Source organism: Microtus oregoni, unplaced genomic scaffold (assembly GCF_018167655.1).
Source record: "Microtus oregoni isolate MIOR12 unplaced genomic scaffold, Mior012 000020F_ref0000438, whole genome shotgun sequence".
NCBI classification, from domain to species: Eukaryota; Metazoa; Chordata; class Mammalia; order Rodentia; family Cricetidae; genus Microtus; species Microtus oregoni.
In genome coordinates, this window is record NW_024543079.1 from 16,530,994 (window position 1) to 16,672,296 (window position 141,303).

At 49.0% G+C, this 141,303-nt stretch overlaps 4 protein-coding genes across 12 annotated transcripts in view; 1 reads left to right on the plus strand and 3 right to left on the minus strand.

Moving 5' to 3' along the window:
• Positions 1-25,115: 25,115 nt before the first annotated feature.
• On the minus strand, positions 25,116-43,528 carry Ccm2l (CCM2 like scaffold protein). Of its 3 annotated transcripts, none has more exons than XM_041670774.1 (10): positions 43,481-43,528; positions 39,682-39,849; positions 36,459-36,542; positions 36,187-36,367; positions 34,935-35,389; positions 32,320-32,455; positions 30,296-30,359; positions 27,636-27,765; positions 26,859-26,997; positions 25,116-26,035 (listed from the first exon to the last, which is right to left on the minus strand). In XM_041670774.1, the coding sequence occupies exons 1-10, from the start codon at positions 43,508-43,510 to the stop codon at positions 25,731-25,733; spliced, it is 1,692 nt and encodes a 563-aa protein (XP_041526708.1). In that variant the 5' UTR covers positions 43,511-43,528; the 3' UTR covers positions 25,116-25,730. The 3 variants fall into 3 exon arrangements, with proteins under 3 accessions (XP_041526708.1, XP_041526705.1, XP_041526707.1); XM_041670771.1 differs by having other exon boundaries at positions 36,187-36,391; XM_041670773.1 differs by having other exon boundaries at positions 25,117-26,035; positions 36,187-36,370.
• Positions 43,529-50,252: 6,724 nt separating this feature from the next.
• Positions 50,253-78,671, minus strand: Xkr7 (XK related 7). Its single transcript, XM_041670770.1, has 3 exons — positions 77,757-78,671; positions 57,463-57,665; positions 50,253-56,480 (listed from the first exon to the last, which is right to left on the minus strand). Exons 1-3 carry the CDS (start codon positions 78,332-78,334, stop codon positions 55,525-55,527), a joined length of 1,737 nt encoding a protein of 578 aa, XP_041526704.1. The 5' UTR covers positions 78,335-78,671; the 3' UTR covers positions 50,253-55,524.
• A 13,810-nt stretch (positions 78,672-92,481) lies between these two features.
• Pdrg1 (p53 and DNA damage regulated 1) lies at positions 92,482-98,601 on the plus strand. The gene is made up of 5 exons (XM_041670572.1): positions 92,482-92,648; positions 93,978-94,053; positions 94,953-95,027; positions 97,147-97,227; positions 97,742-98,601. The coding sequence occupies exons 1-5, from the start codon at positions 92,562-92,564 to the stop codon at positions 97,822-97,824; spliced, it is 402 nt and encodes a 133-aa protein (XP_041526506.1). The 5' UTR covers positions 92,482-92,561; the 3' UTR covers positions 97,825-98,601.
• A 1,702-nt stretch (positions 98,602-100,303) lies between these two features.
• Positions 100,304-141,303, minus strand: part of Ttll9 (tubulin tyrosine ligase like 9) — a 42,854-nt gene continuing 1,854 nt past the window's right edge. Inside the window, exons 2-16 of one of the 7 annotated variants that reach the window (XM_041670623.1) lie at positions 133,170-133,213; positions 132,546-132,792; positions 128,571-128,663; positions 124,769-124,880; positions 123,590-123,775; positions 118,233-118,301; positions 117,813-117,887; positions 115,273-115,363; positions 113,381-113,421; positions 112,444-112,531; positions 107,864-107,922; positions 107,051-107,247; positions 105,257-105,370; positions 104,585-104,709; positions 100,304-100,651 (exon numbers count right to left, since the gene is read on the minus strand). In XM_041670623.1, coding sequence (XP_041526557.1) covers positions 100,575-100,651; positions 104,585-104,709; positions 105,257-105,370; positions 107,051-107,247; positions 107,864-107,922; positions 112,444-112,531; positions 113,381-113,421; positions 115,273-115,363; positions 117,813-117,887; positions 118,233-118,301; positions 123,590-123,775; positions 124,769-124,880; positions 128,571-128,626 — 1,290 coding nt within the window. In that variant the 5' untranslated portion in view covers positions 128,627-128,663; positions 132,546-132,792; positions 133,170-133,213 and the 3' untranslated portion in view covers positions 100,304-100,574. Of the gene's footprint in view, positions 100,652-104,584; positions 104,710-105,256; positions 105,371-107,050; positions 107,248-107,863; positions 107,947-112,443; positions 112,532-113,380; positions 113,422-115,272; positions 115,364-117,812; positions 117,888-118,232; positions 118,302-123,589; positions 123,876-124,768; positions 124,881-126,029; positions 126,152-128,570; positions 128,664-132,545; positions 132,793-133,169; positions 133,214-141,303 lie in introns of those variants that run through there. The other 6 variants (XM_041670622.1, XM_041670627.1, XM_041670628.1 and 3 more) reach the window with 6 other exon arrangements.

A 141,303-nucleotide genomic window follows, 5' to 3' on the forward strand; every position in this document is an offset into this window, starting at 1 on the left:
TATACTGGTGTTTCGGCATGATGTGGAGGTTAGGGGGACTCAGGTCTCTCCTCCCACCCTGTGAATTCCCCCGGGGTTGAGGTCAGGTCTTCAGGTTGGGCGCCAGACACCTTTACCAGCTGAACCTTCCGCCCCCTTGCCCGGCAAAGGAATTTTAATTTCACTTTCTACTCTGACTTCAAAGATTCTAATCCACCCAAGTGAAGGATCCTAATCCCTGTTCTCTAGATTTGTAGTCCAACCTTCTGAAAGGATTTTAATCTTGGGGGAGTGTGTGTATGTGTGTGTGTGTGTGCGTGCGTGCGTGCGTGTGTGAGTGTGTGTGTGTGTTGCAGAGGATGGAATCCGAGGCCTCGCTCCAGACAGTGTATTATACCATCAGCAGTCTCCAGGATTCTAATTCCATCGGTGCCAAATCTCGAATCCTGCATTGAGTTATCAAATGATCCTACCCTTCATTTCAAAGATTCCCAACCAGCTGGGGAAGGAATGGATCCTCCTTTAAGTCTAACCACGCCTCCAGGATTCTGGGGGTTCTCCACAGCCCCTTCAGTTCCTCCCAGCAAAGGGTTTTCCCTCTCTTTGCCAGCGCTTATTCAAACTCCATGCAAAGCTTGGCGCCCACACGCAGGAATTCTCTGCCTTGTTCTGGGCAGAATTTGAGATTGCTCAGAAGACCTCCCAAGTTGAAGAGGAAGAAAGTCTGACTGGCTGACCACGGAGGCCCTGTTTGCCTGGCATCCTGCCCAGCAAGAGACAGGGACAGAGAACATTCATTTAAAAAGACGGGACGGGCACTCTGAACTGCGGTGCTCCAGCCAGACCACCAATGCCTCTCAGTTTATGCATGCGTGCATCATGCCAGCAGCAGCAGCCCTGTGTATTGGGTATGATCTCTTCTGGGCATGACCCAGTGGTAGCGGCACCCCTGAGTTCCACTCACTAGGCCCATTAGTACCCTTCCCCCAGTTCTGACAACCAGAGCTGCCTCATAGCCTGGCCAACTGTCGTCTTCCCCTCCCCCCAAGACACAACCACTACTGAGAAAGACACCCTTTAATATATGCATGCCCTATTTATAGAAATAGACTGAGTTTTGAGCGTGTTTTATTGACTTCAACACAGAAGTGGAATTGGTCTGTGTAGGAGTAAACAATACTGGTTATGGACAGTGAAGGAGACAGAGATGGGAAGGGAGCCAATGAAGGGTTCTGTCTGCTGAGACTAGAGGCAGTGTATTGTGTACACACGCAGACACACAGACACCACACGTTACCCTCTTTGAGACAAGGGCTTGGGCATTTAAACATTCCTGTGGGGTGTTAGGGGAGGGATGCCTGGAGGGCATTAGGCATCCAGCACTCTGGCCTGCCCCAACCGTGCTCCCAGGGCCTCCAGGAAGAGAAAGGCAGGTCCTGGGGCAGGCCCAGGAGATATTAGATATGACCAGTCTTTGCTGCATCTTTGTTGACAAGGTATCATTTGATGACAGAACCACAGAGGAACCAACAAGTTCATTTTCAAACCATTTCCCAGAAGTTTTTGCTAAAGTAATATTGTCATAAAAATTGTCATTCATGTCCCTAAAGTTCCTATCATGTTTATTGTAGCATAATTAAAAATATTTTTATGAGGCTGGATACAGTGGTTCATAGCTTTAACCTTAGCACTTCGGAAGCAGAGGCTGGTGGATCTCTGTAAGTTCCAGGCCAGTCTGATCTACACAGCAAGTTCCAGGCCAGCCAGCGCTACACAGTGACACTCTGTTTCAAAAATATTTTTAAATTTTATTCTTATTGTGTGTATGATATGCATGTGAGTGTGGGTTCTTAAGAGCCATGGCATGTGTGGGGCAAATTTTGGGCATCGGTTCTCTCCTACTGTAGAACTGGGCTGTCAGTTTTGCATGGCAAGGGCTTTAACCTGCTGAGCCCAGATGATTTTTGGTGTGTGTGTGTCCACTGGTGTGTGCATACAAGACAGCTTGGTGGAGTCATTTCTCTCCCCCCCCCCACCTTGCCGTGGGTTCCACTTCACTGAGGTGTCCAGGCTTGCATTGTGAACACCTTTACCCATGGAGCAATCTCACCAACCCTGTTATGACATTATATAAACAAAAGGCATAATTAGGGCTGGTGAGATGGCTCAGTGGGCTAAGGCACTTACTACTAGGAGGGTAAGGGAGAGAGCAGACGCCCACAAGTTGTCTTCTCAGCACTGCATAAATGCCATGTCACGTGAACACCCACACACATACACACTCAATAAATAAGTATGATTTAAAAATTTGCTGGGTGGTAGTATTACACGCCTTTAATCCCAACACTTGGGAGGCAGAGGCAGGAGAATCTCTGAGTTTGAGACCAGCCTAGTTTACAGAATGAGTTCCAGGACAGCCAAGGCTACACAGAGAAACCCTGTCTTGAGAAACCAAAAAAGAATTCAAAGGTACAGTTATTAATATTAATAATTATTAAATTATTAGTAAATGTGGGCAAGTAATACTTGCCTGTGGAACCATTCCCTTAATCAGAATTCAGGATATTTGGGGCTAGGTTTACAGCTCAGTTGGTAGAGGGCTTGCCTAGCATCCGCAAGGCCCTTGGTTTGATCCCGGACACTAAATAAATGGAACACAGTTACATACATCTGCAATCCCCGCACTTGGGAAGGGGAACAGAAATTCAATGTTTTTTCAGCGACTTGGTGAGTCTGAATCCAGCCTGGGCTACATTTTGAGATCCTGTCTCAAAAGCAAACACATTTATTTCTATGTCCCCAAAGGTTTCCATAAAGAATTTAAAAAATTTCCTTGATTCCAGTTAATTCTTCCAGCTCTTACGTGACTTCAGGTAATTGGCAAAAGATTTTTTATTCTTTTTGAGACATGATTTCATGTAGCCTCAGTTAACCTTGAACTCACCATGTAGCTGAGAATGAGCTCCTGATTTTCCTGAACCCCTCCCCGCCAAGTGCTGGGCTTACAGGTGTGCACCAATATTTTTGGTTTGTTGGGTGCTAGAGATTGGAACCAGGGTTTTATCTGTAGTAGACCATAGCTCTACCAACTGGGTTATCTCCCCAGTCCCCACAAATTCATTGCTTGTATAGATTAGCTTCGGACTTTTTATAATTTCACATAAACATAACCACAAGGCATACTTCTTTTGTTTCTCTTCTCTCTGCTCACTTACTGATTTCTTGAGATTCTCCACATTGTTACACGATCCGCTAGTTTGTCCTTTTTCGTGGCAGAGTAGTGTTCTCCAGTATAGACTTGCCGCTTGTCTATCCATTTGCTCGCTGATAGGATTTGTGTTGTCTTTAGACTTTTTGCCGTATGAACAAAGCTGCTGTAGGTGCCAGGTAAAAGCCCTTGAGAGAGGCCCTGTTTCTGTTTCTCTTGAGGTCTGGAGTCAGGTGACCGTCTAGCTGTACCGTAAACTACTGAGCTGGTCAAGTGTCTCTGTGGCTCGTTCCACCAGAAGCTTGTGAATTTTAAGTCACTGCCTCACATTCTTGCCATTTGATATTCCCATTTTTAAATTTAATAAAGTCCTCAAGCTGGAGAGGTAAGTCAGAGACTAAGAGCAGCGGAATACTCCCTTTCTAGAGGACCAGAGTTCCATTCCCAGAATTCACAAGGTGGCTCACAGCTGTCTGTAACTCCAGTCCCAGAGAATCACATACCCTCTTCTGGCCTCCATGGACAGTAGGCATGCACACGGTGCACAGACATATGTGCAGTCAAAACATTAACAACAACAACAATTTCAGTACGATCTATTATTTTTTTAAAAATCCCATCTAGGGCTATTGAGATGCTTCAGGGGGGCTAAAAATGCTTGCTGTCAAGTCTGACAATCTGTTTGACCCCCACCAGGATCTGTGGTGGAAGGATAGAAATGATTCTTATAAGTTGTCTTCTCATCTCTCATGTTCTCTCTCTCTCTCTCTCTCCCTCCTTCCCTCCCTCTCTCTCTCTCTCTCTCTCTGTCTCTCTCTCTGTCTCTGTCTCTCTCTCTCTGTCTCTGTCTCTCTGTCTCTGTCTCTCTCTCACACACACACACAATGTAATAAAAAATCTCACCTAGCTTTGATATTTACACTAAAACATTTATATGACTACAGATTTGATGCTAAGTCAGTGTGTAACCAGGCTTTGAAGTGGCAAACTCCTGTCATCCATCCATCCCACCGTTATCATAGACAACCTGGCTGACTACTGGAAGACTCTGGGAAGCTCAGCCTTAGCATGGCTACTTGCCCGTTGGCTTCGGTAATAATCAACCTCTCTGAGCCTCAGTCTCCTCCTGTCAAGTGCGGATGAAAATGGTGCTGACCTAAGGAGGTCACCGAAAGAATCAAACATAGAAAGCTTGGGCCGATATCTACGGTTGTCTGTACTGTTGAGACTCGAAACTTCTGGCCAAGCTCGGGCTGGAGCAGTGCTCAGAAGCCAGTGCTGAACCACTTGCCTCATCCCAAAGACGAAAAGCAGCATGCAACTTAGAAAGACGCTGCCTCCAGGAGGAAGATGGGCCTGGAAAGAGTTTTTGCTGCCGTTGTACTCTAGTGACTGAAGCAGAACCTGGGCAGGAAGCCAACCTGGCGGGGAGTGTCTAAACCTAGATTCGCCTCTTCTGTCTCCAGACAGAGGTGGTGGGGCTGGAGTGGAAGCCAGGAATGGTATCAATAATAAATTTTCTTTTCTGGTTTTGTTTTTTCAACACAGGGTTTCTCTCTGTAGCCCTGGCTGTCCTGGAACTCGCTCTGTAGACCAGGCAGGCCTCGAACTCAGAGGTTCTCCTGCCTCTGCCTCTCCTGAGTGCTGGGATTAAACGTGTGCACCACCACTGCCCAGCTCAATGTTAACCTTTAACTGATTGAGAAGGGAGACTTGATAGGGTTTTGAGAGACAAGTGAGCAAACTAGACTAATTCTGAATAGGATCCATGTGGCTGCTATGTGAAGCATGGACTACAAGAGGGTGAACAGGCCCAGGAAGTCAGTCAAGGGCAAGGTGGTGTGGCTTGCACTAGAGTGCTTGTAACTTTGCAGTCATGACCGCCCAGAGAGACGATCAGGATGCGGAGGAGGCCTCATGGGCTGTACTGGGAGAATCATTGACGTCCGGAAATAACCTAAATATCTATAATTTAAGGCCTGGGAAAATAAAAGAATACTAAATAGTTGTCAAAAAGAAAAAGGATTTGTAAAAACGCAAGTATTTCTATACACTAACCTGAAGAATCTACAAGAGAAGAAACTCCATTTAGTCTTTCCCAGTCAGTGAGCGCGCTGGGATCACCGGGAGACTGTCTCAAAAAAATAAGGGGGAGAGTGACTGAGAAAGATACATCCCTCACCCCCCCTCCTCACACCGACTGTCATTGTGTGTGCAAAACACAACGACAACTTGATCTTAAAATTCATGTGGAAGTGAAAGCATCCAAAGCAGCCTAGACAGTCTTGAAAAAGAGCGAGGGTGGCGGACTCATGCTCCCACATTCCAAAGCCTACCGCAAAGCTATGGCGATCAAGATGTGGCGGAGCTGGCGCAGGACAGATACTATCATTCAGCGGAACAAAACTGAGAGTCGAAAAGTAAATACTTAATGCCCAGTTGATTTTCAACACAACTGCCGAGACCACTGAATCGCGGGGAAAGTGGAGCAGCGCAAGGGGCGCTGGGACAGCTAGAGAGTCGCTAGCACAGGAATGCGCCACGCGCCTCCCTCACATCTTACACCGGAAGTCTGGACAGGTCAAGAACTGACTGTGCAAGCTAAGGGTACGGTCGGAAGGACACAGGAGCAGATCTCTGACTTTGGCTTAGCTAAAATCTTAAGTGCGATAAGAAGACAAGAGAAAAATAGGCAACTTAGACTTGAACAAATTAGAAACGTTACCCAGCATTCAATAAACTGGGGCAGGGGGATCCTGAGGTCAAGGACAGTCTGAGGTACAGAGTGACAAACACAAAAATGCATTTAAAAAGTTTGTCTTTTTATTATTGATCCCAGCACCTTATCCAAAATGTCACTTCTCCCATTCTGTGAGTATTGATCCTTCCTTCCTTCCTTCCTTGCTCCCTCCCTCCTCCCCCCCTCTCTCATTTTTAGTTTTTATTTTTGAAAGAGGATTTTACTCTGTATCCCTGGCTGTCCTGGAACTCACTATACAGATCGAGCAGGCCTCGAACTCTGCCTCCCAGCACTGAGATTAGGGGTGTGTGCCCATGCTCGATCTTTGTTTTCTTGATCATGTCATTCAGAGCACAAAAGTTTTATTTATTTATTCATTTTGGAGGTGGTAGGGAATGGAGACAGTGTCTCATTATGCAGCCAGATGGGCCTAGAATTTTTAATCCGTCTGCATCTGCCTCCTGGGTGCTAGGATTACAGGCATGTGCTACCTTGCCCAGAGCCCAAAGATAACATAATTTTAAAATGGGCAGGAAATATAAATAGGCATTTCCCCAAAGATATTATACAAATGGTCAATAAGCTCATGAAAAGATACAGATCAAAAGACAACCAGGGGGGCCTGTGAGGGGGATCAGTGGGTAAAGAGGCTTTCTGCCAAGCTTAAAAACTTGAGTTCAATCCCCAGGACCCACAAGTAAGAGGAGAGAATTGACTCCTTCAAATTGTCCTCTGACCTCCACATATATGGCTTGGCATGCAGGCACACACATGAACACACACACACACACACACACACACTCAAAATGTAAAAAAAAAAACAGCCTCTTTGATAAAGGGTCTATCAGTTCCTCAGAAGGTTATAAATGGAAATACCTAAGACCCAGCAATCCTGCTCATGGGTATATAGCTAAAGGGACTGAAAATATATGTTTACATAAGGGTCTGAAGTCTTAGAGCAGCGTTATTCAAAACAGCCCCAAACCAGAGGCAACTCCAACGCCCATCGATGGCTAAACAAAATGTGGTCTATCTATACAGTGGACTATGATTAGACAGTAAAAGGGTGTGAATCAATGATACTGATTTCAGCATGGGTAAACTTTGCTAACATTATACTGAGTGAGAAAAGTCCCCAAAGTCCATACATGTGTGACACCATTTCCGTGAGGTGCGCAGACTGGCAAACATACAGGTACAGAAAGCAGACAGTGGTCGCACTGAGCTGGTGACTGCTAATGAATGAAGTGTCTTCTTCGGGGAGGGTAGTTTGGTGGCTCAGAAATGAACTGTGAAGGATGAATCTCTCTGTGAAGGATGAATATGTCAAAAACCACTGCGCTGTCAAAGCCAAAGGGTGAGGTCTACAGAGTGTAAATAATGCTTCAATGCAAACATTTTAAAAAAGATTGTATGTGTGTGTGTGTGCGCGCACATGCGTGCACATGCATGCGTGCCTAGGTGAGTTTATAAGTACCACATGTATACAGGAGTCTGTGGAGATGGAAAGAGGGTGTTGGATCTCCTGGAACCAGAGTTATGGGCTGTTGTGAGTGTTCAGGTAGATGCTGGGAACTGAACCCAGGTCCTTTGGAAGAGCAGTTAGTTCTCTTAACCACCAAGATGTCTCTCCAGTTCCACTAAAAACACTTTAGAAAAGAAAAAGAATGAGAAGCTCCTTATGTACTAGAGAGTCCGAATGTCAAGATACATGGGTAACTGGGAAGAAAGCAACATAGTGTCGGGTGGTTTTACTGTTCATTAGGTGCATAGAGCAAGAACCGAGGACCATACTGGGCGGAGTCAGGATGGGCAGTTGAGCAGCTGGGTGGTCTCCCCCTGGGAGGGGACTCGTAGAACGCCCTTTTCCCTTGTCACTTGTGAGCCATATTGTCACTATTCTCAGACAGCAAAAAGACCTTTAATTTCTTTAATGTTTCTAAAGGGTTTTGTTTGTTTGTTTTTCAAGACAAGGATTTTCTGTGTATTTACAGCTGTCCTGGAACTCACTCTGTAGACCAGGCTGGCCTCTAATGATCCTCCTGCCTCTGCCTCCCTTGGTGCTGGGATTAAAGGTGTGCACCACCGCTGCCCGGCTCTAAAGATTTATTTTTATGTGTGAATGGGTGCTTGAGGAGGCCAAAAGAGGGTCTTGGATCCCCTGGACCTGGAGTTACAGGCATTTGTGAGCTTCCTGGTGTAGGTGCTGGGAACCAAACTCAGATCCTTTGGAAGAGTAGGACGTGTTCTTCACTGCTGAGCCATCTCTCCAGTCCAAAGACTTTAAAGAAACAAAGTCAGAAACTTCTTGCTTAGTGTCTTGGTGCACATTTGTCACTCCAGCACTTGGGAGGTGGAGGCAGGAGGATGATGAGTCTAAGGTCATCCTCAGTTGCATGGGGAGTTCTAGACTAGCCTGGACTACAAGAGATCCTGTAACATGCCAACACCCCAGAGATTTTTGTGAACAAAATAGAATTGAGGTTGGGCAGAATTTTTAGAGGCTGAGGAATTAGGAGGGTTGTTCTGAAGGTGTCCTGTCGGTTGGGCCTGGGGCCGAGACAGCGAAGGGCAGATGCTGGGCTCACTATCGCTCACCAGCTGGGGTCTCTCTGTCTTCAGCTGCATGAGCTCGTTATTTTTTTTAAATGGTTTTTCGAGACAGGGTTTCTCTGTGGCTTTGGAGCCTATCCTGGAACTAGATCTTGTAGACCAGGCTGTCCTCGAACTCACAGAGATCCACCTGCCTCTGCCTCCCAAGTGCTGGGATTAAAGAGGTGCGATAGAATCAAACAATGGTAGAACAAGGACTCAAATTCTCATGGCCAGTGGGTGTACTTTAGTGTGGCCTGTAACAGTGATGTTTGTAGTGTGTACAATCAACACATCAGGGGTGGGAGAGGGGCACTGGTGAATGGAGGACTCAGACAGACCTCATCCCAGAAGGGCAGGACCCAGGCAACAACACAGGACCCACTTAGCAGTGAGCAAGACACTGGCTAGTTCCAGGATACTTTTCCTATGTCTATGGGCATTTGCATTCTGTATTTTGGGTTCCTTGGGACCATTGTTTGTTATCTCCTATTCAAAACCAGCTGGGTGCGGTGGAGGTGCCGCAATCATTACTTCAGGCCTCCAGTATTTCCCCTTTTGTTTGCAAAGCAGCCACAGTCATTTTGCACACATTCATACTGACAGAGGCCACTACTGTCCTCCTTTACAAGAGGGGCAAGCATTAGCCTCAGAAGACAGCCTTAAGATATCCCCAGCAGCCCCTACCAACTCCCTGACTCTGCTTCCCATTCTCCAACTGTCTCCAGCTTTCACCCTCAGCTCCTCTTCTCACCATAGAACTTGTCAACTGTCACCAGTGGGCATTGTGGTACAGTCATAAGCTTAATTTGTTGGTGGCCTGCCCCATCTCTTGCTTTTCAAAGTCAGTGCAGGGAGTAGTCTTGTTCCCGTTTCACAGGTGAAAAAACTGAGGCTCATTTAGGTAGGAGCCACCAGTGAATGTTAGGATGGAAACCCAACTCTTCACTCTCCAGTTCTGATAATATATGCATTAGAGGCTGTAGTATTCATTCCTTTTTTCAAGTTCCATCATCATCATCATCATCATCATCATCATCATCATCATCATCATCATCATCATCATTGTGTGTGCATGTACCCCAGTGTACAAATGGAGCTCAGAGGACGCCTTTCAGGCGTCAATTCTTTCCTTCCTCCACCTTCTTAGGCAGCTTCTGCTATGCTTCCTAACCCAGGCTAGCTGGGCCCGAACTTCCAGGAGATTCTGCTGGCTCAGACTCCCCTCTCACAGTAGGACTGTTGGGATTATGCACGTTTATCCCTGCACCCAACTCTTCTTTTGAAACATGGGTTCTGGGGCTACACCCAGCTCATCACATTGTGAGGTAAGGCACTTTCACCCACTGGCCCCGCAGGGTGTTGTTTCTGCTGGGCTAAGGGAGCACAAAGATGGACAAGATAGTCTTGGTGCCAGAGCAACTTCGCAACTTTCTATCCAATCGTTCAATTACAGAGGCACACACTGAAACCTGCCATTTAGAGCGAGGGGGAAAAATGCCGTATATATAGGGATCGGGGTGGGGGATGAACACTGTGAACTGTATTGGTGGAGGACACAGTCCAGCCTGGGTCGCACCACACAGGGGTTCCTGTGGTGCCTGTGGGATGAGCAAAGGCTCAAGGCCACCCGATGCGTGACAGGAGGGTTAATCTCGTCAACCTGACGAGATCCAGGGTCACCACGGAAACAAATGTCTGGGCACGCCTTTGAGGAACTGTCTGGATTGTGTTCACTGAAGACAAACCCTCAGTGTGGGCCATGCCGTTGTATGAGCTGAGGTCCCAAATGGACTAAAACAGAGAAGAGGAGCTGAGCGCCAGGGTTTCTCCCTCTCTTCCTGACTGCAGACACAGTGTGACCAGCTGCCTCCTGCTACCGAGCTCTCCCCCAAAACTTCCTTCCTGCAGTTGGGGTCTTTCGGTGTTTGGTCATAGTGATGGTAAAATAAGAAGACAGTAGGGGTCCAGGGTGTCACAGGCAGCCTGGAAAGCCCAGCAATGGTAGGGGCTTGGTCTGCTTGTGAACTCCCCACTTCTCATGGGGTACAGGGCTGCTGTGAGGAGGGACTCAGACACCGGCCTAGGAAATCTTCAAATCTTACCTTCCCAGGCATGGTCCTTGCTTCTGGGACAGTGGCCTGTTCAGGGCCAGATGTGATAGGAGGTGCATGGGAGGGGAGTGGGGGGCAGCGGCAGTGCTGGGGGAGCCCTTGAAACTGCTTTTTCTGCCCCCATCTGTGTAGCGACCTCCAGCTGATAGGTCCTCCCAGGAGGCTGGGGAAGGGTTGAGTTTCATAACACTCTCTCCCCTTCCCCCAGTGTCCCCAGAGGGCAAGAAAAGAGGAAGCACCCTGTGGACTTCCTCTTGGTCAGGGTATGCCAAGCCAGGCTCCTCCCTGAAGGGGCAGAACCAGACCAGCCTGCAGGTTCTACAAAGAGGGTCTTGGGCATGGCCATGTTCCTCACTCCCATTTGGCTAGAATCCCCCCTGGCAGGGCTGTCAGATCTGGGAATGGGAGAACAATCCCATCTCTGTTTTATTTCTGGTGGTGGTGAGGGTTGGACACTGGGGCTCAGTATTCCTGAGAAACTCAGGTCGGCCCATGATCTTCTGGCCCCTGTCTGCACATCTAGCATGCTGTGGGTGCCAGATGAAGCTCCTCCTCTGAGCCTGTGTCTTAGAAAAGTCAAGTCCTCCCCTGCTTGGCATCTTGGTGATGTGTGTGACTTAGTACCAAGGGAGTCCCATGGCACACGTGTACTGGAGTGTGGGAAAGGCTGGGCAGGATGGTTCATTCATACCCACAGCTCTGTGCGTGTTCCAGGCCAGGCTGGGCTGCAGGATGAGAAGAGCGTGGAGAAGGTTGGTACCCTCTGGATGCACGAGACTAGGGGAAGCCTGGAAGCCACTTACCTCGCCCACGTGACTAGGGAAAGGTCTGGAAGCTACCCACCCCGCCCACATTACTAGGGAAAAGTCTGGAAACTACCCACCCCGCCCATATGACTAGGGAAAAGTCTAGAAGCTACCCACCACGCCCACCGGAAACTGGGTGATACCAAAGAGGAAAAGATGTAGGATCAGAGAGGGGAGTGACTTTTTCTACATTTGGCTTTTCTTTTTCTTTTTAAACTAGAATGCTTCTGTGCCATCAAAATAATAAAAATAAAAGAAGGAATCGGTGCACGTTGGCACAAAATGTCCTGCTTCCCAAATGATTCACAGTGCAGTGTTTAAACACGTAACAGAATCGAAAGGATTTTGCAGTTCTACATCCACTGCCTCTCCTCTGTCTTTACCTATTACCTTCTTTAACACATGTGTGCACCAATTCATCGTGTGTGTTGTGTGCACACATCATTTGTGTGGTCATGTTCTGTGTACAAAACCACTGACTGCCCTCCGAGGCCATTCTCCAATTATTTTGTTTTGGCAGGATCTTTCACTGAGACTGAGGCCAGACTGTCAGTCAGCAAGGTCCCACCATGGTGCTTGGGGTCACAGGCCCATGCGTAGCTTTGCTCAGCTTTTTATGTGGGGGATTCAGACTCAGGTCTTCACGGTTGGGTATCGAGTACTCCCACCTGCTGAGTCGTCTCCCCAGACTCCAATTCAGCTCCTAAATGCTAGGCAAGGGCTCTACCACTGAGCCAAACATCCCTTCCAATTTATCATTTCTTCCTTTCTTTTTTGAGACAGGGTCTCACTGTATACCCCAGTTGGCTGGAACTTGCTACACGAACCAGTCTGGCTTCAAGCTCACAGAGGTCCACGTGCCTCTGCTCCCAAGGGCAGGGGTAAATGCATGTACCACTATACGTGACTTTATTTACTTGTCTTTATTTTGTGAGTCTGAGTCTTTTGGCTGTATTTTGTGCAAGTATACCACATGCATGGGTGAGGAAAAGGTGTTGGACCCCAATGAACTAGAGTTACAGGTAATTGTGAGTAGTCACACGGGTGCTGGGAACTGAGCCTAATTAAATGTTTTCCTTATAAGGGTTGCCCATGGCTTGCTTAAAGTTTCAGAGGTTCAGTCCGTGGCAGCCCATAGGCAGACGTGGTGCTGGCGGAGCTGTGAGTCCTATATCTTGCAGGCAACAGGAAGTCAACTGAGACACTGGGTGGTATCCTGAGCATAGGAAACCTCAAAGCCTGACCCCACTGTGACACACTTCCTCCAACAAGGCCATACTCACTCCAACTAAGTCACTTCCTAACAGTGCCACTTCCTGTGAGATTATGGGGGCCAATTCCATCCAAACTACCACAATCCAGGTCCTCTGGAAGACCAGCCAGGGCTTTACCTAGCCATCTCTCTAACTCCATAGTAATTATTATTATTATTTCAATATAATCAAGTACATAACAGTAAATGTTCATTTGCTGAGTTTTTAAAAAATCCATAGAGGGGGCTGGAGAGATGGCTCAGCGGTTAAGAGCATTGCCTGCTCTTCCAAAGGTCCTGAGTTCAATTCCCAGCAACCACATGGTGGTTTACAACCATCTGTAATGAGGTCTGGTGCCCTCTTCTGGCCTGTAGGCATACATTTAGAGAGAATATTGTATACATAATAAATAAATAAATATTTTTTAAAAATCCATAGAAACAGTGGTGGCACACGCCTTTAATCCCAGCACTTAGGTGGTAGAGGCAGGGGGATCTCAATGAGTTTGAGGCCAGCCTGGTCTACCAAGTGAGTTCCAGGACAGTCAGAAAGGACTATTGCACAGAGAAACCCTGTCTTGAAACCGCCCCCCCGCCAAAGCCATATACAGCTTTGTAAATTAAACCCATTAAGCTATATATTTTCACGACTCCAGAAAGTTCCGTATTGTCCTATAGTGTGTTCATGTTGCCCGTATCCTGAATCACCACCACTCTCCACAAGCCAGTGGTGCAGTGAGAAGAAAGGGTTTAAAAACATCTGTGCCAACACTGATGAGTCTGGGAACAGATGCACATGTGGTTTGCTCCCCCCAAGGCGCGGAGCATGTCTGTTCCCACGGTATCCCTCATGGAATCAGCCCTAAGTAAGCACTCCATCAGGACATCTTGACTGTGTTAGTTACACATCACTGGGTAACAAACTGCCCCAAATTTAGTGCCCTTAACATAGGCATGTTTACTGTTACCCAGGGTCTCTGGGTCACAAATCTGGGGGCTCTCTGTCTCTTGTCAAGCTGATCCGCCGTCATCTAAAGTTTTAACTGTTCTAAGATGCCTCAGTCACATGGCCGTTAGCAGCAGACCCCGTCCCTCACCAGGTAGACCTCTGCCCGTGTTCTTGGGTGGTGGCAGGCTTCTCTAGAGTGAGGGAGCCATGAGAGTCAAGAGGAATGTCTCAGTGACTGCACATGGCATCTCTGTTCAGCTGCAGGAGGGGTCTGCACGGAGTGTGACTACTAGGAGGTGAGATTAACTGGAGAACATGGTTGCTGTAAACACATTTTCAAATGCCCCAGATGTCTGCCGTGTGAAGGGTGATGCCGAGCTCCTGGCGGGGGGAGTGAGTCAGAAGGAACCCTTCTTTATAGGATGTGTGCATCCTGCATGCTGTAGGTGGGGGTTGCAGGTCAACATATGGAAACAGAAGGCATCTGTCGAGCTCAGTAAATAGTGCGACGGTAGAACGGAGGTTCTTTTCTCTTTCTTTTTCTTTGTGTCTTTTACATCATGTATCTCTATCCCATTCATTTCCCTGTCCCTTACATCCAACCTTGGTCCCTTCACCCCCTTCCAAAATAAAACAAAATTTAAGAGAAGAAAGGGAAAAGAAAAAAAAAGGAAAAAAAATTAAAATCTCATCATGGAAGCTGCAGTGCGACACAGTGAGTCACGCAGTAAACCCTTCTGTCCATGTATCTTCACTTGCAAGTCCTCATTGCAAAGAGCCATTGGTCTGGTTCGAGGCCTCTGGTTTCTGCTACACTATTGGTATTGGGCCCTCACTGGGACTCCTCTTGGATATCCTGCTGTTGCCCTGTATTAGGGAATCTTGCCTTTTTGGGTCTTTGGGTCAGGTCCCTTCATGTGCTCCAGCAATCCTAGATGGGTGGATGTTGGGGCGGGCCAAGCCACAACCCTGATCTAGGCAGTTGCAAGGTCCACCTGCCAGTTCTCCCCTGTCCTCACCACCAGGGTGCGCTCTCCAGCATTGCCCCATCTAATTCACCTCAAGGAGTGAGGGGTGGGGCCAGTTCTCCTGCTTTCACACCCTCAGGGTCTGCTCTCCCACACTCTCCTGAGGGCTGCAGCCGGTAAAGGACTGGGGCAGCTCTCCCATTCTTATGACCCCTTGGCCAGCTCCTCCACCTGTCTCAGGTGTTGAAGGATGGGGGCAGACAAGTAGTAGGGGCAGCAGAATAACGGTTCTTAAGGATAGCTTTGCTATGATGCGGATACATGACTCATAAAGAGAAAGTCTTCCCCCCACCTTCCCCATTCTAGAGCCGACACACTCCCCAGCTCAGAACTGACTCAGGAAGGGGGGAGTGTACCTGTATCTGTTCAGAACTATTTAACAACACATGAAGGCATTTCCTATGTTACTCTAAAGCACATAGGTCAGCACCTTGTCTGTTTTCCCCCACTTACATTATGGCGGAAATACTTCTGAATCAGCACAGAGAGCTACCAAATCCTTATTTACAGCTGCATGTTATTCTATTTTCTTCAGAACCTACAGCTTATCTAACCGGTCCTCTGTCACCCACTATTTGGCTTATTTTAACCTCCTGTCAGTCATGGTCACCCACGTCCACTTGTGTGGCTATGAGTAAGGGTGGGCTTCTACGCAGGTAGCTGCACTGAAATACTGGCATCAGTGCCTGGTCCTCCCAGTAGTAGCCTCAAAGTCTCACATGTTCTGAACGTTGCCAATCGCCCAGCTGACAAATAGCTTCCCAGTGTAGTATCAGTTTTGACCTCTTTCTTCATGAGTGAAGTTGTCTATTTCATCACAAGCTTCAGGGTCACTCGCATTTTGTTTCCTGCAAACTCTGTGGAAACTCACCCTGCTTTTCTACTAGGATATTTCATATTTGTCATTAAAGGCTCCATCCCTTTGTCTACGTGATGAACTTGAGAAATGGATTTTCTTTGGAAACAGGTGTCTTTTAGATAGAAATTTCTGCCGGTCACATCTGTGTCTACATATCGTTGCAGAGTCTACCAAGCACGCTAGAACCTGCAGTGACAGAAAGCGGCAGTGATGGGGCACTTGTCAGCTTTGCCCCTGGTGGCACGGGCTGCTGCTAAAGACTCTACACTCGCCATGGCAGGGATCAGGCAAGACAGGATGGCCTGGCTTTATGGCCTCAGTTTCTCTGCCTTGCATCTGAAACACCCCAGGGAGGACAGAAAGGTAAGAATGGGGCACCCAAACCTGCCCCTTTGGCCTGGGTAAGGGGTAGTTGGACCCAGAATTTTCAAGGAACATTATTTAAAAACAGAGTGAACCCGGATATGGTGGTTCACACCTGTAATCCCAGTACTTGAGAGGCAGAGGCAGGAGCATTGCTGAGGGTTTGCAGCATGGTTTGCAGAGTGAAATCTTGCCTTAAAAAAAAAAACAGAAACTGAAATGCCTTAATGTCAACTACTAGAACGTAAATTCCAAGCAGCCAGTGTCTAAGTTCTAAGTGATCTCCTTTCCTCTTCGAATTGACCCTCACCTCTTCCTCTGCCCTGTCTGAGATCTTCTTACCACCTGATCCTTGCTCCAGCCTCTGCCCCACCTCCACTCTCCTCTACTCTCTCATTCTTCCTCCTCTCCAGCAGCTCCTGGCCTGCCCCTGCAGGGCTTCTCATCTTCCCACTTCTCTGATTTCCTCCCCTATAAGCTCTGCCCACTCTGATCCCACATCACCCCCTTTGCTCCTCCAGCAATAATAATGTATGTATTTATGGAGTACCTGCTACATAACTGTCTGTCTGTCTGTCTGTCTGTCTGTCTGTCTCTGTCTATCATCTATCTGTCTGTCTGTCTATCTATCTGTCTATCTATCTATCTATCTATCTATCTATCTATCTATCTGTCTATCATCATCTATCTTATCTGTCTGTCTATCATCTGTCTGTCTATCATCTATCTTATCTGTCTATCTATATCTATCTATCTATTTATTTTTGAGCTAGCTCTCTCAGTATGTAGTTCTGGCTGGTCTTGAACTCGAGACCCAGAGAGCCCAGCTACATAGTGTGACCTAGCTTGTTCAAACTGCACAATGCTCCATTTATGATATGCTGCTATCTCCATTCTTACAGATAAGGAACTCAAGGAACAGAAATGTTCAAGAGGTTACCCAATTTTACCTGACTAGCAGATAACATTCGGTCTGATCCTCCACCATCTCATATTTATCTGCTTACCATGCTTGTTTGAGATTAGGATTCCCCTCTGTATGCTGTGAATACCATTGGTGAATAAAGAAACTGCCTTGGCCTGTTGGTAGGGTAGAACTTAGGTAGGTGGGGGAAACTAAACTGAATGCTGGGAGAAAGGAGGCAGAGTCAGAGGGAGAAGCCATGGAGACACTGCTGGAGACAGATGTGCTGAAACTTTTGGTAGTGGTAATGCACAGATTAATGGAGATGTGTTAAATTAATATGTAAGAGTTAGCAAATAAGAAGCGAGAGCTAATGGGCCAAACGTTGATTTTAATAATACAGTTTCTGTGTGATTATTTTGGGGCTGAGCAGCTGGGAACCAACAAGTGACCTCCTCACAACACATTTGAGTTTTCTGCCTCTGCCCATGCTGGGGGTCCTGCTTAGAAGATGCTCCCTCTCCATTGTCCACCTGCCTTGGCTGTCATAGAAAGTCTTGCTCATAAGTCATATCTGTTTCAAAGTCCTTTCCAGATTCTTCAGAAAATTCTCTTTGGTTTTATAACTGAGAAACTTTATAATGCCACTTAGTGTCATCATTATCATCACCATCATCATCACTACCATCATCATCATCACCAAATCATCACCACCACCACCATCACCATCATCATCACCATCATCATCATTATCACCATCATCACTATCATCATCAACATCACCATCATCATCGTCATCATCACTATTATCATCATCCGTGACAGGCCCATACCCAGGCTGGCTTCAAGTTCATAATCCTCCTACACTAACCTCTCAAATGCTGAAGTTACAATCGTGTGCCACCACACTCAGCTTGTGTTGAGATCTCCCTCCAGACCACATGTGCCACTCCACCCACCCACACACCCACACCCAGGAGCTGCATTGGCAGGAGACGTGCTCTGTCTCCCTCTACTGTCTAGCATAGAAGTGTTCTCTAAACACTTGAGGATCAAATGGCAGGGGCCTCGGCACTCATCCCTGTCACACATCCCAGAAGATGTGTCTCCAGCTGGAAAGAAACAGGGCAGGAGGAGGAAGCTGTAGTGCCCTCAGGTAGGAGAGATCTCCATGTAGGGGACACTTTCTGAGAGACAGTTTTACTAATCTTACCGTAACTTACCATTTGGATCAAACTCCCCAGAGGAGCCAACTGGTGATGAAGTTCCACACTTGAATGATCCCCAGAAGTCTTTGGGAGCCAGCTGCCCTACCCTTGGGGATTTCCCCCTCTTCTGATGCCAGGAACTGAACCATGGGCAGAAGTGACCCTGGCAGGATGCCTTTGCGTCATAGCAGGAAATGTGGCCACAGTTCCTAGGCTCATTGCTTAGGCTTAGGCTACCCCAGCCAGACCCATAGGACCTCTGACAGCAAGAGGTCACATGACTTTAATAATACAATAGTTCTGGGGCAAGCATGAACTTCTCTGCCTGTGAGGGAAATTGCCCCATCCTCAGGGATATGGGGTAAGAACCATTCTAGTATCTCTCACAGTGCTGCTGTGGTACCCTGGCTAGGACTATGGGCAAAATCTGAGTTCTTAAAAGCCCAAGGCCTTTAAGAGAAGCGGTTTCCCTCAGCAACTTCCTAAGACCCCTGGGGCCTCAGACCCAGTGTCACCAAGCATCGCCACATCCTTCAGGGTAGGAGGCAAGGCAGGAGTGAGGCTGAAAAGACGTACTCTGTTGTTCAGTCCAGATTGCAGTTCACTGTACAACATGGCTCCTTGATCTCCAGGCAACTCACTCATAAGGTAAGGAGAGACACCTGGCAACATCAGACTTAAAGAGCATATTCTTTGATGTTAAGAACACATTTGTTCATTAGCTGGCACCATAGGCTAACTGCTCTCCATGTGAGTTCTCCAGGTCACTAGCACCACTAGAATTCAGATTGGCAGCGTAAACTTCCTGTTCCACCTCTACCCTACCTAGTCAAGAATTCCAGGTATGTGGCTCAACAGTCTGTTCCAGCAAGCCCTCCAGGAGGTGCAGGGGCACACTGAAGTTGGTCAATCAATGCTATGGAGAAACTTAACCGATGGGCAACATATTGGGAGAAGATAGGTGGAACACCAATACCCAACACTGAAGTGACATCTAAAATTTGAATGCTAGTCTTGCAAATGAATGTAAAAAAAAAAAACCAACACAGGAAACCCAGTGGAAGTGGGCAAGCAGTAAAGGAGCAGTTCGGAGCAGGAAGCTCAATGTCCAGTATGTACAGAAGGAGGCCCCAAATCTCAGGGTCAGGATATAGCTTAGCTGGGAGAATGCTCACCTGGCATTCATGATGCTCAACATTGCACAAGCCAGGCATGGAGCTGTACACATCTTTAATCCTAGAATTTAGGAGGATCAGAAGTTTGAAGCCAGCCTGGGTTACATGAGGCACTATCTCAACAACAACAAGAACAACAACAACAAATCTCAGGATTGACACAAGAATAAAGAATGCATGGTAAATATATACTTGTCTGGTGTGTGTGTGTGTGTTATTGGGAATTAAATTTAGGATCATATACACATTAGGCAAACATTCTACTATTGAGTTATATCTCAGTATGAAGACGGACGCTAAAAAGAAATCCCACATTAGCTCAGAATTGAGTATAAAAAAGGGTTACTTAGGGCTGGAGAGATGGCTCAGAGGTTAAGAGCATTGCCTGCTCTTCCAAAGGTCCTGAGTTCAATTCCCAGCAACCACATGGTGGCTCACAACCATCTGTAATGGGGTCTGGTACCCTCTTCTGGCCTGCAGGCATACACACAGACAGAATATTGTATACATAATAAATAAATAATTAATAAATAAATATTTTAAAAAAATGGTTACTTATTTAGGGGTAGACTCACAGATCACAGTCTCTGCTTGAATGGGGAACAGCAAGCGAATCTCGCAGCCAGAAGAGAGAGCAACCATACTTTACATAGGCATTTATAGTATAAGAGCCTATGCCCAAGTGGGCAGGTAACTTAAAGACTGCTGGCTGTAGGAATTCCTACAGCACCTCCCCCTTTTGTTTAAATAAGAGGGTTCTAAGCCTAACACAAAATTATATACAAAAAACCCCAAATATTAGGTATAAAAATTAGAATTACAACCAGCATAAACAATATCAGCAAGAAACATGTGATAAATGTTTCAATAATCATTCTATCCTAAGGAGTTTAAGTCTTGTATTATAAATAACTTGGCCAAGTCATGAGAGGAAAGTTACTACAACTAGCTAGTCTTCAACCCCATTGAAGACCCGAGAAGGGAAATAATATTACTTGAGTAAGCAGGAAGTGCAATCAAGCAACTTTCAAAATGTGCAACAAATGACAGAGACAACTGGCTACCTGGGCAATCACCCATAGTCTCATTTGCAATGTTTGAGCAACCAACTTTGGCTAAGGCGTAGAGTAACTGACAGACCATTTTCAGAGGCAGGAAATTTTTCAAAGCCATCTTACCCTGTCTTGGCAAGGTTGGACAGTCTTTTTTCTTGTATCTTGTTTGTCCTGTCCAGACATTGTGCATTTTGTCAGTGGTTAGTGTATGGGCAGTTTGTTGCCCAAAGGCCAGTTTTGCCAAGGAGAAAACAAGTTCCAAGTGGAATGTCTTCGGTGCTCAACATTCTCTCAGGAATAGATGGGTACTGCCAGGAGCAATCATGTCTCACATCAACAGAACCCTGTTATTTAAATGCCATATTCTACAGCTCTTTGAAGCAGTTGAAGAGTACACTATCTATGCAGAATACAATGTCTATGTATCTAAAGAACCTGATTTCTAACTATAAGTGTGACAAACATGGATGACTATTGACCTATAATTCTTAATACCTATATAAGTTAAAGACTAAGACTTCATATTAGAATATTAAACAATCTTTACACAACTGTGCAACAAATGAGGACAATGACCTCAAAATGTAAACAATGTATAAGTATCTTGATCAGAGGTAGAAATGTATATTGCAATATGATAAATATATCCTAAAATTGTATCAATATACAAAATGTCTTAAGCAGAGGTAGAAACATGCATGCATACAATATGACAAAATAACTTTGCCTAGGTATACAAATATTGTAGATGAAAATAGGAACATATTCAATATAATTTAAGTTTGTATCAATATACAAGAATCTATGCCAATGTAAATTGCCCATAAATAATAGCTCACAAGTATTCACTCTATTACTCACTATTATTATTAGTGTGAGTAAGGTCACACTAATCTATTATCCCAAACATTTCCTTTTTTTTCAAAGAGATCCCTGAGCCTACATAATTTCCCCCCAATTCCCAACCTTATACCAATTATAATCAACCCCTAATTGATGTCCCTAACCCTGAAGACAAACTTTGTTGGGAGAGGGGGCACTGTCTTCTAGAATTACTTTCAGCTGTCATGGGGGCGATGTTCTTTCTATGCAATACTATGAAAGTAAAATGACGGTTAAGTTTCAAGATTATTGTCTGGTGTAAATGCAAATAGTCTCTGAGTATTCGGTAGGGTTTTTCTGAGGTTCCAATTTGGAGTTCTGGCCAGGCCGTTGTAAAAAAGTGGACCATATCAGCTAACCAAGTTGGAACCATCTTGAGCAGCTGGTATCTAAACAGGTCTTATAGTAGCGCCATCAGCATCATGATGTCATATCAACCAGGTGAAGTTGTTGTTGTGGGGCCCCATCTTCTTCCTGGAAACTTCAAAGATTTCTGCAGAAAAATTTATTGTTCATTGTGGAAAACTTAAACATTATTTATATAGACATATATTCAATGAAAGGTACAATAGAGACAAAAATAGGCATAAAGAAAAGTAAATTTTTTTTTCTAAATTCTTTCTTCTTTCTGTCCCATGACTCCTGACATGAGACAGAAACTCTGAATTTTTATTTTAACAATATGCTTGAGCTTAGAGAAGGACAGAACCATTGTCCAACTCCAAAGCTGGCTTTGATTTTTAAGTGAGTCATGACTATTATTCTAGTTTATGTTTAGAGCTTGAGGACATCAGATGACCTGTCCTCATAAGTCATAATTCTCTTTGCTTGGTGATCCTATCTGGATAACTATCTTTTCCTCTTTAGGCCTCTAGATGTCCAGGGTCTCTTGACTTTCTGAAGATGAGTATTTTCTTGCAAAGACAAGAACAGAACCTTGCTTAAACCCTTATGAGGTTTCCTTACCACCTGATTGGTTGTCACCATTGTGGATGAGCCATCATTTCTCTTTCTCAAGAGATTTTTCTTTTTCAAGCCAAATCTTTATTAATTTTGATGGTATCCAAACTTTTCTTCTCCTGTTGAAACAAGAGCAAAACCCCTTCCCCAATGTAGCACATCTCCTGGTTTTCATTGTGAGGTCAACACATCCTTGAAAAACACTAGCTGATTTAATTCAGAAGATTTTTCTATTATCCAATGTCTCTCTGCTTCTATTGTTCCTTTCTCATTAGCGTTAGGAAAATTCAAGGCTAGTAAAGCATTATGTAATCTATTTCTGGGGGTATTTTCCATCCCTTTATGTTTGTTTAACATATCCTTTATATTCCAGTTTAATCTTTCTATAACTGCTTGACCTGTAGGATTGTTTGGTATACCTGTAATATGCTTTATATTATAATAAACAAAAAACGGTTTCATTTTCTTAGAGACATATGCTGGACCATTATCTGTCTTTATTTGTGCAGGTATACCCATGATGGCCATAACTTCTAATAAATGTGTGGTTACTGAATCAGCCTTTTCTGAGCTCAAAGCAGTTGCCCATTGAAAACCTGAATGAGTGTCAATCGTGTGGTGTACACATTTTAATTTTCCAAATTCTGCAAAGTGGAACACACCCATCTGTCAGATTTCATTTCTTTGAGTACCCTTTGGGTTACTCCCTGCAGGTAGCAGTGTTTGGTTATAAAAAGAGCAAGTAGGACATCTCTTTATAATCTCCTTAGCTTGTTGCCATGTAATAGAAAGCACTTTCTTTAAAACTTGGCTATTTACATAATGTTTCTTGTGAATTCTGAGGCCTTCAACACACTACCAATCAGTAATTGATCAATTTCTGCATTACCTCGTGCTAGAGGACCTGGCAGATCCGTGTGGCAGGGAACATGGCAGTGGGGAGGGGGACATGTGCGTGAGCTTGGGAAATTTCCAAGTTGCAGTGTGCACTTAGCTCCGCTGTGGTGGGGGTTTTACAAAAAATCACTTAGTAGGTGAAAGCAAGCCAAGAAGGTGGGGGTAGGATACCTTCTGGGCTGTGGACTGTTTAGGCCTTTTAGACTGGTCCACCTGGTAGGTGTGAAGTTCAGATCCAAGTGGATGTCAGATGAAGATGGCCGCTAAAAAGAAATCCCACACTAGCTCAGAATTGAGTATAATAAAGGATTATTTATTTAGGGGTAGACTCACAGATCACAGTCCTCTGCTTGAACAGAGAACAACAACCAATCCCGCAGGTGGGAACAGCAACGCAATCCCACAGCTGGAAGAGAGAGGGAGCGAAGAGGCCACGCCCAAGTGGGCGTGTAACTTAAAGGCTACTGGCTGTAGGAATTCCTACAGCACCAGTATTCTTAGGCTTTTTTATTTTGAGGCTGAATCCTGTTTAGTTGCCACATCCAAATTGATAGAGAACAATTACAGTCAGGCATTATAAGGAAACAGATGATTGCACAAGGCAAAAGCATTGTTTGAAAGCTATGGCTAGGCTATTTTGGAAGGGTTTTGTGAAATTTAAACACATACGTCTGGGATCTACTAATTTCACTCCTGGCAGAGCTCAAAGGAATCATCACGTGAGTCCACAAGGGTCGACTACAGAGATGTTCATCATGGCAGTGTTTGTAGTATGAGAGGTTGAAAGGAAACTGGGGGCCATCGTCCGGGGAATGGAGAAATAGAGGGAGTGATTAACTTGGAATATCTAGCAGCTGTTGAATGCAATCAGCTAGATTTTCCCATAAGAATATGTTTGGGTCTTAAAATCACTACAGAGTGGGCTAGGCATGGCGCCGTACGCCTGTTATTCAGGCGCTCAAGTGACATAGGCAGGGGGATCTTGAGTTGGCTGCAGCCTTGGTGACACAATACGATCCCACCAAAAAAATACAAGAACAAAACAAAATACCACACACTGACCATCCAACCCAAATTACAAACTTTATGAATAGAAGCCGAGGAGTTAGAACCCATACCAATGTCACTTAGGCTGTGTTCATGTGCACACAGCATTGCACTGTGTCTGTGTGTGTGTGTGTGTGTGTGTGTATGTATATCCACTTGCATGCAGATGGAGATCAGAGGTCAGTGCTGAGTGTCTTCTTCAGTCTCTCTCTGCCTTACCCGGTAAGAAAGGGTCTTTTTTAACCAAAAATGATTATCATTAGTGTCTGTGCATGTGTCTGTGCAGGGCGGTGGTGAGGACGCCACCATGCGCATGTGTGGAGGTCGGAAGACAGCTCTGAGTGGGTGGTTTCCTTCTTCCACCTTTATATGGGTTCTGTGCCTGGAATTCAAGTAGCCATGTTTATGCAGAAAGTGCTCTTTATAAGTTGAGGGTCTCTCACCTATACGTACTGATTAGTGGCTACTCTCTGCACCAGCAACCCCAGCTAGAGTTAAAGACATAGGGGGCCACACTGGCTTTTTACATGGGTGCTAGAGATCTGAACTCAGGTCATCATACTTTCGAGGTAGGGGCTTTGCTCACGGTGCAATCTTCCTGGCACAGCATTGTGCATTTTATGGACAGGGATGAGTTTTGACTGTAGGGATGGGGCTTGTGGTGTGGAGAAGAATGTGGACGGGAAGGGATGGAGCAGAATATCAAGAGAGCCTTGCATGAACCGGCCACAAACCCAGAGGGAATCTGGAGCACAGTCCCAGGGAGCACATGATTTGAATTTGGCCATGGAAGGCTTTGCGAGGTTTTGCAGACACGTTTTCATCTCTTCTTGAAGTATCTGGCCCCCTCTCAAGGCTCCCTGTCCTCACTCAGAATGTGCCAAGGGCTGGCCTTGTCTTAATCTCCATAGCTCACAGCGGAGCCTGCTTGCACAGTTCTTTGTCTTGCCCAGCTCCAGGGCAAGCATCTGCAGAGTCCTGAGTGTGTGTTTGGGACTTGGGCACAGGGCCAGGCTATGAGACCACTGCGAAGGCCAGTCCTGTTTTGTCTTCAAGCTAGAAACTCCTTCAGTCTTTGTGATACCTCATTCCACCCACTGCTCCCAGGAAGGATAGAGAAACTGAGTCAGAAAACATTCCAAGTGGAAGGAAACAACATTTATTGGGCCTCTGCATGCTAGGCTAAGGTCTTGACCTAAACATTGAGGTCTTGACCTCCATTCATCCCCATGACCACCTGTGAGGAGAGTGAAATGGAAATTATTGTATAGATATGGAAATGGATAGCGATATCCGAGAACAGGGGCATTCCCTCATATCCATTCCTTAAAAAGAAAAGTTAAAAAAAAAAAACCCAGACTACAACAACAAAAAGCTTCTCAGTTTCTCGGTTTGTAAAATCGAAGAGATGTCTCTGGGCTCTGGAAATGGTCCTGGTTTGAGGTTGCAGAGAGCGGGGGCTTGAATTGGAAATCTTTTCTGTCGGCCAGTAGGAGGAGCGATTCTTCATCCTGCAGAGAACTCTAGGGGTCTGGCTCTCCCTAGAGCAAAGCCACCTGCAGGACTTTCTCAGTATTGCAGAAATTTAAGCCCTGGAAATCCATCTGCGGGAACAGTAGCCTAGAAGGCACAGATGGGAATCCAGGATATCTAGGCACTCGCAGGAGGGTGTCCCACAAGCAAGTGTGCAAGAGCTGAGGCGGGCAGCAGGGCTACAGGTAGTTGTCTTCACCCTGGTCGCCCCCACTTGGGGAGACATCCTCGTAGACATCATCGTCGTCGGGGGCCAGAGCCTCAATATCGTGTGTAATGTCCGCCAGCAGCTGGTGGAAGGTCTGTGCCTCGGGCCGCTGGGCTGCGCCGTCGTAGCTGCGCACCGCAGAGGCTGATGTGGAGCTCATGCTGCGCTTGATGCGGCCGAAGCTGTCGGTGAGGATGCCACCCTCGCGGATGCCCACACTCTCTAGGAAGCTCTCGAAGTAGCCAATGTCCTGGTCCGGAATAAAGGGCCGCATCCCTACAAGACACAAGGCAAGGTGATTCCCTCATTCAGCTAGCCTGTGGAGTGTCCCTCTCTGGAAGACTGAGTTCAAATCCTGTCTCTGCCAGTGTGGCTTTACCTAGGATTATTTTTTTAACCTCATGAAACAGTAAATGACCCAAGACTCCCCACATGTTGGCTAGTTTAGTATAATCCTAGAGTTACATTCCCACTTCGTCGCTACACAGCCTTTGTTAAATAACTAACTCAAGCCTCACTTTCCTCACCTGTAAAAACAGATATTTTTACCTGTTTTGGTGCAAATGTAACAACAGTTACTTCCCATGTTGAGGCCCATAGACATTGGTTTTGCTCCTGGCCCTTTCTAGCTCTTTGATTTTCTTCCTTTACTTTGCTACTCTAAGCCTCAGTTTCTTCTCATGAAAATGGGCACAAAGTAAGAAGTGGGGACAGTCTATGCTTGGCTCATGATAACTGCCAAACACATCTTGTCTGCTGCCAAAATTATTCCTGTGGTGCTTATGAACCCCCTCCACTAGCTGTGTGACTTTAGACAACTTCCTTTGCCTCTCTGAGGCTGAGCCCACACAGGCTGTCTGTGTGTGTTTGTGTGTACGCGCACGTGCACATGTGGTCACAACCTGACCCAGCTTTGCTACCCTAGGCTAGCCTTGTTCATGTCAGCTGTTTCTCCGAAATTCCTTTTCCTTGTCAATACTCTTGCTCTCCTTCTCTGTCCCAGGGTCTCAAGGTCTTGGCCTTAGGAGCTGGAAGAACAAAGCCCTCCCAGGTGGTGCTGGGCGAGGGATGCCTGGAGCCAAGGGGTGCTGGGACTTACCAATGAGAAGGAACTTCCGTCGGTCCCCGTAGAGTTTCTGCAGCCCTGCACAGAAGTCCTGGATAGGCAGCCCCAGGCGATAGTCTCGGAGCAGAATTGCAAACTGCTGGATCTCAGGGGGACCCAGCTTACTCCGCAGCTGTGGGAGTAAGGGGCACCCTTGGAGACCAGTCCCAGAGCACAACAATACTCAACTCCTGCTGAAAATGCTGGAGTTCTCTCTGACAGCCTGCCTGGTCTAGTCTGCCCCTACTGACAGAACATCTGGTCCTTTGCATCTAGAAATGGGATGTGTATCCAGCTTCCCGAGCCCCAATCCTTTAGTGACCATCTCTGTGGTCTGACTCTTGCTTTCTTCCTCTACACTTAGGGTAAGGAGGGAGTCCCCCACCCCCACCCGGCCACTTGGGGTTGTCAAAAAGATCAAAGACAGCCGGGCGATGGTGGCGCACGCCTTTAATCCCAGCACTCGGGAGGCAGAGGCAGGCGGATCTCTGTGAGTTCGAGGCCAGCCTGGTCTACAAGAGCTAGTTCCAGGACAGGAACCAAAAGCTACGGAGAAACCCTGTCTCGAAAAATCAAAAAAAAAAAAAAAAGATCAAAGACAAAAATGCACAAAAAAAAAAATGTGCTTGGAGCATTCTGTGCTGGCTAATGCCAGTCAAGGCTTTTCTAAGCCTGCCTCTCCTAACCACACCTCCCTCCCTGGCCTCTGCAAGCTCACAGACGATTCCTGCAACGCACCATGCATATGCAGAGCACTGCCGCCCCACTCACCGTGACCATGTAATCCTGCAGCTGCTCGAAGGCCCAGCTGCTGTGGTCGGTACTGCTGCAGTGGGAGCCGTGGAAAGACGGTGTGGATGCGCCGCTGTAACATGCTTCAAATGTGTCCTGGGAGCCATTGCTGCAGAGACAGGAGGAATAGACCCTCACCAACCTCTGTTCCTTTCCCTGGGGCAGGTTAAAGTTGGTTGGGCCTATATACCAGGGCTCAAGGCCCCTTCCTAGATCTCATCTTGCCCTCCAAGACCCTTCATGAGGCCCAGAATCGTTGAAGCTCTCCCCTGCTCTCAGAACTCTGGTCATACTGCCTTCCTTAACCCATCTGGGGCCTTTGCTCATGCTGTTCCCTGTGCCTAGAATCCTCTCTCCTCCCCACTTTCTCACAGCTCATGTTACAGTCACAGATCCCCTAAGAGTGTGTTCTGAATCCTTGCTGTTTCTGTGTGGCTAATTCTCTGTGTGAATGCCCTGTCCTTTTTGTTCCCAGCTCAACTATCACCAGTTCTGGGAAGCCCTCCTGGTTCCTCAGTAAGGCCCGGTTCTGACTCTCCCATAACCCAGGAAGCTGCTCTTGAATGCAGGTTGCCTCCTGTCCTAAATTGTATGGCCCTTGCTTTCTCCTCCTGGAGTCCTTTCTGTAAACCAGGCTGCTTGGATCATCGTGAAGGGTTTTGTTTTGTTTTTGACAGGGTCACACATGACCTCGACTGGCCGTAAACTCTCTGTGCAGCTGAGATTAGCCTTGGACCTTTGATCCTCCTGCTTCCACCTCCTAAGTACTGGGGTTGCAGGCATGAGCTACCAAGCCAGGTTTATGCTGTGATGGGGGTTGGAACCAGGGCTTCTGATGTGCTAGGCAAACAGTCTCTCAACTCAGGTGCACCTCCGACCCCTCGTGGGAAGTTCTCTTTATCAACTGCTTTTAAAATAGGATGTTCACGCTGGGCTCCTGCCTCGCTTTGTTTTTAACTTGTTTCAGAATCACTTTCTATTATTATCTACAGGACAATACAGCTTCCTGGCCAAGAGTGTGTACTCTTTTTGCTTTTTTTGTTGTTTTTTGTTTGTTTGTTTGTTTGTTTATGATCTCATGCTGCCCAGGTTAGCCTCAAATTCATTATGTAACTGAAGTGGGTTTCAAACTTCTCATCCTCTGGCTTCCACCTCCTAAATGCTGGAACTAGAGACCCTGCAAGGGTGTAGACTTCTGAGGTCACACCCCAGCCTACTTGTGCTCACAGCCCAGGTCTATGCAGTTTGTGGTCTGTTTGACCCTTGCAACGCTAAACTCTGTTTCCCTAAACCTCAGCTTTTCCATCTGTAAAATGGGATGATGAAAATTGGTGTCACTGTGAAAGTGGCAGGAACTAATATTTGCAAAGCACTTCAGGTCTTATGTCCTTTGTGATAGATAACCAGCCACATAGCTGCCAACAAAAGCCAATGACATGCTTTTCAGCATACAGCCAGCTCAGCAAGTATGTCATTGTGTGATTTTGCTCTCCTCGGCCAATTCATGTTTGTTATGGACTAGCCTATGCACACACAGGCATAGGAAGGCAAATGTAGTGCCAATAATAACAACAGTGGGGACAGGGCATATTACTTGCCAACACCAGAGTCCTTAATAACAGGACTTATTACTATAGGTCTGATCGGGACTTTATTAGATTTAAACTTAAAATCCCATATCTTGGGAAACTCCTTAATCCTGAGCAAACTGGGATGGGCAATATTCTTAACAGAATTCTTAAAAAAAATTTTTTTTTGAGTCAGGCTTCATGTATCCCAGGTTGGTCTGGAACTCACTTTGTAGCCAGGGTGACCTTGAACTTCTGGTTCTCTTGCTTCCACCTTCCCAGCGCAGAGGCTACAGGTGTGCATCATTTCGTATAGTGTTAGGGGTTGAACCAGGGCTTTGTGCATAGCTAGGGAAGGAGTACTCTACCAACCGAGCTACGAGCTACAACCTCGGTACCCAGAATGCTATTTTAGCCTCCATTTTCCACTCTTGCTTACAGCTAGTTCTGACCAAGCAGCCAAGTTCCAATTACTAAAGTGTAAGCTAGATGGGACGTGTGTGTGTGTGTGTGTGTGTGTGTGTGTGTGTGTGTGTGCGTGTGTTTGTGAGTTGCTAGGATGGAGCCCAGGATTTTTGCTATGCTAAGTATGCATGGTGACGCTGAAGTACTTCCTGGCCTCCATCCTCCCTATAGAGGCTCTTGGTGCGCTGTTGCATGGCTGCAGCTACAGTTTAGACCATGAGGTCACTCTGAGGATGGTGAAGAGGAAGCTGTAACCAGAAGACAGGCTGGGGCCCAGAGGACCAGGAAGCTCTGAACTCTTGTTACAGTTTATGTCATTGCAAGCCTACCCTCCTTAGGGTTTTCTATTATACAGAGCCAACACTAAAGTAAACCAATGTTGTTTCCAGCATTAGCTGTAACTTTGGACTCTGCAGGTCACTAAACCTGAAGACCTCTGTGGAACCCAGATCTGAGTTCCGGCATCTCTAGGTCTCTCAGGGTCTATCTGGAGCTCTGCTAACCTCCTACCCCTCACACAAATCAGGGTTCGGTCCCTTTCCCCCCTGCACACTAGAGGAGTGGCCCTGTTTGGGTAGGGGCATCCCCGACAAAGGCGATACCTACAAGGAGCTGCAGCAGCTCAAGTCGGCGTCGTAGGCAAACGTCCCATCTGTGCGACAGCTCTCACCTGGAACCACAGACAGAAGAAGTGTCAGAGTGATGTGCAGGGACCAATAGCTTAGGTTCTCCGAAGCCCCAACCTTAGTGGCACCCTGGGATCTAGCTCTGGTCCAGTCCCAACATAGAGTCAACCGTGGGCAACTGACCTCACTCATCCTCTTAGCATCTGCCTGTTTGCTGGGATACAGGGAGGCAGATGAGAGCCAATGGGGAAGTGTTGGCAAGTGTGTGTTTAGGTGAGTCCTGCAAGGGGGACAGGCTTGGGAGCCTGAAAGAAAAGGAGCATTATTTGTGGAGACTGCCTCCTCCTCAGTCTGCTCCTCATCTGCCCACGCATGGCTTTGCATCTCAGCTCACTCGGGGTCACTTGGTCACCCTGACTTCTCAGAGGCCAGTTCCTCATTACAGGTTCTCACAACACTGTCTGTGGTTAGACATTTATCTCTGTGACTATCCCATGCAAGGTACAGGAAGGCAGGGCCATGTCTCAGTTTGCCCACCATCACTACCTCTTGCAGATTACAACTGGGCCCGAGACAGTCGTGCTTGGTAAATGTCTGTTGAATGAAAGCACCCGTCGACTACCAGATACGCGCTCTCATTCCTCCACATGGGATCTGATGAGTTAGCCCAGTTTCCCAGCAGGCACAGCTGCAGGTAGGAGGGTCTTCAGAAGGCCAGCGCCCCAGCTGCTGGAGCTGTGCAAACAGAGACCACCCTAGATCAGGCTGCAGAGAGGAGAATTCACTCAGTGGCCTCAAGGATAGCCCACAGAGAGGCTGTTGCAGATAGAAGCTTTGGAGCTAGACAGATTGGGTTTAGATTCTGACTCTGACCAACTGTGTGACCTGTGAAAATCCATTGACTACTCTGACAGTCAATGTTTTTTTAATTGTAAAACTGGATCCACAGGGCCTCAGAAAGGCTCCTCGCCCCTTTTTCCTTTCGAGACAGGGTCTCACTATGTTGTCCTAGCTAGCCTGGAACTTGCTATGTAGACCAGGCTGGCCTTGAATGCATCGATGTCTGCCTGCCTCTGCCTCCCAAGTGCTGAGATTAGAGATGTGTACCACCACCATACCTAGATCCTTCTCTTTTTTGAGATAAGGTTTCTTCACTGTAGCTCAAGTTGACCTTAAACTCTGCTCCTTATTTTACCAAGAGCTGGGGACTATTGGCATATGCCATTATGTCTAGCTCTGAGAAGTTTTTATTTTTTAATTACACAAAATTATATATTTTTGTATATATATTATTGGACTTGAGTTTGTATATGCCATGGTGCCCATGTAGAGATCAGAGGACAACATTCGGGACTCAGTTTCTCCTTCCAGCCTGTAGTCCTGAGGATTGAACTCAGGTTGTCAAGCTTGGCAGCAGGCACCTTTCCCCACTGAGCCATCTCACCAGCCCAGGATCTGAGTAGTTTTCATTTATCCAAAGACTACCTGTCTATCTCTGTGGTGTGTTCAGTCCTGTGCTAGGTGAATGAGGCAAGTAGGTTGCTATGAAGATTCAAGAAGACTTGGCACCTTGCTCGTGTGCTTGGCACATCATTGGCACTCAATGAATGCCCCTGTTAGTCTCACTTTTGTTCTAGTCCTTGATTGCATACATGGACTAATTCAGACATGACAATCTAAGAGCCTCATGGAGTGAGACGGCTCAGTTATTCAGCAGACAACACACGAGCTGCAGTGAGATGGCTCAGTTAGCCCACAATGCGCGAGCTGAACTTCTGCAAAGCAGGCACACCCAAAACAAGTGAGAAGTTTCAGGTGCCCAAGTTCAAACTCATCCCAAACTTGACAACAACCTGATCATCTCTTAAGAGGTCATCATGAAGATGGACGTTCTTAAGTGGACCCCTAGAACAGGGGAACATCTCAGAACCCCTAACAGCCTTTATCAGCCCTGACTCAGGATATCCAGCCTTCCCGCTACTTTGTGTGAGTTTGGATACTCACTGCAGCTGGAGAGCCATGGCCGCTTAGGCGTGGGTCTGTAGTGGTAGCCGGCCCGGTCTACACACTCGATGCTCTGGTCCCCATAGATGATCTGGAAGACTTGACAGATGAGTGCACAGGACTCCTCAGCAGCATCCTGGTCCAGGGGAAGAAGAGAGCTCAGCTCTTACCCACCGTCAGGGCAGCCCTGCTTCCCCACAGGCAGTGTGAGCCAATGCTGAGACACCCCACCTCAGACTCCCTTAAGTAAACTCAAGACATTTCCCCTCAAAATTATATGGCTCCTCTCTTGTTCTTATGACCCTTCTATGTCACTCAGAGGCAACTCTGACTCCTCTACCATTAAGGTACATTCAGATTTCCAGGGGATTCACGGCCTATCATGAAATTTATCTAACATAGGGTTTGTTTAAGTTACTGTACAGGGGCAGCAGCTGAAGTCCCGGGTGGAGATGGGACATTTCAAAGAATCAAAATCTTAGGCTCAGTGCTGTTACTGTTACCGAACACAATATACAGCTATGGGCACCCAATGCAATAATGGAAGCAATGCTATAATAGTCTCATGATCGAAAAAGATCATGCTTATAAATATACTGCCTCTAAAAAGCCTAAGACAAAAACTAAAATGTAATTCAGGATGGGTATCTATGGTCATGGCAGGTACAGATATTAATACCAAGGCCGAAACTTACCATGACCCTAGAGTAAACAGGTTAGATAGGAACCCCCATTTTATAGTTAATGCTGGCACCAGGAGTTTTAGCTCTGATTGGTGTGCTTGGGACTGCTGTGTCTCAGACAGGAGACCAGAAGCTCAGGCCCCTGGGAAGCAACTCATTTATGTATTCATTCCACCACCCAGTCAGGACCGAAGCCTTAAAGCCCACACAGTAGAGGGGATAGCTAAGGCACATTGTTGCCTGTCTGGGACCCAATTCGAAGGCCCTTGGTTCTACTGATCGTTTCTTCTCCTTATTTCATTTTAAACAGCACAAACTAAGTTTTCCTGTTGAAACAGGGTATCTTCCTCCCTTCCCTATCACACAGACCACTCACCTCCTATCAGAGCGCCAGCAAGACCCATCAGATCCTAGCTTTACTGTATATGTGTCTGTCTGTCCCTTTTCCCGTCCTCATCACCTTAATCAAGTCTCCAGGATGAAGCTGTGTGGGAGGCGGCAGTGGAGTACAGAATGAGAAAGGTCTGAGCCAAAGGGGTGGAGCAAGACACCGTTAGCCCCGCGAGAGAAGCTGGGTATGGGCAGTGCGGCGCATAGGATTTGCATATGTTTAAAAACAAGGCCAGGAGGATTTATTGACAGAGTAAATTGAGTGTGTGTGTGTGTGTGTGTGTGTGTGTGTAAGACAGAGATAGAGGCAGAGACAGAAAGAAAGAAAGAAAGAAAGAAAGAAAGAAAGACCAAGGCCCCCTGCAAGGTTTCAGCCTGAGCCACCAAGGATGGAGCTACCATTTAATGAAACATGGAGACGAAGGTGCTTTCAGGTTTGGGAGGAGACTGGGAACTCAGTGTGGGTCAAATTCCTGCTGCAATGACAAGCAGACCCTGGAAAAGACAGGCTGAGTGGAGATTTGGTTCGAGACGAACTTCAGGGTGTTCTTTGGGTTTTAGAAGGCAGCAGGGTCTAAATCACCTAGAAACAAGTGTGGATAAGGGGAGCAGATTGAGGATAGCATCTGGACAACCCCCACTTTAAGAGGCTGGAGAGAAAAGGAGGTACCAGCTTCTAAGAAGGAGCTTGCGGTAGGAGTGGGGGAAACTAGAGGAGAAGCCAGATGCCAAGTGAGAAGGTATCTCAGCGTGGGGACCTGAGCCACTGTACTGCTCCAGGGACTGGCCACCTCTCCCTGCAGACAGGCACACTCATTGTCCAGAGAGGGCCCAGGGCCCTGGGACAGAGGAAATGTTTGCAAGGCTCAGGGCTTGAAAGTGCCTGCTAGACTGGGTACTCCTTAAGGGAGAACACCCAATGGCTTGCTCACCTCCACACACACAACGTCTAGCCCAGTGTGGACCACACAGCTGTACTCAATAAACACTATGAAGTCAGCCAAGCAGTGGTGGTGAAGGCCTCAGGAGGCAGAAGCAGAGGCAGGCCAGTTTCTATGAGTTTGAGGCCAGCTTGGTATACAGAGATACAGAGAGAGTTCCAGGACAGCCAGGGCTACACAGAGGAGCCCTGTCTTGAAAAACAAAAACCACACACACACACACACACACACACACACACACACACCTATATTCAAATGTGTGAAAGCAAGGGTGAATGGGGACAGAGAGGTGACAGGCAGGGCAGACAAGAATGATGGCAGGGCTTCTGCCTTGGGTAGCTACCTTAGTTACTAAAAGTAAGGCTTTGAACTTTCTGCGTTCTAATCTTGAAGTCATGTGCTTTCCGCAGGGCCTAAACTTTGAGCCTGCATCCTTCCCTAAGGAATGGGAACAGGTGTATTTGCCCTAGGGGCTGCTGTGGGGATAAAGTGTTAGTGGTGCCCCATGCCTGTCTTGAGTGGGTGCTTCACTTGTGGGTGTTGTGATTAGTGCGATTTTGACTGATAGTGTATAGTAGTACCAACACTGCCTCGCGCTCACCCTGTTGGCCACAGCAAGGATGACCAGGTTGCAGTAGGCGTCGGGGCTCGGGTTTTGGGGATCCAGCGGGTTGGGGCCTGGGTGGCGTCGCTCCCAGCTGCCGCCTACGCCGCCACCCGCCTGCCGCCGCTCCCAGCTGCCGCCCGGCTTGCCCGCGCCGCCGCCCGCGTGCCGCCGCTCCCAGCTGCCGCTGAACGTCTGTCGCCGCTCCCAGCTGCCTGATGCCCGAGCTCCGGCGCGCTGCCGCTCCAGGCTGCCGCCACCGCCCGCCGCCCGGGCCTCGGCGCCGGCGCCCCCTCCCCACGCCACGCGCCAGTCCAGGCTGCAGATGGTGTGGCGCCGCTCCGCCGTGCCCACCCGCCGCTTTTCGGGCGCTGCGCCCGGGGGGCCCGGATCGCGCCCCGAACCTCCGGGGCTGGCGTCCACGCCAGCAGGCACCGGGTCCACGCCCAGACCTAGGGGAGGCCGGAGATGGGAGGTCAGCAGCAGGAGACTGCGGCCTTCGGAGGCCACCTGGAGGGCCGCCGCACAGTTTTGGGGTCCCTGCACTAAGGTTCCGCCCGGCACGCCCGGGAGCTGACTTCGTGACTTTCTGGACCCGCCCTGGGCCTATAGACTCCGCCTCCAGCCTTGGCTCGGTCCCAGACCTCCAGGGTGGCGGTAGCACAGTCGTCTCCAACACCCTCTACCCTCCCGCCTCCCCCTCCCCCTCCCCCTACACACCCTAGTGCTCTTCCTCTTAGACCTACTTCCTGAGTTGAAGGTGGTGGACCAAGCTGTCCCTTCTCCGTACCCTTCATTTGAATGGTGACCCTGGTCTAAGCATTCCCGCCTTCCAAAGCGACGTTCTCTGTTATCTTCAGTCCCTCCCCCAAACTGCTGACTGAAATAGCCTACAAGTTCAGAATCCTCCCCTAGCCCGAGGGTGCCCCCTACTGTCAGAACCAAGGGGTTATGTCTTTTATGACCCCCCCTTTAAATTGAACTCTACTAAGGGTAGCCCTGTGTTGAACTCAGGACTTCAACCTCGCCCTACCCAACCTCCTTAATCCGGTCAGGCTGCCCAACCATCATCTTCAATCCCCGGCTCTCTGATCTTGCCTATGGTTTCTTTTGCCGTCCCTTAGTCTCAGAATAGTGTGCTCAGGTTTTCTGCCATCCCTCTCCCAGCCTCAGATCCATCCTTGGTGCCCTTCACTCAATGGTCCCAGCACTGCAGGTTGGCCTCCCACTCCCCTCCCCCGCACCTCACCAGTCTTAAGCACTAGCAGGTGCAGCGCGTCGTCCTGCAAGTAGGAGGCAGCGGCGATCTCGTGCGTGGGGATGCGCAGGATGAGCTCCTCGTTGTCCCGCCAGGTGAGCAGCAGGCAGCGGGCGGACAGGCTCAAGATGCTGTCCTGCTCCGGCGTGGTCTTCAGAGGCAACTCCTTCAGCTGCTGCGGGGTGGGTCGAATCACCTGAGCCCCCAGGTACTAGGGTAAGGGAAGGGGACCCTGCCCTCCTCCCTCCTCCGCAGAGCCTCACCCTGGCGGTGTCTAGCAGCTGCAGGAGCTCATCTCTGCTGGAGGGGTTCAGTGAGGAAGTCACCCAGGTGAGGTGGCCCAGGAACTGGATGGGAAATGGGAGGTCACCGTGAAGCCTTGGGAGATTCTAGCCTCCCTGTTAATGCAGGACAGGCTGAAATCTCAATGATAACCAGTGTGATGCCTAATTTTGGTTGTCATCTTGACTACATATGGAATCAATGCAAACCCAAGCAGCAGCGCACTCCTGTGAAGGGTTTTCTTGATTGTATCATTTGAAGTCAGAGACCATCTTAAATCTGGGTCACACTGGTGGCAGCTCTCTCTCTCTCCCTCTCTCTCTCCCCCCCCCCCCCCTCTCTCTCCCTCTCTCTCTCTCTCCTTCCCTCCCTCCCTGTTCTTGTTCCTCTAAAAAACCTGGGCTAATACATCCAGTCCCATTCATTCACCTTTATTTTAAAGATTAAAAGACTCAACACAGTATAGTTAACTAAAAGTCTGGTCCAGTATTATAGCTAGAAAGGGTTAGGTTGGCCAGATTGTAGTGAAACACGCTTGTAATCCAGCACTTGGGAGGCAGAAGCAGGAAGTTTTAGTGTCCAAGGTCATCTTTGGGTATGCAGCAAGTTCAAGATCTCCCTGGGTGACATCAGATTCTGTGGGGTAGGGAGAAGGCTTGATTGATTACGTGCGCCAGAGCCCACTTCCAACAGCTAGCTCATGTTCACTAACACATGGCCATCTCACTCTACGAGGTTCTGCAGGAAGCAAAAGTCACTAATGTAGTGTTCCCTGCCCCGCCTCACTGCCATGCTGGCGATCAGGTTTAGAGCTTCTTTACCTGCTAGGCCAGACTGCCATCTTTCGTGTTTATGTGTGTGCATATTCCTGTGAGTGAGTGCAGGCATATGCCACAGCACCTGTGTGGACGTCAAGGGATAAGCTCTTGTTTTCCACATTGTCGGAGGCGGTGTGTGTGTGTGTCTGTGTGTGTGTGTGTTTTATACTTCACATGCCAGAAGAGCTGGCTCCTCAGCTTCCAGGGATTCTCCGCCTCCCCTTACCATCTCGACTGTGTGTTTTTTAAGGGTCATAGGTGAATGTTTTGTGTGCATCTGACTTTACAAGAGTTTGGGGATTGGTATTTTGGTCCTCAAATTTGCCAGCAAGCATTTTACCCATTGAACTATTCCCCTCTCCACATCTGCCCCAGGCTGTACTATTAAATCTTGAAGGAACCCTGGGAATTGTCTTGCCCAGTGGCTCTCCGTACACCCTGTGTTATTAAGCTTTCTAGCGACCTCATTGCAGATTAAATGGAAAGGAGCATTGAATTAATATATCATTTCTTTTTTTAAAAAAAATGATGTTCTCTTGCCAGGTGGTGGTATTGTAGCACTCAGGAGGCAGAGACAGGTGGATCTCTGTGAGTTCGAGGCCAGCTTGGTCTTCAGAGTAAGTTCCAGAACAGCCAAGGCTTCACAGAAAGACTCTGTCTCAATCAAACAAACAATAAAAGTAATAAAAAACTTTATTGTGGGAGTTGCCAACCAATGACTGCTCTAACTTGAGGCCCACACCACAAAAGGGAGCACATGCCCAATACTGCCTGGATGATCAGGAACCTGAAACTGGATAGTTCAGGGACCTGGGGTAGAACAAAACAGTACTGACAAAAAAAAAAAAAAAAAAAAAAGGATTGTAGGAGCCAGAGGGGTCAAGACCACTATGAGAACACGACCCACAGAATCAGCTACCTAAGTCTCGTAGGGCCCACAGAGACTGAAGCAACAATCATGGAGCCTCCAAGGGTCAACCCCAGGCCTTCTGCATGCATGCTGTGGTCAGTTAGACTGGGATTTTTGTGGGACTCCTAACAGTGGGAGTAGGTGAGGGCATCTCTGGCTCTTTTGCTTTTGGGGACCGTTTACTTGTTCTGTGTTGCCTCGTCCAGCCTTGATATGAGGGTTTGTCTTCTTATCTAGTCTAATTGCATCTTGCTATACTTTGTTTGGTATCCCTGGGAGGCCTATTCTTTTCTGAAGGGAAACAGAGGGGCAGTGGATTTGGGGGAGAGGAGAGGTGGTGGTGGGGAACTGAGAGGATTGGAGGAAGGGGAAGTTCTGAATAGGATGTATTGTACAAGAGAAGAATAAATAAAAAGAAAAACGATGGTCTCAGTCAATATGTGAGTTCCCCATCCATTCTTAGTTATAGCAACATTGTCATTTAAATGTTATTATTCAGTATAAGAATTAACATTTTATTACTTTACTTGCAGTCTTCTGGGATAATCTCACCACTCACATTTTTTCTTTTTATTCTGCAAATTTTCAGTTCCTGGTTTTAAAACACATTCATTTTCTGGCTTTTCTCTATTTATAGGGTTGCCAGATAAAATACTAGATGTCAATTAAACAACAGTTTTGTTTTTAGGATTGTTTTTTTTTTTGTACCTTTGGTTCCAGTTAACATGTGGAGCATATTTATTGTTAAAACAAATAATCACTGCTCATCTGCAATTAAAATTTGATCAAGTAGCCTGTTTGTTGAATGCCTGAACCCTACCTCACACCAATCTTTGGCTGTGAGAACCTGTTTCCCTCCCCAGTGCTCCTTTGTGGTGGTTCTAAAATACAACGAAGCTGGGTGGTGGTGGCGCATGCCTTTAATCCCAGTACTTGGGAGGCAGAGGCAGGCGGATCTCTATGAGTTAGAGACCAGCCTGGTCTACAAGAGCTAGATCCAGGACAGGCTCCAAAACCACAGAGAAACCCTGTCTCGAAAAAAATAAAATAAAATAAAATACAACGAAAGCTTTTGAGTAGTAAGGAAGTCCTCTACTGTGATTTCTCCTCCTACTCCACCTCCAGCCCTGCCTCCTGCACTGGACATGCAGCCTGGGGTCTCCAAAATGCCAGGCGAATGCCCTACCACCAAGCCACATGCCCAGCTTTTCCCTTGCCTTTAACTTGGACACTGAGTAGTGGAGACTTCAGACAAAAATCTCATGAGTAGGCTGAGCTTTGGAGAACACAGCACAGTTTCCCACGCAGCTCCCTGTGGGAGCAGGAATGCTGGGGGATCCATGGGTAGGTGACACCATGCAGCTTGTGGCCGTGAGGTAGGGGGTTGCTCCCCAAGAGCCACAGCTTCCTTCATATGAAACAGGGTGTGTCAGGGGTTGGTGTGCCTCCAAGGTCCCCCCACCTTCTCATGCTCACCTTGACCTCTTTCTCCAGGTAGTCACACAGCAGAATGTGAGGGTCGATGAGGTAGTCGGGAGGATAAAGAGGCATAGAATGCAGGGGCCTGCGACTGACATTGCTCCTGAAGGCAGCCTGGCGCGCAGCCTTTGGGAACACCAGCCTTCGGATGGGGGACACAAAGCCCTGGGGGAGACAGGAGAGTCCCAGTGACAACAGCGCTGGCTTTACTGAGCACGCATGAGCTCAGTTCTGCTTCTACAACCTAAGTTAATCCCTCTAAACCTGCAGGAGGAGCAGCCCTGCGGCTCCTCTTTCCCAGCTGGAGCAGCGAAGCCCCATAATGAGAGCTTGAATACCAGCTGGTGACAGTCCAGGTAGGCATCCCAGTTCCCAAACCTTCCGGGGAGGGTGATGTTCCTGCCAGCTAGACTCAAAGAGCCGCCAAGGCCGGCGGCGCTACCCTGAGCATGTCTAGACGTTTGTTAAGCTATCGCATGTTCGTGAGTTGGAAATCAGCAATCAGTAAGCGGAAGTATAATCCAAGGGCACCAGTATAAAAAGGCCCAGGATGGATCAAGGCTACAGGTGCAGATTCCAGGGCACAGCCCAACCTAGCAGTGCCCAAAGCTTAGAGAATTTGTAAACTTTGCTCCAGAGTTGCCGTTCTAGATGGGCATCCCTGGACCAGCAGCAGTAAAACCTGGGAATCTGAGAAGTGCTGCTTTCTGGTCCCATCCTAGACGTACTGAATCTGAAGCCCCAGGGGCTCCCCTCCCTGGTAGCATCCTAGAACTGTCTTGGCAGTTCCTACAGTTCTGGGAGCTAGGACTACATATTCCCCAGCCAAGCAAATCACAAATTCTGGTAGCATGAGTCCCATGCTGCTTAGCTTCTCCACAAGACAAGTACAAACAAGAGAAGCCGCCACCTAGGAATGTGCATTCAAGACTGCATGCTCATTCAACAGATATTCATTCATGCCTGTGCTAGACTACATGTTCATTCAACAAATATTCATTCATTCCTGTGCTGGGTGCTGGGTGCTGGGTGCTGGGTGCTGGGATTTGGGAAACACTAGACCCCAGTTTTGCTTCCAGGGTCATGACGTGTGGCCTGAACTAGTACATGGCAGATTTGACTGTGCTTGAGAATTCTGATTCAGTGTGTGTGTGTGTGTGTGTGTGTGTGTGTGTGTGTGTATACAGGTCACGTTCACACCTCTGAAGGCCATAGGATGACCTCAGGTGTGTTACTGGGAGCTGTCTGCCAAGCAGGTCAGGCAGGTTGGCTACTGAGCTGCAGTGATCTGCTGTCTCTGTCCCCTACACTGGGATTACAAGTGTATGCCACTACTCTGGCTTTCTTTCTTTTTTTCTAAATATGGGTTAGGGTCTCCATGACTGTGCAGCAAGCACTTTGTCAACCGAGCCATCTCCCCAGCTCCCATGTTGCCCTTTGACCCATGTGGCGGAGCCTGGAGATGAGACCCCATGGTCTCTGAGTGATTCTGACATACCACCACTCAAGTCTCCGAGGGACTGTCATGGAGTCTGCAGTAGTGTTTCAAAACTCTGAGAAATGAGAGCCAGAAATCTGAGAGAAGCTCTCCAAACAGAGGACATAGCTGAATAAGACCCTAGAGACTTCAGAGGCGGAGGGAGAGGAATCAGAGGGCACCGAGAGCCATGTGTCTATCATAGCTGGGTTATAAGAGACAAGCCATGAGAGCCTTCAGAGCTAGTTAGAACTAGGATGCTGTCCTGTACCCATGAGTGGTGTGTGTGTGTGTGTGTGTCTGTCTGCCTGCCTGTCTGTCTGTCTTTGCCCCAAGTGGTCCAGTCCCACCTTCCACCCCCATCTTACTATCCAGTACTCCTTGCCCCCATCTTTCAGCTGCTCAGGTTTTTTTTTTTAATTTATTTATTTATTAAGGATTTCTGCCTCCTCCCCGCCCCCGCCTCCCATTTCCCTCCCCCTCCCCCGATCAAGTCCCCCACCCTCCTCAGCTTGAAGAGCAATCAGGGTTCCCTGACCTGTGGGAAGTCCAAGGACCGCCCACCTCCATCCAGGTCTAGTAAGGTGAGCATCCAAACTGCCTAGGCTCCCACAAAGCCAGTACGTGCAGTGGATCAAAAACCCATTGCCATTGTTCTTGAGTTCTCAGTAGTCCTCATTGTCCGCTATGTTCCGCAAGTCCGGTTTTATCCCATGCTTTTTCAGACCCAAGCCAGCTGGCCTTGGTTAATTCCTACCATGAATGGAGCATGCTGTTCCTTAGCCCCACACACTCTTCCCAACTTGTTTTCCTTGTACCCATCAGCTCATACGCCCAACTCAGCAATCTAAGACTGGATATATCCTAACGCTGCATCTTCTAGCACTGAGCACAGCAGCTTCGTGGAACATTTTCATTAATTCCGTTTGTCGCCTTGAAAAAAAGTAATCGTTGTTTCCCTCATTAGACTGTGAGCTCCCAGAAGCGGAGGCCTTATTTGGCATTGCTTATGACTGACATCCCTAGCACGAGGCACAGTTCACAGCACAGAACAGGTATTCAATAAGCATCTATCAAAATAATAGGCCTTACTGGGTGAGTTTTAGTACTCAGGAGCCTGAAGCAGGAGAATTGCTGTGAGTTTGAGGCCGGCCTGGGCTATGTAGTGAGTTCAAGATCATCTGGGTTACATGGCTAGACCCTTTCTCGCAAATTAATACATAGACCCAAGAGAAGACATGTGTATATGTTGGCCCCAGTGACTCACATGGGCCATATGTGTCCATACAGGGGATTTTTATCTGGGATAAAATACACAAATACCTCTGAACTGTGTTCCCTACACTCTTTGCACTTAAAATTCTTATCAGTTTGCAGTTTTGGGTATCAAACCTGGGGTCTTATGCATGCTAGGCAAGTGTTTGACCATGGAGAGACACCCCCAGCCCACTTTCACAATTTTTTTTTCTTTTTCGAGACAGGGTTTCTCTGTGGCTTTGGAGCCTGTCCTGGAACTAGTTCTGTAGACCAGGCTGGTCTCGAACTCACAGAGATCCGCCTGCCTCTGCCTCCCGAGTGCTGGGATTAAAGGCGTGCGCCACCACCGCCCACTTTCACAATTTTGAGACAGGTTCTTACTAAGTTATCCCAGACCGACCTTAAACTTGCAATCCTCCTGCCTCAGTCTCCAGATAGCTGGGATTACAGGCCTGTGCCATCATACTGACCTCATGGGAGTACCTTATAAAACATTCTGAGCTGGGTTTCTTGGGTGAAGAGGACTCTGGGCAGATGGGGATGGAGTGGAGTTGGAATTATAAGATATAGCAAAACAAACGACTCAAATTCAGGAAAAGAGGAAGATGGGGAGGGGACTTGATGATTTGGGCTGAGAAGTGAGTTCCTGCACCAAGGTGGGAGACAACCAGGGAGCAGGTGGGAAGCCCCAGACTGGCTGGGCAATCTGCCAGCCCATAATCACCTTGGCTGGGCCTTTCTATCTGGGAGAGCAGGGAATATGTCTGCTGGGTGTCTGTCTGTCACTCTCTTTGAGAAGCAGTAGGAAGCTACCCTCAGGATGTCCAGAAAGCAGGTTTCCCAGAAAGACCCCGTCTGTCTCTCGGGAAAATATGGCAGAGGCCACTAAAAGTAAAGTTTAGAACAGGGTCCAGATGTCTGGCTGCCAGGGACAGAAAGTCAGATCCTTCCAAAGGAGACAGAAGGTCCCTCTGGTGCCTTTGCCACCTCCGTGCCGGCTCCTCTCTCTACCCCAGCTTCAAGAAAATTTCTCAACCCTGTCCCTCACAAACTCCCACCTACCTTCTTCCCCTTCTTGGCTTCATATTCCATGGTGAAATGGTTCCTCTGGTCCTGCCACCCTCCCGGCTACCCCCGCCAGACCCCCCTAGCTTCCTTTGTTCTTTTTCCTGCCTGGTCGGAAACTCCACCAGCACCAGAGTTCCTGCCCCTCCCATCTGACAGTGGGGGCTGGGGTAGGTGGAGAATACTGCCTTGGGTCCCTATAACTAAGGATGGGAGACAAAGGTGGTATCCAAGGGCTTGGCAGTTGGAGCAGACTGAGGAAATTCCCCAAAGCTGGAGATCACCTTTGGATCATCCCCTGTCTGCCACCAACTTTGCTGAATGACTTTGAAACCTGCTGCCTGCTTCTCTGTTTACAGCAAGAGAAAACCTCACCCTCTCCCTGAAAAATAAACAAGGGAGTGGGTGGAAAGTGCTTCAAACTGTGTCCAAGCAATTTAAGATTAAATTAATAATAATGATGATCGTTACTTTTCAGAGAGGTGGTATATGGGGGCCTCTGGGACTGGCTGCCTGCTGCTTACTTAACCACTTGTGTCTCAATTTCCACAATCAGTTTGACCTTATGGTCGCTTAACTAGGATTAAATCCACTCAGAAGAGCTGCTGTAACACATTAAGTACTCAATAAATATCAGCTACTAGAGATGACGGTGTTGCTCAGTGGTGGAGCGCTAACCTAGCAGACTACAGGCCCTGGGTTCTGGGCCTTAGCACTGAGAATGAATGAATAAATAAATAACCAAATTCTCCTTATCTATAGCTCCTGGGCTGCTTAACTGTCTTTTTGGCATCTTTCATCTCTTCTTCTTCGCTATATCCGGGAACTAGGCCTTTTGTTATCTAAATTTAAAAAAAAAAAATCCAGGCTCATATGTAGGTCCTAGCTCAAGGTCACACAGGTGGTGTGCTCAGCAGACATTCTATACTGGAGGTGTGTGTCCATATAGTGAATATGAGGCCCCAGGGCTTCTAGCTTGGCTGGACCTGAAGTCTAGTGTCCAGTGCTGCTGGGACACTCACATCCTATATGCCTTACCAAGCACACTGAGGAACATTTGAGGGGCCATGCATACCTGCCATGGTGCCTGGGTCTGGATGCTGAAACTCTCCCTGGCTGCAGTGAGCATTTTAAGCTCTGGATCTCACCCAAGGAAAGGTGACCCCAAAGCTCTACCTTGGTAGTCAGGGTGTGCCAAGAGAGACATGAGGCCACAGGTAGGAAAGAGCGGGTGCCAGGGCTTGGAACTCTTTGCATGGTGCTTTTGAAAGGGTTGGTGAAAGGTCGGGGCTTTCATTGCTTCTGGGTGTGTGAGCTGCAGGAGACCCCCAGCTCTAGCCATTTCTGTTTCTCTCTCACATCAGAAAGGAAATGGTCCAAGCAGTTTGGTGCAGGACTCACAGCCTCTCCCTCCTAAGCTTCTACATCTGCTAGTCACATCTGAGCACCAAGACACGAGACCTTCGCTCAGCCTGTTGGGCCAATGAAAAGAGACCAGGACATGCAAGTCTGTCCCTGACTCTGTTCTAAGCATCAGAATTGCTTGTTGACCCCTGAGCCAGTCTGGAATTCCCACCCTTGTCATGATAGGAGGCCATGATGGGTGTCCCTGGTGCTTCGGTAACTGGCTTTTGCAAGCCCTTCCCTTTCTCTGGGCTTCAGCCTCCCCGACTGTAAAATTGGACCTTATATTATTCCAAGAATCACTAATAGGGCCAAATGTCACTGCTTGGATTCTCAACGAGGACAAGGAGAGTTGTGGAGACAGTGAGGAAGACAAAATAGCCTCTGTGTTGACTGCTGCACCAGAGCCATGAACAGATTAAGTGCTTAGTGTCAGTAAATCAGTCAGAGACAGAGGACCTGGGTTCAATCACGAATGACCTTGAGCAATTTACACCTCATCTCAGAGCCCCAGAGTCCTCACGTGTTAAAAGCAGGGATAATAATGGCACTCTTCTCAGAAAGCTGTAGCAGGGACAAAATGGAAGAGAAACATAACGGCAACACACATCACCAAAACAGTCAGTGAATCAAAAATGTGGTAAGCAGAGCCAGCGAAACCCAGCTGTCAGCCTCATCAGCATGGCGGTCAAGCTCTAGCCCCCGTTAAATCAGCCGCCTGGGAGTCGTAGGCAGAGAAGGGAGATGTGACAGCTGCAGCTGACCTGGAAGAACCCCGCTATATGGCAAGCAGCTGGTGGGAGAAGCCATTCCTGCTCAGCCTTGAAGGGCGAGTGCAGGCTAGCTTACTCTAGGCGGAGGGAGCAGCTTGAGCACACAAGTGAACCTGAGTTGTGCGCTTCCCACCACAGGTGGCCCAGCAGGAGTCTGATCGTGAGTGTTTGCAGGGCTGGTTAGCTGAGCAGCTCCACAATGACTTCAATGTCCTTATGTTTTCTACTTCGTTTCCTGAGATAAGTTGTATGTGCCGTTAGATTTACACAGTGAAGACTCAAAACCTGGTACTTTAAGATGCGACAGGATTTGGATATATAACTTTGATTTATTTTTCATTCATTCATTCATATGTACATTCATTCATTTATTGGTTTTTCGAGACAGGGTTTCTCTCTGTAGCTTTGGAGCCTGTCCTGGACCTCGTTCTGTAGACCAGGTTGGCCTCGAACTCACAGAGATCTGCCTGCCTCTGCCTCCTGAGTGCTGGGATTAAAGACATACATTCAACTAACTTTATTTTTAAAGATAGGATTTCATATAACTTTGGCTGGCCTCAAACTCACTCTGCAAACAAAGATGGCCTCGCAGTTCTGATCCTCCTACAGTGCAGAGATCACACTTGGTGCTGGGGAGGGAACCCAGGGCCTCGCACATGCTAGGCAAGCACACTGCCATCTGAACTCCAGCCTTAGTCCCCTTCCCCCAACACTGAGACAAGGTTTCTCTGTGTAGTCCTGGGCTGTTTATAGTAGTTTGAATGTAATTGGCTTTCATAAGCTTATAGGGAGACGCATTATTAGGAGGTGTGGTTTCATTGAAGTAGGTGTGGCCTTGTTGGAGAAAGTGTGTCACTGTGGGGTTGGGTTTTGAGGTCTCTTATGCTCAAGCTACCCTCAGTGAGACAGACCACTTCCTGTTGCCTGTGGGTCAAGATGTAGGCATCTCAGCCCCTTCTCCAGCATGTCTGCCTGCCTGTCACCATGTCATACCATAATGGTAATAGACTAAACCTCTGAAAATATAAGCCAGCCTCAATTAAATGTTTCCTTTATAAGAGTTGTCATGGTCATGGTGTCTCTTCACAGCAATAGAAACCCTAACTAAGACACTGTTCTAGAATTCGCTCTGTAGACCAGGTTAGCCTCAAACTCTGTGATCCATCTGCATCTGTCTCCTAAGTTCCAGATTAAGGCTGTGTGCTACCATGTAAGGATATATATATATATATATATATATATATATATATATATATATAGTTATAAGAAGCAATTAAGTGAAATCCTACTGTTATAAGGGCCTGCATAAGAAAAGAAAGAGATTTGACACATATAAAATGACACTGGGAACATTTGTGCAGAGACAAGTCCCCCTGAGGATGCAGTGAGAAGCCAGATCTGCAAAGCCAGGAAAGGGGCCTTAGGAGAAACCAACTCAAAAATACCTTCATCTTGGACTTCCTCCAGGACTGCGAGAAAATGGTTTCCTGCCTTGTTCTTCTTTCTGTGGATCAGGTCAGGAGAGCCCTAGCAAGCAATGTATCTAGCAAGATGGCTGCAGAGTAACAGATGTGAAGTCCCTCAGGCAGATGACACCAAGCTCCTCTTTCTAGTGTCTTTTTATTTTTTTTTAACAATTTATTTATTCATTGAGTATGCAGTGTTCTGCTGGTATGTATGCCTGCAGGCCAGAAGAGGGCGCCAGATCTCATTACAGATGGTTGTGAGCCACCATGTGGTTGCTGAGAACCGAACTCAGAACCTCTGGAAGACCCTCTTAACTTCCAAGCCATCTCTCCAGCCCATCTTGTGTCTTTTATTCTGGAAGAAAACCCTGCTGGTGACTTTTCAAAAGACTTCCTTTAGGGGCTGGAGAGATAGTTCATCCATGAAAGAGCACTCGATGAACATAACAGCCAAGGCACAGAGTCTAGACAGGTATGTTGTCTAACACAGCCCTGTGTGTTGGGATCCAGCACAACCTGCCTTGCTGCATCGCCCCATCATCTCCATGGCAAGGTGTCTCTCCATCCAGTTCAGCAGTACCTAGGCTGAGAGCGGAGTGCTGCCCCCTCCTTTAAAGAGATGCCCTAAAGTAGTACTAAGTTCTGCCGCTCACATCTTAGGGGCCAGAACTTGGCTCTGTTGGAAAGCACAGCTGATGGCTCTTCCTTCAAGGTGCTTCCAGTTTGCTTAGGTTCAACCATAAACGAACAGAAAACACCAGGCTCTTAACTCCTGCTTGTCGGTTTCGTTACTCCCTAAGTGCCCACCCTCAAACCTGAGGTTTAGAGTAGAAAACTCACAGCCAAGTGTCTCTGCAAGGTGAGGCATAGGATAAGCTCTAAAATAAACAGGAAGGAATGGTAGAGATGAACCCACACATGGTTTTCATGGAACAAAAGGCAAATGTGATGGACAGGAACATAAGACCTAGATAGTGCATAAGACCATAGCCTCCTGATGACCCCAGAGAGAGAGGAGGGGTCATGTCTTAGGATATATAAAGATTTCCTCAGCCTCCGTTAGTGAGCCTCCTCTAGGCTGACATCTGACTTTGCAAGATCGAAAATAAACTGCTTCCCTTCAACTTCTCCAAGACTTCAGTACTCTTATTATGAAGCAAGGATTAGACTTTCCTTACAGTTCTATGGTCACACGAAGTGGCAAAGGAGGTTGGGAAATGGAGTCTTTTATCCAGAGTGCCCGTGCCCATGTAAGATAAGAAGTTCTTCATATAATAGGGGAACGGGGCTAGAGGAGAGTCCTGGAGCCAGCTCATGTGCACCCACGCACCCAACCCCTAGCCAAGGAAATTAATGCTCCAAGATCTGATTTATGTGCACTGGGGCCAGCATCAGTATCCTCAGGAAGGCTTTCAGAAACAGATTTCTGCAGGAATGGGAGGTGACTGTCATTTAAGATGTCAGCTAAGAAGGCTTACTGCTCCTGCAAAGGACCCAGGTTAGGTTCCCAGCTCCCTTCTGTGGTGGCTCACAATGGCCTGTAACTCCAGTTCCGGGGAATCTGGTGCTCTCTGGCCTCTGTGGATACCTGGGTCCCACAGCACCCATGTAGAGGTCAGAGGACAATTTGCAGAAGTCTGTTCTCCCCTTCCACCCAATGGGACCTGGGAATCAAACTCAGGTCATCGGGCTTGGCTGCAAGCGTCTCTCTCATGGCCCTGCTGATAGTTAATCTTGGGGTCAGTTTGGGGTGAGAGACATCTAGGAAATGAGTCAAGCACACTTCCGAATTTGTCGGTGAACTCCATTCCAGAGACAACAGCATGTGGTGTAGCAGCTGAGGGGGAAGGTTGCCCTGAATCCAGATGGCACTGTCCGATGACTGGGAGCTCAGGCAGAGCAGAAGCCAAAGAGGAGGGAACTGGCTTTGTCTCTCTCTCTCCTCTTGTCTGTCACACGACAAGCCACTGTACTGTACCACAGACCTCCTGCCATGATACTCTGTGTCAGCACACGCCAGCCCTGAGACAAGGGGAACCAAGAGGCCATGGAGATGGAAAGCCATGATACATCCTCCCTCCTTCTAGGTTGTATTTTCAGAACTTTGTCTGCTTGTCGCAGTGCTGGGTATCACTAACATGTGCTTCCAACAGTGTTTGGGGGCCGGCTTCTAATAAGTCATCATCGGCCAAGAAGGTTGATCTTTAAGGTTCTGCACCAAGAGAAGGCCACCATCAGACTTGGAGGAGGACATAAAACAGTGGTCATCAGACAGAGGTCTTTAGACCTTCCCTCACACCAGAATCTCCTAGACACCTTTTTATTCTGGAGACAGGATCTCGCCTTTTTTATTTTGGAGACAAGGTCTAACGTAGCCCCCACTACCTTGAACTTCTGGTTCTCCTGTTCCTACATCTCATGTGCTGGGGTTCCACGGTATGCACTGTACCTGGCTGAGACCTTTGGAAATTCAGAAGCCTGTACTTGGAATGAACCCTCTCTATCGCTTCCTGACCTTTTGGCTAAGATCAAGTGGTGTGAGTCCCTGCTAAATCTAGTTCTCATACTCTCTGGTGTTTGGGAAGCGCTATGTTAAAGTCAAATCCAGGACTGGGTGCAAACCAATGGTAGCATGTCCCCTAAGCATGCGCCGTGTACCCAATCCCCAGCATGGGGAGAGTAGAAAGCCTACTCAGAAGGCATCTCTTAGGGCCAAGGCCCCCAAGAAGATCAGCTCTAGAGGGTGGGCCCTGTTTACTCTTCTTGTTCACTGTACCTAGAATTTGCCCTGGCACACACATCCTAAACACTCAATGCATACTTGAGTTGAGCTGGGAACTTTAGGCAGAGTCTTACTTTTATAAGAATTCATTCTATGACCTTGGAGAAGTACATTCCCATCTCTCACCTTTCCCCCTTTTTCTGTAAAATGGGCTTGGAGTGAATCCCAAGAAATGTTCTGGTTGTTTGATTGAGCTTCTGTCCATCTGGTCTGGATAAGGCCCTGCTCTTTCCCACTCCAGCGCCTTTAAAGGATTCGGTGGGGTTGTGGTGGAAGGCAATCTTCTTCATCTCCTACTCCTGGCCCAGAATAGCCAAACAGGACACAAGCAGAATGTACTGAAATGACTTTTAATATCTCATGTTGCAGCAAAATTAAAAATATACAAAAAGTTTGTGGTGTACAAAAGTCTCAGTAAAGAAGCCCCAGCCTGGCCCCTCCCCTGCCCAGGGAAAGCTGGAAAGGGCGGGTTGGGCTGGGGGGCTGGGCATGGCACAGATGTAGTGAATACCAGGATGGTGCCTAGGGATAGGCTAAGAAGCGGGCAGAAGTTGGGGCTGACCACAGAGGGGAGAGAGGACATGGGGAAGTCCCCTGGAGTGTGCTGACAGGGAGATTGGGCCCTTAGGCATGGCTAGTGGTTCCTGTGGACGTGTTGGATATCAGAGGCAAAGGGATTCTGGTGGGATCCCCCTCCCAAGGGACCTTGGCTCGAGTCCTAGCTTACCACCAGCTTGCCGTGTGAACTTGGGCAAGTTGCCTCCCATCTCTGGGCCTGCCCCATCTGTAAACTAGGAAGTAACTGGATAATTAAACCACCGATGCCCAATGTGGAGGTCCCAGGCCCCACCCAAGTGTCTACAGAGGCAGGGCCTGACACCGTGAGTATTCTTGAGGATTCTGCATTAAAGTCATCCAATACAGAATGCAGACGTCCTTCACACTTGAGTCCTTACTAGGATGTATCTGCTATCCACTCAGCTTTAATCTAAGACGGCGAAACAAACGCTTTATTTAGGTGGCTTTTGGGGGAGGAAAAACAAAACAACTCTCAAGCCACAAAATCCTCAGGGAGTCCGAGGGTTCTGAGGATGGTTCAGACCCCTTCTTATGCCTGGTTTGGAAGCCAGACAGGAGGAGGGCAGGGAGAGAGAGACTTATTAGGTCTGACTGGACTCTGAGACTTTGGTGAAGGGAGGGAAAGGAAAGCCCTCCTCCCTCCTGTGGCTATCCTCACTCCCACTTTGTCCCAAGACCCCCTCCACTATGAGATTATTGCAGACATCCTGAGCTCCCACCATTCAGCCTGGCCTGGGGACTCTGAAAGAGTTGTGCATAGAATAAAGGCCAGCAGTGCTGAGGAGGGGGTGACCTCGGGGTGAGGTTACAGTGGAGGGGCTGAGCATGGGAACACTACGTGCCCAGGGATTCTGCCTGCAGGAATCAGACCTGGTTGGAGCGGACCCTTTGCCTTGTCCTGATTCGGGTCTTCCTCTCCTCGCATCTATTAGTAGAACTCAGTATCCTAACCCAGAATGACACACATGTTCTGTTTCCCTAAACCTAGGGCCTCGGAAGTGTCCTTGACTAGAAGGGGGATTCAGACCCCTATCCCACACTTCCTCTGTGGATTGGCACTGATCCTTTCCCTTCCATGGCAACACCACAGAGCGCTTCCTATAGATTTCAGCCCTACATAGGCTCAGTCTAGGAAGGAGGCAGATGCCAAAGAGTTGTGAGGCAGCCAGGGATGGGATCAGGGTTCTTGGCGTTCAGTTAGCAACCTGTGCCTAAACTCTCCCTCTGCTTGGAAAGATTCCTCCTGAATCGGGAGCCCCCAACTGGAAAAGACTCCAGGTCCTAAGCAATTTCCCTGGCACATAAGGGACCCCTTATCAGATGCTGGGAACAACCAAGGAACTGGAGTCTTCCAGACAACCAGGGTGAGAGTTAGGATTAGACTAAGCCAAATCCCAGAGGCTCCCAACATCCCTGAAGGGGTTGATGCATTAGAAGTCTCAAACTGGTGGCCATTAGGTTGCTTTCCAAAGCCTAAATAAACCTCATTGCTCCTTGGCACAGAACACCCTCCTTCTGCCCACCCCTATAGTTCTGCTTTCTCGAGCCTCCACTCACCCCACTTTCCGTTCTGGTGGCATCTGACTTTATTTATGCCCATGCACGCTGCCTCAGAGAACCTTCCCCTCATTGCCAGGCCTTTGTAGACTCCAGCCCCAGGCAAGCTGCAAGGGAAGGGCTTACAGAACCTTAGTCTTCAGGGGGGTGTTTGGGGATGACGGTCCCAACCTCCCATGTTCTCAATCAGAAACCTGCACATTCTCAGCCTTGCTTGCCCTCCTGGGCCTCTGCTTCTCCAGCCCTTGGGGTGACACACTTCAGGGAGACACAGGTGTAGGGGATAATCTGGCTGAAAGTAAGGCAGATTTGGGGGAGATGAGAAGATGGGACCAAGCCTACATTTTTCGACAGTCCCTGCAGGGGAGAGTGGAGGCCTGTGCTGCCGACTGGGGTGACCGTTACAAGGCACATGGTACATCGGTGGGTGGAGGTACGGTAAGAGGTGCGTGGTGCCTGGGGAGGTTGAGGAGCACAGCCAGCAGCTGGGGTTGATTTGAGGGTGAAAGCTCACAGAACAGGAAGCGCGGTTCTACATTAGGAAGGGAAGGCCTGGCATTTCTGTTCCCAAGATGGCCTGTTATGGCTGCTCCTGAAGAAATTAAGACAGACCTCACTTTTATTGATACCCAGGAAAACTCTGTGGTTCCATTTTACTTGCTGTGTGACTTTGGGTAAATGTGTGGCCCTCTGTTTCTTCTATATAATGAATATGAAGGTCAGGTGACTTTGGGGACCCTTCCTTCAAGGCTATAGTCCTGAAGTCCTCTCTCACTGGAAGAACCTTACAGGGACCCTGGGAATCCAGACTCCGTTAATGGTCTGGGAACAGGAGTGGAGGACCCCAGGGGTCCAGTTGTGGCTGGGGAAAGAGACTGGCTGAGGTAGATTGTGTCACAGAAAGGAACCAAAAACAGCTCCAAGAAGATGGGGCCTTTCCCCATTCCGATTCTTTGTCCTTGTGAACCAAAAACACGGGCTGATAAAGAGAGAGACCTCAGGCCAGGAAGGATGGGGGCCTGAGCTGGGGAGAGGGGCTACTGCGGAGGGAGATGGGCTCTGTCCTGACAGTGGGAAAGGCGAGGGCCCTCTGACACAGCCTTGCAGGCAAGAGTCCTGGGGAAAGCTCTGTGATATTGGGGTGAAAAATGGCCTTGGCTTCCCTGCAGCCTTAGGCCATGCCTAGCTCTGCTTATCCTGCTTCCCTGGCTGCCCTGGCCTCCTTCAGCAACCAGCTAAGGAATCTGAAACCTTTCCTTCCAGGCTGCTGGAGAATGGGGCATCCACAGAGCCATTCTAGGACCTTGGGGGCGGGTGGCGGTTAAAACTGCTTGCCAAGGGTAGCCCAGATGTCGCCATACTGATGTGTGGGATGGAGGTGTAGCTCTTGTAGGGTGCCACACACAGCAGAAACAATGGAGTGACATATCCTGGCACCATGAGCCCTGCAGAATCAGGCTGCTTGGGTTTGGGGTCCATGCCCAGTGCTCCATCTTACAGAGTGTGACAGGTGTATAGCTGGCTATGGAACTGGTCTTCCAGGCAGGCTCTGGGTAGAGGGAAAAGAGAAAGGGTGACTCCCTCGGAGCAGGCCTGCGTCAGGGTGAGCTGTCTGTCACTCTGGAGGCCTCTTGGGGGTCAGGGAAGCAGAGGGAAGAAAAAGCATTCCACACTGACAGAACGAATATAGCTACCCACGGGGCTAGGCAGGGTGGCTTGAATCCTGGATATGATATGTGCTTGTGTGTGCATACACACAGGGTGCCCTCTCAGCCTCACCCCAAGTGTAACTCCCTCCCAGTATCCTTAGCAGATCAATCGTTGCCACATCACCACGGATGGGGCAGCCAGGAGTCTAAGACCTTGTGAGAGAAGCTGGAATTCTGGGCCTCAGTTTTCTATCTGTAACTCCAAGAGAGGCTGAGCCAGGGAGGGCTAAACAATCTTATTTGCATAGTCTAGAATTATCATGGCCTCCACACTTCCAGCCCAGTCTGTACTCATCCCCACAGTCCCTGGCTGTTTCTTTCCAGTGAGCTCACCTCAGTTGGCATAGGGGAGTGGCAAGAGACTCCAGGCCCTGCCTAGAGCGCCACCTTCTACTTCACAGAGCTGCCTAGCTCCCTAGTCCCATACTCCCACCAATAATGTGCCCTGGTCAGTATGGGCTGTCCCAGGCCGGGGGCACATTCCAGGATAATGGTCCCTTGTGTAACCCAGGATGTCTGGACCATGGGAATGGGTCACAGACCTGGGGCCTTGTCAGATTTGAGATAAAACAAATCAGTTTCCCAGATGCACCCCAGAGAACCTCAGTTGCAGGGTGGCAGGAAGCCAAGATTTATGTCATGTCCCCAGAGATATTTTTTTTCCAGCTGAGCATCACTTGGCAGCAGAAATGTCTCAAGGGTTCTGAGGACAATTTCCTTTTAAAGACGATAGGGCTAGGGACATGAAAAGGGGTCTAGAACTTCCATAAACCTTGGCAACCTAGAACTAGAGCACCCATGTTTCCATATCTCCTCCCCCATTGCCCATGGTAGAAGCTAGAAGCATCCACATCGGAGCAGTAGGTTCCAGTGTCCTTGATCATTGGAAGAGATCAGCAGCTCCCTGGGACCCGTTTTCAAGAGGTATTCTAGAACTAAGACGTCTCCCCAGCTAGAGCCTCATCTGTAGTTGAGCCAGACGGACTACCACCGGGGACATTTTATCTGCTGTGCTGAAGGCCTTCATCTCCAGGGAACATCTCAGATGCCCATCTGGAGCAAACAGCACCTGTGACCTCTCACCTGAGGGGTCTAGACCTCATCTGTAACGGAGCTCCCAACAAGTACACCTTCCAAGCAAAGGCACCCACCCCACGCTTGGACCCCTTCGTACTGCTATCACCCCTCGCTCCTTGGGGGTCTCCTCCTGCCAGTGTCTGCACTGTTGGATCCCCAAGTTCTCTCTCCAACTTCCTGCTCTAATCCTCCTGCTGTACAGTTCCCCTTCTTACGAGAACTGTGCCAGTTCTGTCCAGAGATCCGTCCCCAGTCCATCCCACAACCCAGTCTTTCCCATCCTTCTCTCAGGGATCCCCTCCTATCCCAGACAGCCCCCCCCCCCGAGCAGTGCCTTTCCTCTGGTTGGCCCACCAGGGGAGATGTGGGTGATTCTAGGCAGGGGAGAGGGTTGAGACCCTTGTGCCAAGCATAATATGGCATGCCCATGAGAGTGGGGCAGTTTGTGAGGGGTAGCACCAGTTGACGCCCTGTGCCCTGGTCCAGGGGAACTTAGTGAATGGGTCATAGGGCTAAAAAACGAGACCTAGGGCCTCCACAGGGCTGCCCTCTTCCCCAAGGGAAGCCAGTGGCGGGGCCATTCTTGGATCCAAAGATCTACTCCCACTTAGCCTGGTGGCCCTGACATACAGACTCAACACTGTGGTCAATGTGGAGTCAGTCAAGCCTGTCCCTGTTGGGAGGCAGACGGTGCCTACACTGTAGTCTCGTACTCCAGCAGCTCCTGGGAGGTGCCCATGCTCCGGTACTGCAACCTAGGTGTGGCAGGTGAAGAATACTCCAAAGCCAGGATGGTCTTGCGGAGCCGGCGATCAATAAAATGAGCATCCCAAGCTGGGTACTTTTTCCGAGGCAAGTCAATCCGAATGACAGGCCCCTCTGTCCGCAAGGGGCGAGCTACTGGTGTGGGAGGCAAACCTGGTCGCACCTGGAAGACAGGTAGTGTAGGGGTCCCGGCTCGCTCACCTCCCACCGAGGCCCCATCCCGCTCAGTGCCTGTAGTCCTTGGCAGCGATCTTGGTGGACTTGTGATGGCATCAGTTGGAGGGGCACAGGGCCCCGGAGCTTCAGGGAAGATGCAACCCGGTGCCTGGGGCCCCAGCATGGGCCCGTTGGGATGCAGGAGACAGTAATAGACACACATAAAGAATATGCCCAGTGCAAAGCTGGAGGCCACCACGCAGACCAGGATGAGAGAGTAGAAATCGGGGGAGAAGTTCCGGCTGGAGTACCAGAAGCCGGTGAGGGCTGCGTTCTCCAGCAGCACGATGCAATAGTAGAGGGTCACCCGGCGGCGGCTGCGGCCCTCCTTGACGTTGAACCAGCAGAAGATGTAGATGATCCCCACCACCATGTTGTAGATGATCTCTTCCCACTTGGACATGCAGAAGTCTGTCTCACCCTGGATAACCCAGAAGGTCATGATGCACCAGTGGGCTACGATGAAAATGCCAAAGTAGAGCTTGTAGACGCTGGCAAAGAGGGCGAAAGCCAGGGTTCGGGCTGCAATGGTGAACAGGTGCCACAGCACTTGGGCTACAGCACCCTTGTAGGACAGGGGCCGCTTGTCATCTCTCGAGTCTCTCAGTACCTTCTGGTAGGATGCCAGTGTCCAGGCCAGGGACACAAGGGAGGCAGAAATGGAGAGGGCTGTGGAGACAGGGTAGGGATGGGGTGGGCTGGGTTAGGGGTAGGTCCAGGTTGGGTCTGGAGAGGAGGTTCTGGGTCAGGACCTGGACTGTGAGGAGGTGTAAGGGAAGGATCTGTGGAGCAGGCGTGAGGAAGGTCTGGTTGGGATCTTCAAGGGCAAGGAAACGGGGTGGTGGTAGGGAATGAGGTGGGCTGCTTCTGTGGGTATGGGAGCATAAAGGGAAATAGATTTGGGCTCATCTTGATCTCCACTGACGTTAAGTCTAGGATTCTAGTATGGGGTAGACAGGGCTCAGGGTTCTTGGTGGAGGTGGGAAATTAGGGTCCAGGACTCTGGGAGTAGAAGAGGAGGTCAAGAAGGGATCATCAGGTCATGGAGGAGTCGGCAGACCATCAGAAGATAAGAAAAAAGAGGGTACGGAGGAACAACTAGAGCTAAGCAGAGGTAGGGAGGGGATCCCAGTGAGACACTGAATTCTGGGCTAGAGAGAGGGTAAAAGGCGTCCCCAGGGGGCCTGAAGACTAGTGATGGAGTCTCGGGACACTGCGGGTGGGTTAAGCAGGGTGTGGGGCAAACAGGACCTGGTGCAAGGGAGGAGACTAGGACATCCAGTGAAGGGCTAGGTAGACTGAGGGGGACTGGGCAGGTCTGTAAAGCAATGGGTCCCTGTGGATGCAGGCTAGGACTCAACAATTTGTAGAACGTAGAGGGCAGAGGACTCCCTCAGGGCCTAAGGTTTATTGGAAGGAGTAAAGGGAGCGGTAAGATATGATCTGCCCTGACAATCGAGGAGGGAAAGAGAGGAGCCCAGAGTGTCTAAGGGGTGGTGTCAGAGTGGATGAGACAAGTCAGGGGGAAGGGGAGGTCTGCAGAGGCCTAGAGGGTCTTGAGGGTGTGTGGTTTCCTAAACCCTGGCCAGACAGGAAAGCCTTTGGGGCGGGGCGCAGGTATCCCCAGGGGCCAGCAGGTGGCGGGGCTCACCAGTCAGCAGGTCTGGCTCTCGGTTGTGGTAGACCAGCAGGCTGAGCTGCAGCACCAGCTGTGGCGCGCTGCGCAGGAAGGTCTCCAGCAGACGAAGCATGCTTACATCCGCGCTCTCGAACAGCATCCGCCAGTAGAAGTGGCGCCGCAGCCGCTCCCCGCGCCAGCGGCTCTGTAGCCCGAGGTACAGGGCTCGCAGGTACCTGCCGGGGAGGTGGTGCTCAGATCCAGGCTCTTCCCGGCTCGGCTCGTGTTCCTGCCCACCTCAGCCTCCCCGCCTGCACCAAGGAGAGCTCCCTACCAGGATGACCTACTCTCTGACTGTCAAATGGGCTCAACTCTCCTAGACGTGGTTGCGGAGCACCGAGTGCATCCATTAGCTTCTAGCCTAGTCCTGTTCCCATCTCCAGTTTTGAGGAAGGAACTGGGGGCCAGTGACCCCATGACCACACAGTTAGCCAATAGCGGAACCAGAACTCAATTCTGGGTACTAACCACTAGACAACACCGCTTCTTGATGGAAACTTTAAAGAGGTTTGGCCACGGGTTTCTTGTATGGATCACAGCTGGTGCCAGGCCGCAGTCCTGACCCACTGCTCCGGGCCTCAGCTGCTCACCCAACAAACATCGGGTTGTTTGACACAGGCCACAGATTCCAGGGCATTTGACAGATGTCCTCACAGTCTGCCTTTTACACTTGCTGTGCTCTTTCCTGGAACATCCCTTCCCGTTCCTTGACCCCACCCCAGCCCCAAACCTAGGTAAGTCTTGCTCCTGTTTCCAATATTGGGCTTTTGCTGACCACAGCCTCCCCCGAGGTAGGAGCCTCCCTCAGCCTCCCAGCCCCCAGTCCCAGTTCTGCTCCAGATCTTGCCACAGTGGGTTGAACTTCCCGGCTAGGCACACATCTCCCCCAGCTCTAAACTCCGTGCCAGGGACTCCATCACCTGCTAAACACTGCACACTTAGTTCTTAGCACCCAGTAGGCGCTCAACCCATGTAATCACAAAGAAAGAACGCCTGGCTGCAAGCCCGTTGACTTTAATAATTCTGATAACCTTGGAGTAGACAGGAAGGATCTAAGCCCCGAGTTCAATTCCGGACTCTACTTCTCATTTACTCTGTTGAGCATGTGCTCATTCCTATCCAAGTAACAAAGAGGATAGATGTTCAAGAGCGGTGTTCACATGGGATGAGGATTTGAGTCTAATTTCTCCATGTGCCCACAGAACCTGCCTTTCCCCAGACCCTGAAAAGCTTTGGAAATGGCAGGTTAGCTCTTTGACCAAACCACAGAGGGATTCTCTAAAAGTGGCTTCCCAGAAAACAGGAGGAGAGGGTCTAACACAGATCCAGCGACCTGTTGCCTGAACCTCAAACTGAGCCACTAGGGATGGGACAGTGCTGGCATTCCTAGGCCATTGGAACCACGGGATCAACAGATAACGGTGTGCTGACAGCTTATGGAAGCAACTGTGGTGCTACAGGGTCTCCGTATGAAAATTAGAGGGGTTGGTGGCTCTGACCCTCCCAGAACTAGTGACCTGTGTCATAGACTTTCTCCCTAAAATGTGGCCAAAAACATCCAATTTGGGGTCCTCTTGTCCCCAATTAATGCTGCTGACACTTCTCCAATATGACACTGCTTTTTAACATCCATCCTCTCTGCTACTTGGGTAGCCAGGGAGGAAAGGGGACTGTTCCTTTGGCTGCTTGGCAACCCCAGGACTTGATGATTTCTTATGATAAATGGTGATAAGTCATCTCCTTGTGTCCCCCAGTTTTCTGACGGCATCATTCAGTCATATAGCAGCGTGCGTCAACCTAGCTCCGTACTAGGTTTGTGCCTCTATGTATCTTGCCCTTCCCTTCTTCCCTTCCGTGAGACTGAGATGGAAAACTTTGGCAGGGAAGAGGGGCAGTCAGGGAGAATTTTTCCCCCTCTCCATCCCCTCTCTCTTTCTCTTTCTTTCCTAACAGTATCTCCTGTACTCCAGGCTGGTCTAGAACTGAGTAGCTAAGGATGACTTTGAACTCCAAATCCTCTTGCCTCCACCGTCCGAGTGGTGGCATTACAGATATGTTGTTTGTTCTGTCTCTGTTTTTAAGGTGGGTTCTCATGTAACCCAGACTGACTTTAAACTCCCAAGTTAGCTCAAGCTGGTACTGAATTCCTAATGTTTCTGCTTCCACCTTCTACCTCCCTTCCTATAGGCACTGCAATGCCTGATTTTAATACACTGTCTCTAATCCCAACACTTGGGAGGTTGAGGCAGGAGGATCACAAGTTCAAGGCCAGCTTGGGCTACATAAAGAGACTTTGTCTCAAAACCAAAAAACATCAAATCAATCAACCAATCGAGCAATAAAATACAATAAAAAAATACTAGTGGTGGGGGAAAGCTGGAGAGATGGCTCGTTGGTTATGAGCACTGGCTGCTCTTCCAAAGAACCCAGGTTCAATTCCCAGCATCCACATGGCAGCTCACAACCATTTGTAACTCCAGTTCCAGGAGATCAAATGCTCTCTTCTGTGGGCACTGCATATACATGGTACACAGACATGTATACAGACAAAACACACATGTGCATAAAATACAAAGAAATAAATCTTGCACACACACACTTGAGGAGAGCAGTAGAGGAGAACATTCAAGAGAATGGGCAGATACAAAGTGCAGAGGCAATGGGAGCCCATACCCTTTAAGGGGAATAGGTTGAGGTTTGCTGTGCTTGACTTAGACTGAAGGCTTCCAATGAGATGGGGCACAGAAAGACCAGAATTGTGAAAGTTCATCAAATCCTGCAGCCAGTTGTAGGCTGCAGGGCTAGGGTCGTTACTCAGCAGTGGGGGATGTGCTGAGTGTGTGCAAGGCCCCGGGTTTCATCCCTGAGAAAAGGAATCGGAACTGGAGAGCACAAGTTTAATTTTTAATCTGAATCCCAAAATTGGAGGTAATAGGATCAGCTCGGAGCCTCGAAAGCCTACTCTGAGGACTGCCTTGGAGGGAAGCCAAGGAAAGGCTGGGTTTGGTCCAGGCTGGAGTGACAGGGATGAGCTAAGGGGATGATGCACCAGATCTGGGAAAGAGAACAAAGGACTCTGAGGACTATGGGGTGGGGGGACAGGTGGTCCCCAGGGCTGCTGAGGGCCCCAGAACACAGACCTTCATTCCAGGCCTGCCCCCACTCCCTTCCTCATTCTTGTGGCTTCAAACAGGAAGGAGAGGCCAGCTGGTCCAGTGAGAAGGGGCCTGGGGAGCTGGAGAAGAGCAATACCCTGGAAGTCTCTCTGAGGCTAGAGGACCATCTGTTTCCGCCCAGGTTAGGATGAGGGAGGTGCCAGCCCCGCCAGCATCCGTCACCACCTGGCAGACCTCCTGCTACTTCCCCGCCCACTCCTACTCTTTCCTCTGCCAGCTTCCAGCTATCCGCAGACAAAGGGCTCACATCGTCCAAAACTGAGATGGAGAGGGCTGGAAAGGAGGCTTCTGCCACCTGTCCATGGTGCTTGGGGGTCAGAGGGTAGCACAGAATCCACACTGCAGCCTAGGGACAAAAGGCCTAGCCTTTTTGAGCCCAGCCTTACTCTGGTCCTTTTGGCAACGGGACCAAAGCAGGGGCTGTTTCTTCCAGCCAGCACTAACTACTTGCTGCCAGGGACCTGGGAGATGTTCATGGGCTTAGGGGAGTGTTTGAGGCTTGTGGGGGAAAATTGGCGTCAAAACCCAGGGAAAAACTGCAGAATCAAAATTAATAAATGTTTAATTAAATGTCTGTAAAACAGAACATGATGTCAGCTAGTCATTTGCAATTTGGCTTTTATCTAGTTATATATAATTTACATTTGATGTTTGATGTGACTGTGTTTTAATATGCTTGATAGATGTTGCGCCACAGAGGTCTTAAAACAACACTGTCCAGGACATGCAACCTCATGTCCCCTGATCATTTTCTCCTTCTCTGAAACAGGGCTGGAACCTGTCACCCTGTCTGCACCACTGTCACCAGAATGAAGACCCTAAAGGCAGGATGGAGGTACACTGGGTGTGTGGGGTTGTGTCCCAATCCTGCCCTGGACCCTGCTTTATGGTCTTGGATAGTCTCTGCTTCCCTGAATCTAATCTTTTTCCTTATTGTGAGAATCAAGTGATAGAGTTAGCAGTAGTTTTCAAACTGTAGAGGGATGTGCACACAGTGGTGGTGGAGAGAAGAGGAGCTTATATTGGGTGGTGGTCTCTAGCTCCTTCGGGCCACTAAGCAACTGCCTCTTCAAACCTCCACCAGAAATCCCACTGCACTCTGCTGCCTTCTCTGTTTGAAAGAAAGTTGAAAGAGGCAGATTTCACCACGGATGGGACTGGTAACGCCCACACAGGACACTCCATCTCTAGACAAGGAATCCAGACTTGCTTTTCTCCAAAATGCATCCTGTGTCACTCCCATCCACCTCTCTAGTCCCTGCTCCATCCGTCTCACAGGTGGGGCCACCACCTGGTACAGGCATCTCCCGCCATCTCTTGTCAGGACAACCACAATCTCAGCCTCCTCTCTGGGTCTCTGTCCAGCCACTCCTGCCCCCTACAGTCCATTCCACAGATAGCAACCAGCGGGTAATTCTTCTTTTTTTAAAATTGATTCTTTATTAATTCTATTTATTTATTTATTTATTAAGGATTTCTGCCTCCTCCTATTGGATCGGGTCATCCCCTTTCTGGAAACCTCACACAGGCTTCTTATCACACTTGCAATGAAACCCAAGCTTCTCCCCTCAGCTCACAGGCTCCCAACCATCTGGCCTGCCCGTTTCTCTCACTGTATCTCAAACCACTGTCTGCTTGTTCTCCACACCCCAGCTGCATTGGAAGTCCCTGCCAGACTTGCTCCAGCCTCAGGACTTCCTTACTCGCTGCGGGCTCAGCCTGGAACGCCCTTCCCTGGATCCTGCTCTGGCTCCTCATCAGCTCCCCAACACATTCTTTGCGGAGACCACCCATCCCACACTGGTACTTCTCCCTTCCAAGGATTATTCTAGTCCATCACATGCCTGCCTGACTCCTCCTGATCCTCCAGCCTTCATCTCCTGAGTGCTGGGATCACAGGTGTGAGAAACCACATCCTGTTTCTGAAGCGCTGGGATCAGTCCCAGGGCTTCGTGCGTGTGATACAAGTTCTTTGCCAACTGAGTTCCATCCTCAGTCCCTAGACAGTTTCTTTCTGTTCAGTCACAGGTGCTCCATGAGGTAGGGACCTTGCTTGTCCTGGTCACCAGAGTGTCCTCTGCTTTTACATGGGTAGAAGGCAGGGATAAATGTTGATTGAAAGGATAAATGTGTGTCTTCTCTCTGGTCTCGGCAGAGCCTGGGCCTCCGTCTCTGTCTGCGCGGAGTCAGAACACTTCCCAGAACACCACTGCCCATTTATTCTGTTGTTCTTCCGGGAAGCCTTCCCTGGTGCCCCTCTAACGTGGCTAGGCTCCTTTCCTCTATGATTCTCAGATGTCAGTGGCCTGAAGCCAGGGTGAGCTCTTAACCCACAGGCCACTGTAGGTTGTGACCCCACTTTACAGGGCTAAGGAGACAGCTACTGGGACTGAACTTTCTGCTTCCCAGGCTTTGGCAGGTTTTTGAGATAGGGTCTTGGCTATACAGTTCTGGCCTGGAATTTGCTAAAAATTCCAGATGGCCTAGAACTCATGAAATTCCTCCTGCTTGGTTCTCCCAAGGGTTAGGATTACAGACCTGAACCCTGTTGTGTCCTTTTTGACTTCCTGTCTCTAAAACAAACTAAAATTACTGAATTCATTGGTGTGTGTGCGTGTGTGCGTGTGTGTGTGTGTGTGTGTGTGTGTGTGTGCGCGCGCGCGCCATGTGTGGAGGTGGGGAACATCCTGCAGAAGCCAGTTCTCTCCTCCCATGAGACTCAATCAAGTGGTCAGGCCTCATGGTTAGGGCCTTTGCCTTCTGAGCCATCTTGCCAGCCCCCAACTCACTGTCTTATGCTAAGAGAGGAAGTAAAGTGTGCTCTAGAAACCCAAAGAACCAGTAAGCATAAACAGCTGGGGCTGGGAGCAAAACTGTCTGGCCTGAGAAGTAAAGAAGCCAACAGTTAGTGTCTGAATCCATCCGCTCGAGCTCCTCAGCTCCCCTAGGACCCCATGACCTCCATGAGCAGAGTCAATAAATGGACAGAACTCACTCTTCTTCCCCTCTCAGGTCACCCCTGTGACCTAGCATCTTCCAGAGCCCAAGGGATTTGCTTTAACGCACAGAAGGAAGGGGGAACAAGAGGGAGGGTTCAATGTTCCTGAGAAATTCTGGGCTTAGCACCCAGCTTACCCCATCTCTCCCTTGTTGCTGAGTCAACCCCCAAGTCTCTAGCATGAGGTGATGTTTCTGTCATTGGTTTTAGTCTCTCCTCAGAGAGGCAAACCTGGCCTCAGACCCCAGGTCATTGTCTGTCGCTTGAATGGCAGTCTTCTCTATCCATTCCTTTACCATTGTCTGTCAATTTGGGAGTCTCTTGCAGGGATCCCAAGCCAGCCCACCTGTATACCTGCAAACTACACATCGTTCTGTTGTGCAGAGACTTTGTTCTTCTGCCTGTCCTGTGGACACAAGCTTTGCTTTCCTCCCTGTGGATCTGTCTGCCTGGGGCTCCCAGTCCTTCACTGACTGGTCCATCTGCTGGCCTGCTGCTCAGCTCGTGGCTCGGCGTGACTGCCCGCTTTCCAGCCATCCTCCACCGCTTGGTTCTCTTCTTCCTGACTCTGGGTTCCTTTCTGTCTGTCTGTGTCTCTCACATCCTCAGCTCCTCCATCTGTCGGTCTCCGAGTTTCTGAGCGTGTGTTCTCGCCCCTCCCCACACCCCTTCGGGGCTCTGCGCCAAAACCACAGCAGCTTCCAGAGGCTTCCCGGCTCTGCCCGTTCCATCCAGGGAAACAGCCTGTTAAAGACCTCTGTCTCCAAATGGACCTCGCCCTGTGACCCCTGCAGGCTGAGGGTGGGGCTCAGGAGACAGCAGTACTCCCACCCTCCAAGCCCTTCACCTCTTTGTAGGACAACAGAGGACTGTGCGGGGGCCTATTGATGATGCTATCAACTCACATTAAGCATCACCTCCCAGTGCAATTGAGAAACCAGAAAGTGGTAACAGAAGACACTTAAGCAAGGCTTCTTAAAGGAGTTGCCCACTGAGAGGCCTTGTCAGAAGGGAGGCCTGGGATTTTCTATCAGGCATGATGGTACTCGCCTGTAGTCCAGTGCTCGGGAAGTCAAAATAGGAGGATTGGTGGTCTGAGGCCAGTCCAGTTGTACAGTGAAACCCTATCTCAAAATGCAAAACAAGGAAGCAGAGGCAGAAGGATTTCTGTGAGTCCAAGTCCAGCCTGTGCTACATAATAACTTCCAATTAGTCTGTCCTCATAGTGAGACTCACTAAACAAAGCAAAGTCAAAATTACTCAGCATAGAAAAAAACAGTGGGACTGGAGAGGGTTGGCAGTCAGGAAAGATTTTCTGGAAGTTGCCATTGCTGATCAGTCTGAAGCAGGCACATGAGCTAAGCAGGTGGAAAAGGGAGGGAAGGGAGAGCCTGGCAGAGAAAGCAACCGGGGCAAAGGTCCTGAGGTTAGGGAGAGGGAGAAAGTGAGAGATGAGGAACCACCGTGCAGGACCCAGGAAGGTTTAAATGGGGGTGATGGTTTTAGAGGTGCTGCTTAGGTGTGGGGAATTCAGTCAAGGGGAAAAGAGTGGAGGGTGGGTCGCTTGCCAGGTGAGAGCAAAGGTTGGCCTTTTGACCCTTCCCAGAAATTTGGAGGAGAGACCTGGCACCTAGTCCAGTAGCTGGAAAACACTGGAGTTGTGCGCCCTTCACTTCACAAGGGCGTGGGTCAAACTAGCCGCGGAACGAAGTCCCCACCTGTGACTTCCGCAGTGCAGCCCAGGAAGGGGGGCATCAACACCCTTTCCCATTGGTTTACCCCTCAATGCTGAGCACTCCTGCATGGATGCGAAAATAGTCCCTTCCTGGGGTTGGCAGCCAAAAGAATCCTAAATGTCAGTAAAGATTGTGATTTTACACGTTTGGCTCCCATTTCATGTGGTGCGGGAAGCCAGGCTGTCTCCCTCTTCCTTCACAGCCCCTCTTCTCTGCTGGCCTCAGGCCAAATACTTCCGGCCACTGTTTTAGGTCCTAGCTAAAAGTTGGAGACTTCCTCCCATCCCGCCCTGCTCACCAGCTCCCAGCCAGGGTCCAGATTCTTGCTTCGTAGAAAAACAGACAGCTGTTTCTGAGCAAAGTATTTGGGATCAGGTTCTGGCCTCTCACAACCCTCCTTTTTCTGAGCCTCAACTTTGCCATCTATGTTATGGGTTGGTGATGTGCAGGAGAGACTAAGATTTGGCATCCTGTGCTCTGAGGGACCTTTGTTTGCTCTTTCTCTTCCCCTCAGTCCCTGGGTGGAGCGAGGATGTTAGGAGATGGTGGGGAGGGCCTTGATTCCAATCTCCTGGTGACATTTGAAGGTACTGGGACACTAATGTAGAAAGAAAGAATCGCATCTGGTTACTTGTGGTCTGACAGAGATTTCAGAAGTAGAGTGCTCCGAGAACTGAGCTGTTTTCATTTTCCGGGGCTCTGGGGGAGCTACAGAGGCATGCCCTATCTAAAGAGGCAGCTGCGCCTCAGCGCTAACCAGCCATGCCCTGAGAGAATATGAAATTCAGTGACAGAATATGAAATGCAATGTTCTCCCTTATACATTTTTCAAGCCCAGCCAGCAATTAGGATATCAATGCAAAAAGGAAAGTCTCAGGTTAGAAATTATGCAACCAATTAAGGAAATATCACATGACTTTAAAAGAAAGCCTTCCTGGGCTTATATGCATCACACACTCAGTAGTTAAGAACACTGGCTGCTCTTCCAGAGGACCTGGCTTTGGTCCCCAGCACCCACATGGTGGCTCACAACCATCTGTAACTCCAGTTCCAGGGGATCCAATGCCCTCTTCTGACCTCTACAGGCACCAGGCGTGCATATGATGCTTAAGCATACATGCAGGCAAAATACTTTTATATGTAAAAATGAAAATGTAAAAATCCAGGCATGGCAGTTCCCACCTGCAATCCCAGGGATGTCAAATTGGGAGCCCAAGACAGGCTGACCCCTGGAAGTTTACTTCTTGTGTGAAGTTCCAGGCCAATGAGAGACTTGTGCACATACAATAGAAATAAATTTTGAGAAATTTAATTCTCTTAAAAATGTATTTCATCTGTCCCTCTGCTCCCATTCCAAGGACTCAATAGCTGTTGGTGGCTGGTGGCTCCCATTAGACAATGCAGATACCGAACACTGCTGACCCCACAGACTCAGCAGACAGCACTGAACGCTACAAAACCAAACTGGCCAAGAGTCAATGACATTAACGATCCAATGTGGGCTTCATCATCCTAGTCACTCTGCTTTTGTATACATTTAGAATTTTGCACACTAAAAACTAAAATACCACTTTAAGAAGTAGGTAATGCCTGGGATGTGTAGTTCAGGGGCAGAGCACTTGCCTAGCATGTGTGAGAGGCTGGATTTGATGCCAGCACTGTGAAAAGGAACAAGTAGATTGAGTTTTAGAAGCAAATACATAAAATGAAAGCAATAGAAAATAGGTGAATAGCATTATGGGAAAGGAACACATCCCAGGCTGGGTCTCCCCAAATGTCACGGGGTTTGCAGCCTGCAGTGTGCCAGTCCAGCAGACTGGGACTCAGTATTGTAAGACCCTGAGTCAGAACTGTGAATTTAAACCATAAGGGGCTTTACAGTCATCTAGTTTGTCCTTTAAACTGGAGTCAAGTCCCTGCTTACAGTGTCTTTGCCAGCTAGCCACTTCCTCCACACCCTCTGCTAGTGGGTGTTTGCGCCCTTGAAAGAGCATCAAGGTCTTCTCGTATTTACAAAAAAAAGCCCCCACCTCCGTTTAACTTAGGATCATCTGTGTGCACAAAACCTTGGGGCCACAGAACAAGGATCTTTCCTTGGTGGGGCTCCTCAGAAGATGCTCCTCTCCAGCCCCTCCCCTTTGGCCCCTAAGCTTTAGGATGGGATGCCACTCGGGCCACAAGGGCAGCAGCACACTTCAGAGGTGCCCCTGTAACAAGTGCTGGTGTCTCTGGAAGAACCCAGAGGCTGAACCACCATCTCTCCACTTTACAGACAAACTCTGGCTGATGAGCAGTTCTCCCCAGGATCACACAGCTACAAGGTGATGGGACCTTGACCAGCCCAGGACCCGCAGTGCTGGGCTCCTTTTTCTTTCCTGAGCCCTGGGAAAACTAGGGCCAAAATTCTCAAGTCCCCATATGAACTTCACAGACAGAGGAAATGACTGGCCCAGGACTCTGATCTCAGCGGTTCTGTTCAATTCACACCAACATCACTGAGCATCCACTTCCCACAAGGAGTTTTACTTCTTGTCTCCTAAATCAGCTATGCCTTTTTCCTCTGGGAACTGGACTCAGGGTTCCTCTGCTTAGCCCTCAGCCCACTGGCAGCAGAAGGCTGATGCTGGAGTCCCAGCAAACCTCACTGCTGTGCCCGAGTGGCAGGCTTTTACACCGCCTTAGCTCTGATACCACAGCCACGAAGCCCAAACGTGTTCCGTCAGGCTCCTCATCCAAGAACTGGCTGAGTGCAAGGCCAGCAAAGGTAGCAAGGACAAGGCCAGGCCTCCCCTGGCTTGTGATCTGTGGACAAAGCAGCCAGATGGGCTGACAGGCATGAGTGATGAGCCCAGGGGACGGCTGAGAAAGAGCCCAGAATGTTAACGGCAGATACTTTATTTTACATTAAAATAAAACGGTTTAGAGGCTTTTCTGATATATTTTTTTTTCTTCCCACTCTCAAAGTAATACCCGATTGATCAGTCTATAAGAACACACTTAACTAGGCTGGGGTGGGCCAGTGGGTAGAGCACTTGTTGTACAAGTGTGGAGACCAGCATTTGAATCCCCAGGACCCATGTAAAATGTATTTTGGGGGGGGGGGCAGTGCAGTAGTATGTGTGTCTGTACTTAAGTACTCCTATGGTGAGATGGAAACCAGAAACAGAAGAAGCCCCAGGAAGTGGTGGGATGGCAAAGCAATAAGAAGCCCTGTCTCAAGGTGTAAGGCTAGGACTGACCTGTCCTCTGATCTCTGCACATGCCCATAGCGTATCCACTCTTGAAGGCACAAATACACACTCACATGCACACAAACGCCTTAAGTATATATATATAGTTAGCCAACGCTGGAAAGATGGCTCGGCAGTTGAAAGCACTGGCTGCTCTGGCAGAGGACCTGAGCCCAGTTCCCAGCACCATATCAGGCAGTTCACAAATGCCTGCAACTTAACTCTGCTAGCTTTGGGGGGCAACTGCACTCACGTGCACACACCCACATGGATACACCCAATTTTTAATCTTTTTTTTTTTTAAAAAAAAAAAACATATGCTTAGCTAGCAGAAGGAGGGATGGCTTAGAACCCACACACAGAGGGTTGAGAGGCTTGACCACATGGCTTTCAACCCTGGCTTTGCTACCAGCTGGGAGGCTAGTCCTATCTGTAACTCAATTTCACATCTGTAAAATGGATCAGTAATGCTAGTTAACACTGACACTGTTATGGACTTAATAATTCTTAATAATGTATAAACATGCTCTATGCATTCTTCCACTGCACCTGCACAGTGGCTTGTCACATGGGACTTCCTATCCCTTCCTCACAGATGAGAGGAAAACCAAGGTTCAGATTAGCCCAGTGGCTCGCTGAAAACCGTGGAGGTGGCGGGATAGGGTTTGTTTCTGTAGGTCCTTGTGCTTCATCCTGTCTGTCACAGATACAATGATGTAATCTGAGTCTTAATAAACAATAACTCTAATTTTTAGTCATATTCTTTATTTTCGGAGACAGGATCTCATTAAGTAGCCCTAGCTGACGCTACATAAACCAGTCTGCCTTGAACTCTTAGAGATCTGCTTGTCTTCCAAGTGTGGGAATTACAGAGTCAGATGCCACCACACCCATCAAAACAACTGATTTTTTTTTCAAGACAGGGTTTCTCCGTGTAGCTTTGGAGCCTGTCCTGGAACTCATTCTGTAGACCGGGCTGGCCTTGAACTCATAGAGATCTGCCTGCCTCTGCCTCCTGAGTGCTGGGATTAAAAGTGTGCACCACCACCACCTGGTCAAAATAGCTAATTTTTACAGCAGACATGAATGTATACATTTATGTCCTCGTGAACTAAAACCCAGAAGTAAATTCTTCAAACAATACAAGAAATAGCAAACTGTGGGCTGGAGATGTAGCTCAGGTCATAGAGCGCTTGGCTAGCATGGACTAAGTCCTGGGTTCGATCCCCAGCAACACATAAATCAAGGCGTGGTGGTGCATACCCTACAAACCTAGATCTTGAGAAGATTAGAAGTTCAAGATCACCTTGGGGCCACTTAGTGGCCATCAAGGCCTGCCTGGGACACACGTAAGACCCTGTCTCCAAACATAAGAAAACTCAAAATCAGCAAGTGGCGATCCCCTTCATCACACCTCTTCCCAAAGAGACAGTTTTGGCTGAGGCGAGTGTACAGCTCTTCAACAAGCAAAGCTGCCAAGCAGTTCCACTTGAGGTTATAAAGATGGCTTTGGCCCGGATGAGGAAGTGGAAGGTGGTGTGTGGGGCTGAGGGTGGTGCTGGGACTGTTGGGGAAAAGCTTTGAGAAAGAAGCAACAGGGAGTGTGACCTCGAAGGGCATCTTAGGGTGACTGTTTCTGCGATGACAACAGGACCAAAGCAAGTTGGGGAAGAAAGGGCTTATTCAGCTGACCCTTCCACATTGCTGCTCATCACTGAAGGAAGACAGGACGGGAATTGATGCAGGACAGGAACCTGGAAGGAGGAGTTCATGCAGAGGCCATGGAGGGGAGCTGCTTACTGGCTTGCTTCCCATGGTTCACTCAGCCTGCTTTCTTATAGGACCTAGGACCAGCAGCCCAGGGGTGGCACCGTGCACAATGGGGCGTGGTGGGCCCTCCCTCATTGATCGTTATTAAGAAAATGCCCTACAGCTGGCACTCATGGAGGCATTTTTCTCAACTGAGGCTCCTTTCTCTCTGATGATCCTAGCTTGTGTCAAGTTGGCACAAAACCAGGCAGTCGGCCCAAAGGGTGTATAGAAGTGGTGAGTGAGAGAGGATGCTGATGGAGAAAGTTGATGGAGAAAGTAGCCCCTGGGCATTGGGGATCAGTGACTTGCTTCTAGCGCCGGGGGACAGAGGGTGAAGCCAAGAGCTCTGGTGCAAGATGGGGAAGAGGAGAGCCGAGGGCACCCTGGGCTTCTGAACACCAGATCTAGAATCCTCAACTGCCTCTGGCTGTGGGTGGGGGTGGGGTGGGGTGAGGTGGGAGGGACTTGGTGGAGGGAGCTGATAGCATTTCCCAGGACAAGAATTTGGACACTTTTACAAAGGCAGGGTGGAGAGTGGAGAGTCCAGATCAGAAGCCTTAGTAGATCTCCAACTGCCTCCTCCTCTCCCCAGGGACCTTTGCCCCAGCTGCTGGGGTTCAAAGTCACTTCCTTGCTGCTCTCCCTCTCCTGGCTCCCCAGGGTTTCTCGCCTGTGTGGTCTTTATAGATCAAACAGAGGACAGGGCCTGCCTGCCGCCCCTGCTCTGTATCTGTTAGGGAGAGGCTCTGGTGGACTGTTGCTGCCTGGTGGCAGGGGGCAGGAAGGGTGGAGCTGAGCACACTGGCCAGGGTCTCTCTGGAGGTTGCGTGGGGAGGCCACGCTGGAACAACCCGGACAATTCAACACAGGGAGGAACATTTGTGAAGGGACTGTAGCCAAGCCCAAGCAGTTGTAAACATGTTTGAGATGTGGGTGTGATGATTCAAAACGCCAGACTCATAACCAACATAAGAAAAATGGGCACCAGGGTTGAAACGACAGCGAGAGGACCGTGACACAGCCTGGAAAGACTACAGACCCTAACTTATGACCACTGTTACAAATAATTATGAAACAGCAAAGGCTAATCACAACTGAGTGCTTCTGTGTTCCAGGCAAGGGGTGCTAAACACGACATATCCATTATTTAGCTTATGACACCCCAAGCCAAATGATGGTGTTATTGTTACCAAGAGACAGGTAAATTACGTCTTTGCCCAAAGTCACACAAAGTGGCGGGTGCAAGGATATTGCTGGTTCTGAAGAATGGGTTGTGGTCATTACCCACATGAATGGGGAAATTGAGGAAGAGTCAGAGAAAGACAGAGCTCCTGTGGGCCCAGCCTGGTGTGGAGTCTACCCCTGCTGCCACAACTCTGGTCCAGCTCCATCCTGTTCACTTAGATCCTCTAGAGACTCCTGTGTCCCCAGACTTGCCCTGACCTCCCTGCAGTCCACTCTTCACCAGCAGCCAGAGTGGACATTGCGAAAAGGAGTCCATCCCTTCTTCTCTGGACAGACACTCTTGGCATTCCCTTTCGGAGTCGAAAGGCCCGGCACTAGCCTCACTTTACCCTCTCCCCACTGCTGCTGCCTCTGGCTGCTCCGTTTCCCTTTGCCTGTGGCACCCTTGCCCTCCCATCCCTCTCCCTGACTAGACCAGCCATCCACCCACATACCACCACCTCCTTTGTGAGGCTTCCCTCTCCAGATCATCAGAGCCGCGCGGCTTACTGGATCCCCAGCCTGTTTCAGCTTTGTGTGTGTGGTGTATGTACCTGTGTGCACGTGCAGGTGGCCCACAGAGATCACAGAAGGGTGCCAAGTGTCCTGTTGCTTTCTTCTCTGCCTTGTTCCCTTGAGACATGATCTTTTTCTGACTGTGGGGTGAGACTGTCAGCCAACAAGTCCCAGGCATCCTCCTGTCTCCGCAGCCCCAGCACTTGGGTCACAGGCACACATAGTTTTTTATGTGGGTATTAGACATCAGAATTCAGTTCCTCCCTGACTGAACAGCAAGGGCTTCCACCTGTTGGACCATCCTCCCAGCCCCAACTTCATCTTTTCCCATAGCATTTCTACCATGTAATCCACTAGAGCTCACATTACCACCTTAATCTTTTCTTTATCCTTGGCACTTAGAGCAGGTCCAGGTATACAGCAGGTGCTCCATAAATGCCTGCTGGACGAGTGACTGCAGATTAAATATATGAGAGCCATGTCACTGTGGCGCACAGCCCCCTCCCCCACCGCTGACTACTGTGCACAGACTATGATGGTGCTAACCGCTGCTCCCAGGTTGTTTCTTTTTAATGATCTTTAAATTAATATATTTTGTGTGCACATGTGTAGGGGTGGCATGGGTGTGACACAGCTCACATGTGGGACTCAGGGGTCCTTTCCTTCCACCATGTGAGTCCCTGGGATTGAAACTCAAATTGTCAGGCCTGATGGCATTCGCCTTTACCTGCCAAGACACCTCAGCTGCTCTGCCACCTGGTTTTGAATACTTAAATGAGGGACCAGCCCTTGCTAAGTCCTTGGTACATGTCACCTCCTTAAACACAAAACAGTACAAGAAGCAGATAGGTACAGTCATAGTCCCTACTTTAGATGGGATGGGGACTATGTGGTTGACAAGACAGTGGGGGCAGGATTTGAGTGGAGACCCTGGATCCAGAGTTCATGCTCTTCACATTATGCCAGTGATTCCGCTTCCCAAAGGGGAACCCAGAACCCGATGTCACAGCGGCACTGACTCACGGCAGAAGCTCTCTGGAGTGTAGGGTTTGCTGGCATACCCAGGCAGAGATGGAACAGCTAGACACGGTGAGCTGCTAGAAGGACCCAGAAACTCACTGTCACCTCCCCTCCTCCCCACCTCAAGGTGCTCCGAATCTGACAGCCGGGGAGGAATCCCATACCAGGTCTCACACTAATTGGCTTAGGAAGCCATGCTTAGCTAAGTAAAGCTGGGACCCATGAGTTCAAGATTAGGGAGAGCTGGATTCAAAGCTTACTGCTTTGCTGGCCAGAGGGCCAGAGGAGGCAGAGTTGGAACTTTAATTGGCTTAACAACCCTCAGTGGCTTAACAGCTCAGAGGGCTGGGAGTGGGAGGTAGATAAGGACAGCCTGGTGTCCTGCCCACTGCCAGATTTATGCCCCGCCAAGGGATCTGTTTGCTCTCCTCCCAGGGACTCAGTCTGCTCCAGCCTCAAGGCATTTTCCCATCACCCCCCTCCCATCACACTAAGTGTGTCATGATCTGGGTGGAGTTGGGTTTGGGACCCAGACAAAGAGGCAAGCACCTTCCCTCCCCACACTTACTCCTCTGACCTCAGTCAAGTCCCTTGACTTACTGGGTTTTGCTTCCTTGTCAGATGAATGAATGTATCAATAACCACCAGGGGAAGGTTTCAGTGCGAGATGCCTGGACCAGCTCACACAGCCCTGGCTGCAACATGGCAGTGTGCAGTGTCTGTCTATGAGCTCCCTCCTGTTAGGTTTAACTAATGACATCTGTGTGTAGGGACCTTATCTCTTGGGAAGTGTTTGCTGGGGTTGTATAAAGAAGATGCCCCCTACTCCAACGTTTCCTTTGACTGCTACTATTTTTTAAGTGCTCGCCCTCTCTCTCTCTCTCTCTCTCTCTCTCTCTCTCTCTCTCTCGTGTGTGTGTGTGTGTGTGTGTGTGTGTGTGTGTGTGTGTGTGTGTAGAGGTCAGAGAATTACTTGCAGGGGTCAGTTTCTCATCCTATCATAGGGGTCCTGGGGGAGTGAACTCAGGTTGTCAGGCAGGCTTGGGAGCAGACACCTTTACCCACTGAGCCATTTCACTAGCCCTCACTGAAACTATTTTAAAAAAAAATCTTAGTAGCTGATTTCCCAATTTTCTAATTCCCATTTCTCTTGAGAAATCAAGACCTGGCAACATTAGATCCATGATTTCTCATGGCACCATTAGAGAGGCCAGGTGGTACATTGGTCATGTCTAGGACTCTTGTTTCCCATCAATGCCCCCATTCTGACAGTCCATGCACCCATGTCCTCGTGACCCCCCTGGCTTTTGAAGGCACCGTACAGGCCTGAGAAGTGGAAATTGTCTTTATGATTGAAATTCAGAACTAGGGTATGGGATCGGGAACAGAGTGACCCGCAGTCTCCCAGACTTTACTCTGGAGGGCTCAGGTGCATGGCTCCCTCCTTGCCGCCCCTGCCTCACCACCTAGAACATCTGCTGGAACACCTCATGTGGTAGCCTGTTATGCCAACACTACTAATTTCTAGGCATGTCAAACTGGATGGCTTCTCCCTGAATATTCTCTGAATGTTCCTGCTCATTCCAGGCCCTTGGCAGTTTAAGAATCCAAAGCTTGTGGGACAAGGGTCCATAGTATCAGTGACAAGAGAGCCAGAGTCAGAACCACAGCCTGGTGACCTGGTGTGCATGTCTCCTCCCCAGTAGCCATTTCTAGGCGACCTCTCCTAACTGACTGTAGAGTCTGAACTTAGCGAGCAGCCAAGCTGTCAGCAATTGCTCTCCAGCTCTCTGTAGACCCCAGTCTCACTTCTTTCTTTAAGTGATTTCTATTCTATGCTGGAACGAAGCACCCAGCAGGTGACCAATTCATTGCAGTCTCTCCAAAGGGCAGGCGCATTAGGAGGCAGAGGGACAGAACTGTAACCCAGACATAGAAGGGGTGTTGGAGGAGGACCCCAAATTGACCCTGATGACCTTAAGCTGTTCTGTGGCAGTGTACCACATCGTTAAGGATCATGAGAAAGATATCAGACCTTGGGATCACCGCATCTAATCGCATCATTTCACACACAGGGAAACTGAGGCTCAGAAATGGAAGAACCTGGCCCAAGGTCACTTTCAAACCAAGATGAAAACATAAATCCTCTGAAGGCATGCCCTCCCCCAAATCCAGCATTTTCCCACAGTACACAGTTTCCTCATCGTTACCCACACGGTTCAACTGCCTCCTCCTGTTTCCAGAGTCTTATCTCCCCGTCACAGAAGCCAGACGTTCTGTCATCATGCAATCTCACAGCCTCAGACTTATAATTCTTCAAGCTTTGGGGGAGGCTTTGGTGGCAGAATTGCAAGGTGGATGAACTGAACGTGGCTTGTGAAGAGGCAGACTCTTGAGTTCCAAAGCTTCCAGTTGCTCACTGTGTGACCTTGGGCAAGGGTGCCCCCCTCTTCCAGCCTCCGTTCCCTCATCCGCCAAGTGAAAATTATAATACCAACCACACGACAGAATTATTAGAAAAAGACACAGGGGAGAATGAAGGTAAAAAAGGCAACCAGTGGGCTTGGCAGAAAGTGAGTGCTTAATAAAATAATTGTAATGGCATTGTAAATTAGGGCTGGGCGCCTAGGTGGGTGCTTAAGAGAAAAGAAGAGGAAGAATTCACAGGCTGGAACCATGCAAACCCTGTCTAAAATTTTTATAGGCATGATACTACTACAACCAATTTCTTTCTTTTTTCCCCCCCAGAAAGAGTCTGAGTTTTAAAAATATCATACTATGGAAACAATTCTCTCCCATAGGTTGGGTTCCCCCTTGCTCATTTGACTGTTACCCTGTCCAGTCATCTCATCTCTGTTCTCACTTCCCCAGTATAGAACAGTGGAAGTAGGGGAGAGAGCCACGGAGTTGAGAGGACACCTAGCCACTTCTGGCCACTCCCCTTGGATTCCCTTCTATGGTCATTTTTTCCATATTTGAGGGAGATTCAGTTTCTGTTCAAGAAGGAAGACTCCTATTAGCTTTGTATGCGTGGATTCTGAATGGGGAGGAGGAGGGTGGCCTGTGAGTCGCGGGGTAGCTGGCCCACTTTAGGCTGAAGGGAAAGGGGGATGAAGCTTTGGCTACCCAGAATAGGAAATTACCATTTCAAAATCTAAAAATAACCCACCATCTGTCCATTTGGGCACAGAATGATAAATGCAGATTAGTTCCTGGATGTAGACATGAATATTTTTGTGTGTCAAGCTAATAATAATAAGACCATGGATAGTGTTTCCCCCTCTCCCAACTCCAGGGCACACAGAGCAGATTAAGCACATCATCTTGGAGGGTGAAGATGGGGAAACTAAGACAGAGAGAGGATCAACAACATAGCAAGAGTGACACACGGCAAGTGAGCAAGCAGCTGGGTCAAACACTAGGGGTCCAGTTTCCAATGCTCAGTCCAACTGTATTTTCTGAGTTAGGCAGAATCCACTAAAAAGTAACAGAGTAAATAACCATCCTCTATGTCTGCAGAGGGACTTTTCCCATGCCGGCTGCACACATCTGTCATGATAATCCCTTACATTCCCCAACTACGCAGAGTCCTCACACAGACCTCCCCTCGCCTAGTCATCCCAACAGGTTAAAAAACCGTAACAGTAAGTCAGTGAGCTGGGGAAGAGTAGAGCTTCCCTCTCACTTCACAGGTGAAGAAACAGACTCAGAAGGAGGAGGTGTGCCTGAGATCACACAGCAAGCAAATTCATTTTGTCACTGCAGGGTACAGCCCAAGGAAGTAGAGTGATTCTGATTCGAGAGGAGCTGTGGTTTAGAATTTCCCCCCTCTCCAATTAACTCAGCCCAGCAGGCACCCTACTTGCTGGCAAAGGAAGAAGCCTGGAAGTGAACAGTTTGAATGAAACCCTAGCCTTGTTTTCCGGTCTGAGGACTAACGGGCAGCCGGAAGCTATCTAGTGTCAGAGTCAAGATTCCAAATCTCCTTGGCCCCTTTTGTTGGGGTGGGGGTGGGGCTCTGTGGAGCTCCTTAGGAAGTAGGAGCCAAAGAGTGGTGGACTGTATCCACCACATCCTTTCTCAACGGAACCAGGAAGTTTAGACGGGATAGTCATTTAGCTGCCTCACGTTCTGCCTCTCCCAGGATGTTGGGGGTGGGCTGCGATTCTGAACTGAGTGCCTCTGGGAGCTGGGAAAGACTTCTGAATGTTTCCCCAAGTCTAGGCTTGGTACCTGGACATGAAGGAGGGGTCAGGACTGGAAGGATCCCTGTGCCCTTTTCCAAGCATAACACTTGTCCCCGTGTTCCCTGACTCCTTGTTCACACATCACTAAGGGTCTCTGGCCGTTTCTTGCCCCATTAGCCAGATCAAAGCTATGGATCTGGGATCCAGCAGAGTTTGGCAGAGGTGAGGGGCCGACTGAGAAGAAATCAGAGCTGCATTGAAGTGGGTCAGGTGAGGGTCAGGACAGGAGTAGGGCGGGCTAGAAAGGCCAGAACAGATCTGGGGCAATATCCCACTCCCAGGACTTCCTTCACCTGCTCTTTTCCTACCTCCAGACCTGGCCGAGCTGCAGGAGGTGAACGAGGGTCTGCAGCAGCCAGACGCAGAGGCGGCAGCAGCGTCGGCGGTAGGTGCTGGCCGAGGACTGCGCGGGCCGGGGGACCAGCTCCGGGCTGCCTTCTTTGGTCCTGAAGGCGACGGCGCTGTCCTTGGTGCTGATGGCGGCTCCGTCGCTGTCCTTGGTGCTGACGGTGGGTCCCGGGGTCCCCGCGGGCTCCGAGTAGTCGTAGACGAACCAGCGGAAGCTGAGCAGCTGCACGACCAGCGAGGGCAGCAGCACGAAGAGCAAGGTGAGGCCGAAGTAGGTGCTGTTACCCTGCAGGTAGTAGGAGGCCGCCAGCCACAGGTCGGTGGCGCCGTCGGAGAAGAACACGAGCAGCGCGCACAGCACCCAGCAGCAGTCCCGCAGCTCGTAGCGCGGCCCCGGGCCCCCCGCCGCCGCCGGTCCCGGGCCCGCGATCTCCGTCGTCACCTCCCCGCGCCCTCCCGCCCCGCCCCGGGCTGTTCCCGCCGGCCCCTCGGGCCCCGGGCCGGCCGCGGCCGCCGCTCCATCCGACTTCGCGGCCATGTTGGCGGAGCAGGAGGCGGGGAGCGACTTCCGGGCGGCGGAGCGGGTGGGGTGCGGAGTGGGGAGGACCCTGCGCGGGCGGGCGGCTCCCGCCTCCCGCTCTTCCTCCGCTGCTCCTCTTCCTCCTCCCCTCTACCTCAATTATTCATCCTTGCCGGCGCCGCCCCACCCTGACTCCGGTCTGGATGTGGGCCGCCCCCTGGGAAGGGAGGGGGCCGGGGCGGAGAGAGCATCCCGGGTCACCCTCGCGTGGCTTCCTCGGAGGAGTGGGGCCCAACCACATGCTTGCTGTCTCTGGCCTCCCCTTGGACCCTATTTCTCTTTGATTGCCCCCGCCCTTTCCTCTCCCTTCCATTGATCTCTTGCGGTACCTCCGGTGATTTGGGTCTTGCAATGCCCCAAGAGGGTAAAAGGCCGGGGTCTGCGAATAAAAGGGCAGGGTGGGAGCAGCTGCTTGGGTACCTGCCATAACCTTTAGCAGTCACTCCCATTCCAAAGCCACTTCCTAGTTCCCCGCGTTCACTTATTGTTTCATCCCCTCCTTTGATCTTGAGAGGTCTCTTTTTTCATTGTCTTTTTCTAGCTGAGAAACTGCAGTTCGGAGTTGCGGTCTCTTGTTCACTCTTCCTTCTTTCAGGAACCGCGTTCATCTGGCCACTAGCCCGGTTAGGGAAGGCAGAGGGAAGGGATGGGAGGGAACCCCTGGGGAGAAAGAGCAACCGCAAACTGCTACCTCCACCACCGCTGGAGGCCACGTTGTCTAAGGATGTCCGGATGAGGGTGAGGGTGCAGAAAGATAGAACTGGTGACTTCTGAGGGAGCAGTCACTGCAGAATTTCAGCTGAGGAGCTGTGTGGCTAGGTCAGGACTTAGCAAGAAGACTTGGCACCCAAAGTGGAGCAAGGATTACAAAGCAGCAGCCTGGAACTAGAGAGACATAAACATGGTCTGTAAGAGGAGGTGGGGGTCCCTAATGTGCCTGGGTACTCCACCAGCCTTGTCTTGGGTCAGATGTCCTAGGACATTGTTTATTAAACTCTGGAACTGTGTTGTTGTTGTTTTTTTATTATTTTAAGCAATGTGGAACACTAATCATTTTAGTCTCACAATTTATGTGGTTTATATATTCATCCACCCATTTTATAGATGAGGAAACAGAGTCAAAGAAATTCATTCAGTGACTTAGAATTACATCATAAATGCTAGAAACGGATTCAGATGTGGCTCTTGAACAGCCTTTGAAACCTCAAGGGAATGAAGAAGGGGGAGAGGGGAGTAAGTGAGGTGGAAGGACCACCCTGCCTCAGAGTGACAGGGAAGAGAGAGGAGACAGCTGCCCTGGGCTGGGTGGAGCAGCCATCTGCTGCCCTGCAGCCTGCCTTCCCTTTAGTGGCCAGGGACTGTTTTGGTCTCAGTGATGCTTGGGAGGTTGGGGTACCAGCTGTTGCCTAAAGCTAAAAGCAGAGGGGAAGTGTTAGGGGCTAAGGGAGTTTTCAAGGCTGGATTCCAGGCCAGCCACCCACGTTCAGACTGACAGGAGGCTGGCAAGTCTGAATTAGGAAGGCCCGTCCCTGTCTGTTTGTCTCCTACAACCCCGGACCTAGAAACCAGTCGAATGCACAGACCCTTGAGCGGGATCAGAAGAGTGAGACTGGCTCAAGGCACCCTCTTCTCAGTTCCTAGTGGCCTGTGTCACCACTGTCACATGCTTGGATGGGCCTGGCAAAGACAGGATCCCATCTTTGGGCCCAGCTACATGGAAGCCTCCATATAGCCCATAATCGGTTTAATCAAAGCAGCAGCAGAAGTCAGGCTGTAGGGTCTGATAGTCTGATGTCAGAAAATAGGGTTTGAGACCCACAGATTCTCCAACGGCTGTGTTGGTTTTTCTTGGCCTCATGGGATAACAAAGTAGAGGATATCACTTGCTTTCCCGCTAGGACTATGGTGAGGACAATTATTGGGAAATTTTAATAGGGGCAATGCTTCCCATAGAAGCCCCGCTGAACATCTACTGGTGGCCTGTTCTCTGTCCCTCAGAAACATCTCTCCAGCACTTCAGTTATGAGTGGCATAGCACCTTGGCCTTTTTCTTCTACACATTGACAAACCAGCAGTTCATCTTTTCATGTTTGTCTGGGATCTTCCTGAGGCTTTGGGAAATTCACCCTGAGACCTTTTAGTGTCCAGTACTGGCTCTGGTACTCAGTAGGTATCCTATGAAAATATGAAGATAGCCTCTATACTTTACACAATAAAATCTTAAAAGAAAGGAAAAATAAATAAATAACCATTCAGTGAAACCCAGGCATTGTGACAAAGACCTGTAATTCCAGCACTTGGGATGAGAGGTATGACTACAGAATTGTGAATCCAAGCCTTGTTTGGGGTTCATAGTGAGTACCAGACCAGACTGAGCTATACAGCAAGACCCTGATGGTTTTCCTTTAGTCCCTACTTAAATATTTGCACGTGTGCAAGCTATGCATGGGACAATTGATAGATACTACATCGTTTATAGGTGCAAGTATCAGGTATGACCGAAATGCTGGTCGTGAATCTGGCTAAATAAGTCATGGGACTTGTGACAATGCAGTGACCTGGAGCCGTGAATGATCTGCCCTAATCCGGAGAAGTCCTCATGGAGGAAAAGCAAGTGCAGAAGAGAGGTGACTCTGTGTGAAAACGGGAAATAACAACCTTTGATTTAATATATTTATATGAACATAAAGAAACCCTGGGGCTGGTCTGATGGCTGGGGCATGGGGGGGGGTGTCACCAACAAGTCTGAGTACCTGAGTTCAGTTCCCAGAATCCACGTGGAGGAAGGAGGGAAATGATTCCTGCAAGTTGTCCTCTGACCTCCACATGAGCCATGGCACGTGCACTCTCCTCCCACGTGCACAGAAAATACATAAATAAAGCTGTAATAAAATTTTGTTTTTAAGAAAGGAACTTTGGAATTACATAATAAAGATTGCTTTAAGACGCCACTGGGAACTAGAGATAAGGATGGGAGGAAAGCTGCACTATGTGTCTCCATATACATTTTTTGCAGTCACATGAATGCAATTGCTTGTTAATAAAATATAATTATAATGGGACAGCTGCTGTGTGAGCCTGGCCGGATGTTATATCACAGGGGTAAGCTGCCAGTGTGGTCAGATTTTCTAATTATTCAAGAGAAGACAGAAACCTCAAGTTTCCTGAATTTTAGACATCAGCTCCAGGTTCCTTCAAACACTTCTCTGATTGGCAAATAAGCCAGTGGGGCAAACGTGGCCTGATCTCCTCTCCGGCTTTAGCCGGGATGACTTCCTGCCCCTGGCCCAGAGCTCTCAGCACTCTCTTTCTTATGTGGGCAGCTGCAGGCTGAAAAGCGACTCCTCTGCCTCTCTCACACCCTCCAATCCCTGCCCCGTGGGGCTGTGACACTGAGGGCTTTTAACTCAAGACCCAGAATGCAGAGAGAGGCTGTGAACTCTCAGATAATTCCCTCCCCTGGGATGCTGTTGGCATCAAGGCCCCCTAGCCTCCTGCTGTACACCCATCTGTCCCTTGGAAGTGGGGACAGAAGTGAGGCTGGCAGTGAGGGGGGATGGAAAGGGCTTCCCATCAGTGCTCACACCACGGGGTTCTGGTCAATCATGGGAGGATTAGATCCAAGGGGGGAAACCTGAGACCTGAGAGCCTGTCAGAAAAGAAAAGCCAGCCATATACACTTGGTGAGTGTTGAGGTAACTCAGCGAATTCCAAATGCTGAGGCTACCAAATTCCAAACCCAGAACAACCTTTAAGGACCATCTTGTTAAGCTCCCTTTGATAGACAGAAAAGCAGACTGCTCCCAGCCCCACTTCGCACCTCAAGACCTTGTTACCTTTTTCCTGGCTGCCTGGGTGACCCAGGCTCCTCCCTTAGTTCTCTGTAGAACCCATCTCTTCCTGGGGTCAAATCTCTGCCCTCAGTCAGAGAAAGCTCTTAACAGGGAAATCTGATCAGACCTCATGTCCACTCTTCCCTACCTCGCTTCGGCTCAGCCTTGCAAATGTCTCCATCCTGCCGTCTCTCTCGTCCTTCATCAGTTTCACCTCTTACCACCTTCCTCTCACTCACCCTGTTCCAGCCACACAGCCTACTTGCTGTTCCTTTTATTTTACCTAAATCGCTTCTGTATTTTGTGCTGAGACTTGAACATAGGGCTGTGTGCATGCTAGGTGGGTTATGTACCCCTGAGCCACTCCGCAGACTTCCTGGTTCTTAACAAGCCCATCTCCCTTTTCTGGGCTTTTTTTTCCCTGCTCTTCTCCCGGGTTACAAGCCTCTGCCTTTTCTCTAAGATGTGGCCTGTTGAGGGGCGGTTCCCTGTCCTCAGCCACAGCCTCCCTGGTTGTGAAGTTATAGTGTACACCATCAGGTCTGGCTTCTCAGGGCATTTTCTTGCTCACCATACTCAAGGCACTGGCCTTTCTCCTGCCTTAGTTTTTCTCTTATTGCTTTTGTTACTACCTGGCTATGATACACATGCAGTTGTTTCTGGTACAGAGTGGAAGGCCTGCATGCCTGGGTTACAATCCATTGAGTCTTCAAGGCTTTAGTGGAACCAGCAGGCTCCAGAAGGAAAGGGCAGAGGCCTGTGATTACGGTGACAGCCAGTTCCTCAGATAAACAATCCTAAGGTGTCTTCCTCTTATCGATGCCTTGTTCTTCTCTGTAGGGTATGAGAGTCACTCAAATAAACACAAATGTCTTTGTTCATCCATTAAATTCTCAATACATCCGCAGGATCAAAAACTGAATGATACAAGGGGGCACATTGGGAAAGGTTTCTCCAGTCCTGTCCTACAGCCACCAACTCCCTCTGCTTCAACTGAAAGGATACCTCGCTTCATAGAGCTGTGAGGATCTAGGGACATGGTGCTAGAAAGGGCTCCGCGGGGTTCCCAAGACCCAGCAGGGGCTCTCTGACTCCCCAACTGCTTGTATACACCACACTCCCATCAGGGACAAGTCTGTCTTGGCTGGTGATATAGCACAGGCCCTGCTTAACCGTAAGTGTTCAGTAAGTAACGCTCAGTGGGTATGTCCACTTGCTAATTCCTCTCTAGCCATGGGGCCCTTCGTTATGGCCTATCCCATTACCCCATTGTCTCCAGCCACACTAGCCGAATCCCAGTTCCCTCCTGCCGTAGGGACTTGCTCTTTTCTGTTTTCTCTTGCTGAAGACTTCCGTTACCCCATCCCTACCCATAACTTCTGCTATGAGTGTGCTATTTCAGGAATATAGCTGGATATGCATGTATTTCTAAAAAAAATAAAATCCCAGATTTAATGACCAACAATAAATTAACCAGCTTTGTTGCCATCTTTGACTGCCATTTACCAGGTTATCCCAATTTTCCTTGCTATCTGGCAATCATAAATGATTATAAATTCTTTTTTTTTGTTCGGTTCTTTTCAAGACAAAAACTCTATGTTACCCTGGCTGTCCTGGAACTCACTCTGTAGACTAGGCTGGCCTCAAACTTACAGAGATCCGCCTGTGTCTCCTCCCGAGTGCTGGAATTAAAGGGATATGCACCTAGTGCATAAATTCTTTTATTCTGATCTTAATTACTAATATTAATCCTCAGATCACATATTACACTCATACAGGTGTTCCAGGGGTAGCTACAAAGGGGTTAAAAGGATGAAGAGTTCCAAGAGATCTCTCTGGAGGCAAAGACAGAGAGCAGATATTATTGTGTGTGAATAGAGAGGAAAACAGGGCCTCTGGGTGGACAGTGATGGAGGCATTCAGAGCTCAGCACACTTGAGAAGAAGCACAGGGCCAGTCCGGAGAGTTGGAGTTTCAGGTATTATTGGGCAGTTTTATAGATGATCAGATGGAAGGTTGGTTTCAGTGGAATCAAGCCACGGGCACCACTGTGTTGAGTTGAAATCCAGGGACAGTTTGGAGTCTCTGCCTATTTGTCCCCCCCCCCACCACACACACACACACATGCACACACGCACGCACGCTCACGCACACCACACAGCAGGTGGTCAGATGGCAGGTGGGTGGAATGGTAGCAGTCACCCTCCCAGTGTTAAATGTCCTTTTCTTTATGGAGTTCAGGGAGGGTGCTGCATCCTTCATTCTTCTGGTATATTCAGTATGTCCTCAGGCCTGGTTTTTCTGATATGGTTTTGATACACCCACACACCCATATGTTCTCAGTCTACTTTGTAAGATTAGAGGTGGCACCTTTCTTGTTGGAGGAGTACGTTGTCACTCTCTGCCTCATAGCTGGTGCTACACAGCACTGGGGTCCGTGCCTCATTTCTAGAGCTACACAGCACTGGGGTCCGTGCCTCACGGCTGGTGTTTCACAGTGATGGGGTCTGTGCCTCATGTCTAGAGCTATACAGTGGTGGGGTCCGTGCCTCATTTCTAGAGCTACACAGCACTGGGGTCCGTGCCTCATGGCTGGTGTTTCACAGTGATGGGGTCTGTGCCTCATGTCTAGAGCTATACAGTGGAGGGGTCCGTGCCTCATTTCTAGAGCTACACAGCACTGGGGTCCGTGCCTCACGGCTGGTGCTTCACAGTGGTGGGGTCCGTGCCTCACAGCTGGTGCTTCACACAGTGGTGGGGTCTGTGCCTCACGGCTGGTGCTTCACAGTGGTGGGGTCCGTGCCTCACAGCTGGTGCTTCACAGTGGTGGGGTCTATGTAGATAGCCAAGACGCAAAGTCATCCTTCCTTTGATACATGCAAGTGAAGCTTCTTGTAAAATGGAGTCTCCCAGGACAAGGCACAGCCTGAACCCATTCACACATCTTAGAACATCATATAGGCCCATCTCTGCACTTTTCCTTTGCTAGTTTATTTCTAGTTATTCTTAGATCTCAGCTTAAATGTCACTTTCTCAAGAAGCCTTCCTCCAACCCTAGATATCATTTAGGGCCATCCACACAATCTCACAGGATTGTGAGATTCTGGCTGAGCGATATCACAATTAGGAAATGGTTCATGAATAAATGTCTACCACATGATGCTCACAACTGAAAGCCCATACAGCCAACGACTGGGCCTATTCTCTATACCACTGGATCCCTGAGGTCTAGCACAGTCAGACTCACAGCCATTGTCCTGAATGCCAACTCCCATTTCACAGAGGCTCAATCCACACATTCCTATCCAAGAGTGAGGACATTTTGACCCCTCCATCCCATTATCACTGCTTAATTTACCTGTAGAGTGAAAGGGTAGAGGAGAAAAGGGAAGAGAAGAGGGAGAGAGAAATAACAGGTTCCTGGGGCTGAGGATGCTGCTCAGCTCAGTTTCAGTGTTTCTCTAGCATGCAAAAGCCTTGGGCTCAATCCCCAGCACTCGGTAAAACTAGCCTATGGGGCTGTTCCTATTCAAGGGACCTTTCACTTCCTACAATCCACAACAGAAAGCAGCTTAGAGGCCTGTCCACAAGAGAGCAGTAAATACAGTACTTACTTACTTACTTACTTACTTACATTGCCATCGCCAACAGCAAGCCACAGAAGATAGACATATGTGGACTGGCGACGTGGCTCAGATGGCAATGGTGCTTGCTGTACAAGACCTGAGTTCCATCCCAGATCCCACGTGAAGGTGGATCTGAGCTGGACTTTCTGATGCAGATCTATGATCTCAACTCTGCAATGTTACCCAAGAAGTCAAGAGGGGAGGGCCCTAAGTGCTAACCCTGTTCGAGTTGTCAAATGAGTTCAAGGCTAGCCTGAGCTACTTAGTTAGAGGTAGCCTCAAAGTACAAAGCTATAGCTCAGTGGTAGAGTCCTTGCTCGGCATGCAGCTTTCAGTCCTGCGGGGAACGCGGGTCGGCTCTAATCACAGAATTTCACATGAATAAATTTAGGATTGAGGTAGTAGTACACATTTGCTCCCAGAGCCTGGATATTCTGGACTTGTACTCTTTTGGGGGTCGTTTAAAATGTTTCAAGTCAAACCACAGAGCCATCTGTTGCCTGGTGAAAACATAGGCATTGGGAATTGGAGACAGGCCCCCACCTGGTGTCCCCATCTGGCTGCATGACCTCAGGAGGATCCTGCCCTCTTTCCTGACCTTAATGTCCTCATCCGCCCAATGGGAATCATATTTCTGTATTATCCAGGGATGTGGGAGGATGAAGCAAGGGCACAGGGGGATCCCATGAATGGAAAGGATTATGCTCTGGGTCATGGGAGGAGAGGGATGGAGGCCTCCATTCCACCTTCCAAGCTCACAAAGGAAGTCGAAGGTGGAGCTGGGGACCACCCAGGCCAGCAGGCAGCCCATATTCAGGACAAGAGCAGGGGTGTGGGCACCTGGCCTAGCCACCCAAGTTGTCTGGAGTACTGGGACACTGATAGAGTACTTGGCTGTACTCTCCACCCCCAGTGCAGCTGCAGCTGGTCCCCTCTTCAAGAGCTAGGCACTAACCTCCCACCCATAACAACATACTCACCCTCTCAGCCCACCATCCCACCAGAGTCAGAGGGTCTCTCCCAGACAGACCCCGCCATGCCCACCCTTGCTAAAAACCTTCCACAGTTTCTTGTCAATCATTCCGTTCATCAGTAGAGCCTAGTGGGCTGTGCCTCTTCCTGTCCCCACCCCAGCATCTCAGCACAGGTTTAGGAGTCTAGCCTTGTGAAGAAGCTGCCTTGGTTCTTGAACTCTGGTTCATTACCTCACTCGTTAATTAGATGTAGTGATATTTCATTTGTATTTTAATAAATGAAGATTTTTGGCCAATGGCTTAGCAGAGCAAAGCCAGACGGGAAATCTGAACAGAGAGAGAGAGAGAATAAGTAGAATCAAAGGAGACATCATGTGGCTACAGAAGGAAAAAGACGACAGAAACTTACTGGTAAGCGACAGATTCATGATGACACACAGATTAATAGAAATGGGTTGATTTAACATGTAAGAGCTAGCTAGGAATATGCCTAAGCCATTGGCCAAACAGTGTTGTAATGAATATAGTTTCTGTGTGAATATTCTGGTCTGGGAGACCAGGAAACAAAAGCGCCATCTCCGTTTACAATCAGAACATTGCTGAGCACCTACTCTGGGACAGACACTGTTCTGGAACATATCTGTCTCCAAATAAGATGGATTTATAGCCTCACCGTCTCCTTTATGGCTCAGGGGCATTGACAAGGGACACCCTAAGTCAAGTACACAACATGCAGAACAAAGGAGAAGAGAAAACTGCCCAGGAGTTCTGTGAAGAGTGCTTCCCCCCACTTCTCTGTATCCCAGACTGGCCTTGAACTCTTCATGATCCTCCTGCCTCAGCCTCCTGAGTATTAGAATTACATGCACCATCTTAAAAAACCAAAACCCTTCCAGGACAGGCTCCAAAACCACAGAGAAACCCTGTCTCGAAAAACCAAAAAAAGAAAAAAAACCAAAACCCTCTTAGCTTCTCTGTTACAGCAATAGTAGATGGGTCCTCTAGGGCAGGCTAGGGAGTGAGGGGAGAGTCGTGGAGAGTTTTAAAGCATTAAGGAGATGGGAGGGCAGACGTAGAAGTCAGTATAACTATGGTCTCAGCCAGAGGCACAGATGGTGGCTTCATCTGCCTAATGCTTAGGAGACTCCATCTGTAAGTTAGAAGAGGATGCAGTGACCTCCCTTCTTCACCTCCTCAAAAAGACAAGCCTCCGAGCCCCGAGCTGACGGCTAAAGCTAGGAAGGAAAGTTTATCCTCTGAGAGGTTGTAGCAGCCTGAGGGCCATGCTTCCCAAGGAGAGTCATGGGTGAGGTCACTGAACACACAGAAATAGCAGGAAAGGACTCCAGGGGATGGGCAGAGCACATTTCTATTGGCTGCAGTACTCAAACACCAAGACCCAAGAGCCATACCCCTGAACTGATGTGGTTAAAGTGTGAACAGACCCAAATGTGATCGGGTAGAATTCTTTTTTTAAAAAAATATTTATTTATTTATTTATTTATTTATTATGTATACAATGTTCTGTCTGTGTGTATGTCTGCAGACCAGAAGAGGGCACCAGACCTCATTACAGATGGTTGTGAGCCACCATGTGGTTGCTGAGAATTGAACTCAGGACCTTTGGAAGAGCAGGCAATGCTCTCAACCGCTGAACCATCTCTCCAGCCCCTCAGGTAGAATTCTTTAGATTAAGAAGGAACAAAAGGAGGCTGGTGGCATAGTGGTCGCACACACCTTTAATCCCAGTATTCAGGCAGAGACAGGCAGATCTCTGAGTTTGAGGCCTAAGTTCCAGGACAGCCAGGGTTACACAGAGAAACCCTGTCTCAAAAACAGTATCAAAAAGGAAAAAAAAAATGAAGGAGGAGGAGGAACAGGGTCACCCTCCTAGAGCTTAAATTGCCTCTGTAATATACCAGCCATGTGGCCACCCAGCCTGGACTTACCTACTGGCCTCCTGGGCTGGCTCTGCCACAATCACTGGCTGAGCGTGGCTGCACCATGCGCGCTCTTGGTCTAGAGATACAGCAGTGAACTGGACAGCCAAGGTCTGTCAAGGCAAACCTCATTGTCACCTCAAAAGGAATAAACAGGTTATCCTGAGCCACCAGTCTGAAAGCTCACGGTCCCAAACGCAGACTCAGCTGACCTCAGATGTCTGCTCCACCGTGGACAGAAGTTACATGAGTTATTTTGTTGTTTCTGGTTTGTTTCTGAGACAGGGTCTCACAATGTTGGCCTGGCTGGCCCGGGGAAACTATGTAAGCCAGGATGACCTTGAACTCACAGAAATGCCTCTGCCTCCCAAGTACTGAACTTGAAGGCACAAGCATTCATTCAGAGAGTGAAGGGCCACTGGGCCAAGGGCTAGTAGGGGAGTCGTGACCAGTGGCCCTTCACTCTCTGAATGGATGCAACAGCTCCACATGAGAAACATCATTGACAACCCCACAGAGGAGTAAAGACACTGGGGACGCCATCACTCATCCCTCCCTCCTCTTCCTAGAGCTTCATTTCTGCAGGCCACACCTGGTACTCACCACTGATTGCATCAGCGAGCAGAGACAAGTCACAGGTCAGGGCAGCAGGGAGTGCAGAAGATGCCCCATGAGGGCCTCATGGACATCGACACCTCTTTTCTCCAGTCATATATTTCCAGTGCCTCCTTCACCTCTCTGGCCCCATCTCCTACCTTTCTTCATCACCCATTCTGTTCCACTCTCATTAAAACCTCGCTGTTCCCCAACTGGGCAAATGCTCACCTCAGGGTCTTTTCACCCCTCTACCTGCAATGCTGCTTCTGCTCACCCAGATAGCCACTCCCCTCACTTCCACCTCACCTCCCCTACATGTCTGTTCTAACACCCCCTCCTCAGAGAAGCCCACCCTGTGAAGCACGATGAATATAAACTCAGAGAGAAACCTGAAGGTTTGAAAAGCAGCCAGCTACTGGCCCTTACCTCGACCTCAGTCCGAAATGGCGACCCTGCCTCCAGGAATCTCAAAATGAAACTGGGAGTTGTCCCCTCCCGTTTTATATTCCTCTCTAGTTCTAGAATTAAAGGTGGGCACCACTGAGATTAAAGGCATACACCGCCCAGTGTCTATGGCAAACTAATGTGGCCACTGGGATTAAAATTGTGCGTTATGAGGCAGAGGCAGGTGGATCTCTGTGAGTTCGAGACCAGCCTGGGCTACAAGAGCTAGTTCCAGGGCAGGCACCAAAGCTACAGAGAAACCTTGTCTCGAAAAACCAAAAATAGCCGGGTGGTGGTGGCGCACGCCTTTAATCTCAGCACTTGGGAGGCAGAGACAGGTAGATTTCTGTGAGTTCGAGGCCAGTCTGGTCTACAAAAGCGAGTTCCAGGGCAGGCTCATAAGCTACAGAGAAACCCTGTCTCAAAAAACTAAAAAAAAAAAAAAAAAACCCAAAAAACCCCCAATAATAATAATAATAATAATAATAATAATAATAGTATGTTATTGTGGCCTAGTCTGTAAGTCTGGCCAATGTGACTGTTTTATTCTCTGAACTACAGGCAAGCTTTATTTATTAAAATAAAAATGAAATTCCACTACATGACTGCTTTATCCCAATAACTCTTGCATCACTCCCTCTCCGCTCCTCATTGCTGGGGCACCTGACAAGACTTACTTGCACTTGTTTACCTTAGTTTGTTTACCTCCTGATTGTCCGCTTCCTCCCCCAGCCTGAAAGCAGGCACCACACCTTCCTTTGCTCATAGGAGACTCTTTGAGTTTTGGAAATTGCTACATTTTTATGACATAAATAGTTAGGAAATATCAGAGATGTCCCAGAGTCCACAATCAGTTCAGTTTTACTCTTGAAGATGATCGTAACCTCCTTTCCAATGTCCAGTGACCAGATGTAGCCTCTGAGGGATGATCAGAGCCAAGAAACTGTTACCATGGGGCCTCCCCTAATTCTCTCCATGCAGGCCCACCTGGCAGGGGTCAGAGGTGTCAGCCTGTCCAGTCATCCTCGGCCCCAAGGTGGAGAGAGCCAGGGCTAGGGTCCAGGCCCCAGGGATTCCTGGAAAGGCTCCTTTCTCCTTTGGCAAATATCCCCACTTCCTTCACAGGGCTTGTGCCTGCATTTCTGAACCAGAAGGTGTTTACACAAAACATCCTGGGTTTGGCGACAAATTCACCCTCCATGAGGAATCTTAATGAAGCTTCTGCCTTCCCCACACCAGGCAGCTGCAGAGCAAACTGGCTCAGTCTCTGGGAACTGAAGGCAGCCCAGAGTCAGGCAAAGTGGAGGTGCTTCTGGGCTCCATGAGCCACAGCTGGAGAGTGTTCAAAGACAGCTGTGTGGTGGAGACCAGAGCATGCCCCCGACCCAGATCTGTGTCTGACCTGCCCTCCTCCCAGCCGCAGCCTGCAGCCATAAGCTAAACAGTAATGATCCTGTCTATACAAACGTGGCCATGAAATTCAAGTGAGGTAGTGTATGAAAGGCCTAAGTTTCCGGGAGTCAATAAGGGAGACTTAAAAAAAAAAAATGAGCAGCAGAGCTGGGCCAGAGGGCTGGGGCGGGGGTGGCTCAGTGAGTAAGAGTGTTCACTTTGAAAGAATGAGGATCTGGGTTCGAATCCCAAGCACCTGCTGTGTGGGCCTGTTACCTCAGCATTGGGTAGATCCAGAGAACTCGCTGGCCAGCCTAGCCCAAAAATGAGCTGGTGGTTCAATGAGAGGCCCTGTTTCAAGACAGTAAGATGGAGAATGACAGGAAGACACCTAACACCCTACTCTGGGCCTCCGCAATGGGTACAGGTACCCCCACGTTTACATGTGTGCACCACATACATACACAACACGTACGCCCACACAAAAGAAAACGAACTGGGATACAGCTCAGTTGCAGAGCTGAGTGTGTGGGAGGCACTGGGTCAGTTCCAGTAGCACACACGGCAAAGCACAAGGGCACCGGGTTTCACCTTTGAGCCCCCAGCTTTGCAACTGTGCAATAAGAGGTTGGAGGACCCCCTCTGGTTTTGCTACCTCCTCGGGGAAGACTTGGAACCTAATTCATGCTTCAGCTCTTACTGACACTTCATCCGTTCACCCTGGACAGTTTTCAGCTCCTTCTGTGGGTCTCACATTGACTTCAACAAACGCAGCGGCCAGATAAAGTTTTAAATGATTACCGTTTCCTTTCCATCTGTCGGAGAGAAAGGGGGGGGGGGATTCCTATCACCCGTTATTTACAAACTGGAAGCCGAAAGCATCACGAGTTAAATTGACGTCTCTCTGCCACACTCAGTTTCTTGGTGTCGTTAAACAGGACTTAGGATTTCTGTGTCTCCAAAGCTCTTATCTCTAACATCCATAATATGTAAATTATTTTGCCATCAGTGTTCGTTGTTTCCCACTGTGATGACGTTTCTAAATAAAACATCGGGTTGTTTTATTCGTCGGGATGTTTATGCGTTCTCGACACCCAACTTGGCACAATGTGGGGGTGCTCAAGTACCCTTTAAAGGAAGGGAGAGGAAAGAAGCAGAGCACTGCGCTGCTCCGTCAGAGACTGAAGGGGGCGCTCCTGTCCCCCTCCCAAAGCTCGACCCGCCCCTCTGGCGCCCCGCTGCTGCGCATGCGCCACCCCTCAAAGACCGTGCTCTTTTCACCGCGCAGGCGCGCCGGAAGTCCTCAGCGCGGCGCGTGCGCGGAAGGAGCGGAGTGGCGTTGAGACTGTGTTAGCGGTGTCTCGGAACTGCTTATAGCTATGCTGTCCCCCGAAGCGGAGCGGGTGCTGCGGTACCTGGTCGAAGTGGAAGAACTGGCCGAGGCGGTGCTGTCGGACAAGCGGCAGGTGAGAGAGGCGGCGGCTAGCTCCGTACGGAAGCGCGCGGGGTCCCGGAGCGAGCGCCTCCTCCGCTGGGCAGTAGCCTTCCTTTCACCCTGCCCCTACTGCTCCCCCGGATCCTTACCCTCTGCAGGCGGCTTCCCCGATACCGGTTTCCAAACGCAATCCTGATCCCCATCCTGAATTAGGTTGCCTAGACCCGAGCGGCATTTGGCTGGGCAGTAGGGTGACGTCGCGGGGGTGCGGGTGGGGGAGTGTTGGAGCGCCTCGTAGATCCGAAAGGGGGGCTTGGCTCTGGTTCTAAGCTAAGTGGTGAGTCTCTAAACGGTGTTCGTGCTGGAGAATGTTATTATTGGATTTTGATTGATTGATAGGTTGGTTTAAACTTTAGAGGGTCTCATGCATCTTGGGACTGGCCTCGAACAATCCGTGGCCTGCCCTTGTCAGCCTCCTGAGTTCTGGGATTATAGACATGCATGAGATTTAGGTTTTAAAAGTTTTCTCTGGCTGCTTCCTTAGCGTGCAAAGAACCATTTAAAACACAGGTTCTCAACCTTCCTAATTCTGCGACCCTTTAACACAGTTCCTCATGTTGTGGTGACCCCCCCCCCCCCCGACACACACACACCATGAAATTACTTTTGTTGCTTCTTTGTAACTGCAATTTTGCCGTTGTTATTAATTGTAAGATAAATATCTGTGTTTTCCAATGGTCTTAGGCGACCCCTGTGAAAGGGTAGTTCGAGCCCAAGGATTGAGACCCACAGGTTGAGAATCACTTGTTTAGTTATCCAGATAATCTGGGTTTGGACCACACGGTAGAGAAGTCATGGGGTGAGAAATATACTGTGGCAATGGCCTCCGAAAGCTGTTGTAATTAATTACTCCTTGTGGTCTATGGTGGCCCACAAGCCCCAGGATTCCTGTGTACCCCAGCCCCAGAGTCACCTCCTGAGTAGCTGTCATGGTGGTATCCTTCCATAACTGTTCCAGTTCAGTATGGTTGACTGTCTGGTGAGACTGTCAGAATTACCTACAATAGCCAGTCACTAATCACTGTCCAGAGACACTCAACTCCCTGGTGGCCCGGATGCACGCTTGAGTTTGAATGGATGATACAAATGATCCCTAATTGGTAAACTTTTCCCTCACACCTGCTCCAGAGGAAGGAGGCTCCTGTACAAGCTGAGGAGCTGGCAGCCGAGTGGGTGAAGAAGCACATTCTCACCTGAGTCTGTCCATGTTGGCAGGACATTGGGAGTTAGCCAGGAATGACACCTTGTCTCTTCAGGTTGGAGCAGGAGGCAGCTGAGTTCTACCTGCTTCTGTTTTTAGATTGTGGACTTGGACACCAAGAGGAATCAGAACCGAGAAGGTCTGAGGGCCCTACAGAAGGACCTGAGCGTCTCTGGTAAGTTGTGGCATCCTCACTGAAGCCCTGGAATCTGGTTCGGTTCTCTTCTGAAGGCCTTTATTGTCCCTGGTAGAGACCAGGCAGGAGGCTGGGACTGCGTGACTCAGCCTCACAGGAAACTCAGACAGCTTGTGGGGAAGAGCAAGCAATCGTGGCAGGTCAGACATATGCTGTGACTCAGGATTTTAGCTGCTCACTTCAGTGACAGGCCATTAGCTTATCACTCACTGATGGCAGATACTGAGTGCTCGCAGCACATAAAAGCAGTGATAGTTCTGCCCTTATGTTCACATGAGGAAAGGCAGCATAAACACATAGCTGAAGATTGTGAGAAAGCCAAAGATGGAGTTGGCCGTGAGTGGGTGTTGAGACTGTCTAGGAGGGAGGAAATGGGGCTCCTTAGATGCAGCCAGGTGGCTGTGGCTGTGACGATGTGAGCAAGCAGGGGACAACATGAGGCAGTTCCAGAAAGATGGGCAGCGTTCAGGCCATAATGAAGAGCACTGGCTGCTTGACTCACTGGGCTCTTGGTTGTTCCTAAAACCAAAGCACTGCCGACTCCAGCTGTTGCCATTCCTCTGCCTGGCTCTGTCTTCCCAGGTGTCTAGGGGTGATGTTGTCCCTTTCCTCAGTTCTCTGCCTGGATGTCACAGCTGCAAAGAGGCCTCGTACCTCTCTGACGTTTCCCGTCACTCTTAAACAGATTGTTCTTTATAGTAGTTCTTAGTGGTGTGTGGAAAAACAGCTGTTTAATACCCCACCTTTTGCTCTGAGTTCCACAAGGGCAGGACTTGTATTGTTCTGCTGTGTTCTTAGCATCTAAACAATATCTGACAGTCGGGGCTTCAGAAAGAAGAAACAAAACATGTTGAAGAAATGTCTGTTTGCTATTTCAGAAGATGTGATGGTTTGCTTTGGGAACATGTTCATCAAAATGCCTCATCCTAAGACGAAGGAAATGATCCAGAGAGGTAAGCTGTCCTGGGGACGGTCAAGGACATGCTGCCTTCCGCTCCCACAGCCATGACCCGGCACTGAGAGTCATGCTTTGGCAGTCTGAGAGGCAGCTGTGCTGTGGAGTTGTAAATGGGCGTCTACTCAGCACAGTTGGGAAGCTGAGATAATGTCTAGCATTATTGTTTATAGTGAGAAGTCAGTTGAGTTACAAAAATTTGACAAATGGGGCTTAAAATCCCATTCTGTTTTCCTCATTAAAAAGTCCAAAGGAAGGAAAGAAAACCGAGAGTGCTGGTGAGATGGCTCAGCGGGTAAATGTGCCCGGTGATGCCCGGAGTTCACTTCAGAGCCCGTGTGGTAGGAGGAGGAACCAACTCCAGCTGACCCCTGTGCTCCAGCCACGTTCATACATTCACACAGAATAGTCAGCAACAACAAAAGTAGCTTCCCAGATGCTCGAAAGTGGCCCTGTAGCGTAGTCCCCTGGTTATTTAGCATCTCTGTAGTGTTACAGGCTTTATAGCTGTATACCAGGCTGGGGAAAGGTGAAGGACTTATTTCATGTGAGGTCTTTGCTTTCTGTTTTAAAGTAAAGTCACTCTGCCAAAACCTTATTGGTCAAGGCTATCCATAGCTGTAAAGGGGCCTGGATATTTGAGCATTTGCTTGAGTGTGTGTGTGTGTGTGTGTGTGTGTGTGTGTGTTACACTGTGGTATGTGCGGGCAGATGTCAGAACAGGATGTCTTCCTTTATTGTTCAACACCTTACTGTCTTGAAGTGGGGTCTCCCAACCTCTTAGGCTAGGCTGGTTGGCCAGCAAGCTCTCTGGATGTGCTTGTCTCCGTCCTCTAGGGCTGCTGGGTTACAGGCATGTTCAGCCATACCTGGCTGTTTTTGTTTGTTTGTTTATTTGTTTTGGTGGAGGTGGCACAGTTTGAGACAGGGTTTCTCTGTGTAACAATCCTGACTGTCCTGGAACTCACTTTGTAGCTCAAGCTGGCCTTGAACTCAGAGATCTGCCTGCCTCTGTCTCCCAAGTGCTGGAATTTGTATGCCACCACTGCCCAGTTCATGCCTGGCCTTTAACATGGGTGCTGCAGATTCAAACTCGGCCTTCACACTTGGCGAGCAAGCCCTGGCTGAGCCATCTGCCCAGCTCCTGAATGAGCTGTCGTGTTTCATGTCCCTGCAGTTGAGATGGCTCATGTTAAGAGCGCTGGCTGCTCTTTCAGAGGGCCCAGGCACAGTTCCAGTCACCTACATAGTGGCTCACAACTGGTGTGACTTCAATTCCAGGGGATCCAACACTGTTTTGGCTTCTGTGAGCATCAGGCATGCCATGGTGCACAAACATACATACAAGCTAAACACCCACACACAATAATAGTAATACATTTTTCAAGTTATTTTTAAAATTTAAGGGTTACTGTGCTTGGGTAATGGACCAGAGACTATGCAGCTGAAAATTGGGTCACTGCCTGAGTTCAGGATTTGGGTCCTGCTGACCCACAAATGTTGTCTGGTATTTATGGGGGTTCTAGGAAGTCATCAGGTTTTCCCCAAATCAATTTAGACTGAACAAGTTCCTAGGACACTTTCTTATTTACACTGAGAAATAAAAACCATTACCAAGGCCATGAAGCGTGGCTAATCAAGACTTCCTCATCGGGAAATGAGGCTAGGCAGTGGGCTCACTGAGTAGACTGTCCCTCCCGGTGGATTGATGGAGCTTTGATGGGTCCCTGTGCTGTCGTACCACCATTTCTCAGGTGCGGTCTGTGGTGATGGTAGGCTGGCTTCCCGTCCACCGTGGCTGACCAGATCCAGGTTATGCTAACATTTTCACAGGGCCTTGATGGAATTTGGGTTGTAAAGTTTCTTGACCATCCACCAACCAACCAACTAGCATACTTTGAATAAGTATGAGTGCCAGGCCTTATTCTGGGCAAGCACGGGGACTTGGGCAGATAAGACAGTGTCCCTCTGGTGTTCAACCCTTTCTCAGCTGATCCTTGAGGTCACCTTTTCCTTCCTGTGTGCTACAAGCCTTGGCTCTCAAGCGTGTTAGGTGGATACTGGGGACCCTCTCTGTAATATAACCTTGTCCTGTCTGCCTGCTGCACTTTTTTCAGATCAGGAGCACCTGGATAAAGAAATAGAAAGACTCCGGAACCAACTGAAAGTGAAAGTCAACCGCCTCTTTGAGGCCCAAGGTATTGGCCTGCAGGGGTGGGAGCAGGGCAGGGGGAAACCATTGAAAGAACGATAGAGAGCAGGTGTGGAAAGCCTCTCAGCGGGGCAGTGGGGCAAGGGGGCTGTGGTTGTCTGCAGCTGCTCAGAGCTAGGACACGGAGGCTTGTGGGGCTTATCCTTTTCCAGGCACCAAGAGATGCCTGGGGTCATCTGGCATAGTGTGGGAACCTAGCATAGCTAGGACAGGAGAAACTCAGAAGGCTTCAGTCAGAAGTCAGAGCTTAAATTTGGGTAAACTTAAGCAAATCAGATTGCAGGTCTGTGTGCAGATCATGACTCTGCTGGTTCTCGGCCAGGAGCAGTGTTGACTTATGTCAGCCTGTGCACTGCAGAATCCGAGGCCAGCCCTGCACCTCTCGGGCCGAGTTGGCACTGTTAATGCAGTGTTAGCTACTTTCCTGGGCCTGGCTCCAGAGTCAGCAGTAGGTTGGGCAGCAGGGGCCCAATTTGATCATGACTATCTTCTCCTCACAGGAAAGCCGGAGCTGAAGGGCTTTAACCTGAACCCCCTCAACCAGGATGAGCTTAAAGCCCTCAAGGTCATTTTGAAAGGATGAGACTCAAAACAGCAGGATGGGGCACCCATGGCCAGGTTCCTGCAGCTTGAGACCCACAAGGACAGGATTGTCTCTTTAAGGGGTTGGCATCAGGAATGTGGCTTCTGTACCAAATCTTTTTCTGTACTGCATGGCTGCTTTGTGACAAGAGAGAACCCTTAGCCTGTTCTGTGTGCTTGGCCTGGCTGCCAGAGCTTGGTGGACACAAGACCTATTGACAGACCTGGCAGCCATCTGTAGGTGTGTGGGGGTGAGAATGTTGCAGCCGACACTTCCCAACAGTAGCCTGCTGTTTAGATGGGCGTGGCTGGGGTGGAGGGAGAGGGTGGACTGGGGGCTTCATTCCAGCTTTCTGCATGGAGAGGCATTTTCAGGCAGTGTGTGTGACGGTGGAATAAAGCAGGAGACTGACGGTTGGCTTCTGTGTGAAGCCCCACACCAGCTGCAGGGTAGACACATTTCCCCAGTGCTCTAGTCCTGTCCGTTTTCCTGCTGGCTTTCCATAGTAGGTGCTGTCAATCACTCTGTGTGGTTGCTCTGGAGATGGGAGACCTTAGAGAATACTGGCTCAGGGCAGGCAAGCCGTGTCCTTTCTAGTGGGACTCAACGTGGAGCATCCTTTGCGGCCTCTGACAGCAGGGCTTGGCCTGGTGGCCTGACTTCACAGGGTGAGTGTGGTGTGAGAGCGAAACTGGCCTCTGTTCCCTGAGGTTCAATAAACATTAACTGAGCAAACCACAGCTCTGAGTTGTCAGCTCCCTCAGTTCTTCATCGGGGACCCAGCCCTTTCATTAGAGGGCTACTTAAGAAAGGAGGTGGCTCTTGCCTTGAAGTGCATGAGATCAAGAGTAGACAGGTAGAGGCCACTGTCTTCCTCTGCTGCATTTTGGTCCATAGTTACATCAGGAACAAGCTGGTTTCTTGCAAGAGGAAGGGCTGGAGAGGTAGCTCTGGGTTAAGAGCACTCGCCATTCTTTCAGAAGACCAAGTTCAGTTCTCAGCGCCACATGGTGGCTTCAAACCATCCATAACTCCATGTCCAGGGGACTTGATACCTTCTAATTTCCACAGGTACATGTGCACACATGTACATTCAAGCAAAACGCTCAAATACTAGTCTTTAAAAGTCAGGTGTGGTGGCGCATACCTCTAATCCCAGCACTCAGAGCAGAGACAGGACAGCCAGAGGGGTACTGAGAGACCCTGTCTCAAAAAAAAACCTAAAAATTAGAATTAAACCAAACACTTTAAATATTGATGACGTCTTCGGGGAATATTGAAAAACCTATGTTGAACAAGAAAAATACCTATTGTAAGGCAAATTTGGCCCGTGTTTGCTGTATTGTTCTTTGGGTTTTATAGATGTTCCTGTGATAGACCCAGCCCAAGCTGCATGTCTGCGCTGGGGTCTATTTAAAAGACCACAGCTTCAGAGGGCAAGGTGCTGGCTTAGCCCAGGCTGATGGAGGTTCTTGAACCGTGAAGCGGGCCGAGCAAAGCAAGGGCTGAGCAGTGTGTGACCTACTGACTATAGATGCTGTGTAGTCCCCTCAGGACAAACTGCTGGGCCAAAGGGAGGGTGTTACTGTACCCACCGTTTGATGAGCTTTGAACTTTAGAATACAAACCCAGCAGAATTCACTTTGATGGCAGCCACCTGGTAGGTCGGCCTGGCACACAGTTTCTCTCCTGGAATATTGCTTCTGCCTGCCTGCCAGGGTGGATGCTAGGCCAAAGAGCCTGTCAGTCCTGTATTTTGGAACTGATAACCTAGAGCCCATGCCCGGGGCTGTGGGTTTGGGAAACCCCTGGGCTCTGGAAGCAGGACGTCCAGGGTGGCTCAGCTCCCAGCCTCCCAAGGCCAGTTGGTTCACTTCTTGCTTTGCTGATGTTTCTTTCCCAGACTTCCCTTCAGGCTCTAGGTATTCAGGTTTGCGTTTGTAGGTGAAAACACTGCCCAGAAGGTAGATAGAGTTACCTGACCCCTCCCTCCCCCAGTCCCCTTCTCCACGGAGCAAGTCTCCTCCCAGCTCAGGCTCACTGCTATCTAGACCAGGAGGAGGCTTCTGAGCAGAGCAAGCGCCTGACTCCTTGTGACCTTGCCCGTCAGCCTCCCTTTCCTAAATCACAAAGCCTCAAATGAGAGGTGGGATTTCCCAGAGCCCCAGGCTAAGCAGTGTTGCCTTCCCAGGTCTCTTTCCATCTGAGACACAGGAAGCTCTAGTTTTGTGGTTTTCACAGGGCCTGGTTCTTGTGAATGAGGGCATCGCAAAGGACAGGCTTGGCACCCTCCCAGGCTTCCAACGGGCAATCTAAAATCATTTACTTTGCAATCATAGCTTAAAGACAAGTTTCCTAGCCCAACGGACCCTTCACCGTAACCAAAGAGACATCAAAATGTCAGCGGCATCCAGAACCAGGCTCAGTGCTCAGTGCCTCAGTGCCTATGCTTTATTAGACATGCTCTCTGGGAGGCAGGACTTGCTGCTTGACCTCCTTGGGCCCAATCAACAATCTGTCAAGGATGAGCCCCCCCCCCCTGCAAGTCCCAAGGATTGACTGTCCCTGTTTCAGAGATGGGGGGCGGTGCTAAAGTGGGGAGTCTAGGGTGTCTGGTAGCAAGCAGAGGCTGCCTCTCCATTAAAATAGCTGCCAGGCTGGAGGGAGGTGAGAACAGGTATGCTGTGCCAAAGGAGTCCTGTTGTGAGAGGCCAGGACGGCACCTGCCAGGGCCTCCTTCCTGCCTGGGGTCAGCCAGGAGCTTTCTTCTGTACTTGAAGGGATCGGAACAACTGTCTCAGCTGCTCCTTCCGATCATTGACGCATCCTAGAAAGAACATGATGTGTTGATTGGGGTGGCCTGTATACCCACTAGCTGGTATGGGGAGGGGGCAGCAGGAATTTCATGGCCATGGGTGGCCCACTCCTGTGCTGGCCCAGATGGCTTGTTGAGCCCTCACAGGGATGGTGGGTAGCCAGGAGACTTAGGTTTTCAGTGACCCCAAGTTGCATGAGGAGCAGAAGTGAGAGTGGATCCCAGGTTATGTGGTGCCAGAGCCACATTCAACTGATCCTCTAGACTACATTGTTCTTGTCGATGAAAACACACAAAGCCTACAGCCAGGCACATTTATGATACTCATAAGTGCTGCTGGAATGACCTGACACCATGGCCACAAGAACTGACCTGGAGATGCCTGCTTCCCACTTAGAAACTCCAATTCCACGCTTGTCTCCCAGGCTGTCCCAGCTGTCAAGGCTTCAGCATCACACCCTGTGCATCCTTGACAAAGTGATCCAGGGAACCTGCTTTAACGCTTGGCTCACTCATTGTGCCAAATCTTTAGGTTCAGCTAAACCCTTACTTGGAGTTCTAGACTCGTCCTAGGTTTGTTTTTGTTTTGCTGATCCTTTCACCTACTATCCCCAAACACATTCCTATCTTGTCCTCCATCAGCCTTCTTCCCCTGCCTGCTCCTCAGCCAGCTCCCTCCATTTACCACCAAACACTCGACTAGAAATCAGAAAGTAATTTTAGAAACTTCTACAGATACGGTTCTCTACCTGCTCTGCCTATCTGAGCGCCTGCAAATCAACCACATCTTCATTCCCATAAGCATCTGCATTTTCCAAAGTCTGTGTCTGCTGTGGGAGTGACCATTTGTAACCAGAAGACAACATGAGCATTCAGGCAAGCTGCTGGATGTGGCAACGAGGAGTCACCCAGGCACCTCAAAACTAACACTCATGGTCCGAGACACCTCTCCCCCACCTTCAGGGTCTGTGAATATTAGGCAACCCCTCTACCACTTGACATAGGGTTTCACTAAGTTAGTCCGGCCTTGAACCCACTCTAGTGCAGGCAGATCATGAGCTTGTGATCTTCCGACCTCAGCTCCCTAGTGGCTGGGTTTACAAATATATGGCGCTAGGCCTGACTAGGTCAGCCCCTTTCTACTTAACTAGTAGTTGTATTTTGTTGTGTGCAGCCAAGCCCAATCCCGAATCACTCGAAACTCCTTAAAATATACAAAATTTCTCAGGGTTGGAGAGATGGCTCCATGTTTAAGAAAGAGCACCATTGCCCTTCCAGAGGACCTGGGTTCAATTCCCAGCACCCACTTGGCAGCTCACAACTGTCTGTAACTCCAGTTCTAGGGGATCCAACACTCTCTCTCTCTCTCTCTCTCACACACACACACACACACACATAGGCAAAACACCAGTGCACATTAAATAAATAAATAGATAAAGGAAGGAATAGCTAGGAGAAAACAAAAGTCCAACCAGAAAGTGCAACTGAGATGTTCAGGAAGCCAGAAACATGAAGGCAGATATGGCAGAGCCATGAACAAGTGTCTAAATAAATAAATAAATAATTCTCGTCATAAAAAAACAGAAACTCAGCACTCGGGAGGCAAAAACAGGTAGATTTCCGAATTCAAATCCAGCCCCATCTACATAGTAAGTTTCAGGCCATCCAGAACTACATAGTGAGACCCTGTCACAAAAAAATAAAATAGAAGCCATAAAAAAAATTTAAAAAAACATTATATAACAAAATTTTTAAAAATGAGAAACTTGGGAAAATATTTACTACTGTACATTTGCTGGATCAGGGTGGGACAGGCTGTGTCTTCGGCCATTAACACCATGTCTTGACAAGTAGAGAAAATTATAGGCAACCCAGAGAAAAACAGGAATAGGCTGGGCATAGCAACACATACATTTAATCCCAGCACTCTGGAGGCAGGGTCAGGTGGATTTCTGTTAGTTTGAGGCCAGCCTGGTCTATATATTGAGTTTTAGGCCATCAAAACTGCATAGTGAGATTCTGTTTCAAAAAAATTAAAGAAAACAGGTAACGGGACCAGGCATGGTAGCACATGCCTATAAGCCCAGTACTTTGTAGACTGGGGCAGGAGGATTAAAAAGGACTTCAAGACCAGCCTTAGCTCCATAGCGAATTCAAGGCCAGCTTGGCCTATATGTGGCTCAGTTGGTGGAGTGATTGCTGACATGCATGAGGTCCTGGGTTCAAGCCCTGGTAGCACGAAAACCTATGGCCCTGGCACTCAGGAGTAGAGACAGAAGGATCATAAATTCAGATTATTTTGGCTGCATGATGGGTTAAACAACAGCCTTGGCTACATGAGCACCTGTCTTAATCCCACCCCCAAACCCACACACACACAAAGTAAATTTCCTGTAAGAACTTGGTTCATGTTACTTCATGAAAGTAGTCTATCATTAAAAATAAAAAGGGAAATCATAAAAAGCCAGGACAGCTTACAAGAGAAGAAAGACAAAGTAAAAACTGAAGCCCCTTTGGAAATCAATGGAATTCACATAAAATAATGAATTCACTAAGGGGCGAAGACCTGGCTTGGCTTCCTTTCCTGTTAGTCCAGTGAGTCTGTCCCTTTGTCTCTACTTCCAGGGGTCTAGAAAGAAATTGTTTCAGTGGGTTTCATGGAGAGGATGTTCACCACAGTGTTATTTAGAAAAAAAAATGAAATTGTGCCTGATGCCCAGTGATAAGAAATCAGCTTGGTAAGCGCTGGCACACACTCGAGCTGAATTGTTCTGCAGCCTCGCACTGACCACTTTGTGACTCTTCCGGGACTAGGAGAGTCTAGAGGTAAGGATTGGGTTAGGGTTCATCTTCCAGGTTTAGGAGGGTCTAGAGTAAGGATTGGGGTTAGGGTTCATCTTCTGGGACTAGGAGAGTCTAGAGGTAAGGATTGGGTTAGGGTTCATCTTCCGGGACTAGGAGAGTCTAGAGGTAAGGATTGGGTTAGGGTTCATCTTCCAGGTTTAGGAGAGTCTAGAGGTAAGGATTGGGTGCTAGGGTTCAGGCTGGCCGTCACCATGACAACAGCCTTCTGCGGTGGGTGCAACCTTTGGAGACCATTTCCTCATCCGTGGGGTGGTCACAGAAGCGACCACATGGGATGTGGTAATGCACGTAATTGTTTAGCCTGGCCCTGGCTAACACATGCTGCCCGCAGGAGGGCCTTTGTATTCCTGAAAGGAGGGTGCCACGTGGAAAGCGGGACTCCGAATGCCAGTCTGGTGCCAGACTTATAAAAATATGAATATATGCATTTTTTTAAAACTGGAAGGAAACAACAGATTGTTAATGATGGTTATGTCTGGATGTGTTTTAAATTTTCCTTCTTTAGTTTTCAAATATTCTACAATGAGTGTGAATTTCTATAATTGGGAAATTCTCACATTTTATATCCTAACTTTATCACAGAGTTCCACAGTCTTTAACTTTTCTAATGATAATTTGTTCTGCACCTGAGTCTTGAAATCCCCTTCCTGATGGCTCAGGAATCTCTCTCCATCCTGGGCAGGGTCCTACCAGGAGTGTCCAACCTTTTAACACTGTAACCAGGCATTGTCATCTGCAAAGCTCACAGTTAAGAACTGTGCAAAAAATTACACACACTCGAAGAAAAATCTCATGCTTTTGAGTATACGGTTTTGTGTTAGGCCACAGTCATTGCTACCCTTGGCTGCATTTGGTTCATGGGGTCCCCGGATTGCAGGTTGGACACACTCCCTGTAAGACCCTACTCATCTGTATGTTATGGATGAAGAACAGAGAGGGCAAGCCGTTTGCCTGAGTCACACAGCTGCTATGCTGCAGATTGGATTTACGTGATCTCACTGCTGTGCCAAGCTGCCCCCAGTCCACCCACACTTCCTGTGATGTTTCTGTCCCACCCACTTTCTGTCTGGCTCAGCATACCTAAGTGTGTGTTGGTCACAAAGTTTCCCATTCCTGATAGGTCAGAAGGCCCCTCCTCTCTTCTAACAGGGCCATCATTCCACATGAGGTCGAAGCCCCCGACTCTCTTCTCCCTTCCTGTGAGTCTAGGGGTGCAGAGGGGGAAAGAACATGCAGTTGGTGAGACTTTGAGACAGGACCGGTCCCTCCCACCTGAGCCAGGTGCCCGGCAGCTCTTCAACAGGGCCACCCACACTTCCTCCAAGGCCCTGTTCACCGTTAATAATGTGCTCCTAATTTGTAGTTTCAGGTTTAAAATCTGTTCCCCTCCCAACCTAGGGATTCACCCACCCTTGACATGGCCCTGTATTCTTTCCACTGGAGACACAGTGTTAAGAGTGGTAATGAGCCTCTTGGTTGATACCATGAGCCAGGTACTTAACGCTGAATTATCATGGTGAGTTAATCTGACAGCCCCAAGGAGAGTTACGATGCTCTCCACACATGAGGAAGCTATGGCCTGTCGCAGGGTCCCACAGTGGGAAACTGAGTGAATCCAGCTATACGGAGTTCTTGCGCCTATGGACATCTCAGTTTCTCCCTCTATGAAGTAAGTATCTCAAGGATCTGAGTCCCCTCTGCCTTGACAGGGGACCATCAGCCATAGATAGCGTACAAATGACAAGACCCCACCTGGCCTCCATGTCCACCACATGCAGGGTGTCTTCCAGCAGGCAGGTCTTGAGTTCATAGTCCTCCTGGCTGCTGGCTGTCAGCGAAGGAGATGCGTTCACTTCTAGGAGCCACCTAGGGAGGGCAGAGGATAACTGTGGGGAAGGTATCAGAGATCCTGCCTGAAGGTTTCATGACATAATACAAACGAGTCTCTGAGTGTCCTACAGCTTAGAAAAGCATCCAAAAGATGGGCAAACACACCCAGGTGAGGATGGGAAATAGATCCACCCAAGATGCAAAGGTTTGGAACAGCTATAAATTCTATGGTTGCATGGAGAGGACACTCAACAAGATGATGGAGAAAAATCCCACAACAACCCATGTCTGGAAATGCTAAAACAATGGTTAAAGAGTTGGTTAAAGCTACCCCACGTGGGCAGAAAAGATACTCCTAGAAGCTGTAAGGTCACTGAATACAAATTCTAGTGCTACCGTGGGTTACCTCCCTGAGTGGTTGGCCAGGCGATTACACTGCTATTGTTGGATGCCAGGACTAGATGGTAAGACCCTATTGCTGACAACAGTGAACTCTTGTTGCAGGACATCGAGATGTCAGGCTGGGACTGGATGCTCCCCCCTTGCTGGCTAGCACTTGTGGGGCTGAAGGCACCGTGCAGGCTGGCAGAGGGGAGGTAACGGTTTTGCTCAGCTGTAAGTACAAACTGCTAGTACCGCCAGCATGCCAGATGTGCCCGCTGGCGCAGCAGTGGCCCACTTGGGCCACAACTGTTTTCCAGCTGGATCTAAGGCCTGTTCTGCAGGAGGGAGCTCATGTGTGATACCGCAGTCAAGACAAAACCCTGTAGCGGGGAGGGTATAGACCCTAGTGGGGAAGCTATTGCGGTTGTTCTGCTAAATGGACATTATGCCCATGAAATGCCTTCTAAATCTAGATGCTTCCACAGCCTGATTGTTCCTTCTTCGGCCCTGGCCTGGGAAACCTCTTTCTTCAGATGGCTGCAGCTACTGCAGAGACTCATGGGTACAAAGAAATAGCAATGATTACCGTGGCAATGCAGCTGAGTGCTCAGCCCTAAGAGAGAGAACGTGATCAGATCTCTCTTTCACTCCCCCTGAGGCTCAGGTAGAGGAGAAGGTAGAAAGAATGTAAGGCCGGAGCCATGGGAGGAGTGTGCTATGAAATGCTGGCCCCTGGCAGGGTGCGGCTGCTGCTGTCTCTGAGTCAGAGAGACTGATTTCCTACAGGAGACCCTCACAAGACTGGGCCCACTCACAGTCCTTGTGAAGGGTGACAAGGGCTCCCATGGCCTCCTGAGGTGGGGGCTCTCTCCCTCAGTGGTGTCCCTGTCTGCGAGCTCCTATTCTCTAGAAACTGCTTAGCCTTGCTCCTAAGAGTCAAGTCACCTCACTTCAACTCACTGGTTTCCCCAGCTAGACTTAGGTAGAATTGTTTTCTCTTTTTCCTGGTTTATCATGGCCTCTCTATCTGTGAATAGAAATAGACTCCTGCTGGAATGTCATGCACCATCAAATCTGCAAATACCTGGTAGAGGTCCCTCTAAAACCAGCACAGATTCGATCTCATTTATCCCTTTAACAGTCCCATATGGACAGATACTCTCATCAGCCCCGATTTACAGACTGGAAAACTGAGGCACAGTAAAAGGAAACATGTCCAAGTTTGCACATCTAAGAAGCAACAGAGCTGGGCTTCAAACCATGGTGTGTGCACTGGGACGTGCAGCCCATCACGGCCGCCCTGGCCTCTGGCTCTCTGGGCCACTCACTTACGGCTTGAGGTCCTGGTCGATGAGGATGTCATAGCCATACAGCTCGAAGCAGTGCTTGTCGCTGATGATCACCTTCTGCACACTCTGCAGGCTCCTGATGAAGATGTTGTCCATGTCCCTGAAGAGCCTCTCTACGGCCTCGGGACCGTGTTTGGAGGCCAGGTACTGTCGGAAGCGCTGGATCATCCATTTGCAGCCCTGAGCCCCAGGCAATCGGGGTGGGAGAAGAGCTCATCTGATCATCCCCGAATGAGACCCTGTGCAGGGCCCCTGCAGCCTGGCAGGAAGGCTGCATCTGAGCCCCGGGATTGGGGAGTTTGAGTGTGCCCCTCAAGATGGAGTGAAGGCCTACATAGCTAAGAGGATGGGATGTGTCTCTGGTCATCCAGATTATATGATGTGAGATGAACCAGGGGAGGAAAACCTGATTTTATAGTTGTACCGACTTTCAGGCTATCATATGGATTGGTGATAAATAGGTAGATGATAGATAGACAGACAGACAGACAGATAGACAGACAGACAGGGAGATAGATAGGTGATTGATAATCAGAATATCTTCTGTATGATCTACCAATTGATGGGTTGGTTGATCAACAAGAGATACCTAAGATATGAGGATAGAATACATTTTGTTTAGAGGTACATTAGTTTGACATTCGAACATTGAGGTTCATGCTAGGTGAACCCATCTCGCAGATGGGAAGGGCAATCCTGCCCTCTCTGATAAACTGTGGCCCGTCTTGGGCTCCATGTCACTCTGCTTGTCCCACCCACTTGGCCCAGAAGGAGGGCAGATGGCTAGCTTCCTCACCTTTTTGGGGTGGTAGTCAGGAGATGTCTTCTGCACAGCGACATTGGTGAGGTGAACATCTGGCAGAGGTTGACGGTCAAGGGCTAGCATGCACAGAGAGGTGGCTATATTCCCTGCTGCCCAGAGACTGCACTGAGACCCTGGACCTGGCTCAGAAGCTAACAAGAAAAGCTTTTTAAAAAAAAAAAGTGCAGAGTTTATATGCATGGGCTTTGGAGTCAGACTGGCCTGGGTGCGAGTCCTGGGTACATCTCAGGGGACGTGAATTCTTCAACAATCTGGGTAAACTCTCGGAGCCTGTTCACCAGCTGTGCTGGCTGATTTAATGTCAACTTGACACAAGCTCAATTTATCTGAAAGGAGGGAGCCACAATGGAAGAAATGCCTCCGTAAGATCCAGTTCTAGGGAATGTTCTTATTAGTGATTGATAGGGAGGACTCAGCCCATGGTCCTAGACTGAGCAAGTCAGTAAGCAGCACCCCTCCATGACTGCTGCATCAGCTCCTGCCTCCAGGTTCTATCCTGACTTCACTCAGTGAGGGATTACAATGTGGAAGGAAGTATGCCAAATAGGCCCTTTACTCCTCAGTTTGCTTTTGGTCATGGTGCTTCAGCACAGAAACCTAAGACACCAGCCCGTTGTCTGGGAGCAACACACACAACGGGCCTCCCAGGGTTGTTTGGGGGATTGGATGAAGAGCCTCTTGTGTGCTTGGCAGAGCTGAGAGGACGATGCTACGATTTCCAACACACAAGGCGACACCTAACAAGTACAGAAACCACCCCTTTGTAGGGATTCAGAGAAGGGACCCAGTGTTGGGGAGGAAGCAGGGTGCTGAGGAACCCTGGCCTGAGAGTCTGCCATGTGTGTTACCACCATCGTCACCTCTAGTATGACCCTGTGATTCACAAAACGCCATCTTGTTTGCCCCTGAACAATCTCTATATCAAGAGTGACACTTTAGAGGCCCAGAGAAGGACAATGCCCGCCATTCGAAAACCCTTCCTCAGCATTCTTCCCCTAGGACTATGGGGAAAGAAGCTATGAGTTCCAAGAAGAGCTAGGAGGGAGGAAAGGGAAGGGGCAAATGTCATAATTATATTACAAATTATAATATAATTATGTAATATAAAGATTGTAATATAATTATGACATTTCCCCTTCCCTTTCCTCCCTCCACACCCTCCCATAAATAAATCCTAGTGGTGGAGTATATTTTATATGTCTAACAATAAATGTAAATTTTATTATCTCTCTTGGGAATAAAAGTAGAGATGGGATTGTTAACAAATCAATCGCCCACATGGAACTTGTCTCATTCAGACATGTCCTTGTCAGAGCATTCTGACACCTCAGTACTTCAACATGTGATGTGGGATTCCCCTCTCTCTGTATGATATGAATATGTTTTTATTACCATTAGTAAAGAAGCTGCTTTGGCCTATGACGGGGCAGAATATAGCTAGGTGGAAAAACTAAACTAAATACAGGGAGAAAGAAGGCGGAGTCAAGCAGACACCTTGTAGCCACCCAGGAAGCAAGATGTGAGGTAACAAACCATAAGCCTCATGGTAAAATATTAAATAATAAAGATGGGTTAATTTAAGATGTAAGACTCAGTTAATAAGAAGCTGAGCTAATAGGCCAAAGAGTATGTAATAAAAATATTAAAACATATTCACAGCAAACAGAGGGGATTCCCACATCAGACATGATTGGTAGATACTGAACACCATGCAGACCAATTCCAACCCATCCCAGCACCCAGGCTAAGTTGTGCTGTATTTGTTTCTATGTGTGTGTGTGAATTATTGCGTGTATACTATATATTTTATATACCAAAATTAAGACTGTCATTTCTTGTTTTGTGATCCAAAAATTATTATTTTAAATGTTTAGGGTTGGAGGGATATCTCCGTCATAAAGAGCCTGCCTCCTAAGCATGATGCCCAGAAGCCATAGGGAAAAAATTCTGGGAATGGCCAGGCACATATGTTTAATCCCAGCACTCAGGAAGCACAGGCAAGTGAATCTCTGTGGTCTACAGGTTGAGTGGTAGGCCAGTCAGAGATATATGGTGAGGCTTTGTCTCAAAAACCAAGCAAGCAAGCAACTCTGGACATGGTAGCATGTGCTTGTACTCCCACCACTGATGGGGAGACAGGATCACTAGAGCCAACACGCCAGCCCAGCAGATCGTGTGAGCTCCAGGTCCCTAAGAGACCCTGAGAACAGGTGAACTCCAGGTCAGTGGGAGACCCTGAGAATCGGTGAGCTCCAGGTCCCTAAGAGACCCTGAGAATGAGTGAGTTCCAGGCCAGTTAGAGACTCTGAGAATGCGTGAGCTCCAGACTGGTGGGGGGACCCTGAGAATTAATGAACTCCAGGCCAGTGGGAGGCCCTGAAGCTCCTTCATAGTCTTCTTTGAAGTTTTCTGTATATTTTAATTTCAAAATAATTTTGTTTTGTTTTGGTTTGGTTTTGGTTTTTTGAGACAGGATTTCTCTGTAGCTTTGGAGCCTGTCCTGGAACTAGCTCTTGTAGACCAGGCCGGCCTCGAACTCACAAAGATCCACCTGCCTCTGCCCCTGAGTGCCAGCAAGAAGGGTGGAAAGTGCTGTGCTCTCGGGGTGAATATTTAGCAAGTGGAGCCAGGCCCCTGGGAAGGCTCTGCTTCTTCAGTATGTCCTCAGGAGCACAGCGCTTGCACCAGCACTCTGAAGTGGCATTTACTGAAGGGTCACTCAGACAGACAGTGCTCCGTGTGGTTTGCGTGTGTCACTTAATTTTAATAAAAATAAACAGCAATACAAACTAAGTTGATGGCATGCATGTGGCCCAGGCTTGTTGGGATTGTGGGGTAGAATGAACACACTGGAAGCAGAACAGCAAAACAAGGAAAAGAAGTCATAAAGCATGCGTGAGCATGCACAGGAAGGCCCAAGCGATGGGCAGGCCATTCAAATATATTACTTAAGGCACACACTTAAACTGAAAGCTGAACTCAGGGCAGAGAGAGGAGGCTGGCTCAAAGCCTGGGCTGGAGTCCTCCCCTCAGTAGGCTGCCCCGTGTTAGCCCCATTCCCCCCAGGAGCTCTGGATTGTTCCTCCATTCTCTTTTGAAGCTAGGGCCTAAAAATTCGAAAACAAAACACAACCTGCCTATTTGTTTTGTTATTGATGCTGTAGCCTAGGTTGGCCCCTACTCACTATATACTTAAGATGACCTTGAACATTTGAGCCTCCTGCTTCAGTGCTGGGATTACAGGCCTGAGTCATCACAGCCTTTACAGCCTGTTTGTTGGCTGTGGGACGAAGTCAGGGCTTTATGTATGCTAGAAAAGCACTCTGCTGAGTTACAGTTCAGTCCTGATTGTTTGTTCGTTTTTAAATACAGAGTCTCGCTTTATGACTTAGAGTAATCTCAGACTCAAAATCCTCCTGTCTCAACCTCCCACATACTGAGATTTCAGGCATGTGCCGCGCGCGTGTGTGTGTGCACGTGTGCATGTGCGCGTGTGCATGTGTGCAGATAATCTCCTTTCCCCTCATTTTTCCTTGCCAAGGCAGTTTCTGTGTCTAGATTTTCTTTCTTCCCTCCATTTCTTTCTTCTTTCTTTTTCTTTTTCCTTCCTTCCTTTCTTTTTTTTTTTAATGTCAGTACTGGGATTAAATCTATGGCCTTGCATATAAGGAAGGGCTCTACCACTGAGCCATACCGCCAGGACTGTTTCCAGTTTCCTGTCTGTCAATCAGAGATGCCTGTGCACAAACCAAGCAAACCACAGACATGGTTCAACCTGAATGGGAGTAAACATTTTGCTGTTCTAGTTTTTTCTTGGAGACTGTTTCCTATTGGTACCTAACGCCCGTTCCAGCGTCCTACTTAACAGTTGTGCAGTAGTCCACTGTGTAAGTGCACCACTGTCTGTCTTGTTGTCTCCTGGGTTTTGCTCTCCATCAAGGCTATGCCGTGCGCAGCCTTTAAGCCCATCCGTTCCCATGTGTGGGTGTATCTGTGGTACACACACCAAAGGGGCTCGCTCACAGGGTACGTGCATCGGATTTTTGGCAGCCATTTATCAGCTCATTCCTGATGGTTATAGCATTTTACACGCCCACCAGCCATACACACACACACACACACACACGCACACACACACATCCTCCTTCTGCCCTAGCTTTGCCAGGACAGTGATGTCTACTAATCAGATGGTGAAGAAGGAACTGTACTTAAATGAATGATTGATGTGAACACTGTGAAGATGCCAGAAGAAGGATGCAGAGGTTCTGCTAAGCTCAATCTGTCCGCTCCTGTGAGTACAGGTAAACCTGAGTGCTGGACACCCTGGAGATCACCATCCAGCAGAGACATTGAGGGGCCCTTCTCTGAGCAGACTGCTCTCCAGAGAGTCTGGGAACCCCAGAGAGAAAGAACCGAGCAGGTCTTGAATAGGGCTTCTCTCGTGCTCAGATCCCAGGGAACCTGGCAAGTATCCTTGGGGTGGAAAAGTTCCCTGGGGCCGGGGCTGGGGGCACTGGAGGAGGGGACTGGAAGGGATGTCTCTGGAAGGATACAATGGTCATCGATGCTATTCAGTGTGAAGCGGGTGTTGGAGAATCGGGCAAAGCCATCACGGTACAGCCAAGCCCGCAGAGGGATGTACTGGTGGGGATGAGGGAGAGAGAAAAGGGAAATGATGCTCAGAGTGTTTCCATGCCACCAAGTTTCTCACCTGTCTTCCTTCTACCTAGAAGGCCCTGCCTTCTCTCCATAGCAGCCTTCAATCATTCCCTCTACGCCCACCCTGTGACTCCCCCCTACCTTCCCTGGGGTGCAAAGGAAGCAAAATGATGGGTCTACCACCATGCATGACACCCCACCAGGACCTCAAGGTCCTGAAGGATAGGCTAAGCATGAGAAACTGAATTCTTTTTCCCAGCAGCATGTACATCATGAAGGTTTAAGCAGGTGCTGAATGGATAAATGAATGAATTATAAATGGGTGAAGGGAATACAGCAGGCTCTGGAGTTCAAGTGTCTGGGTTTGAATCCCAGTTTAGCTGTTTACCTGCTGTGTGACCGTAGGCAAGTCATTCAACCTCTCTGTGTCTGTTTTGGCTTTTACTTTACTGAGATGGGATCGTGCTATACAACTGGCCTGGAACTCACTATGGAGACCAAGCTGACCTTGAACTTGAGATCCTCCTACTTCTGCCTCCCAAGCACTCTTGGTTAACCTTTATGCATCCATTCTCTCTGTAAACTGAGGCTGATAACCACGGGCCTCACTGAGTTGTTACAGCGGAGTGAGCGGCACCTGCTGAGTGCTGGGGCCTGGTGCTCAGGTGATGCTCAGCACATGATTGCTATGGTTACCTGCTGAGCTGAGTGAGAGAGGTGGAGACTACAGCTCTAGACACGGACCGTTAGGACGTAACACTAGGGACATCCGCCTCAGGGGCCTCCCTCCATGTCCCTGGGCTCACAGGAGGCCCAGCCTGGGTGACTCACCGACATCACCAGAACATAGACTCGCAGGTCGAACTTGCGGCCTGTGGGAAGAACTGGTTTGTGTAGCAGATACTGACCGGCTGTCAGGCTGGGCTAGGCTGCAGATCATATCAGGGGATGGACAGACAGACGGGGATCTACCTGTTTGAGGCTCTAAGCACAGCTACACAGGGCACAGGGCGAGGTTGGGTAGGACAGTGTTGGAGCAAGGCTGGAGGCTTAGGGGCCCAGGAAGCCCCTATGAGAGGTAGAGACTCACTGACAGACACCCGGACAGGTGTTGGCCCAACCCAGGCTGGGGAGGACCTAGATACAGATGGGCAAAGGCCCATGGGAGAGGAAAGAAAGTGAGGCAAGTAGCAGAGGAGACAGGTGGCAGGGGCCAGGCCATGTGCAGATGAGGACAGTGATGCGGACAGGGCCACATCGCCATGCAGTCTGTGGGGTTTGTTCTATAAAACACAGGGAGCCGCTGGCTAGAGTGTTTCCTGCCACGGAGTTTCTCATCCGTCTTTCTTCTATCCAAAGACCCTGCCTCTCCATGGCAGCCGTCAATCATTCCCTCCAGTCCCACCTGTGCCTCCACCCTCTCCTTCCCTACGGGTGCAAAAAAAAAAAAAAAAAAAAAAGAAGTGTCTACCACCATATGTGACACTCCAGCAGGACCTCAAAGTCCTGAGGGATGGCTACGGTGCTGGCATGGAGTCTAAGGGACCAGGGCAGGGGAGCACCATGAGGCCAGTTCAGCCACCCAGGAGGAGACAAGCAGCTAGGACTGGGACCGCAGAGAGAGGGGTGGCCAGATGGCAGCTTTAGAACTGCGGGACTTGATGAAGAACAGCAGAAAGGGGGCTGGAGAGATGGCTCCAGGGCTAAGAGTGTGGACCTGAGTTCAGCACTCGGCACACACACCTCCTTTATCTCCAGCTTCAAGAGATCAGATACCCCTTGCCTCTGCAGGCACCTGTACTGCCTACACCTGCACATACCCCCACACAGACACAAGCACCTATACATTGTTAAAATAGTAAATACAAGTTAAAAACAAAGAAGAAAACAGTAGCAAGAAAGGACCAGACTCTGGCTTAGCAACAGGGGGAGGAGAAGCCGTGGCCCAGGTGGAGAAACTGCAGAGTGAGCCAGATTGGGGAGCAGTTCTAAACCTGAGGCACATTGATACGGAGTTGCTGGGAGAGTCCCAAGTGATTTGGGGTGCAAGGGCAAGGGCTTGGCTGGGGACAGAGAGCTGGAGTCGCTGGGGGAGGAAAAAAGAGAGAGACCCAGAGGCTGCCCTCCTCCAGGGGTCATTGCCAGGGGACAGGGAAGAGATTGGGGGGTGCCAAGTGGCATTAGTGGGGCTACAGTAATTCATATGGGAAAAGGTAATTCATATGGGAAAAGCCCAGGGCAGCTTTCCCATCAGCCTCTGTGCTAGGAATGGCCTCCCAGCAGCATTCTTCCTCCACGCCTGCTCATAGGCCATCCCTGAGGTGACCGGGTTTCCTGATTCCCTGTCACACACACTCTGTCCCCTTGCCCTGTTCTCCATAGCCCTGTGCGGCTGACCTTCAGGCTTGCTGCTGCCTACTCACAGAGCACAAACTCTCAGAGCACAGCCCAGGACAGTGGCTGGCAGCAAGGAGGCTCCTGGTAGGTGTTTCATTGGGTGAAAGCAGGAGTGAGTGAGCTGGCTTTCCACGGAGAATTTCCCTGACCCCCGTGGGAGTGGGAAAAGCATGCCAGGCTGGGGGAACTGCACAGGCCATAGGAGTGTACAGACAGGTCTCTGTCTCTGTCCCCTTCCAGGCCTGGTGACAGGCCAGGTCTTTGCTGACTTAGGTGTTGACTGGATGCTCAGAGGGCAGGGGACAGACATAACCCACCCACCTTACCTCCTATCAGATAGGGGTTTTCCACATAACGCTGAGCCACATAGTTCTCCACTGGTATCTCCTCTTTCTGGTCATCAGAACTCTTCGTGTCCTGGTTGTGACAGTGCTAATCAGTACCACACACTGAGAGTGCCCTGTGCACTGGGTGCCATGCTGGGCACTACCTGGGGGATCTGGTTGGGTCCTCACGTCAATCCTCTCAGGTAAGAACTAATGTAATTCCCGTTCTACAGATGCACACCAGAAGCACAGAGAGGTGAGGTGACATGTCTGGAGTCACACAACTGGCCAGAGGGCAGCAAGGATGTGGAGCCACATGCAGTCTGTGCACAGAGCCTGAGTTCCTCTTTAGACCTGGGCTGCCCACATATGGGTACTGACATTTACATTCATAGTGATAAAAAGCAAATCAAACTGCATGCTGTGACATGGGCAAAACCCGAAGCCAGTGTCTGCGTGAAATAAGGCAGCAACAAAGGATCCACTTCTCTGAGTCACCAGAATAGCCAATGCCTCAGAAAGCCGGGGGTGGAGGGGTGGGGTGGGGGGGAGGTCAGCATGGAAGGGGCGTGGTGGTATTTTGTTTGTGCTTTAACAAATAAAGCGGTGGCGCACACCTTTAATCCCAGCACTTGGGAGGCAGAGGCAGGCGGATCTCTGTGAGTTAGAGACCAGCCTGGTCTACAAGAGCTAGTTCCAGGACAGGCTCCAAAACCACAGAGAAACCCTGTCTCGAAAAACCAAAAAAAAAAAAAAAAAAAAAACAAAAACAAAACAAAACAAAAACAAATAAAGCTTGCCTGAAGATCAGAGAAGCAGAGCAGCAGCCACTAGTTCTTACCTCTACAAAATCCTCAGACTGAGTAGGGTATCCTACTCTACAAATCCTCGGACTGAACCCTAGACTCCTGTCTCCTCTCACCTTATATTCCTCTCTCCTCCCAGTCATATCCCTTCCTGTCTCTATCTTCCTGTTGCTGGATTAAAGGTGTGAGCTACCACTGCTTGGCTCTGTTTCTCTTACAGACTGATTCAATCTCGTGTAGCCCAGAGGAGCCTTGAACTCACAGAGATCCATCTGCCTCTGTCTCCTGAGTGCTGGGATTAAAGGTGTGCACCACTGCCTGGCTTCTATGACTGACAAGTGGCTCATCCCACACTCTGATCTTCAGGCAAGCTTTATTTGTTAAAGCACAAACAAAATATCACCACAAATGGGTAGAGTTTTGACTTGGGTTGGTGCAAATGCTCTGGCCATGGGGTTTCATGACAAGTGCAAGAGATGATTGCTTCCACTATTTCAGAAATGAACACCAAAAAATGGTCAAGGGGGGCTCAGTCGATAAACCACTGGGCACACAAGCATGGTAACCTGAGCTCAGATCCCCAACACCCTCTTAAAAGCAGGCATGTAAGCACTGGGGAGGCAGAGACAAGGGGCTCCCTAGGGCTCACTGGCCACTCAGTCTAGCTCAGTAGGTGAGCTTCGGATTCAGTGAGAAGCCCTGTCTCTGAGGTAAGGGGAATCATTGAGGAAGACTCTTAACCTCTGCCCCTCCCCCGACATGCATGCTAACGGGCAGAATGTTATTATATAGAACACACAGTGTGTTCTATACAGTTTAATCCATCAAGGGAGGGGTGCTGCTGGGGACAAAGGGGGCAATGTGCCTGATAAGCAGCTACCACTGGACCATGCCCTCTCGCTCCTTCGATTCTTGGAGGAAATGAAATGTCAAAACTTTAGCTCTTTGTTGAGTTTAGTGAGGATCATTTGCCTAGTGCATAAAGGGCTCTGGGTTCTGTCAGAGAGGTGGAGGGAAAAAGGTAGGGAGAGAAGGGGGAGGGAGGGACAGAGAGAGAGGGGGGGATGGAAAGAGGGAGGGATGGAAAGAGAGAGGGAGGGAGAGACAGAGAGAGGGGGGGGAATGGAAGGAGGGAGGGATGGAAAGAGAGAGGGAGGGAGGGAGGGAGGGACAGAGAGAGAGGAAGGGAGGGATGGAAAGAGAGAGAGGGAGGGACGGGGGTGAAGGGAAGAAGGAAGGGAGAGAAGGGGAGGGAGGGACAGAGAGAGAGAGAGAGAGAGAGAGAGAGAGAGAGGAAGGGAGGGATGGAAGGAGAGAGGGAGGGAGGGAGAGAGAGAGAGGGCAGGAGGGATGGAGGGAGAGAGGGAGAGTCAGTTCCCCTTTGGGAGCCCAGTGCTTACCCTGGGAGGAGAAATCACCCTGCCATGGCTGTAGAAGTTCCAGCACAGTGCTGCCTAGAGGCCACCAGAGCAAGCCTGTCCCTTTCTCTTCTTTCCCACCAGCTCAGGGGACAGCAACACTCACAGGTACAACTCTTCCTATCTCAGTGACCTCTTGAAGACCCAAGACCAAACCCCAGAATCACACACTCTCTGGGCTCACAGGCCTCCCACTGGTAAGCTGGACTAGGGTCTCCTGGCTATCAGGACATTGCCCCTTCCTGCCCAGCCATGACACCCACCTGGGCAGCCAGGGCTCTCCTTCCCAGCCCCGCCCCTCACCACTTCTACTCACATGGCTGCCTGAGGGGTTCACGTTGGCACGGTTAGGCTGCGCCTCCACAATGGTGAGCTTCTTCCCCACAGTGCCCTGACAGGTGTACGGGATACAATGGAGTGTATGGAATGAGAAAGGCATTGATTAAACGTGTGCAGACTCTGGGAGCTGAGCCCTCCTGCTGCCCACCCCCAGCACCGCCGCTGTCACCCCTAGGGTTGAAGAGACCCTGGTCGCATTTTTAAGAGCACAGCTAACTGGGATCCTTCTCATCAGCCCATTGGGTCCTCAGCAGGCCTTAGAAAGGGTAGGGAGAGGTCAGGATTTGAACCCAGAGCTGACGCTCTTGTGAGCAACCTTGGCAGGCAACCCCGTGAGTTCTGGGGGAAGGAAGGAGGGCGAGGCTTGGAAGAAGAAGAAGAAGGGGGCGGGGCTTACCTTCCTCCAGTCCATGATGTCCTTCAGTCTCCGGAAGAGAAAGATGCCCTTCCCCTGAGACCGGGCGACCTGATGGGGGGTGGGGAGTGGAGAAAGACAGAGTTCAGTCAGGGTCCCTCCCTCACCCCGATTCCCAGAGCCTTCCCCAGCTCATCTCTGGGTCCATCTTCCCGTGGGTGCCTGTCTCTGCCCAGAGGAATGGCCATTCAATCCCCATGGGCTGAAGGAAGAAAGTCAGCTGGGCTTTGCTACAAAGGCACACATTTGCATGAATAATGCAGAAGGACAGACAATTAAAAAACCATCTCGGCCAGTCCTGGAACATATCATCCAATGCTTTTTTTGGAAATCAATTTGCCTTCCTAATTAGGTTTTGCTTCGGCTAATACTGGAATCATTCTGTCTTTACTGCATCCTGCCATAGGTAATTCATGGCCCCCCAGAGGCGAGGGGGGAGGGGGAGTCAATAGCTTGTCATGTTCCTGCCTTCCGAAATGTTCACCTCCCTGGTCTTGCACAGGAACGGCGCCAGCATGCTCACTACCCTTTCCACACCCCACAGCTCATTGCTACTGCAGGACAGTTTTGTTAAGCAATCATTAAAAGGTATGTTGGCAAGTATGTAGGTGCGTGCATGCATACATGTGGTGTGTGTGTGTTTTGCAAAACCTGCCACACAATGACTGATCTAAATGACTTTCTGGAACCTTGATGAACGCTCCCGTGGCTCATTCTCAAGTCTTGGACTTTCATGGCTGCAAACCAGAACCATGTGGGTGCCGCTGCTGAATTCTGCTGCCAGCTTGAGGTATAGTCTGGCGCTGGAATTGAACCTAGGGCCTTGTACATGCTAGGCATGCACTCTACCAGCAAAACCACATGGCCAGACCTTCTAACTTTGACTTTATACCAGTGTGGCCACTCTCAGTCCTTATTCCCTAATCAGTCCTGCCCTGCCCCCAGAGACCAACCACATCATTATATACCATTCACTGGTACCATTGTAAAGCATCGTAGTTAGTAGGTGATCTTCCACAAAGGTTCTCCCACTTCATCCCACCCGACAGACTGCACTTGATCAACTCTTCCTAGGGCCTCTGCCCTTGACTGAGGTCTGAGTCCTCCTGGATGGTTCCAGGTTAATGCCATGTGATTGGCGTGGGCATCGGCCTTCAGGATGCCGGGGAGTCTGCTGTAGGGACTTGTGAGCAAGGACCAGGACCTTCATCTGGTGGCAGCTGGAGGTGTGATGAGGCCAAGGCAGGGCTGCAGGAACCATGTTGAGGTGCAAAGGAGCAGTTTGCCTGAATTAATGGTACTGTTGAGCTAGCCAATAAGCCATCCTTAGCTTAACTGTTCTCGTTAAATAAGACCATACAGGGTTTAGGAACTTCAATGAGAACATTTTTTTCTCATCTCTAGTTTTATTAAAACTAAAATCAAGCAGCTTTTTGCATTTCTTTCTGTGATGCTGGCGACACATCCTGGACATATTGGTCACACCTGTGGCTTTACCGTCAGAAGAAATCAGTCTCTTTATATCATGTAACAGCTGTTTCCTAGATGGCAAAGGCATATCTGTGTGTCTTACAACAGTAGGGATGGGACCTGCTGTTAGGCCCTTTAATATGCAATGAGGAGGAGAGAAGATGCTAAACAGTGTATGGGCTGCACCACCGCAGGAGAATAACCCCTGGTGCACCAGCTCTCTCTCACCATCCCAGTTGCAGTAGGAACTTCTCTCTCACTTTTTCCCCCTCCCTCTTTCTCTCCTTCCCTCCAGGTCTTTCTGCTCCACCTGCTTGGCCCTGCTCATTTTCTCCAAGAGGCACAACTCTGGTGTGTTGAGTCTTTGCCGACATCTGTTTCCTGGAGGGCCCAGACGAATGTGGTTTCCATAACCGTTTTTCAGCATAGCTGCTTTCTTTTGGAGTTTTCAAACTTTGTGCTTTGAAAACCCCCTATTCTTGATTGTGTTTTGTTTGGGGTTTGTGAGACAGTCTTGCTACATAGCCCTGGCTGACCTGGAATTCCCTGATAGACCAGGCTGGCTCCAACACACAATTCTGCCTCAGCCTCTTGAGTGCTGGGATTACAGACATGTGCCATCACCCCTGGCTGAAAAGCACTGTGCTGTCATGGGTATACGCTCCTCTCCAGCTTCATGACATTGGTCAGATTTCATATGTCAATTGTGCCTCAAATTAAAAGTGGCTTTAAATAAAGCACTATTCTGTGACTTGGTTGGCACATGTCCCCACATATGCATGGATAGATAGTTCAGGAGCCCCACACTCTTGCTCAAGCCCCTGGGAGATGTTTTAGCGTGGGGAACAGCTCGAGATGTTCAATATATCACATCCTGGGGCTTACAGTGACTTTATGGACACACAGACTGATGGACAGGCACAGTCCTGACCCCCACACTTGCTGGCTTGCACCCTGAGAGTGGCTAGAAGAGCCACAGTTGTCATGAGGTCCATGCCCTGCCCAGGCTCTCCATCCCAGCCACAGTGGCCCTGGGGTCCGTGCCCTGCCCAGGCCCTCCATCCCAGCCACAGTGGCCCTGGGGTCCGTGCCCTGCCCAGGCCCTCCATCCCAGCCACAGTGGCCCTGGGGTCCATGCCCTGCCCAGGCCCTCCATCCCAGCCACAGTGGCCCTGGGGTCCATGCCCTGCCCAGGCCCTCCATCCCAACCACAGTGGCCCTGGGGTCTGTGCCCTTCCCGGGCCTTCCATCCCAGCACAGGAGCTGGGATGCAAGGGCAGGTGGAGAAAAGTTGGATGTGTGTGGTTTCTTTTATACTATACTAAATTATGTTTGTTTTTGTTTCCCTTGTTTCGGGGCTGAGGGTTGAACCTAGGGCCTCAGGCAGTCTGGGCAAGCACTTCACCACTGAGCTGTGTCCTCAGCCCTTAGACTGGACTTTCCATGGCCAAACCCAAAGACCTACTTATTTGTTTGCTTGATCTTTTTAATTTTTTTTCATTTGTATGTGTACATTTATGTGTTGGAGCACACACAGCTGTGTGGTCTGGGTACCAGTTATGTGCATGTGTGTAGAAGCCAGAGGTCAGCCTCAGATGTCACTCCACAGAAGCTGCTCACCTTAGTTCTTCATTTTGAGACAGGGTCTCTCTGTGGAGCTCAGCTGTCCTAGAAGTATGTAGACCATGCTAGCTTCAGAGTCACAGCGATCCCTTGTCTCTGCCCCCCGAGTTTAATGGCCATTAAACGCCCATTAAATGTCATTACGCCCAGTTTATCCAACTGTCCCTGCTTCCTGAGTGCTGGGATTAAAGGCACAGGCCATTATGCCCAGTTTATCCGCTTTACTTTTGAGGCAGGAGTTTTCACTGGCATCTGGGGCTCAGTGCTTCAGCCAGGCTGACTGGCCGGTGAGCCCCAGGGATCCTCCGTCTCTAACTCCTCAGTGTTGGTGGCACAACCACCATATCTGGGGTTCACATGAGTGCCAAGGCTAAAACTCTGTAGCCAAATCAACTTGGAATTCCTGATTCCCCTGCCTCTACCTCCCTAGGGCTGGGATTGCAAGCCTGCACTACCAAGCCCCAGTCTAAAGGCCTGTTTTTATTATGCCTAAGAGAGTAAAGCTGGGAGTGGATGGCCCCAGAGCCCCAAGAGTCTACAGACCAGTGTTGTGGTGGGGGTGGGGCATTGCCAAAGCCCCCTTCTATTTTCTGTGCCTAAGAGGATGGCTAAGAAGAGGGTGAGGGGAGAGTGGCAGGGCATAGCCTTCTGTGGGGAAGAAGTAGCCCTTTAGCCCAGGTGCCTGGAGGGGGTGTGCTTGGGCAAGGTAGTACAGAGGAAAACACACTAATCCACAACGTTCCCCAGGAAGGTGGCCCCTGAACGGGCTGGTGAGGCCCTGTGGTGGCAGCAGGATGAGGAGGATGAGCAGAACCAGACAGGCAGCCCCAGCTGCGTCGGGCGGGACCTTCTGCTAATTGGGAACCAGCAACTGCATATTAAGTCGCTTCCTCTCCCAGCCCACTGTCTTTGTTAGCGGCAATACCTTGCCGTGACAGCTGTGGGTAGGGCTGTGCGTGCGTCCCCCGTGGTGGAGGCGAGGCGTGCTGGCTGGGGACTGAGAACAGGTGCTGCTGCTACTCAGCTGGGCCTGGGGCTCATTTCCTTTCTCTTTTTGGAGATATGGTCTCACTGTATGGCCAAGCTGTCCTGGAGCTCACTGTGCAGCTTAGGTGGGCCTTCAACTTGTTAACACTCCTCCTGCCTTGCCTCATTAGAGCCTGGATTTTTAATTCTGTATCTGCCATCTGAGAGCTGTGTGAGCGGAGCTAAGGCCCACTGGGTTACCTACTGCTTCGTCTGTACGCTGGGGCAGTGCCTACCTAGGACTGTCACAGGACAGTTTCCCTGAAGCTGTGCATGTTGGACACAAAGCACACGTTAGACGAAAGGCTTGGAGTTAGATGTACAACAGTGGCCATTTCTCCTAGCATTTCCAAGATAGGAAACGGGCCCAGGAAGCTCGGGTCAGTGTCACAAACCTGTGTGGCTGAGAGTCGTGCTACGCACCTTTAATCCCAGTACTCAGGAGTCAGAAGCAGGGGCATCTCTGAGTCTGAGGCCAGCCTGGTCTACATAACGAGTTCCAGGATAGTCAGGACAAAATAAGCAAACTTGAGTGTGCACACGTCTTACCCAGGAGCGGGTTTGAAGGCAGAAACACTGGGCAGACGGGTGAGCCTAAGCGCTGGTCTGATTCACATAGAGGGACTTGCTCTTGCTGCTGGTCTTAGGTGACACTGAGTGGCAAAATTAGAAGGCAGGGCCTGGAGAGATGGCTCAACAGTTAAGAGCACTTGCTGCTCTTACAGAGGACCCAGGTTCAATTCCCAGCACTCACATGGCAGTTCAAAACTGTCTGTAACTCCAGTTCCAAAGGCTCCAATGTCTTCAGACCTCTGTGGGCATTGCACACAAGTGGTGCAGGCACAACATGCATATACATGAAATAAAAGTAAATCTAAAACATTTCCTTAAAAATAAAAGAGTAATAGGCAGTGGTTCCCAAACATACTGCAGCAGAACCAGGTATAGGACTCCCCAAGTGTCTGGTCCAGGAGGCCTGAGAGGCCAGAAAGGGTGCTCTCCTGCCACGTCCCAGGGTTTTCAACTGGAACAGAAGCCACAGGGTGTGGGTGTGGAGGGAATGCCCCACACCAGGCTCTCCAGTCTGGGAGCTTAGACAGGATACCCACGATGGAATAGTTCCGGGACAGAGTAGCTTCTTTTCCATGGAACCTCAAAGAGACAGGAGGACCCCAGACCCCGCCCCGCCCCGCCTCCATTCTCCCTGCAGAGGCACTCACTGGCTTCATGATCCAGGTGATTCCAGGGTTCTTGCGGAACTCCTCCACAAACAGATGGTACTCGCAGGGCATCTCAAAGGTTTTGGGGAAGAAGTCGCACTTGGCTGCCTCCACCTTCCCCGCCTCGCGCTCCAGCTGCTTCCGGAAGCGCTTGAGGTTCTTCACCATGTAGTTCTTCCTGGTAAGCTGAGCAGCAGGGGACAGGGCAGATGTGAGCCTCCTGCTCCCTGCCTTGCCCACGTCTTTTTAGAAACAATATTTCATTACCTTTATTTATGGGGGGCAGCTAAAACGAGAGAAAGAGGACGTGATGACCCCCTTTCTGAGCTTTTCCCTCAGCAGTCAGTTTCCGTTTCCCCAGAAACAGGACATTTTCCTTCACCGGCAGTAAGTTTCTTTCCGCCATGTACCAGAGTGAAAAGAGTGTTGGGGATCACTCTGACCCCAGCCAGCTAACAATTGCTTCTCTAACCATGCATCAAGACAAGGTCCCTATTAATGGTTGCTTCCCTACTTGTGCATCAGGGCTGGGGTTTCTGTTACAACCACTTCTGTGTTTATGGACAGAAACAACGACTCAAACCCTACAACAGAAGGGACACACAGACACCTTAAGATCAATAGAAGGACTGACATAGTGGCCCACACCTTTAGTCTCAGAGGCAGATGGATCTCTGTGAGTTCGAGACCAGCCAGGTCTACATAGCGAGTTCCAGGACAGCTGGGGCTACATAGAGAAATCCTGTCTCAAAAACAAACAAAAGATCAATAGAAGAGTAGGGAGAGTTACCAAGATGTGGGTACCTGAACCCTAGAAAAAAAACCCAGGCTCCCTTATAGTCGATACCCAGCTCAGGACCCCTCTCTGTCTAGAGAGCTCTGACATTTGTCAATAAGCTTCACTTTTGTTTTGAGCCCTTTTCCAGTATAGTGATCATTTAACTGATAGAACCCACCAGTATCAGAGGTCAGAGAGCAACCTCTGGGAGTCAGTCACTGAATTCGGGTCCTCAGGCTTGGCCACAAAAGGCTTTATCTCCTGTATCCTGCCCATCTCTCGATCCCAGCCTCCACTCTCAGCCCCTCAGAGTAGCAGCAACAATCAAAGGACCCCAACAGACAGACAGCCTGCTGGTCTAGCACCGTTCTCACATCTCAGGCCTGGAAACTGAGGCTCACCTCATAGTGGTTCCGGAAGTGGCTGATCCGCACGTGCTCATCCATGTAGGTGTGGTCAAAGTTCTCACGCAGCCAGCTGACATCACACCAGAAGAAATCCCACTCACCTTCGCTGCAGTGCGAAGACACAGGTCAGGCCTGGGGTCTCACAGCACATGAGTGGGTGGAGGGGGGAGTGCTGGCCACAGGGACTGGCTTTCCTGAGGCACCAGCAGACGAAGCCACCCTGTGTCCAGAGTGCCTTATATAACTTCTCAATAGACTGGTCGGTCACACCTGCTCCATCCCAACCATTTCCGAAGATGCAGGGACACCCTGCACCCCAAAGGTCCATCCATCGGGCACTCACTGCTGCCTCTTCAGGCTGTGTTATAGGGTGGTAGAAGAATCATCCACCCTCTCTGCCCCTGCCCTTACTTTGGATGTTGATTGTCCCCAAAGGCTGGAGTGTTAAAAAGCCTGTGGCAATAATGGGAGGTGGAGGAGTCCTTTAGGGACAGGTCCAGAAGAAGGATATTAATTTACTGAGGAACATGCTCCTGACTAGCTATTGACTTCTGGCTTCAGGCTTTGCTTCCTGGCTACCATGAATTCCCACCATGCTGTTCTGCCTTGCTATAGGCCTAAGAGGAAAGGTCCAACTGATTGATCATGGGCCAAGACCTCCAGAAACAAATAAATCTTTTTTTTAGAGGGGGTGTTTCTCTATGTAGAGATGACTGGCTTTGAACTCACAAAGATCCTCTTGCTTCCACCTCCCTAGTGCTGGGATTAAAGGTGTGCACCACTACTCCTATCATCCCTTCCCATTCTGGCATAATTTCCAGTTAAGGTAATTGTCTTGAAGATATTTTGGAAACTATGGAAACCTAACTAAATGCCCTCCAGCCCTGCTTTTTTTTCCCTATTAAAGCCAAGTAGGCCGAGTTTTGAAAACTACCTTGAGAGAAACAAAGCTGTGAGGAGGTGGCTTCGTAGAGTGAGGAGCAGAGCCAGTCCTGACCTTGACCAAGTCAGGAAGAGCACCCTGGTCTATTGCATTCCCAAAGGCCTGCACTGTCTCTTTCATCTACAGGCTACAAGGGCAGGGAGAAGCCATAAGAGCCTTCTTTGGCAGATGGCACAATGAGTTCTCAATGTGTGAGCAAAAATGACCAGAGCTGACTGCTGACACACAGTGAACTTGACATGGGAGTTTCCGGGCTGACGTCCCAGCATCACAAGGACAAACCACTCTGGTGTGGCTATGGTGAACCCTGACCTGCATGTAGGAGCTGCCAGCCAAATGTCCGAGTAGCTGAGTGCTGAGGTTTCTGTAGAACAAGGGGAACAGTGGCCGACAAGTTCCGTTGGGTGTGTCACAGTTTCCAGCAGCGAAGGAGATTGCTTATAATTCCTCTCAGCTGTGGGATGGGCACCTCTCCTGGATCCCAATCCTGCATAGGAACTCAGCCTTCAGGAGCGCAGGGGTAGGGGTGGAAGTCTTCTGTCTCTTGTAAGGGACACTGTGTGGGAATGTCTCTGAGGGCCCCAAATTTCCAACAAGCTCCAAATGACTTTTTAAAGGTTTAATAGCCACGTTCTTGTTCTTAATTGAATGTTAAGTAAGAAAATAACATACTGAGGCAAGCTGGTAATCACTGTCCCCCGATGCAAAGGGCTGGCACAACTCCAGGGAAAGCCCAAAGAAGTCACGTGGGCTCGGATACGGCTGGCCTGGGTGGCCTGGGGCTGAGGTGGCACTGTCGGGAGCTACCGTCTCCACCGGGTCAGGGAAGCACACAGGGAGGGCCAGCAGGATGGAGGAAGTAACGGGGAGGCAGGAGGATTAGGAGTTCAAGGCCATCCTCAGCTACTTGGTGAGGCTCAGGATGGCCTGGGCTTATAAGGAAAAACAAGAGGGGGTGGAATTGGTTTTTGTTGTTTTTGTTTTGAGACAGAGTCTCACTGTGTAGACCAGGCTGGCCTTGAACTCACAGAGCCTAGCTGACATTTTTTTTCCCTTAAGGTTTATTTTCGGATAGGTGAAATTACCTTCCAATAAAAAGGGGAGAGATAAGGAAGGGGCTAGCAAAAAGGTAACCAGTAGATCTTTCAAAGTGGGCTGTCACTCTCATGGCTGCCTTGAGATCTGGGAAGGCTCTGGAAAGTTTGTTCTAGAGCTGTCTCTTGGGGTTGTGTTCACTAGAAAATAGCAGTGGGCTTCAGAAACACGAGGGTATGAATGAGCAAAGTGGCCAGCACCTCATCACTCCCAGCATCCTCCGGGGTCTGTGTGAATGAAGCATCATCCATTTGCTCACCTGTGTGTGTGGAGACTGTCTTTTGGGTGCCAGGGAGAGGCAGTGGTGGGCAGGTAGGGAGGGACATTGACAAAGCACCTGGCCAGATGTTGCCAGCACCCCAGTAAGCTTGATCAGCAACAGTCAAGATAGAAATCGCTGCACAGTGAGGAACTGTGAACTCTGTTTTGGGAGAAGCAGTCATGAGGTGGGGCAGCTGAAGGACCCTTTGAAAGTGACACTTCAGCTAAGATCTAAAGCATAAAGAAGGCAGTGGCTGTAGCTGAACGGAGCCTGGGGCAGGAAAAGGTGTGTTCAAGGACATGAAGTGAAGTCCCGGTGGAAGCAAAATTGTCAGAGCTGAATTCGAAGAGCTGGCCAAGACCCAAGAGAGCAAAGGCTCGAAGAGCAGTGTGGACCGGAATCCATCCCGGACGGAGACTGCAAGTTCCTTCGTGTGCATTCCTTCTTCATGCTCACGCACTGGGCCGCTCTTCAATTGTGGAAGAAGATATTAAATGGCCAGCGAAGGTCAGGGATCCTTCTAGCTTCCCATTCTGTCATCCTTCAAGTCCCCTGATGCCTGTCTGGCTCCCAGAGTGGCTGTTGCCATTTCAGGTTTCACGTCCTCTTCCTCAGCAGGAAGCGAAGGAAGGGACATGACTGGACATATCTGCTCTAAATCTGAACAGACAGGCTGATTCTGACAGAGACCTAATTTTGTTTGTAACTCCGCAAGGGCTTGGGTTCACAGAGGATGAAGAGATTCAGAGGCCCTGGCCGGTGGGCTCTTCCTGACTGTGCAGCTCCTGAAGCAGCCAGTCTAGGGTCAGCCGTTGAGGGTGACTCCCACAGTGTTAGCTTCAGATCTCCGGCCACTTGACCAGAGAAGAGGCTGGGAGAGAGAGGGAGGGACCCAAGGACATATAGCAAATGGGGACAGTGCCCTTTTCTCTGAACCACCTTCCAGCCCCTTTATTCCCCCCTCCAGCTTGTCCCCTAACTCCCTGGCTCATCCTACAATACCACAGTGCCCCTGGTTCCAGGGAAGGAAAGGCCATTCTGTCCCCAGGATGAGTATGGGATGGTCAAGGCACACTCAGGGCAGCTGCTGTAGGAGCCAGCCATGATAAGCTAACAGACCACCCAAAGGAAGTGCTTTACTTCCAACCATTATCACCTATAAAGAGTAGGACTCAGCGTGAGTCTCAGTAATTTACTCTGAAGCAATACCTGATTGCAAAAAGAACCACAAACTGAAATTACCCGAGCACCACTCAGAAACAGACCATCCAAAAGAAATGCCTAACGTTCCAACCATTATAGATAGGATCACCTGCCAGCACATTCGCCAGGACACCCCTAGACAAATGTCAGCCAATCAGGGGTCTTGAACCTCAGAAACCCCTCACTCCCACATTTACTACTACCAAGGAGCTACTGAGAGGAAGACAAAAGGAACCCAGGGCCTGAGAGACCAGGGAAGATAGGCTGAGTGGAGGGAAGAGAGGACATCTTACTCTTTCACTTCTACCCATCCGGGCCTGTGGCGCAGAACGTCCATGAGAGTGTTCATGAGTGTGGTCTTGAAGCGGATTAACGTTCTTGGCTCTCTGCAACAAAGACAGCAAAAAACATGCTCAGGACTGTGACTTTCCTAGGATTCCCCCAAGGATTGGGACAAAGGGGAGGGAAAAAAGCCATGTTCTACCTGCAGCTGCCACAACCAGACTCTTACCAGAGCCTGTGCTGCAGCTCAGACTCAGAACCACAACCTGTCAACACTCAGACTAGCCAAACTGAACTCTGAGCATCTCTGAGCTTTGAAAAACAGGAAGCTACGCATATGGTGCCAGCCTGTAGTCCAAGAGGCTGAGGCTGAGAATTCAAGGCCACCTCGATTTCAGTGCAAACCTATAATCCAAGAGGCTTAGGCCAAGAGTTCAAAGCCACCTCGATTTCAGTGCAAGCCTGTATTCAGGAGGCTGAGGCCACAAGTTCAAGGCCACTTTGGTTTCACAGTGAGTTCCAGGACAGCCTGGAGCACAAAGTGAGAGTTTATATCAAAATAACAGTAGCAATAATAATAATGGCTAGAAAGGCTGGGCGGTGGTGGCTCACGCCTTTAATCCCAGCACTCGGGAGGCAGAGGCAGGCGGATCTCTGTGAGTTCGAGACCAGCCTGGTCTACAGAGTTAGTTCCAGGACAGGCTCCAAAGCCACAGAGAAACCCTGTCTCCAAAAACCAAAAAAAAAAAAAAAAAAAAAAAAAAAAAAAAAAAATAATGGCTAGAAAGATGGCTCGTGATTAAAGCACTGGGTTCTTTTCCAGAGGAGCCAGGTTCTACTCCCAGCACACACATGGCAGCTTACAACCATCTATATCTCCATTCCCAGGGGATCCCAGGGCCTTCTCTGACCTCTGCGGGTGCCAGGCATGTGCAGGGTACACAAATATGCATGCAGACATAATACCCATGCACATAAAATAAATAATAAAAATAGTAAGTCAGGCATGGTGGCTCACGCTTGTGATCTATCTTAGTACTTGGGAGGTAGAGGCAGAAGGATCAGTTGAAGGTCATCTTTGGCTAAATAGGCTGATGCCAGCATAGGCTACATGAGATCTTTTTTAAAAAAAATAAAAATAAGCCGGGCGGTGGTGGCGCATGCCTTTAATCCCAGCACTTGGGAGGCAGAGGCAGGCGGATCTCTGGGAGTTCGAGGCCAGCCTGGTCTACAAGAGCTAGTTCCGGGACGGGCATCAAAGCTACAGAGAAACCCTGTCTCAAAAAACCAAAATAATAATAATAATAATAAAAATAAAATAAAAAATAAATAAAAATAAAATAATAAAACAAAAACCAAACATTTTTCAAGTCCCTACTCTGTGCTAGGCAAGGTATGGCTGCCTTGCAAGTGCTGTGACTAATTCTTATATCACATGGTAAGTGTTTGCAGATCCCTTTCCCAGGCTTTCAGCTGGGGAGATGGAGCAGATGTACTTTTCCCTATTCCTCTTACTAATGCAACTAAAAACCCAAAACGTATAAAACAAATGTAAGAAGACGAATGGTACACTAGGAGGCCAGTTAGGGACCTCGGAGCAAAGGGTTGGCGCTAGGGACTTCCCCAGCTTCCTTTATGCCTCTCTGTGCTCCAGAGGTGGGGATGGAAAAGCCAGCCAATAGGCATTCAGAAATGCTAATGACCATCGACCCTAAACGACCTTTAAAAGGAGCCTGCTCTCTCCAGCTTAGGGAAGCCCAAAACCGGACAGCCTTCCACAGCAGAATGCATAATGACAGCTCCACTCTAGTGAAAGACCAAGAGGACGCCTGTTGTCTACCTCCGCGGGGCCAGCAGAGGTCAAGTGGGGCGTCCTCCCTTCTCAAGAGGCTGCGTACTTGGACTCCAACACTGGCTCTGTCACTGGATGGTGCAGAGGAGGAGGAATACAAGGCTGAGGCATTCATCTGCTCAGGCAGTGAAGAGTCCCCATTGTCCCCTATCAAAGGAGGCCAAGGGTTGGGGGAGCCTGAGCTTCAACCCCATGCAGGTGTGAGATTGCCCCTCCAACTCTGGGCTGATGTTAAAGGGCACAATTACCAATCAATACCACTGAAAACAGTGTACTGAGTCAATAAAACGAAAGTTCTTGAAAGAGCAATAAAGTTGACCGATCTATCAGCAAGGCTGATCAAGAGCAGATACTACTGGTGGGATGAAATGGAGGTGGGGCTACCTCCGACCCTGCAGAGGCCAAGCCCACAGTGAGAGAGTGTGCTAGTCCTCTGCACAGCGACACACATGGCAGCTGAGATGACATAGTCCTTGAAAATTCCAGATCACCACAGCTCTCCCGGTGTGGCACACATATCAGTAGCTGTATCCTAGAGAAATTGAATCCACTGTGTGAAAACACCCCCAAAAGATGTCCCTGGGCCCAGGGGGTTTCCCTGGAGAACAGATTCCCTGAGACATCAAAGCAGCCTCTGTTCTGCACTGTCTTCCAGAAGGAAGAGGGGAGAGGGCCTCCAGACCATCCAGTGTAACCTGAGAGTGAAATTAGACCCAGACAGTTAACAAACAAAGCTACAAGCAAGGGGCTGGGGAGCTAGCCACAGAGCGCTTGCTTAGAATGTGGAGACTCTGGGTTACATTTCCATCACCACACAAATAGGCATACATATGTATGTTCATAAACATACACAGGCAAAGGAAATTCAGCAATACAAAAACAAAAAACAAAAACAAAGAATTATACCCCGTAACCAAGTGGAGCATTTCCAGCAGGCAAAGCTGGCTCAGTGTTAGAAAATCTGATATAATTTATCACAATAACAGACTCAAGAAGCAAAATCACATGATCATATCAATTAAAGCAGAAAAAGCATTCCCGTTATTCAACCTTTAAATAAACAAATTAATATCATCAATTCTAGACTGTTTTGGAGTACAGGAAGCAGATGGACAGACAGACAAACCATAACTGATATATTTTGATCCCCTAGGATCACAAGTCATGAGTGTCCCTGGGAGTTTCCTTCCAGCTCTGTTTCAGGGGACTTGATCTTCCCCTTTCCAGCTACTCATCTTTATGGAGAGATTTTCTCCTAATCCTCTAACAGAACAACAGATTGAATGAACATAGTTTTAGATATGCATGGTGGTGCATGCCTTTGATCCCAGCACTTGGCAGGCAGAGGCAGGGGAATCTCTGTAAGTATGAGGGCAGCCTGGTCTACACAATGAGTACCAGGACAGCCAGGGCTGCTTAGCTCCTGTCTCAAAAAAAATTTTTCTTTTCCTTGAAACAGGATCTCAAGTAGGTGAGGTTGGCCTTGAAAACAATTGTTTTCGGGTCTCTGTGACTTGAAGGCTAGAGCCACAGCGGGTACTCCATACACATGAGGAATCAACACAACCCTAAAGCTCTGGCATCAAACCTCTGCAGTTACACTCTGGACACTTCATCCTATGAGGGAAAGAAATGCAGTTGGCTGTTGTGTTTCTTGTAGGCAAATAAGACACGTTTCTAATTGACAGGTGCCCCGGTACGAACAGCTGGATGGGTCCTGTTGACTGAAGTGCTCATGGCTTTGTCAGGGTAGGGTAGGGATGCCAAGTCCAGGGTCAAGACCTGGAATAGGATTAAGAAGCTCTGCATGTGGGCTGGAGAGATGGCTCAGCGGTTAAGAGCACTGACTGCTCTGCTCCTCCAGAGGTCCTGAGTTCAATTCCCAGCAACCACAAGCACCCTTAATGAATTGGTGCTCTCTTCTGGCCTGTATACAGGTAGAACACTGTATAAATAATAAATAAGTATTGAAAAAAAAGTAAAGAAAAATAAGAAGCTCTGGATGTAAGAGAGAGACTTGACTTGGATGAGATAGTACCAACCATATGGAGAGAGAGCCCCCAGAGAGCTGCCTGAAGTCACCACACCAACCATAGGAACCTCAGTGAACAGTAAGCACCAAACCCCTCCTTACCCCAAAAATCTCTGGTAAAGAGTATTGCTCTCCTGCTTGGTCCAGGCGGGTTGGTTTTAAGACAGACTAGTAGGTGCTGATCTCTGAGCCCAGGCTGTCATGGATGCTGAGTGCCAGAGGGGAGGGATCAGTGTACACTGCAAACATCGGGTATACAGGACTGGTTCCCAAGTCCAACCAGCCCTGCCCCACGCGTGCAGGATTCCCAGCAGGGCACTAGGCTCTTCAGAGTGTCCGGTTTCTCCATCTGCACAGCGAACACATTGGCAGGATCTGCACCAAGGGTGGTGGTGAGAATTTGATGACACAGCACAGGGAGTGGTGGGGTGGCCCAGGGCCTGACTTCCAACAGCTGTTCAACAACTGTTTACTATGGTCACTAGGGCTACAATCATAATCATTAAACTAAATAATGGCGAGATGGCCAGGTGTCATGGAGCTCACCTGTGATCCCATTGTGAGTTCAAGGTCAGCTGGACCACAATGGAAGAACTCTACTCATAAAGATGATGTGGGAAGGATAAAGACAGAAAGATTAAGGAGGAGATAGAAAGAAGTGGAGGAGAGAAAGAGGGCAGGAAAGAGGGCCAGTCCTGTGTGTACGGATTGAGTAAGAACACTCACCGCTCTTTTCCTTTTGACAATCCATGGCCCTTGAAACTTTGATTCTGTAGGGAGAAAAGAAAAATGATGTAATTGGTTTTGCACACCCACCTACCTTCCTGTTTAACTTAGTTCAGATAGTGAGACTCTCAAATTACCACACTCAATGGGGTTTTCAGGCATGAGCATCCAGCCTGGCTGTGTTCTCCCTCATCGTCTCTGCCCAGAAATCAGGGCAGAACTTACCTGCTTATCAAGGAATGACTTCTCCATCACTGGAGAATTATACCATAGGCAAGATTGCTATATGAAGGTCTACTCATCGGTGTTTCAAATGCCAACCCAAAGCCCAGCCTGAGAGCTCCTCTGAATCCGTGGGGAGAGTCTGGACCTTCTATTCTGAGTTTTGATTGTACAGAAGATCTAGGAAGGGACTGTTTAGGTTTTTTTTAACTCTTTGTTCTTTGGAGGCCTGCCACCCAGCTCCCAGATAAATACACAGAGACTTATTCTTACTTTTGAATGTCTCGCCTTACCTTGGCTTGTTCCTAGCCAGTTTTTCTTAAATTAACCCATTTATTTTTTTGCCTCTGGGCTTTCATCTTTCTCTATTCTATATGTCTTTCTTTCCATCTTATTCCATTGCTGGTTGGGTGACTGGCCCCTGGTGTCCTCCTTTCCTCTGCTTTTTGCTCCTTCCTCCTCTCTTCCCCTTCTATTTCTTCTCTCTAGCTGGCAGTCCCACTTATCCCTCTCCTGCCTCGCTATTGGCCATTCATCTCTTTATTAGATCAATCAGGTGTTTTAGGCAGGCAAAGTAACACAGCGTCACAGAGTTAAACAAATAAAACAAAAGAATGCAACATATCTTTGCATCATTAAACAAATACACCACAGCATAAATGAAATAACACATCTTCAACTAATACTCCACCACAGACTGTGCCCACTTCTCAGAGTGATTTCCTTATCTCCCAAAAGACCTCCCCAGTCCTCTATGGATAGGGGTGTGGTTTAGCTCTGACCAAGTTCCAAAAAGACTGGCCCCAGTCCTGGTTGGATGGCTCCCTGAGGCATGGATGACTATAGGGAACACACTGTCCTGTTCAGGATGACATCTTCAGGGCGGATGGGCTTTTCTGTTGTCCTCTAACACAGTACCACAGATGTAGTGGCTATGCATCCATTATCAAATTGTTTCTGTGGGTGGATAGTCTGTCCACAGCTTAACTGAATGGTTTGCACATGTCTTACACAGCCACATCAGGTGCCTCCCCAAGAGATGGCTCTCTTTTGGAATAGGGGGTTTCTTCTACTCTCAGACGCATGGTGGGTACAAGTCAGTTGCTTGGGGTCCTAGGCCAGAGGTCCCTGGCAACTCATTCATTAGCTGGGACTTGCTCCCAAGTCTCTAAAGACATGGGTGTCTGTTTTAGAATATTATTTTAACTATATAAAGATGTTTTACATTTGTTTCATGCTGCAGAATCTTACTTTAACTGTGTAAAGGTGTGTTGCTTTTGTTCATGCTGCATTTGTTTAGTTATGTAAAGATGTGTTGCGTTTGTTTCAACTTGTCTGCCTAAGACACCTAACTGGTCAATAAAGAACTGAATGGCTAGGCAGGAAAAGAATAGGTGGGGCCGGCAGGGAGAGAAAATAAATAGGAGAAGGACTCTAGACTCAAGAGAGGTAAGAAGGAGAGGAGGAGGGAGAGAAGGAGAGAGAGAATGAGGGACACACCCGGGGTAAGAAGCCAGGCAGACACCAGCAAGACAGACAGAGAGAAACAGATATACAGAAGTAAGAAATGTAATAAGCCCCAATGCAAAAGGTAGATAAAATAAACAGGTTAATTTAAGTTAAAAGAGCCAGAAATGTGCCTAAGCCTGGCCGAGCATTCAAAACTAATAAGTCTCTGTGTCATGATTTGGGAGCTGGCTGGTGGCCCTAAAAGAAAAAGCCTGGTACTGATGTCTGTTTGCACCCAGGTTCCCTCCAGAGTGCTTGTGGTACTTCTAAGCCTTCCCCTCCATGTCAGCTCTAATGAGTCTGTAACCTAACAGGATCACAGGAGGAGCTTGCCGCCATTTCACAGGCTCTGCCCACACTCTGGGTACATCAAAGAATGGTTATCTTTGGGATCATCTTGGTGTTCTGATTACCACTCAGTCATACCCTTTAAAGGGAACAGAGTAAGGACACTGCTTTACCAAACTAGGGAACCCCAAAAGCAAGCAAAATTATAGTTCAGTCTCACTGCAGTCCCTACAACACAGCCAGTGTGCTTCAAACTATCCTAATCTTTTTGTTTGCTTGCTTTGGTGTTTCAAGCCAGGGTTTCACTGCGTGGCCCTGGCTGTCCTAGAATTAACTCAGCTGATCAGACTGACCTCAAACTCATGAGATCCACCTGTTTCGGCCTCTGAGTGCTGGGATTAAGGGTACGTGCAACTACCACTTGGCTAAATTCTAAGTTTTTAAAAACCTGTTATCTTTCATTCTTTTTCCTGCTCTCAGTTCTAGACTTTTCCCAGGCAGTCACTCCCTGGCTTTTGATTGCAAAACTTTTCCTTTCTTCACTGCTTGCATTACTATAGCTGCCCAACTTTAATCAACAGTGTGTGCATAAGTGAACCTACGAATACTGTGTGTGTGTCTGTGTGTGTGTGTGTGTGTGTCTGTGTGTGTGTCTGTGTGTGTGTGTCTGTGTGTGTGTGTGTCTGTGTGTGTGTGTGTGTGTGCAGGTGCACTCACCTGTGCCTGTGAGAGTAAAGGCCTGAGGCCAGTGTGATGGATATCTTCCACCACCCATTATCTCAACCATCTTCGTTTGAACGAGGGTCTCCCAGTGGACCTAAAGCTCACCCCTTTCCGCTAGCCTGGCTGGTCAGAGATCTGGCATCTGCCTGTCTCCCTGCCCCCCAGAGATGGGGTTACAGACATAGATGCCATTCCTACCTTTTATTTTGTTTTATTTGCTATTTCCAGGTGTGTGTGTGGTGTGCATGTATGTGAGCACATGTGTTTGTTGGACCATGTATGTCTGTGTCCATGTAGAGGTCTGAAGTTGTCAGGAACCATCTTCGTTCACTCTTCCATGTTGTGCCCTTAGGCAGGGTCTCTCAATCAAACCCAGAGCTTGCTGATATGGTTAGTATGCTAGCCAGCTTGCTCTGGAGAATCCCATCTTAACTTTTGAGGTTGGAACTACAGGTGTGTCACTGTGCCTACTTGGCATTTACATAAATCTGGGGACTCTTAACTCATACTGGAGTGGCAGGCGACTGAACAACTGAGCCATCCTTCTAGCCCACATCCAAATTTTACACAGGTACTAGAATTTTCATGCTAACATAGCAAGGATTTTACCTACTGAGTTGTCTCCCAGTTCTCTGTGCTATTTTACTTACTTTTCATCTAGGTCTCTACCACTTTGTTTTTTAAGCATTTAGGAGTGAATGTGGGGCTTGGCACAAGCTAGACATGTCCATCCCTGAGCAGATCATTCATGAGAAGATGTAATATCATAAAGTATTGAGTCATCCAATTCCTGAATATGGTTTGTCTCTACTCATTCGTCAATTTTATTTTCTTTCCAAATATTTTCTGGTTTTCATATGGAAGTCTTCTAAGTTTTAATTTTATTTGCAGACAATTAATATTGTAATGCTGTTGTAAACATATTTTTGATGTGTATGAGTACACATGTAAACAAATGAGTATGCATGTATGTATAAATGCTCGTGAATGCCAGACAGGTTGTGGTAGTTTAATTGTAACTGGCCCACACAAACTCATAGGGAGAGGCACTATTAGGAGGTGTGGCCTTATCGGAGTAGGTGTGGGCTTGTTGGAGGAAGTGCGTCACTGTGAGGGTGGGCTTTGAGGTCTCACATATGCTCAAGCCATGCCCAGTGTCTCAATTCACTTCCTGTTTCCTGCAAATCAAAGCTGTAGAATTCTCAGCTCCTTCTCCAGAACCATGTCTGTCTGCACACTGCCATATCCTACCATGATGAAAATGGACTAAACCTCTGAAACTGTAAGCCAACCAATTAAATATTTTCCTTTATAAGAGTTGCTGTAGTCACTAAGGCAGAAGTTGGTGCCAGGAACTGGGGTATGGCTGTATAAGGCCTGACCATGCTAGTGTTTGAAGCAGCATGGACCCTGGGACTGTGGATTAGAAAAGCAGTTGAACACAGTGCTGCTTAATGGGCCGTCCTAGTAGGAGCATGGAAGACAGTGGTGCTGAGTGTGACCTGAGCTGTGGGTGGTGGACCAAGAGGTTTCAGAGGAATGTTAGTATGTTAGCGCAGTCTTGTGATATTTTGGTGAAGAAAGTGGTTGCTTTTTACTCTTGTCTGAAGAGTCTGCCCGTGGCTAAGATTTGGATTAATTCTGTTGGCAGAAGAAATCTCAAAACAGCCAGTATTGACTCTGTTGTATGGTTATTAGTGTTAACTCTCATGAAGATACAGAATGAAACAGGGTAAGCTGAGAGAGGAAAAATATAAAATGTCCAATTTGAGGAGAAAATGATCACCAGGAGGTGAAATGGAACTAAACCTTTAGAAGTGGAATAAAGGGAGTAGTGACCTCAGGGTAAAGGCCCACCCAGCTAAGTTTCCAACACGTGAAGAGGGATTATAAAAAAGCTTAGAGCTGGGTGTGGTGGCGCATGCCTTAAATCCCAGCACTGGGAAGGCAGAGGCTGCTGCATCTCTGAGTTTGAGAATATCCTGGTCTACAGAATAAGTTCTAGAACAGCCAACCTAAGACAGTGAAAAGAGAAAGCTGTTGAAGATGTAATTGAATGAGGGGACCTTGTTCCCGCAGAACTTGGCAGCTTCAGCCACATGGTTCTGACTTTAGCGTCAAGGATAGAAGAAAGACATCATGTAATCTTCCTCTACAACTAAGAAAAGTCAAAGGGGCCAGGCACGTATCAGGGATGTCCTTGAATGGAGGCCCAGAGGGGCCATCGTGTGAAGCTGTGAAGGAGAAGCCTGGCTTGCCTTGGAGAGCCCGAGATGTTGGAAATGCCAAAGTTGTGGGATACCTGCGGATGAAAGCTGCTAATAGGGGAATGGAACCAGCCCAAGAGAAAGTGTGCCGTAGTCAATAGAACTGAAAAGAGCTGGAGAGCTGAAGAACGTTTTGACATCAGACATGAAAATGCAGTTTGGAGTCTGTCCAGCTGCTTTTCGGTTTTGCTTTGGTCCAATGTTTCCTCACTCTGCTCCCTTCCCTATGTTTTGGAATGGTGATGTATATCCTGTGCCATTATATGTTGAAAGTATGTGATCTATTTTTTGATTTTGATTTTATAGGGAGTTACAGTTAAGAGACTGCATGAATCTCAGAAAGACTTTGAACATTGGACTTTAAAACATTGTTAGACTATGATAGACTATGGGGACTTTTGAAGTTGGACTAAATGCATTTTGCTTTATGTTATCATTACAAGTTTGTGGAGGTCAGAGAGTAGAATGTAGTTTGAATGTAAATGCCTCCTATAGAATGTAGTGCCTCAGGAATGGCACTATTGGAAGGTGTGTCTTTGTTGGAGTAGGAATGGCCTTGTTGGAGGAAGTGCATCACTCTGGGGGTGGGCTTTGAGGTCTCATACATGCTCATGTAATGTCCAGTATCTCAGTCCACTTCTGTTGTTGTGGAAGTTTCAGAATGACCACTGTGAGGAAGATGGACTTCACAGCAAAAGGAGACCGGAAACCAATGAGGAGGGCAGCCATTAGATGCCAGAGCTGCCGTGAAATAGCCTCTGCCAGGAATACAGCTCTACACAGTGCCCTTCTCCACTAGGCCTGTTGGATAACAAACTGTCCAAGCCAGTAGACTTATGGTAGCTCATTACCACAACCACCCTGAAGCAGATACAAACAGAAGCAAAACTGATTAATGTATGCTACCTGCAGTCGGCACCCTCGCTAAACTATCAATGGAAGCAGCTTATAGATTCCCTCATATTTTCTATGTACATACATGCTATCTATGAACAAAGACAAATTTGCTCCTTCTTTTTCCATGTCTATGTCTTCTGTTTATTTTTGCTGCGGTGGCTAAACCCTAATCTAGTGCTGGCTAAAAGTTTTCAGTGCAAACATCTTTACCTTAGGTCTGGCCTTAAGGGACATTTCCTGTTTCAACTTTTAAAAAATGATATTGGGGAAGCCATCAAGATGGCTCCACGGGCAAAGGTGCTTGCAGCCAAGCCTGATTCTCTGCATTCAATCCTGGAGACCCACATGGTGGAAAAAGAGAGAATGGACTCACAGCTTGTCCTCTGGCTCCATGCATGGGCCGTAGAGCACATATGCTCACTCACATAAATTAAAAATGTAATAAAATTTTGTTTTTAAACAACAATGCTACTATAAATTCTTATAATTGCCCTGTACCAAAAGGGTAATTTTTCTGCTATCCCCTAGTTTTTCAAGAACAAGTATTTCATTTCATTGTTTTACTTAAGGCATCCTTTCTTACATCACTATGGAAATCTATAAAATTCCCTGACCACATCTTTCACTGATAATAATTATGCTATTCAGCCATCACGGTCATCAAGTTCCGGTTCTTCAGAGGTGTTTGACATTCTCTTCTGCCTGACACCGCAAGAACTGAATGTGTCAAATACACACACGGTGTGTGTGAGGTGCATACATGCATTTTTCTGTGTAAGAGTGCATGACCTTGCAGCATATGTAGTGTTGGAGGGCTGTCTCAGTCCTGAGTGTCAGTCCTCACCTTACACCTAGTTTGGGACAAGGTCCTTTTTGTTGTTCACTGTCCTGTATGCCAGGCAAGCTGGCCTTCAAGCTTTCAAGGCTCACCTGTCCCCACCTCCCATCTCACCCGAGGAGCTGGGATTACAGAATTGTGCTACCATGCCCAGCTTCATCTTGGTTCTGGGCAATCTAACTCAGGGCTTCACAATTTCACAGAAAGCATCCCTCCCACTGAGCCACCTCCCTGGCCATGAACTGTACATGCGATGTCAGTGTCCTTGCTTGCCTTCCCCAGAGAGCATAAGGACCCATCCAAAGTTAAGGGTTCTCAGAAGAGACTGGCTTTTGTATCTTTTGGGAATAGCAAATGGCTTATCAGGACCGTATCATTTGTATGTGACAGCATATCCAAGCGACCGCAAGCAGAGGGAGATGCGAGTTAGGCTTGTGGAGCTCCGCACAGTCCCCGGGTTCCCCAATCTCCCAGCCCGTCTCTGTGTCCACGTTTCCCATGTCGCACAGACACCCCAGGGCCTCAGGTGGGGACGAGCAGCTAGGTGGCTCCATCCATCAAAGGCAAGTCTATTCTAATGAATACCTTTGCCAGGGTGGGACCCTCAGAAGGGTCTGGGACTCAGAAAGAACCCGCAGTTTCAATTATTGGCCCTACTCTATTTGTGATACAATCTTCATCCACCCCAAGGGGCACAAAGAAACAATGGCGTAGGAGAGATTTCTTTTCTTTTCCTTTTTTAAAAGAGTCCTGCCAGGCTGTGGTGACGCACGCCTTTAATCCCAGTACTCGGGACTCAGAGGCAGGTGGATCTCTGTGAGTTTGAGGCCAGCCTGGTCTACAAGAGTTAGTTCCACGACAGGTTCCAAAGGTACAGAAGAGAAAACCTATCTCAAAAAAAAAAAAAAAACACAAAAACAGAAAAAAGTTCTTATGGATTTCTCTTTTACCACCAAGTTTCTCCCAATGTATGTATGTGTGTGTGAGTGTGTGTGTGTGTTGTATGCATTTCTGAAAATATTTTTCCTTGCATGCAGTGGGTCTCTCTACCCTCATTACACCCCAAAGGGCAGAGAGGGTTAGGGAGCTGACTCTTATCCCCACCAACCAACCAACATTTCTGTACTGGCTCCCTGGACATGGGACCAACATTTCTGTACTGGCTCCCCGGACACGGGCTCTATCACCGTTATCTCTATGCTCATTCGCCAACGCAGGGTCTTACTGCACTTGTCTTTCTGATCAAGGACAAAGATCCAGTCCTGCTGCAGATGGGCCACATGGTGCCTTTACACTGATAGAGGGAGGACGGGGGATAACCAGGTGGAACACCTTATGCCTAATAAAAACCCAAACCCCCGTAGGAGTTGACGGTCTTCCCAGCTCCGGG

Excerpts from the sequence above, each read along its gene's own strand:
- Ccm2l (XM_041670771.1), bottom strand. The coding sequence starts at position 43,510 with ATGGAATATGAAGCCAAGAAGGGGAAGAAG. Across the intron at positions 39,850-43,480 it reads AAGCCAAGAAGGGGAAGAAG|GGCTTTGTGTCCCCCATCCG; the intron begins GTAGGTGGGAGT and ends TGTCTCCCCCAG. Across the intron at positions 26,998-27,635 it reads TGCAGGATTACATGGTCACG|CTGCGGAGTAAGCTGGGTCC; the intron begins GTGAGTGGGGCG and ends TTACTCCCACAG.
- Xkr7 (XM_041670770.1), bottom strand. The coding sequence starts at position 78,334 with ATGGCCGCGAAGTCGGATGGAGCGGCGGCCGCGGCCGGCCCGGGGCCC. Across the intron at positions 57,666-77,756 it reads CAGCTCGGCCAGGTCTGGAG|GTACCTGCGAGCCCTGTACC; the intron begins GTAGGAAAAGAG and ends CCTCCCCGGCAG. Across the intron at positions 56,481-57,462 it reads AGAGCCAGACCTGCTGACTG|CCCTCTCCATTTCTGCCTCC; the intron begins GTGAGCCCCGCC and ends CTGTCTCCACAG.
- Pdrg1 (XM_041670572.1), top strand. The coding sequence starts at position 92,562 with ATGCTGTCCCCCGAAGCGGAGCGGGTGCTGCGGTACCTGGTCGAAGTG. Across the intron at positions 94,054-94,952 it reads GAAGGACCTGAGCGTCTCTG|AAGATGTGATGGTTTGCTTT; the intron begins GTAAGTTGTGGC and ends TTGCTATTTCAG. Across the intron at positions 97,228-97,741 it reads CCGCCTCTTTGAGGCCCAAG|GAAAGCCGGAGCTGAAGGGC; the intron begins GTATTGGCCTGC and ends TTCTCCTCACAG.